This window comes from Anopheles ziemanni, chromosome 3 (genome assembly GCF_943734765.1).
Source record: "Anopheles ziemanni chromosome 3, idAnoZiCoDA_A2_x.2, whole genome shotgun sequence".
NCBI classification, from domain to species: domain Eukaryota; kingdom Metazoa; phylum Arthropoda; class Insecta; order Diptera; family Culicidae; genus Anopheles; species Anopheles ziemanni.
In genome coordinates, this window is record NC_080706.1 from 48,337,731 (window position 1) to 48,481,909 (window position 144,179).

At 43.6% G+C, this 144,179-nt stretch overlaps 7 protein-coding genes across 9 annotated transcripts; 3 read left to right on the forward strand and 4 right to left on the reverse strand.

Annotated features, from left to right (window-relative positions):
* The first annotated feature begins 19,795 nt into the window (after positions 1–19,795).
* On the forward strand, positions 19,796–30,275 carry LOC131287530 (leucine-rich repeat-containing protein 20). Its single transcript, XM_058316589.1, has 3 exons — positions 19,796–20,087; positions 29,139–29,282; positions 29,351–30,275. Exons 1-3 carry the CDS (start codon positions 19,796–19,798, stop codon positions 29,683–29,685), a joined length of 771 nt encoding a protein of 256 aa, XP_058172572.1. The 3' UTR covers positions 29,686–30,275.
* Positions 30,276–33,142: 2,867 nt separating this feature from the next.
* Positions 33,143–69,030, reverse strand: LOC131284902 (GTPase-activating Rap/Ran-GAP domain-like protein 3). The gene is made up of 13 exons (XM_058313761.1): positions 68,402–69,030; positions 52,515–52,584; positions 46,351–46,437; positions 45,172–45,253; positions 44,567–44,685; positions 42,094–42,325; positions 41,913–42,011; positions 41,555–41,658; positions 41,057–41,171; positions 39,462–39,571; positions 37,318–37,470; positions 34,502–35,417; positions 33,143–34,443 (listed from the first exon to the last, which is right to left on the reverse strand). The coding sequence occupies exons 1-13, from the start codon at positions 69,028–69,030 to the stop codon at positions 33,143–33,145; spliced, it is 4,017 nt and encodes a 1,338-aa protein (XP_058169744.1).
* A 44,331-nt stretch (positions 69,031–113,361) lies between these two features.
* Positions 113,362–115,697, reverse strand: LOC131286652 (adenosine 3'-phospho 5'-phosphosulfate transporter 1). Its single transcript, XM_058315635.1, has 2 exons — positions 115,387–115,697; positions 113,362–115,309 (listed from the first exon to the last, which is right to left on the reverse strand). Exons 1-2 carry the CDS (start codon positions 115,416–115,418, stop codon positions 113,920–113,922), a joined length of 1,422 nt encoding a protein of 473 aa, XP_058171618.1. The 5' UTR covers positions 115,419–115,697; the 3' UTR covers positions 113,362–113,919.
* Positions 115,698–116,062: 365 nt separating this feature from the next.
* Positions 116,063–117,901, forward strand: LOC131287317 (probable glutamate--tRNA ligase, mitochondrial). Its single transcript, XM_058316356.1, has 3 exons — positions 116,063–116,257; positions 116,332–117,516; positions 117,593–117,901. The coding sequence occupies exons 1-3, from the start codon at positions 116,101–116,103 to the stop codon at positions 117,841–117,843; spliced, it is 1,593 nt and encodes a 530-aa protein (XP_058172339.1). The 5' UTR covers positions 116,063–116,100; the 3' UTR covers positions 117,844–117,901.
* A 156-nt stretch (positions 117,902–118,057) lies between these two features.
* LOC131286096 (serine incorporator 1) lies at positions 118,058–123,295 on the reverse strand. 3 transcript variants are annotated; one of them, XM_058314964.1, is made up of 4 exons: positions 123,137–123,295; positions 121,843–122,845; positions 118,756–118,909; positions 118,058–118,664 (listed from the first exon to the last, which is right to left on the reverse strand). In XM_058314964.1, exons 1-4 carry the CDS (start codon positions 123,170–123,172, stop codon positions 118,526–118,528), a joined length of 1,332 nt encoding a protein of 443 aa, XP_058170947.1. In that variant the 5' UTR covers positions 123,173–123,295; the 3' UTR covers positions 118,058–118,525. The 3 variants fall into 3 exon arrangements, with proteins under 3 accessions (XP_058170947.1, XP_058170946.1, XP_058170948.1); XM_058314963.1 differs by having other exon boundaries at positions 118,756–118,918; XM_058314965.1 differs by having other exon boundaries at positions 118,756–118,895; positions 121,838–122,845.
* Positions 123,296–126,381: 3,086 nt separating this feature from the next.
* On the forward strand, positions 126,382–127,899 carry LOC131286459 (probable N-acetyltransferase san). Its single transcript, XM_058315412.1, has 2 exons — positions 126,382–126,519; positions 126,640–127,899. Exons 1-2 carry the CDS (start codon positions 126,512–126,514, stop codon positions 127,319–127,321), a joined length of 690 nt encoding a protein of 229 aa, XP_058171395.1. The 5' UTR covers positions 126,382–126,511; the 3' UTR covers positions 127,322–127,899.
* Positions 127,900–129,744: 1,845 nt separating this feature from the next.
* On the reverse strand, positions 129,745–134,446 carry LOC131286875 (hormone-sensitive lipase). Its single transcript, XM_058315882.1, has 7 exons — positions 132,599–134,446; positions 130,973–131,250; positions 130,760–130,897; positions 130,656–130,689; positions 130,239–130,445; positions 130,015–130,140; positions 129,745–129,950 (listed from the first exon to the last, which is right to left on the reverse strand). Exons 1-7 carry the CDS (start codon positions 134,357–134,359, stop codon positions 129,834–129,836), a joined length of 2,661 nt encoding a protein of 886 aa, XP_058171865.1. The 5' UTR covers positions 134,360–134,446; the 3' UTR covers positions 129,745–129,833.
* Between the last annotated feature and the right edge of the window lie 9,733 nt (positions 134,447–144,179).

Consider the following 144,179-nt stretch of genomic DNA (forward strand, 5'->3'; position numbering starts at 1 on the left):
AATTCGTTACCACTCCGCTTTGCGGAAGCCGTAAAGACCGCAGCAAATAATTTATGAACCGCTCCTGCAATTGATCACCGTATGTCGTCCGCGCCAACCTCCCCCGTCATCCGTGTTAGCCCCTTCCGCTCCCTCGCCAACGGACATCAGTAACCCTGGACCCTGGCTTTTCCGGCGGGGAAAAGGTGTCTAGACGGAAGCTCACCGGTGCGCGTTGCGATGGCTTTTGCGATTGCTTCATGCATTATGAATCGCAACCGTTTGGCTGTTGCATATTTAATTTCTAATTTCACTGTTTTCCCCCGCACGGATGCGCAAGCCGCTGCAGGTGCACGCGCTCGTTTATTTCCGGTTGCTCAATTAGATCATTTGCAAGAGACCACTATTAGAGGGCCAATGGAAAAGTCATCCAACTGAACCATTCACGAGGATTAGAGGACGGTGGTAGCAACAGAAAAGTTACATCTGACATACATTCAACTCGCCATGGGTTTTCACGAGCATTTTTCACACAACAACAAGAGCGCCAGAAGTTAAAATATTTACAGAAAGTCTATCAATGTGACATTCACTTTAAGTGAAAGAGTTTTATGGAGCAAGGTTTCATATGTTGGCCCATCACATTGAACCAATTTATTAGAATAAGCATAGCAATTTAATTGACAATATAATTGATTGTGATTATTCACGTAACATCTTTACGAATCTTTTCCAACACAAACCATTTGGCAAATAAGTTTTTCTTCACTTATTAAACTATACAAACTTGCAGTTGCACTTTGAGGTGAAAATGCCATTCTTTACCAAGTCGAAAAAAAATCTACAATGCGTTTGAAGGAATGTTCCAAAACAAATGTTTGTCGTCAGCATGCGTTCAAATTGCCATTGGTAATTCTAGAAAGGTTATTTCACTCACGGAAAACCTTGCTCCAATAGTTGTTAAAAAAAAAAACTAATGTTTTGCATGTTTTCTCCTGCCGACATGTGCCCAGAATAGATATAGAATGGAAACGAAAAATAAAAAATAAAAACCAAAACCATGTTTGTTCCGTGCGTCTTTTGCTGGCAGGTAGAGCACCCAGCGGTGATGGCAGGAAAGCGAAGGGGTACATTATCGGTAGCGGTGGAAATAGGTTCAAAAGAAAAGGCCACGGTTTAATTTCAGATTTGTTCAACTCGATTTCCGTAGACACAGGTACACCGTGCCCAGAAAAGGTTTCCGGAAGGGGGCGGTGGCTTTGATGGAGATGGAATACTAATAGGATTTCCCTAAGCAAACCGATAAAACCCATCAATTGGAACACGGAGGAGAGGGAGGACGTCGTCTACTATTTGTGTTCCATTGCTGGTTTTCCGCTCACTCCTGCTTCCGCTGCGTCGAACAGATACTGCGCGTTGCCGAATTCTCGGTAGACGTTGTACCCTTTTCAGGTCTACAATTTAGCCCGCGTTCACTTTACGGCACCGAAAAAGCTCACCCCTTTCCTCGAAACACAACTCGACTTGGGGTCGGCACGGTATCTGGGATTTAACTGTGCCAGCGCGCCCGTCACTCCCGTACGTGTTCTTATGCTAATGAAATTTAACCTACTTTCAATCAACTGGTTTGAAGCTGCGCTCGAGTTGTACGTCCTGCTCGATTCTGCACGCGGCAGGTTCCCGATGCGAAAGCACCGGGAGAATTTGGTGGAACAAATATTCAACAGCGCACCGCCGTCACGCTGATTTATTAGGTTACCATATTATTCTTCCACATCACTCCATTCAGCCAATTTAGTTTCATCACGCAAAGCTCATCAACACATTCAAATATATTTGTGACGATTCTATTGGATGTTACATTGTTGATCATTCTGGACCATTAAATTACATTTCCCGACATGTTGTGTATGAAAACTTAGTTAGTTAGTAGTCCATCGATAAAATTTGTTTTAATTTAATTCATATTTAATTTTTATTAGTTTTATCTCCGATACTCAAATCTACCATATCACAAATATATTTTTTCTTCAGTATTAAAAAATCTGTTTCATTAACTGAAACAGTACAAATCGATATACTTAATGCAAAATAGAACGTTCGTAGGAGTTACATCGTGAAACAACGCCAAAGGAAGTTCATCGTGGAAAGACAAAAGAGGCCCGATTGAACCTCGAGCTTTGCGTTCCACCTTCAAAGAAAACTGCTCGTCGTCCCGTAATCAATCACTGTCAATGTCTTGTCGCTTTTAAAAGCAACCTTTCCGTGTTTTCCTTTCCTAGCTAGCCCAACAACTGGCGGCACGCTGGGCAATGCTACGAACAAGAGTCGTAGACGTCCTTTGGCCGGCGCCCTTTCACGTGTACGTCACCAATCAATAACCTCTTTCCGAAGCCAGAGCCCACTCGTTAGCCAAAGTCGACGAAAGTATCTCATCTGATCTGAACGATCGGAGCCTGGTTCAAAGGTATGCTGCTGCATGTCCCTGGGTCTGTTAATCAGTGGCCTCGTCCTCGGAAACCCGTCCCGGTTTGGGCGCACGGGATGTGCCTTGCTACTTACCGAAGCTCCCGGGGCGGTATAATCTGTATGTAAATGAGTGATCCAGCTTAAAATGGGATCCGTCTTCACAGTTACCGCAGCGAGCGTCCCAATCGATGGGAAAGGATTTGCTTGTGAGATGAAATTACATCAACATTATTCTGATGCAGATCCGGCCGGCTTAGAAATGTTAGTTGATGCTTAGCTATTATAGATACGCTTTTAAATTAAATCGCAGGTTTTATAACAGAAAACCTCATATACTTGGAAGAAATACCTAAATATAGAGGAACTGAAGCATAGAAAATTATATAGTTCGCTGATGAATCTAAAACTTTTGAGACCCAACGCTATCACGATCGATGAGTTCCATCTGATTCCGTCCTTGCGGTGCTAATGACCGCTTATGAAAGCAATATTTGCCAAACAACCGAGACAACCTTTTCACACATTGAATCATTCATCACGTCGGTATCGTAGCAAATACCAACCCTCCAGCCGCCTTCCGACCGGTTCAACGACCCAGAAGGGAAAATCGCACGAATTAAATCTTATGGAAATTTTCCCACATCATTCCCTGTCATTAGCCGCAGGGCTGGATCTAGCTGACCGTGCGAGCCCCGATAAGGATAAAGCTCTGCCGTAGGACAACAAATTAGCAAGGGCACCAAAAGGGCACTCGGAAATTGCAAGGAAAAAGTATCAGCCACGGGTGTGTTTTGAAATAAACTAATTAATTTTTAATGTTAACAGAAATGATTTATGAGCCGGGTGAAACATGTACGCTCACCTATACTTATTGACATCAGGTCAATTCCCGACTCACCAGTTTTATCTAGCAAATCCGCATGCTAGATTTGCAAACCAAATCAGTTGGTTTTGTTATTTTTACGAATAGTTGTCATAAGAATTTTCGTTGGTTTAACAAACCCTGTATTGAAATATTTTTATACCATTGTCTACTTCTTCAATCATAAAGTAAAACTGATTTGGCTTCTTGCTCATCAGTTTAAAAAAAATAGTATTCTACAATGCATGTAGCCTTCAATTGTACTTGTCACCAAATATTTTTCACTTGTTCCACATTTTTCTCATGTTCAATATCAATTTGACAGGCCTTTATTTTATAGCACTACAGAGTTAAGCTGTATTGATTATTTCGTGAAAATGAAAACAAAAAGCCCAATCCAAATATTGAATACCTACAGCTCCGAGGCATGTCCCAACTGCACCCAGGATTTAAGGATGAATTCAACGAAATAAGAATAAATAAAATGGCAACTATGCATGTTTCATTGCACGACTCACAGGCCAGGAAAAAATGGAGTGAGTAAATGAAAAAGGCAATCGAAATTTCACCCAAAACGAGGTCTATAAAAAACCTGGACAGATCGAAACAAAAAACTTAAATAAACGAACTGAGTACAGTAGTTTACGGCGACCAGTGGCAGATGCTGCGTTAATTCCTCGATTTCAAGCGTAAATAGTCAATCGGGATGGAATATTAACGCGTTATTGAACGGCTTCGATGAGGTGTGAAACGGGGTGTGAAATAATGATCCGTGCGGGCAAATAGATTTTTTTATTTTCCGAAACCGAAACAGAGAATGAAAAAAAAGGAAAACCTTAACATGGCCCAGTAATGAACACATAATCCAAACAAGATAATCCAACACGAGTATGGTGGCCGTAATTGAATAAAGCCTCATCCCGGGTGAGCTCAATTTCCGTGTGCCGTTCGGGTGCTGCAGGATAAAGAGTAAAATCAACATTGCACGCATGATGTTAACACTTCCCAACGCCAGCTTTCAATGCACCGTACCACACAAGGCAAGCAAAAGTTCAATAAGTCGCTCAGGATTTCAATCGATTCTTTCGCCAACTGAACAGTTCAAACAGGCTATGGTTCAATAATATTTTCCAGCACAGATTAAATGTCTGACATTTTCAACGAGATCAAAGCACCCTCTCGAAGCCAATCGCATGTGCTCTTCTGGATGAGGAATATACTAGTAAATAGAAATAGTAGGGTGACATGTTTTCTTTAAGCTGAAGTATCAGGTACATGGCATTTTAGGTCTCTACTGAAGTGCCATGCGTCGATCATGCGGATATTAATTTATTTAATTGCTCTAGCATCTGGTTACAAAGTTCAAACGACCCTAGCTGTAATTAAACATAAAACATATCAATCAGTATGATTCCATTTTACGATCAGGAGTTCTCATTGAAAATGAATGAAACTCGTATAGGGATGTGATGAAGAAATTTAATTATCTTGTAATAAAGGTATTTCCGGCATCAACATAGGCCAAATGAAAGGCTAATAAACTATGATGATTTACGCCATGTGTCCAAACTATTTAGCTCACGACTAGCATTAATTAAATTTTGATCTAGCTGTCGGTAAAATAGGAGGGAAAACTAATCAAAAATAGTATTTTACTCAAACACTTGCTGTAATTATGTGCTGGGTGTAAACGAGGACACCTTTAAAACCGGAAACTACCTGAACAAGCACCACTTGGCACGTCAGCGTGGGAATTTTGCCACGAGAGAGTTTATTAGCCTCTTAATCTGCAGCCCGAAAGGTAGCGCCGAGTGGTAGCGAGGGGGACGGACTAAAAGTTTAATAAAACCGCAATGAAAGTGTAGTTCTTTCGAGTCAAGTGCAGCCAGGCTTCCTATCGGTTTATCGTAAAGTTGATGATTACGCACCGTGCAACAAGCTACGTAGCAATATAATAAACCCTACCCCTAGCGGAGCTGGCATTTCCATCCGTGGGTACTTCTACATGAGAAGTGCTCGGTATGTTGAAGGAAATTTTCTACGCCATCACGACGCTCGAAATCGTGGCCCGACCCAACCGTCAGCGGGACCTACAGCGTTGATATTAATTTTATCGGAAACTTTTCGAGTGTCATCGAGTAAAAAGTTCTCGATCGTGCAACTGCTCCGTCGAGAAGTGGCAGTTTGCAACTCTGGGGAATGCACCGATGGAAAATGTTGAAGCCGAACCAACCGGTGCGCAGGACAATACAAGGACAAAAATCGAACCAAACAGGTGAGGGTGAAAGCCACTGCACAAAGTTGATGCAACGCTTGAAAGTGTGAGGGTTTAGCCTACTCCTTACCGGTTAGCTGTCGGAAAACTTCGCGTCTCTCCAGGGAGCAACTGCAAGTATCCGAATCATAAACTAGCATGTTGCGTTTCGATGTTGGTATTGTAAAAGTTCAAAGCAATTGCATTTCTAGGAATGACGGAAAAAAGAGGAAGATTAGCAAATTTAATAGCGTGAAATGGAGAGACAGTAACAAGTAAACAAGAAATTTTGGAAAACGTGCCTCACTGTAGTAAGTGAAGCACTTGTTTTAAACAATTATCCCAACTTCCATTTACCGTGAAATCGCGTACCGACCGTTGCAGTTGAAGTGTAAACTTTTACTGGAAAGTAGGTCAAAAATAACCACAATTCCATGGTCTCTAGTACTGGTTGCTTGTTTCCATCAACAAACATTCTTCCAGTAGCATTGACCATTGCATTTAGTGGATTGAAGTTTGTAGACGGAAAAGGTAAAAAAAACTGTCACCATTAAATTAAACTTAGTGACGATGTTTTATGGTACAACCGCAGTGTGGTGCGTGGAAATTATTCCGGTGATTATATCTGTAGAAATTATGTTCCATGTGTAATAATCAATGGGATTTCCAGGAAAGTTAAAATTCCTTGACTACGATACTTTTTAGATAAAACCAGTTGCCAGTAGTGGAGATGATTTTTAATTGAAAAAAATGTTTAATATAATTTGTCTATTCAATAATGGTGTAAAACAGTTTACTTATACTGAACCTTAAAATTGATATGTGAAAGTCATTATGGATTTACAATTAATTTTATTTGAAAGAATGCAGGTATTTTTCTACAAGACCGAATTTTACCGAATTACCGAATAAACAAGAATATCAATGAGTCTTGTCATGTTGATCTGCCATGTCTTGTCATGTTGATCGACAGCTGGTTCGGTTGTAATTGCTGTGATAATCGTATCTCCGAGAATGATTTGTATTTAAACTTAACCATGTGTAAGAGGTTTTATTCAGATTTAGGAATTTGTCTGAAATCATAGCCTATAATTAAAATAAAGAGTCAATTGATTTTTACTGGCGTGCACATGCTAATAACATGGCTTTTATTGCAAACAAGGTGCAACGGGTAATTTTGTCTAATCTTCTTAACAAAACTTTTACATTTGTTGAAGTTAGGAAAGTTTACTTTTGTTTCACTGGCAATCCAATAGTAAGTACATCTATGTACTGCGAACGAAAACCCCACTGTAGCAAAAGTTTGTCTCCTCAAAGAAAAAACTGTGTGTACGTGGTGGACAGGACGGGCTGCAGTTCCGACGGTAACTTTCATGCGGCTCCACCTCATCAGGCCATGGTCACCACGGTAATAAGTGCATATGTGTGGCCATACGCCAGAGACCTTGGGCACGAGGCTGCAAACTTTGGACGTTGACTTTGCGATGCGGCACGAAATTGGCACACGAACAGGTAACCCAGCTTGCTTGTACGAGCGCTTGGGGTTCCGCCATTAGGGCAAAAGGTTGAATGCGCTTGCCAAAGTATCCGACCAGAAAACTCCAGGCCGTGGTGGATCCATTTAGTGTTTTTAGGGCGGCTACACCTCAGATGGCATGAAACACGGCCTGAGCTGGTAAGAGAAAAAGTGAATGAACGTCCCGACAACGATTCATGTTGGGGAATGGTGGTGCGCATGTACGAAAAATATCGTTCGGTTCCGACGGGAAGTGGTTCATTCCGGTAAGTTCATCTTGTGCCGGTTCGAAAGTGGATATCAGCTGATTTGGCCTGGTGGACTTCCGAACTTGCTTCGGTTGGGCGTCGTATTTCCCGATTCCCATCATGAAGGACAACCGTACGCTGCGGCAACAGATGACTTTTAGGTTAGGTCTGCTGGTGGCAGGGATCGATATTGTACGGGAGTTTGAGCCCAAAGGAGTCTTACGTCTTGATTAACCGCTGTGCCAAACGGCGCTGTGAAAGTTGCAGAAATAAATTATGCTATCAATGTTGGCAAAATTATACGTTGGATAAAGAATATTGAATTGAGATACCCATCAAAACTGATAATCATTACCGTATCGATTTGACTCGGTCTTAAATGAACCGAAAAATCGCGTTTGCATCTAGTTCACATTCTGTCGCAAATGTAGCAGCCCAAAATCGATACTAATCGCTAACACAATTTTCCACCCGGCAGCCCGGGCACAATCACTCGCGACCGATAAGCGACGGTACACTTCCGCTTGGCGCAGCGGAAAATTATTTCGAAATCATTTCGATCGTAAATAATAGCCTTTGAGTTGGGCAGAGCCAGCGCTCAATAGCAGCATCCAGCATCGGGTAGCTCGTGTCAGATTGGGTCGTCACGATTTTCCCCCGAACAAGTAGACACGTTTCTGTCCGCACGGTGCATCGAGAGGCCGGGGGGACCGGCCGTCGATGGAAGCGGGTGGCAAAAAGTGGCATTGAAAAATATGAGCCGATCCGGAACACACCAAAAAACCCATCCCGGTGGCTTGACAATGCACACAAAGTGACAATATTGCTCACTCCGACTGTCGGCGGCCTGCTTTCCATATGGGACCGGTTTTATCGTACCTCGTCCAAAACCGACAGTTGCCAATGAAATCCATTTGACGGTAATCGTGCGACAAAACGGGTACATTCAAGTCGTCCAAAGGCGAGCGAACGAATGAAACCGGAGCCATTTATTCCCTTCCGTTTCATGCCCATCCCTGGGTTGATAGGACCTCCCTTACTGGACTCCACATCCCTAAACACAATCCTTCGGTAAAACTCACCAGCGTAGAGGCCGTTAAAATAAAAGTGCCCATATCCATTGCAATCAATTGCTGCTATTCGTTCGGCAGCACCGGCCTTCCGGTGTCCGGATGGGGCTTTCTAATGATTTCAATTATCCTGGGAACGATAACGAGCTGCCGAAGTGTATTACAGCTTCCTGGGTGGTGGGCTTATGTCGACTGCGGGGTGTACACACGAAGCTGTAAAGTGTCATCATCTATCAACATCGAATCAGTTAACCATGGAGTGTGGGTGAGGGAAGCCGGCATGGCGAGGTGTGCAGAGGGTCGCAGCTGCACCAAGGACAATGCGGCTTACTGCTATCTCGACCACCGATACCTTGAGGCGCCCGTGTGCTCGTGCGCGTATTGGATCGTCCGTGTTCCGGCTGTCAAAACAAGAAATTAATTTCCCTGAACTGATAGCTACATCATCGATGTAGAAAGCCATATTCTTGGGGGTGGCTCCGGCGGAATTTCCACCCTACGAGGGGGATAAACCTACATGACAGACGATCGATTGGACGCAAGGGGTGGAGTGGAGACGTTGGAGGGCGTACATCTGGAGCGTTAGGATGCGCCTAGAGGAATGGCGTCAGACGACGCCACGTTGTCCGTCTCTGCGCCACTTCAGGACCGGCGGAGCATGGAGCGCGGGGGCAATTACAAGTGCAAATGCACAAACAACATTCAACCAGACGCGCCCAAACCATGTTCGGAGAAGCCTAAGACGACAACGATGACTCGGAACATGGGACCGGTGCACGACGACGTTGACGCCGACAGCGACATCGGCGTTCGTACATCTTCCTCGATTCTTAACCCCATTAATTTGAAGCTTCGGTAATTGCCTGCAAATGTGACCCAGCCCACAAGGCCGGCGAAAACACCCGCCACCGATGGGATGCACTGCGCTAATCCGACTGCCGGTAGTTCGGCATGTGGACGGGTTTCCGGTGGCCTTCGATGCTGTGATACGAACAACGAAACCAGAAGCGAAACGGGTTGCCGGGTTAGCTGTTCAGAAGTGTCGAAATTCTTTACGACCACTCAATCGATTTTGTTGCAAAGCGGCATGCGTTAACGTCACACTTGTGGTGTTCCATAAACATGTATATTATCGAAATGCTTTCATTAATATGGTATAAGGAAAGATCACTCAACAGGATTTGGTTAAGTTGACAGTATAAAAAAGATATATTACCAACGCATATTATTGGATATTGACGGGAAATGCAGACAAAAAACATTTTGTCTCACATTGTTTGAATTTTAAAATAGATAAAAATTGATGAAAGATTTTAAAAAAATCTTGGGCACAAGGAATGCGAGATATTTTCAAAGCAATCCACTTGTCAAAAAACTACAAAATCAAACGATTTAGATCAAATATATACTAATATACTATAAAAAATAAACTGATCCATAGTATTTATTTAGATCTTGCATTTTTAATTTTATTCGCTGTGTTTCAAGATTTTTGCATTATGAAATTTTATATAATCAAGTTTAACAATTGGCAAATCAGTTCATAAACAATTTGAGTCTATTTTACCACATATTGTTCCAGTTATATTTTTTCACAAGATCATTCAACAGGGTTCAAGCTTTTAAATAAATCTGAGACGCAAAAAAAAAAGATTTCCTAATAAGTGTAATTACAAACCAAAACTAAATTACGAGACTGATGATGGCTTTCGTTTTGTAACTTGATTGTTGCTCATTGACATCGAATGACTCAACAGTAAAACGTGTGAATCATTAAAAAATAATTGCAATGTTTTACATCATGGTAGCTTCGCCCGGAACTGCATTAAGTGGGTTCAATCGTAATTGCAACTCTATCGGAGAAGTGCAAAGGAGCAATAAATGGTGTACACAAAGAGATTATATTACCATGAAATTAATAACGATGCAAAACAGCACATCCTCTCATTAACGCATTTTGTTTTTAATCCTACGAAGTGTAGCCATTGCACCAGGGTTCGATGAGTCAAGGATAAATAGGTTTAAATGATTTAAACATCCGTAAAATCGGCTTTGCAGAAGTCAGACAAGGAAAATGGCACGGATTTGCTAAAAGTTTTCTGATTTTATTTTCCTTCGATGCATGGTAATTGACGTTGGGGTGGAAATTTATTGACTACACTATTAAGCGTAAGCTATATCTTAAGAATAATCAAACATAACACCCTCATAGGAGTAGCTTTTTACTTTGCTACGTACCCGGAAAATGTGAAATCGGATGGTAAAATTCCATACTGTGCTTGTGGAAATTTGCGAGGAACAAAACAACTCGAACCTTCGAAAGCGTCTGAAAAAAAGCATCCTAACAGCTACATAATTTCTCCCTTCACCTTTACGAAAATTTTACATACGTGAACTTTAACAGCTTGCCGGCAGTTGTGTGTTTTCCAGTGGAAAACACCGGGGGCAGTAAAACGTTTATTTTACGCCCATTTAATGGTTCGTCTCGGGATCATCATTTTCCATGCCCAAAATCGCCACACAAAGCCCAGCGCACAACGGGACAAACATTTCGTTCGTTGTGATTGTCTCCTGTGTATGTGTATGTGTGTGCATTGGGTGTGGAAATGATTTCCCTCGTGTCACCCAGTTCGAAGCCCCCACCGCCAGCAAAACGGATTCCACGCAGAGAAGGAACCAATGCGGATGGGAAGAAAATTTTCCTCCGGCGACAACAACGACACATCATTTCGACGAAGCGAGGAGATGCTCATCAGTCGCCAGAGAGATGTGTGCCTTCGGCAGATCCGAAGACGTTCCATTATTCCGCCCTCGAGATGATCCATTAGTAGAACACCATCCATCGGGTGGAAATGATGCTTTCATCGTGTTTATATTATGCTTTTGTTTTTCCCTACATCCCAATCGCGATTGCATGCATCTCCGCGGGGACGTCAGGCAAAGGTTTTTGTGTGTGGCGGGCGCCGGGACGGCGACGTTCGATTGCGCTTGTTTCGGTGGCTTTTGCGACCCACATTTTTTAACGACCGACATCACCCGTTCGTGCGGTTTTGCAGCAGTGTCACCCTGGTGGCTGGTTTCCTTCATGTCGCATAAAATTGAGATTTATGACGATCATCTCCGCATTTAACACTTTCTAATGATGCAGCGCACTTGAGGCGAAGGGTGAACCATGGGTGGGATGAGCGGTGAGAAGAATATTTCCCACAACAACTCCCATTTATGCTTCGCACTTCCATGGGTCCGCTGGGGTTCACACATCCTTCTCTTGCCCTTTGTTTTAAAGCAGCGAACGGGAAAAGTTTTGTTATGGTACAAATTTTCCACATAAAATTTTGATAAACATCGCTAAATGCCCTTCCCAGTGCAGCGCAGTACAACTCAGCAAAGAATGTTGGAAAATATTTTTGTAGTATATTGATGACCCAGAATGCTTGTTAATATACAACCGTCAAGCGAGGGATGGAGTAAAGCAACCGTGGTATTGTGTGAAAGTGAACACATTTGCCGATTAGCTGCGTTTATGGTTAGTTTTATTGAAACCATTATGCTACCACCCCGCTGGGCGAAGAACAGTGACGCACCCCACGAAACCGGCGCGAAATGACGCTCCACCGAAGCAGGAATGCTGAAAGGCAAAGTAATTTAAGCTATGAACTTAATGGGTCTACGCACTTCTGCTCGTTTGCTGTAATCTTTGGGAAGGTTCTGCCGTTTTCTCGAGCAGGACAGAATGCGTCTCAAATAGTTTTGTTTGTGTCTTTCAATAAACACTGGCTCTTTAAAAGTATTCCCCTTCATTTCCAAGCGCACCATCTCCGGTAACGAGCCCCCGAAGAGTGTTTATGGCGTCATAAACTTGGTCTGTTTGTTGTCCGAAGATAAATAATAACTGAATTCTTTATTAAATGTCGTCCGGTAGTCCAAAGTTTTCTCATCCACTGGTATGTTTCTCCCGAGACCAGGACCAGGAAAATGAAGCACGCGTTCTGACCCGTTTGTAATATAATTGTTTATAACTGCGATCGACGAGTATGCACAACAGTTTTTCACTTTGCAATAGTAATAACCGATCTTCAAACATCAAAATTATGCCGTTCAATAAATAAATTTTTCAAATCAATAAATCGTACTAGCTACAAATATAAGAGTAAAGTATGTATAGGTAAACATAGAATGATTAAAACAATGTATAGTTCTAAAGTTTGATTTATTTTTCAATCCCGAACATCTTTGTTGAAAGCTAGCACAAATACATGAGCTTTGGTGTGCCAACTGAGTGGAAATAATGTAACGAACAACAGTTTCTTTATTTTTTTTTTTCAATTTGATAGAAACTTTTAATGTTGAATCATACATTAATTCCATTTTAATTTGTCTTATCTAGGTTGACTGGGCTTTAATTTGTCTAATCTAGGACTTCACTGGAAAACTTTTACAATTTAGGTGGTTCAACAAAATGATTGTATTTGCATATTTTTCATTCTTCAAGGTGTATTTTTACATATATTTCCATATTGCATGGAAATAACTACTACAAAAGGGTACTTAAACCGTTAAAAGAATATAACAAAATGCAAGTACCAGTGAACATAAGTTAAGCCACAGAAAAAAAGAAACGATACAAGTACAAATAATTGTTTAAAGTTTCACTAATTTTCTCATCGCATCGTCACTCTAGAGAGATGGCTTTAAGTGCTGATGCCGTATGCAAAACCTCTTTAAGTATCCATTTTTTTTTTTCAGTCTAATTGCTCGCCAGTATCCCGAGTCGAGCAGTGCAGAGTGTTTTTATTTATTTAACTCTTCACTGCAGGCTTTATTTGCTTTAGCAGCAGCGTTCACATGTAATACATGACTTGCACCGACCGGTGTGCATGTGTGCGAAACTGAATGGAAATCAATCAAAAATAATCTCCCACTGTGGATGGAACAACATCGGGAACGTTTAATGCACGCCAATCGATGCAATTAATTTTTCACTGTCCGTCACATATTGGAACATGACACTTTGAACCATCTCTTCCCTATATCGGATCGATTTTCCCTACTGATGAGCAACAAGTTTTCTGGGATTGGAAAAAATGAAGCCCATCGCCATTTGATCGACGCAATGTGGCAACCTGCATTGTTGAAAAATCAACCGAAAACAAATAACTTTCACAGTCCCTTTTTGAAATAAGAACTGCTACTGGTCGGGCGAGTGTTGTCATTTTTATTGGACATTTTATCACGCAGTTTACCGGACGGGCTCGGGATCCCAGGACTCCACATCTTTGCCCAACCGACGATCGTCAGGTAAGCGAACGGAGCGGTGACAGGTGCCTGTTAGTACGTCCAATCCCTTTTTTTCCGGCACGGCCCTTTGCCGACGTCGTGGAATCGTTATTATTGATCCATAGCTGATAAATTATCTCCATCCAAACAGATGGCCAGCGAACCGTCCCAGGATCGGACGGGATGATCCGGTACGAGGGTTAGCCGAACAAAATGATCCACCCAGGGGCACAAAAAGAGATGTAGATAGAATGGAGGTACCGTACCAAAGGTAAATATGTCTCAGAGAAAAAGAACAAATAAGGACGAAGTACGGAGCAAAAATGGATAAATACACGAAAAAAACTAACGATGCTGCTGACGCAAGATTTTGACAAATCGAACATCGATAAGATGTAATGTTGCTCTTCCTTGCGCACAAGCACGCACACTTACACACCAACGGACGGCAGGATGGCAACACTGTTTGGGAGGCCGAAAGTTCGGCTACGAGAGGAAAACCAATAATAATAAATCACGGCCGATGGGGCACAGTCGGGACGGGCCAAAGCAGGATCGTAGCTGATGGTGGGCGTAACGTGTCATCTGCAGTAGGTAGGCCGGACCTTAGCTTTCCACCCTAATCCCACCACGACACGGTTACCCACCCGTGTCGGCATAGTGTTGTTCTGATTGAATGTTTCGGTATTTTTTTCTGCATTACCACTCAACATCGTAACATAACAAACAAATAAAAACTTGAAGACGAAAACTTGGAGACGAAATATCGGGAATAAAGTTTTACAAAAAGAGAAGAAAATCAAAACAACATTAATAATGTTGTGTATCACTTAATTATATGTCTCTATCATTTGTGCTCCGTTCAGCATTGTCCTTGCTCTCCAGCAATACGTTTTGAGACGCTGTTTATTATTTTAGACACGGTTTCAACTGAGTATAACAAATTCAAATAAGCGATTCAAGTCCGTGCCTTCGTGCATTGAATCAGTTACTTTTAGTGCATCTTCAGTCATCTTCAAGTTTTATTTCATTTGTGACATAGTCTCATTGGTTTATAAGCCATTCAATCGAGCGATTAAGTGACTTCATTTAAAGTAATAATCATTATGTATTGTGTTTCGGAGCTTCAACAAAAACCCTTCAACATATATTGTGTACCTTGACAGAATTCAATAAAAGTACATAGTTCGCAACTCAAACTGAACCTTTTTAAGTAGCAATAGAAACGTAAAACATATTTTTATTTGTTTTATTTCTTGTTATCATAATATCCCTCCTACTTAAATGACAGATGGTTGCACAGGTTTAGTCTACTACATATGCGTGGTTTGTCCTATGAATTCAAGGTGTTTTGAAGTGAGCATTTTACGTTTACTGAGCTATGTTAATTTCCTGTTTTCGAAAGAGGTGTACCGTCCATACAAATAAAATTGCTTGATTTTTGCTAAATCTGTTAGAACCAATAAGGAACTGGAGGAGCATTATTAGCTTCTGTAGGATATGGTACTAATGGTGCATGGAATCTGCGTTAGATTCAGACAGAGTGGAGGAATTAATTAAAAATTAAATTAAATTAGGATTGTTTACAATACCAATACCAAATAGAACTGTTATCACACCAAACTGGAGTGATTATCTGCCAATATGAATGTTTTGAACGTTTCCACAGTGGAGACTCCCTACAACATGGTGTTACGATAGTCTAGTAGTTTGAGCTAATGTCCCCAACAAATAAAATCAAAGCCGTACATTTCATTCTCGAAAATCCAAATAAGAATTATTCGAACGGCTTGTAACCACACTGTTTGGGGCATCCAACCGGGAAACTGGCTGACACGAGCCATCGTTCGAACATCTTTTCCGCACCGCGCAACGTCGGTCACGATCACGTCCATTTGGTACACGCGTGCGACCACGCGTGGCTGCGAACCGTCGGTAAACGAATCAACCATCGGGCACTACTGGCTGTCTCGTTGAAGGGGACGTGAGTTGGGGCCATATTCGTCAAAGCCACATTTAGTTGCCACAGTAGCAAGGGTGGCTGGCGCGTTCGTTCGGTCCGATTAGAAAGGCGGCCAATATGTAAGCGATCGTTACGCGACAAGCAGACGCTCCTACGGCCTACAAGCGGGCAGATGATTATGGATGGTTGTACGCATTGGGCGGTTTTGGGAGAGAACAAATAGACCACGACGAGGGTAGTGATGCACATACATCTATTTGACCGAATTGTGTTGTTCGCTATAAGAACTTTTATGCGTTTTACACGAAACCGCGCTCAAATACGTCGAACTTTGCTTCGTTGTAAGTTTTAGTGTACCTAAATGAAATGTGAAAAACGTGTCTAATAAAAATAGAGAATCCAAAATGAAATCGAATGAGGTACTCCATCGTTTGCAAAATAATAACCGAGTGCTAGAATGTCTTATAGTAGAGAGAGAGTAGATCGATAAAAAAAGAAAACAACCCTCAAAGACCTACAACATGTGATCGGAACAAAGACATTCGGTTGGTGCGGCATGACAGAGAATGCGAACTTTTCTTCGCCCTTCAATGCTGACGGCGGAGTTCAAGGCTATCCTTCATCCTGGCCAGAACTGTGATGATGCCGAGAAAAACACGTGATGGCGATGCACCTTATTCTTTGCTTCTTGAAAGTTGCTACCGCATGAACCGCACCTGCATGACAGCATGGTATGTTAATCTCAAGGTTATGTCGTCGACTGAAACAAAGTGGACTGTTTAGTTTCTTTGTTGTTGTTTTTTTTTTTGAATCCCTGTGCATGCATGTTGAACCCTTTCGATTCCCGTTTGAGGCAAGTTAAGTTGAAGGGCATCTTGGAGTTTACACTGTAACATATTATCTAGTCTAGACATATTACGTTTGCAGTGTTGGTTGCACGGAGGTGCGCGTGTTATCGATACGGGCAAGCGATTGTTTAAGTTCGGTAAAAATGTATGCACTCGTTACGTTATTTAAACAAACTAATCAAATGTTGTATAATTTTAACTTATTACGAATATCCTTTAACAGTTTCAAGAATCAGTATAAGAGACAATTTCATATTTCAAATTTTACTGTTACCAAACAAAGTTTTAAAACAAAAATAGAACTAGACCTACGAAATTTTCTTATCTAAGCTGTGTTCAGTGTTTCTAATTCAGGGGTCGGCAAAGTCCGGTCCGCGGGCCAAATCTTGCGCGCCAACTAATTTTATCTGGCCCATAAGTAAATTTTAGTGCTTCGTACAAAAAACCCATCTCTATTTTTATCAGATTTTTTCACGATGCAGGTTTGATTTCTTGCCAAAAATGAAGAATAAAATTATTGAACGAGGCGTTGTTATAGTTTGAAAAAATAAAAGTCTGAATTCAACGATAATAAGTATGAAAGTGTTTGAAAAAGCTTAACGGAAAAATTTCAAATATTTTATCTTTTACCACTTTTTGTGTAACTTTATTATTCAGAAAGTTGATGCTCCATTCAAAAAGTTGATACTCCAATACTACTTTGAAAACATTAAATCATAAGGTATCCGGTTCGCATTTACGGTTTCCATTTGATAATCTGGCCCTTTTTAGAAAATGTTTGCCAACCCCTGATCAAGATCCATGATTAGTACAAAAGTTTGGATTTGAATCAAAGAAGTATCTATGCCGCTATGATTAGACTGTTGAATGGAATTACATATTTCGCACAATTTTTAAAACAAATCTTTGCAACTTTGCATTTTCCTAGATGATTTATATTTGATGGATACTTATTTATCCTTTTAACTCCACTTCCGTTTTTAAACCCTTCCTTCCCTATGGAAATAAAACTAATCTTTCATTTTCTAAACTGTGTTTAGTTTTTTACTTCTTCAGAAAATCAAATTAACAAATGTTATAATACATTAATGAAGTGCGGGTCTTCTAAGTTCCACACGATTATTCATACTACGCTTTCCTTTCAAACACATATGATATGACGATGTTCGGTTTTTATCAGATGAACTCGTCAAGTTTGATGACCAACTTGCAGCCTTAGTGCGATTGAACCCTTGGCCGCCAACTTCACCGGGTGGGCGATTAAAGTGCCCTATCGCACGAAACGCACGCGCAATGCTGATAAACACGCCGTCGCAAAACAAAGATCCGCATCGCGCGATGGATTGACGGACAGCTGTTTACTCGCGGTGGAGGCATCACTACTACCACTACTGCCCACACCCCACCAAGTTGGCTGCTTTGTTTGCCTGCCATCTCTTTCCCACCGCGTGTGTGCGTGCGTGCGTGATTCACTTCGCGGCTCAGCTGATCTCCGGCTCGCATCCGGCATTCGACGATCGCGCACGCGTCGTTGATCGATTTTCTTTTCCCGCTTCCCACTCGAACCCCGAACCGATGGCCCCAATTTGTAATTGCGTGCGGTTTGGTTTTCCTTTCACCGGCGTGGCGTGTCGCGCGGGGTGAGGATTTTACGTGCCCAACGATATTTTCCGCACCCTTCGGCGTCATGGGAAGATTTTCCTATCCTCCATGGGGAAGAAAATATGACCAGTGTTTGGGTGTTGAAATGGTAACGGTTCTTGTTCGTGGAAACAAAGAGTCTTTACTTGCACGACGCAAAACCAACGATGCGTGCGGCAGACAGGAAATAAGGAAACATGCCTTTATCCTTGTTGATTTTCTTCTGTGTTGTTTCCTTGAGCTGTTTTTGTTTGGTGGGCATCGGTACAAAAGAATCAAACTAAGTCAAATTGACATTTGCATGGTAAACAGAATTAATCAAGCTAATACAGACCATATGCAATAGTTCGCTGAAATATTACACTCTTGTAAAACGAGAAAACAATTGACTATAATGGAAACAAAGCTGTGAACCACCAGGAAATTTCAATGACCTATAGGAATAACCAATTCTAGGTCAGGTACGATTACCTCCTATATATCCCCATTGCGTTGCAATTTCCCAGCAATACTTGCAGCGGAAAACATTTTCTTTCTTCCCCCAAATATAAACTACGCATTTTCGCGTCGCAAAACGCCATCGCCCCGCGGCCAAAGCAAACAAACCGAATCGCAATACGATCCAACTGCGATGTGTGTGCATTGGCATTGGCGAAGGGGTTTTTCCCCCGCTGGAGATTTTCCATGTGCAAACAACCCGCTTCAAGGCCCCATTTTTCCCACCCCAAGACGTTAGACAAGGAAATGGCGCGGCTCGATTGCTCTTTGTCGCCGGGGTGGGAAGAATTTTTGGAGAAGAAAGAAAGTCGCGTGGGTTGACACGGTGTTTGGCCAATTATTACCTACCCCATGTTCGTGCAGCTCGGCGTCGTCGTAGCCTCTAGGGCGTCCTTTATACCTCGCGGGATGCATATGCAAACAATGACAAAGCGCACCCTTCCATCGCCGACCCAACTCGTGTGGTCAGCATCCCCATGGGGTGGTGGGGTAACCGCCCTAAGGAAAAGACGGAGCGAGTGAGACCAGACGGTGCGACACACCATTCCACACACCGTGGTGTTCGTGAGCCAGCGTGTGCGACGTGTTTGTGATGGGTGCCAGGTTTCGAGGAGGGGGTGGAACGGGGGTCGCGACTGTTTTGAATTGCGCGGCCTTTTCGCGGTCCGCTCGAGCGATCCGTGCGCCCGACAAGTCATTCGCGTTCGGACGGTGGAGCAGTGCATATCGTCAAGTGCAACGAATCGATCGTGTGGTCTGCAGAGAGCAAAGTCGAAGAAGAAGAAACGGTTCGTACCGCGTTGAGTCCGCGGGAAAGAAAGTGCTTTTTCTCCAACGGCTTGTGTTTTAGCATCTGGTGATTTTAAGTAGAACGAAATTGATCGCAAGCCAAGTCGTACGGTTTTTTTTTTGTGTGGACGTTTTCGTTTGCCGATCGCCACGCCAAGGGCAGTGGACTGCATTTTGCGTTGCATCATTTCTTCTCCATCGCATAGCAAAGGTGAAACCGAAATTTAACGCTTGCAGCTAATCAACGAAAAAGAAAGCAAACCGAAAAGTGTAAGCGTAAGGTGCAGTTAAGTTAATCGGAAAGGAATACTTTAAAGGCGCTTGGAAGCGATCTTCACAAGGCAAACGGGATAAGCAAATAAAACATCACAAACCGACATCATGAGGCCACCGACGCACTTTGGTAATGACATTACCAACACCGAGGCGAACGGCGCTGAGGAGCAGAACAACCAGACTAACAGCAATGGCGGAAGTGGTGGAAACAATGGCAACGGTGGCAACAACAACAATAACAATAACAACAACAACAACAACGGTCGGAGCAACACTGATTTCATCGTCGAACGGCTGACGCAGAACGGTGCCACGCGGCCTCTTCCGAAGAACGCCGGAAGTGGGATCATCCGCGTGGTCGAGCGTTGCGACGATGCGAAGGAGAACAGTAATCTAGGTAGGCAAGGGGAAAGGGAACCAACCTCATGGAAAGGGTACTGATATAATTGATGAGAGGGTTGAGTAACGAAGGGTTGTTTGGGGGGTTTTAAAAAAACTTCATCGAGGAGAAACGGATTGGGTATATTTCATATTTCACTAGCTTCAATAACTTTTACAACAGGTTTAAAACATCAAGCAGTATGCATTGTTTATATATTCAAGGGTTGTTCCATTGCACAAAACCAATATTTCAATATGTGAGGCATAAGGAGGCAATTGAGAACAAAAGAGCATCAAATCTCAAATTAGTTGCGATTAAGTTCCCTTAAGAGAAGTTTTTGTTTCGAAAATATCTAATTTCAGCATACGCAGAAAAAGAATCAAACTGTCAAAAGTAGATGTTGAAGCTCAGGGGTCGTTTAAATCTCTCTTTCCAAGATACAACTCCGTTTAAAAAGGCTTCGTGGCTGCTAAATCATTTCTGTCATTGAAATTAGTCGAATATCCACAATTACTTCAGTTTGCTTTTGATGTTCACGATTCGGTATTAATTCCACCAACTGGTTTGTTATCTTTTACTTGCCAAAGATGGTGTAATTTTTCATCAATATGGTTGAAGGTATCTTACTTCAAAGCATTTAAATCTATTTTACAATTGCCCACGAAGTAATGCATATTCGAACTTGTGAACAACGCATATTTTGGTAAATTTGTATTTGTATCTGAGCGGGATTAACTGTTTCACAAATGGATTTTGTTCATCAATCGACAATAGTTCTGATGTGTTTTTGATCGATATTGAACTAACAAGATGTGCCACTATCAATTGTTTCTTTTTTTAAAACGGAATTGTAAATCGTTTCCTTATTTTTCGAAATTTTAATCCATTTCCACTTTATTTTCATTTGAACATTGAAATGGAAAAACAGTGATTATTTTTCTGTATCGAATTTTAATTATTTGTAACAATCGTGACGGTTGCATAAAACTGGCTCAAGCTAAAGCAAAACCCGTGGGGATGATCCGAACAACAAACAAATGGCTTGGAAGCCGTTCCTTCACAGTTATAGCTTCTGATAGCGTGTTTTGTGGCGTTGCGTCGCTGGATTGCGTTGCGCACCGAGCGACCCGTGGCCATGGGGGGAAAAATAGTGGCCCGCGTTCGCGCGATTGCGCAGCGCCAAAGTGTCCGAATAGTGTCTCGAGTCGTCGCGTGTTCCAACACAGCACGAACAGCGGAAGGCCCGGGCCTCAACGCTTCCACGGTGCTGGTGACGGCGTCTTGCGACTCGCGACCGGGCGATTGTTCGTCGCTGGCGCTCATTCGACCGGGTCCAGCGAACCGGCGAGCCTATGCATCGCATTGGGTTTGGACTACCTCCACCACACCCCCTTCAAAGCCTGCCCGATCGGCGTTAGCTAAGCGACGTTTCCCAACCGTCAACTCCGAGACTACGGAGTTGGTCATGGTGTACCAATCGGTCGTCGGGAAACTCTTCGAGAGGGTGGCGGAGAAGCGAACCGGGCGGTTGCTTGTGGTTCGAGGTCACCGGGTTGGGGCTTTAAATTCGAGATCAACCCCCTCTCACGATGCGCGGCGCTGTGGTCTAGATTTTTGGTGGCTCAGTGGATGGTTTCGATGGTTGTAAGCAATTAACGGTGGCGAACTTAATAACGGTCCATAAACGATGTCCATTGGAGGATTTTTTGAAAATCGAAAGTCGGTCCAATGTAAAAAAAAGCTTGTATGATAATTGACAATTGCAAGATCATGTTCAATTTGAGTTGAAATTGTAATTACATTTTTACATTTTTAGTAACTATTAAACCCTAATCGTCACCACATACCTTTTTTCAAACAAAATGTACCACAGTTTGCTAATTTTAAACACATTTAAATGGAGCGAACTCCCCAACGGTTTGAAAAAGATACATAAGCTATATTTACCTTTAAAGTGCTGCATAATCCGATGGCGTAATAGTATGCTATATTGTAATCGTTCGGTGAAATTGTTGCCATTACAAACAAAAAACAAAATAAAAAAAATCATTCAAGGGAAAAGAAAAAAACAACACTACTACCAAGCACTTCCGTTTACAACCCTGAGGGCCATTTGCCAAACACGAGACCGCGCGGTTACGTGTTTTCACGAACGAAAGTGAAAACCACAACAAACTGTCTATACGGTGTTTCCCCCGGCGCGAGATCAATTGGACCGTTCGAAATAGAAAGAGAATAGACAAAATAGAAGCGTCGAGTGATAGTGGGAGGGAAAGAGAGAGCAACTCATTGCTTCTCCACGTGCTTTCCTGCGATGGATTCGCGTGAATCAGCATCCGATGCATGAGGGTTTGGCCGCTTGGTTGGGTTGTCTTTTAGCCTAAAATTAACCGGACATTAGTCTCAAAGTTCGCCTAGCACAAACACTCCCGAGCAACACACCCCAAACATGTTCTCCGTTTCCGTGACAACCGTTGTGCATTAGCGCGTTCCGCCATCTGGCGCGACCTTTGATGGGAACCGAAAAAAACAAACAACAATCAAACTCACAACTTCTTGAGCACCGTTGTAGCACGGTAGCATAAGCATAAGGATTTACTCGCCACAGTTTTGTGTGTGTGAGTTTTTTTTTTTTTGCTCCACTGTGCCCCTGACTTCGAGTGAACCAGTGATGTGCATTAATTTATGCTCCACCGTCGCCGTTATGCTATCGCTTACGGCATTAGCATAACTGGGTCAAACATTGACGGAAAGGAAAGGCACGATGGAACGGTGTTTAAGCTTTCGTTTTTCATGGGTGTGTTATTCGGAAACAGTGAAATTATTTGTAGTGAATTCGAAACCTTTAAACTGTAAAAGCAATCGAATAATTCACACACTAGTTTTGTTTCATTCCTGCAACATTGCACGCTTCGGTTTGCTGAGTTATTTAACCAGAAAATAGAGAAGAAAACTACATGCGAGTTTTAATTGTAGCCACAAAAATCGGCTTAATCACTTGGACGCTGTATGCATGGGCGGAAACTGTAATCTCTTGCGCAACTCCCGCCACCATCACAGTACGGTACGGTTTTCGCCACTTTCGTCGATCACTGCTAATTCCTACGATGATGTGTGGCGCCTTGGGCGAACCGCTTCCAACTTCCCGCAAGCCACAACCGGCTGGCATTCAGTGGCGCCTTCCTCCACTGGCTGACTGCCTGCGAGCTTCCTGATTACCGAGGTCAGCGCCGTCTTGATCTTTGCACCGGCCCGCAAGCGAAGCGTACGAACGGTGGACGACCGCGAGCGCTATTAAAATTAGCCCTTTTAAGGGAAAAACCAGCCGACCCTTGTCCGGTAGAGAGCCGGTAAAGGAACCCGCGGCAACGGCAGGGTCCGTCGTTTGATGGCTGATGAAGACTTTAGACCCCCGCTAAGGTGTTCCTTCAGCACGTGCTACTCAATCATCTGACGTTGGGCAAGAAAAAGAAACCGAAATCGTGATCATCGTGCAGAAGAACAGCTCGTAGCAAACTGGACAACAGAATGAACAGGAAGCCCTCGGGGATCGCGCACGATGACACATGTCTAGGGGCGCCGGTGTCGGTGCGGACAACTCTATCGGTGCTGGCACGGTGGAGCAAAGACGCAAATGCTAAATGTGCCACCCCGCGCAAAGCGGGGAGGACCTGCAAAGCGAGTGATGATTTATGATGATGGGTGCGAGCTCGGCACATTCAAATGATGGTTCCACGCATGGATTCCTCCACCTGTTATCCAATTGCCAGTGAAATTTAATGTTTATGGGAAGTTTTTGCTAGCATTTACCCCTACATCGTTGCATGAAATCAAACAAAGTTTTAATCATTATTATTAAACTAAACAGATTAAAGACCAGGAACATAACTTCAGATGGGGAGTTGTGGAAGTAAAATAAGTATTTTGTTGTATTCATTTGATACAACTCAGGAATATGTGATAGTTAGATACAAACCTAATAATATATTTTCAAACTAATTTCATTTAAATGTGCACTCATGCACTCGTGCACTCATTTTGTCATAGAAACAATACAATTGCTACACTTCATTATGCTGCGCTAACTATTTCCATTTAAATCTATTGAACGAAAACGAGATTGTGCTGCAAAATAAAAGCATAAAGGCCTCATTTGCTGAAAGCGTCTTTTTGTGAAGGCATCCCCGGGAAAAAGGGCTCTTTTCCCATCGGTACCTAGCGCAACGAGCCACACAATTACTTTCCATTTTGTAATGAATTATGTTTCATGCCCATAAGCAATGCACTGAGGCAGTGCTGTAGTTCCCTTTATTGCACTTCAGCTCTGCATTCACTGCAAATTGCTGCAACCGAAGCGTTCCGGTAGTGTTTTCGCATGCTCCAGTTTAAGGGCGTCCAGATGCACCGTGCACTTACATAACAAAAAAAAAAGGTTAAGTCTGCGCAATGGCAGTCACCTGACAGTTTGACAGGGGGGAAAAATTAGCTCCAACGGTTGAGCCTCCGAGAGCGTAAGCCACATTGATCCGGAACGTTATGACCACGTTCGTTTATTTATGTTTATTGACTTACTTTAACAGCGGCTTAACCAGCCTCAGCAATTTTGGTCTACGGCACGCACCAAACGCCACGTTCAATCGGTTGGATAAGTGCGCTTAATGTATGGACATTTTGGTGAATTATTTTTCGCCTTGCCTTGCCCACCCTTTGACGTGCGTCAAGCGAAGATGAAAACGTTACGGAAAACCAACCCTCCCCGTTGCGGGTGCGCGGGAAAGTGACCAACGGTTACATCAGCGCAGCCCCCTCCCCACCCATCCAACTGCCAACCCATCCACATGCAACAAATCGAAAACCCGAAAGGAAAAGCGATGAAAACAACCTAGTTTTCCACGCTCGGCGTCGAAAACAAACGATCCCACCATGGAGGCACAAGGCGCGCACCCAATTCGGGCACGCGTTAAGTCACGTGAGACGACCTTAAACCACTCCGAAGTGCCAACTGCTAGTTGGAAGCCTCTTGGTGCAAGTGCAACAAAGGTGACCGACAATTTTGAAACTTTTGCTATCGGCAGCTTTTAGCTTTTACTGCAGTCAATAATCAAGGTTTATGGGATTTGTTTAACATTTTGTAACGATTGGATTGTGAAAGCGTAAAACTTATATTTGTTTCTGATCTTCTCAGGTACACAGTCTTGCAATCTTTTATCGGTTTACGATTAATATAGGATTTAAAGCACATTGTTTGTCCTTGTTTGTTTTGGTTTTCTTATGTTTTACACTGAATATTAAATTTTCCAATTGATGCTTTATTTCTAATGTAATTCAAGTTTTTTAATTTCCGCTGTCAACTTTAGCTACTTTCTATCGCAAAAAATCTCTCAATTACGTTCATAATACGTTCTCACATTCATTGTAACAACAAATTACATTGTATGCATCAAATTCATCATCTGTTCAGCGATTAGCCAATGTTGCTAAACAAGGAAAATCTCGCTTTTTCATCGGATCGCCTTAGCCTCGTTGAATAAATACGGATTGGCGTTCCTTTTCGGCGTGTACAAGGATGGTACTGTTTTCACCTATTAATCAGTCGTATCAACAAAACTCATCGCATACAATAAAAGCTCGCGGTACTAGCGCGCGTGATTCCATAATAGAAGGAAGGGAAAAAACCTCTTAGAAAGTGTAATGTCTTCACTTGGCCGCCCGAAGGTTTCGCGCCTCGGCCTGCTGCTGGAATGGATCTGGCGCATTATCGCGATCTTTACCATGTTGAGCGATCAGATCCACACACGATCTTTGAACTAAAGCGTCTTCGGCGCCTCTTGTTGAAGCTCTTCAAATCTCGCATCAGGCACGCTGTCGGCAACGGTGCCTACGATGCAATTGATCGTTACTGATTTCGTATCGTTTCGCAATTTGAATCGGACCTTTTGGGTGTTTATTTGCATTTTTGGCGTTTACTTTAACCAAGACGGCTCATCGTGATTGCTTTGGAAATTTCGCAAAACACGATTTAATGTGTGAATGTCCCAACACTGCAGAAGATGAAAGGTATAAAGTTATGACAGATCATGCTCAAAATTATTTCGGATGAAAAGAAATAGTAAATTTTAAAAAAGGTTAAAAAAGTAACATGTGGGATTTCAATCACGCTCTTCTCTTTTTAAATATAATTATTAAATCGGCAATATCATTATTAAAGCTTGTAAAATTGCTATAATCCGGTTATTATGTTGGATTTCTTGAGCGTTCGCTGGAGATCAAAACGTAATGTATTCTTTTCAAATTAAAAACGCTAATTTATACTCTTTCACAATTAAAATCACAGATTCAATTGAATGACACAAAACAGACATTTCCTTGTCAATACAAACAGGGTCTTAAATAGAGATCCTTTTTCCGGTCAAAAAACCGTGTTAAGAATGATTCGAAGGCCGCTTCTCTGTTGTACTGTCCTGTTCGAAATAAAAATTGAAATGGAAACGTGTCGTATGTCGTCGTTTTAAAAACGACGAGAAAAAGAGAGTGAGAGAGTACGCGTACAAAGATTGTTAGGAAACGTGTTTATCCGGCAATCTGTTACATTTCCCATTGCCCAAGCGTGATGGGAAATGCGCAAGGAAAACATCGCGCACGCCTCGCCGTTTTGTGTAAATAAACTTAAACCTGCGCGTTCTTCGTCCTCTGGGATCGAACGCGGAAGAGGAACACAGAGGTCGCCAGAACAAGACGCTGACGCGACGCTCGCCCTAAGACGGAAATTTCATCCCATTTACCGGCAAAATCACGTACGGCGTCCTACTTTACGTCGTTTGCACCGACCTCCCATCCTCTGGCTCATTTCCGACCGATTCAGAACGGTGATTTATGAATTTTCCGGTTACTGTCCGATCGTTGTCCGCGGTGCGCATTGCGCAGTCGAGATGCGATCGAGCGAAGGTGAGTTGGCGTGGATTGACGCAGCTTCGGGAAACTGGGGTTTTCCCCATTGGTTTGCAGTGTCGGCGTTCGGTGGCGAGCGTTATTTTCCACCCCGGTGGCAGATTGGGAAAATGAAAATGTTCACCCTCGCCAGCAACGGTTGTTTTTTTCGTGTTGGCCACCTATTTATTTCTTCCAACCAACGCCACACAATCTGGGAATAGTGCGCATCGGGTGGAGCTGCGTCATGCGGGCAAAACAATTTAAGCGAGGATGCGGTGGCGTACTTGAATAGTTCGCAGTTCATGGCACCTTCGAATGTGGCTTCGATTTCCGTGCAGAGCAATTAAATAAGCCACAGAAGCGCCACCGATGTGTGCAGGCTCGCGCACGTGGTTCGTTAATGGCGGGCGAAAAAAAACATGCCGGGTCTTAAACACACGGGTGTTGATGTAACCAATAATGAAACGGAACTGTGTGCACGTCCAGCACCGCCGTAACGCCATCGATCGCGAGACTATTTTGCCTTTTCTCGGGCATGCATGGAATGGCTGCAGCGCTACATCCTGTTTCGTGCCGTTTTTCATCGTACGTTATGTTATTTATTTTCCTCCATTACATATCATCTTCTAATTCGACTTCCGAGTTTTTGCTTTCTGCTGCCTGTTGGTACCTCAACAAAGACCACTTTTGGAAAGGGACAAGCATCGGGTATCAATGCTTTCCTATACCTTTAATTTTAAGCTTCGATAAGCCCTCATCCATGTTTTTCCTTCCGCCGGCACTTTTTTCATCTTTTATCATACCTACGCGTGAACGCCATCGTGGAAACTCATTTCTGCCTTCATTCCACATCAAACTTTTCACACACATCATAATTTGAAGCTCGTGAATTGCAAAAACTAAAAATACAACGCCATCATTTCATGGCACAAGGAAATGGTGCGTTTTAGCTATCGTGAAGTGTTTCTCTTCAAAGATGAGTGCAGGGGTGGTTGGCTTACAACTGCGACAAAGACTCCAAACCGTCTAGCTTATGGTGGCGTAAACAACAACCGCCGTATCTACGCGGTTTTGCTTTCTACGACCGTTGTGTGATTACGCGTCACTGACTAATGATATCGGTAGCGACGATTACACTGGTACAGCTGATAACGTGCGCCATCTCCGCCAAAGGTTATCGGGAAAAAATCCACTGTCAACAACCCCTATCTCTGTTAAAATGGCTTTGTAAAATTGGTCGATACATATCTCATTATTTGTTTATTAGTCGCGATTCGTTCAAATCTAGGTCAAGCTGTCTGATGAACAAAATGTACTTAGTATTCCTTTAACACTTTTACCTTGAACATACATTTTTTTTATTTTACATTCGCATCAAGCAATGTATGTGTAAACGTGTTCAATATGTGATATCAAATATTATACGAAAGCTAAATGTTTCCGTTATGCATTTTCAAATATTCGAAAATCACCATGGTTTTCAATTCATTTTCGAAAACGTTATAGAACTGTCATTTTCCTTCTACATGACACGACCAGGTATTGTTTACACACCGTGACTTTATTGTAAACAAGACCAGCAAAATGTTTTGCTAGTCGTTAAAACAGATTTTACTATCTATTTCCTGTGTTGTTACGTTCCTACAGAGTTTTTATTTTAGTTAAAGTTAGCTCAACAGTAAAAGACGCAAAAGATTACAAGATAGTGCAGCTAGTGTAGCGCTCCTGTTACATTGTTGTAAAAATTCGGCCGGGCTTTGAACTCCGTGAACCTTAGAAACCGTGTACCGGGGACATGGTGGTTAAGTCATAGTTATTTATAGCTGTGTGTATATTTTTTTGTATTATTAGACCGTCGAAACCGGTGCCATCGGTTTTAAAAATTATTTTCATTACACCATCAATACTAAGCGGTCGCAAACCTGTTCCTGACGGCTGATGATGGCTTCGTTCGTGGCAAAAGTGGTAAACCGTTGTGAAGAAGCCGCCGAATCGAACCATTTAGGTGGGGTGTTTTGTTTGTTGGATTCTTATGTTTTAATGCACGTGGAATACCCTTTGAGGGGCGAGTTATTTATAGTTGAATTTTACCTAATAACACGATTTTCATATTTTCATATCTCACTGTCTCTGCAGACCTCTCCGAATGTGAGCTCATCCAGGTTCCGGATGCAGTCTACCATCTGATGAGAAACACGGAACTGAAAACGTGCGATCTAAGTGGCAACGTGATAACGAAGATTTCACCCAAATTCGCCGTTAAGTTCAGTTTTATCACAGGTAAAATGAAGGCCTTTGGGGAAGCTATGACTGTTTTTCTCATATTTCAAATTGTTTTCCTTCCGTAGAACTAAATCTGTCCCACAACCAAATGGCCAGACTGCCGGACGAGCTGGCCGACTTGCACTCGCTGGAAGTGTTGGACATTTCGCACAACTCCTTCATCAGCCTGCCGAACGTGGTGTTCAAAATGCCTAAGCTGCGCGAGCTGCGAGCGAACAACAATGCCATCATCGACATCGATCGGGACGAAATCATCACGTCCGAGTCGTTGGAGTTGGTCGATTTGCGGCACAATCCCCTGACGCCCTTCTGCCACGATCTGCTGAAGCATGCCAACGTGTCGTTCCGGATCGAGCTGTCGGACCGGGTGAAGGAAGACTGGGAAGATTTGACTATTTGAGGGAATTGTTCCGCTCGAACTGCCGTCCCCAAAGTGCTTGTCCTGCCTTCGAACTAGCTTTAGCCGCACTATTAGATGCATTGTGTACGTATGATATTGTTACTCGCTGGTATCTTCTGCTCTAAAAATAACATAAACCCTCCACACAAAGCTTGTGGATTGTACTAACAAACCGACACTTGGAAAAGGCATTAATCCTATGTTTAGAAGGATCTCCCAGCGTACTTATGCTAAGATGTCGATGGTATTACACCGGACAGAACAGTTTAACCAGCACCGTTATTAAACGGAACCCTTTTTCCTGTATAAAACTAACCAGATCTAGCCATGAAGTGGATAGTTCAAGTGTATGTATTGTACTTATGTATTATATTGCATATTTGAATGTACTTGTAGTCAGTAAGCTCTACCTTTGCGGTCCGTGTACCTGCCCGATCATTTTAGTTTTCTGATGGGGATCTTCTCGTAACGTGGTGTTTAATTAAAATTGGATAGATTTCACCTTAAAAGATGTGTGTGGATGTGTCGAAGACGCGTGCTTTACGATCAAGATAACACGTGGGATAGGATGTTGATCTAGTCATCAGAAGAAATGTATGTATTAACTGAAAAATGTTGATCTGAGTAGGCATTGTCTGTATGGCTGTGCAAAATGAACCGATTAGATGATTGCTTCGTAAAAATAAGCAGCAAGATTAAAAAGATTCGATCAAGAGCATCCCGCCCTGACTCAGTTTAGAGAACGTGCCTTATGATCAAAAGAGGACTGCTTTATGACATACCACACAACAAAACTACCCCGCGTTCGAGAGGAGATCCTCTAGTCAGAAAAGGAAATGGGGCGATAAACGGCAGCGATTCGTGTGAGATAGGACATAATTTATGACCATGATCATAAACGAGTGATATTAAGTAAGCGGAAGTGTTATGTTTAAAAAGCTGTTAAAAAAATCATTTAGGGAAAAAGTTGCAATAATTCAAAGATGGTTTCTTTCATAAACCGCGATGAAAAAATTACAATTGGAAAGAGGCCTTGCGATCACGATTCAAAATATCATCAACATGTCTTCATGTAGAATATTGCATATTTGAATATGAGATTGTAGCCAAATCTATTATTTGTAAAGACAATTAAAAAAAAAACAAAAACCGCTAACAATCGAGCAGAAATGTTTGTTAAAGCATTTCCCCCCTGTGGGAATCAATGCTTGTTGTGTAACCGTTCGGAATGAAATGAAAATAAATATTTGCTTTGATAAAAAAGAAATCATGCATGTGTTCCTTTTCAGTCTGCCAAACCATGTGCGTCAAAATGTGCTACCAAACTGTTCGGTTTATTACAACCACGGATACAGGAAGTAAAATACAATCGATTCAACTTAACTCAAAACTCATTATTATTTATTTTCCTATGTTGTCACGGTAAAATGATCCATGTTTCTGAAGGGATATAGGCTCTAGCGATTGTAAATAATAGTAGTATAGTAATAGTAAATACAATTCGGTAATATAATTCGTTTACTGTACCTTTCTCTCACCATCTCTTTCTCGCGTTCCCTCTCTTTATCTCTGTCTCTTTGGTTTACCTTACATATGTTTGCGATACAATAATATATAGATTTTTGTGTTTTGTTGTTTGACTCCTTGTCTTCTTGAATGGTGTATATGTATATTTGCTTTATGTTTTTCGAATCTAATAATATTCGACGGACCGGACACATACAGTTTGTCGGTTTGACAGTGTTGGGACAAGTTTTTGTCAATTCGCTTAGGTCGGTTCAGTTACTGTTAATAATGTTAGTTCACAGCGCAAGAAAAACAGGGAAACACGTTCATGTTTTTTTTAAAAAGGCTTCTCGAGAAGAAGATTTTAGCAACGAGATTTTGGCGCCACCTCGTGCGCGCACTCATGTGGCCCGGGTGGAAACCACCTCCCTATCACTTTACGAAATGGGGGGTAGGGGTTCCGAAATAGTGCAATGCTGCCAGCAGATCCTTTGCCCTAATTCCCTGTTGTTGGGTTGTAGCGTTTCATCTCCTTCCGTGTATATAATATGCTTTACTAATTTTGGTTTTTACTACCTGTTTTCCATGAGCACTAGTTCATTATTTGTTTCATCTTGTTTGATAACCTTAACACTTGTTCGAATGTAAAATACTTGCTTTGGTAAATTAATATTCTCTTATTGCTCGTGTTAACGAGTTTGTTATGTTGTATGTTATCTTCCGCCAGGCGACCTATACGCCTGTTTCTTCTCCCCCATTTCAGTTTGTTGGTTGTGTATTTGAATGATATATTGTTTGCACCATTTTCTAGGGGATAACATTGTTATTTTTTGGTTCAACACTTACATCGTATATGTGCTATGTATGCCGGCATGTTTAATGACATGTAATTACTATGAGCTTCGCAAGCAATTCAATGATTTGGACTCGTATAGGAATCCATTTTATCAACAAATTTTCCACCCTACGGAGTTGAGAGGAATAATAACTCGTGCACTTGTTATGATAACTTAACGAAACAAGGTTATCCGGTGGAACCGTAGAGTGGCCGTCCACGTGGCCAAGGAGGGAAATTTCAAGCTGTATAACTGTGTGTTTGTGGTACCACTCAAATCGCCTTGGTTCGTATGTTCCGCCAAAGATGAATACGATTAATTCAAAGGGCTCGATTGAATTGATCCGTACGTCGGTTGGACTACCATTCATGCAGGTTTGCTGCCGAAACATCGGAACCGGGAGCAATTTCGAGAGTGTTCCACCGTTTAGCAACCTGCGGTCCAATGAAGTGCAGGTGCAGAAGGCATGGCATCCGTAAGGAACTTTCTAGATTCAGTCACATTAACGCTACGCTTTAGTGCACGGTCGAAAACGTAAGCTCGCAGTGAGCAGTGTAAGATGATAGAAAAAAATGAATGTAGCTTAGTGCTAAGCATTTTTGTAACGGTTGTTAAAATAATTCCTTTTTTCACACTAACAAATGTTGTTGCCCACCGCATCAAACAATCCGTTGAACGAGGCAGAAAATAACGATCACTATCCTATTTTTTCTGCGTCATTGAACATTTTACCCGATGCTGATAGTTGCTGACATTCGCCAGGTTCCACAGATGCCTTTATCAACATCTCTTCCGAACTGCTGTTTTCTCTACTATCAACAATCAACCTTCCTTTTCCGTCGGAAAGCGAACGTTTGATGAAACCATTTTCTTAGCATAGTTTTTAATGTTTTGATTAATTCATACATTAGACAGCGTTGCATTCTTGCGTGTCGAACGTGCAAGAACTCAACACAGTTGTGGCAGCGAGAGAAAGGGATGTAGTTCTAATGATGATGTAATTGCTGGAGTGTTGTATGTGCGTGTAGCCAACCGTGTCCTCCCACATTGTGCACAGTTACAGTCTGATAAATTGGACAAGGAGCTCCCTCTTCCACCCTCAAGAAACAACCGTCTTACAATTGCGTCAAGACCGAGTTACAAAGCTCCTCCGATTCGAGCTTATCCTTCATGCTGAGCTCCTGAAGATCCTGTTGGATCTGGTCAAAGATACTCATGGCCGCCGGCACGCCACCCGGGACGGTCGCTTCCGCATGCCCCCCCGGCAGCTCATCGCACGGTGAAATGGCGTCCTCGTCCTCCTCGTTCGAAGATTGCAGCTGCCTGACCCGCTCCTGAGCACTTTCGCTCGGCCGGGTCACGACGGCCGCTGCGATGGCCGCACTCGGGTGCATCTTGGTCGCGATGGCGGTCGGTTTTTTGGCGGGATCATTGCTGGGATAGTGGTAGTGGTGCGACTGCACGTGTGTCCCCGTAAGGTTCGTCAGCGGGATACGGTACACCCGCAGGGGTTTATTGGCCGAGCTGCCGTTCGAAGGAGACGTTTCACCGTCGTTCGTCTGCGACTTCCCGAGGTTGAGCGTGGGTTGCCGAATGAATGATTTGCGTGTCGGCGAACTGGGCGAGGTGCCCTTTACGATCGTACTGTTGCGTGGCGAGTTGGGAGGTACCGAGGCTTCACCAAAGTGCCGACAAAGATCCTTGGTGTTCGGTAACGGTTGGGCACCGAAGTGTTTGGCCAGATCTTTGCTACAGGTGGTCGTCGGTATGGAGAAAGATGTGCCGGCTTCACCGTACGAGTTACTTTTCGAAATCGGCCGCTTGAGGTCGTCGACGGAGAGGGTAACCTCCTTCGGTTTGACACCGACCGTATCCGACTCGGACTTGGGGTTTTGCAGTGATTTCGCACGCTGAATTTGTGGTGTGACAAGTCCAAGTCCCGGTCCGGAGCCGGCCGGAGTCAGATCCTTGCCCGATTCGGCTGGATCTACGTCCGTCGGTGCAACCGGGGATGCACCGGTCGAGTTATCCTCGTCCGAGCTCAGTCTACTTCGGCCAGGGCTGGTCGCTGCGGGATCCTCCTCTGGCGCAACACGGCTCTCCTCGATCCGAGGTCGGTTCATCTGCTCGTGGTCCTCCGCATCGAGGCCACGCAGTTTGGCACCTTTGGGAATGAACTCGGGGGCGGTCGTTACGAAGAAGATGTCCTTCTTGGACGTGATCAGCTGCAGTTCGGCCATCGTGACCGTGTGCACGAGGTTTCCGTTGACCAGCAGCCGGATCTCCATCGTGTCGGGGGTGAATGCGATGATGTACGGGAATGCACACACAACCGAGGTCGGTGGCGTGTTGAACTGGAAGTCAAACTCGGTGCTGTTGTTACACTCCTCCGATAGCTTCTGGAAGTGGCAGGTATCTGCGGGAAGGGCAAGATCGTTACAAAGGCGGTTCTTACCACACAAAGCATTACTTACGATTATAACACAACAGAAGCTCCGTATCCTGGCCATCGTAGAGATCCAATGCAGCCACCAGGTGCGTCTGGGATCGCTTCAGCGTGTCCGTCTCGTGCAACTTCGTCGCGTGTCCGGTCAGCTCCGACACGATCTCAAAGTGGTGCCGATAGCCGACACATATCAGCAGGCCCGCATTTGGACAGGACCCCTCCAGGATCGTCATAATCGTCGGCGAGTCGTGCAGGTGGATCTCCTTCAGGAACAGGAACCCCTCTACTGTATCGTTATCACTGTTCGGGCACCAAGACGTCCAGGCGGCCGTATGTTTCCACTGGTAGATCAGCAGCTTCCTGCCCACCGCCACCGCCATCCGTAGATGCGCTTCGCCGGCCCGCGAGATCGCGTACAGGTGGCAGCCGCGTGTCTTCTCGATCCGACGCTCCTTCACGTCAACGCGTGACCGCTGCACCAACCGATCGTCGGTGAACTCGTTCAGCCGGAACACGTGTATCCGGTGTCCGTCCTTCTGCACAGCCGACCCACCCCGCACCAGCATGATGCCGTGATCCTCGACCACGTTCATCTGCTTCACGCACAGCGTCCGATCGAACACGGTCCGGTGTGTTTGGTCCTCCTTGATGAGATATGTACCTTCGTCCGAGGCGAGAAACACCTGGTCCTGGCCCCAGCTGTCGCCGACCAGGTCGTTGCGAGGCTGGAACGTCGGGTAGAAGCACTGAGGCTCCCAGGGTGGCCTCTTGAATACGGTCCCAGCCGACGCTATGCTGGTCGGAGCGTCCCCTCGAACGATCGCTTCCAGCTTGAGCGCTTGGCCAATGCGAACAAACTCCACCTGTCGGGCGTCCTCCTTTAGCTTCGACGTGCGTGGCGCATCGTACAGGACCTCCGAGAAGGCTCTTCTGTTCAGCATGTTCTAAAAGTGGGTGAAAAAGACAATGTTACTAGTTATTGTGCATGAAAAATAAAAGATTTTCGTTGGATAATGACACAAAAATTAAATATCTTCAATGCAAAACAGGCTAGAACTGCTTGGGGTTGATTTATTGCATCTACGAGAGGCAGAGGCGGATCATTCAACAATCTCCAGACATTTACATACCCCAAATGAATCTATACTAAAGATCAAAGATTTATTTGTTTTATGAGAGGTTGAAATCCATTATACATGTTTGCAGTATTGTCATGTAGTTTTTATGTTTATCAATAGCAAAAAATTCTAAAACAGTGCTTGGGAAATAGCAAGAGAAGAATTTAAATAAATTATTATATTTCGAACCTGCTTTTTTAGTTTTTTAATCTCTAATCGGATTTCGATTCAGATTTCATAAATTCAGCACCAATATAATGTGATACGTAATTCACATTTTTTTATCCACTGTTTGCATGTTGTTTAATATGCATCTTTTAAAATTCATTGTATTACGGCATGTAAATCCTCACCAAGACATCATAATATTTTTTTCCGATTGAAATCTACTCATTTTAATACTTTTCTCATTCTCATTCCATTCTGTTTTATTTCTGTTAAAAAATTCAAATCTACTCTACTTTTTGAAGAGGATCTTGTTTTTTAGAAAGTTCAAATAAAAAAAGTAAAAAGGTAAAAGAAAACAAATTCTACCAAGGCTTAAAAGTTGAAAATTAACAATGATAACTATCAAAGTATATCGAAAATCAAACTAGAAAACCATATCCAACAGTAAACGATGTAGAGTGACCAATAATGTCGGTGGTTTCTTAGGATTTCATCCAAACAGGTATTTTCTTAATCTTTCTGTTACCTTCTTCTACTTCAATCTACGCAAGGATAGTGTTTGATTTGACTCATCACTTCTGTTATACCAGGGTTACGAGTATATTGGCGCCTAAAAGATGATAGGAAAAATAAAACTCCAACCGCCAGTAGGTCACAGGTGATTTTTATGTACCATTCTCCATGTTTGACGTAGGCCTTCGGTAGGAGAAGCCCCTAAAACGCACGTGGGACTATCTTTTGATTGGTTGTGTTGGAATATGTAAAGCAAGAACGAAACGACAGTGCCGGGTCGATTAGAAATTTATGAGGATATCCAACGTCCTCAAATTAATTCGGTATCCAAAAATATATGGATAAAGCTCGTTACGATTAAATTGGTAAATAAAACCAATTGCTACTACACAAACAAAAGCATCTGTAATTCATCACGAAATAAGTTTAAAAATACACCATAACTCATCTGAAAATCAAGTAAAAACTGGACGAGAATTTTGGTCACGTTTTTATTAGGTGCAGAGTACTCACCATCTGTTAAATGTTCTTGCTTCTTTGGTGTTCATCACGCTTCACTATTGCTCCATCCATTAAATACAGGATGGCCAAAAGCACCAAAAACTCCTACCCGGTATTACCTCAGCATCAATTCCTGTGGCTTCACGGACCACCTCACCTTCTCGTGGCTAGTAAACGTTCTTTGCCTCCCCTTTTTTCCTATCTCCAAGCGGTTTCAACCCGTTTCGGTAGAAAAAAAAACCGTCACTAACTTTGGAACTTTTGTCCAGCAGTAGACCGATTACCCTCTCAGTAGACGGTTCATGTGCTCGGTCACACATTCCCGTTCCGGGCGAGGGCATACGAAAACAATCAATTTTTCCATCCCGTCGGAGAGTTTCTGCATCACGGTGCACGGCGTTTCGTTCCGGTCGCGCTGAGCGAAGGAACGAAAAACTTCCGGAAATACTTTTCCGTTCCATCACTCGCAAAACCGCGTCGTATCACCGAAAAACAAAAACGAACCGCAAAATTACCCGTCGGTGTACCCACGCCTCAAACTTACCATTTTATTGTCGTGCACATACTCCTCGTACAGGTCCTTTATCAACATTTCCAGCGTCCGTTCACGCTTCCTTGCGAAGGTTGGCGTTTGGAAGGTGGCCTTCTCACCGTTGATCAGCTTCACCAGCAGAAAGTCCCTGAAGACGGCCGGATCCTGCAGTTTTGGGGCAAGTGACGAGCAACCACCAGAGCATGCCAATGTGATACGATACGATGTGACCATAGTGGACGGAAGGGAAAAAATAGGAAATGAGTAAAGCAACGAAAAAAGCACAAGATCGCCTCCGTCGACCGTGTTCGGGCCCTGCGGAAGCGGAAAATGAAATAGAAACAAAGGGACCATTTTCATTTATCGCCGGTGACCAGTTTTTCCGTTTTTCCCACTGCCCATCTCCGTGACCACGTGTCAAAGGTTAGGACGTATTTTCGTTGACCCGGTTTATATTTTTCGTCCCGCGTCAACTCTGTCCACGGCGACGGAACGCGGCGTTAGAGAAAAGGGACTGCCACGTAACGTTAATGGGTTGGAATTGACGATGGTTTGAATCATGCAAAAGGCCATCAATCGTAACAAGATTTGCTGTCTCGAGTGTTGTGCGGAAACAATGGTTTTATACGATACGGTGGATGTGTATGGGAAAATTGACAGAGTTTTTCGGTTTTTGTTTATGCTCCTAAACCCGGTCTAACTAGCTAGATTGCTTCGTGGTCTTATTAAATAGGCCTAGAATTGATATTGAATTAATTTGTTTTTGTTTTTCTCACAAATATTATTAAATATTTTTAACTATGAGGATTTTGTTTATGTATTTGTTTTCTTTCTATTTTATATTATTAAAATTAAAGTTTTTTCTAACACAAAAATCGCAATTTTCTTCCATCATCCAAAAAGCAAATGTTGTAGAAAACCCGAACCTCTATTTATATCATAATTGGAATACTGACACGCTCCTCTCTAAATCAAGCATTCTAATAATTATAGCATTAGGACATTAACAGCTGGTCTTGATGGGGGGAAAGGATTCGATTTCTTTTTTCTACGATCTGTATCTTTCCTAGTTCCAATTTGCTTCCCTCGAGGCCAACTTTCACCGATTTATTTGTGTTTTGCTTCGTTATTCGTACATTTCATATTCATTTAAGCCGCGGCGTGGCCCGGAGGGAGGCACCCATTATCATTTGTTACGACGTCGTTTGACCTGTTTCGTGTGGGATTGTCGCCTCCTTCCAGCAAAAAAAAAAAACAAAATGAAGCTTCCCCTCGAAACTCGGCCGGCCTCAACTTGGCGGTGCATGGTGGTAGCAGTAATCTGTAATAATCCATCAGCTAGCCATAATCAGGCTTCACAGACGGATTGCCGTCGGGCAGAGATTTCGTTGGGCGGTCTCTAACGCCCGAAGGGGTCGCCGGGACACGGGAAAGGACATTCAACACATTGTAGGTGGTGTCTGTCAGTTTACCGGTGGTTTCTGCGTTCTTTTTCTTTTCAGCATTTCGTTTTTGCTATTTGCCACCATATTTTTTCGCTTCCTCCCGGTGCAATCCGATACGGTCTGGTACATTCTACCGCGTTGCCCTTTGCACGAAAGGCACGGAATGTGGCGGGCGGTTTTCCACAGGGTGTTATGCCACCGTTGGGCTGGACGTTAAGTCACGTGATGCGTAGTTTGTTCCTCCTCGTTGTTTATGTGTGAATTACTTTTTTTTTACCTCCCATCCAAACTCCTACCACAACTTTGTAATTATTATGCGGACCGTCGACGCGGGAAAGCGAGGAAAGAGTGGAGGCGCTGGTGGTCTATGGGCAATTAACTAGAATGAGATTTAGATTCCTGTCGCTGAAAGCTTCACCGTGGTTGGAGTGTGCTTTTACTACACAACACAGTGTTTTCCTTTTTTGCCTCGCTCATTTTTCACACCTTATCCCCAAGATAAAGGACTCAGCGAAATCATGTCCAACACCGGGGCAGATGTGGGAATTTTCACACTTTTCCCTTTCTATGAAAAATGCTTGCAATTTAATTACCAACCCGAGGCCTATTTTCCGCGAACAACGTTTCAGGTCACGGTTGGATGGCGTCGAAAATGGGACAAATGGTTGCTTGTTGGGACAGGTTGTACGATTGAGTCGATTACACGTTTACCTCAAACTCCGGTGGGTTGGGAAGTGTGGGGCCAAACGGTGGAACCGTTTCGTCGCAGTAGACGGCCAGCCGGTAGCGGGTTCCACGCTTTGTCACGACAGCGAAAACATCTGCCAAAAGATGGGGAAAAACAAGGGGTGGAGAAGAAAGAAAAGAGTAACAATGAGTTGTGGAAAGGTGTCGATATAATTCGTCGATAGAAACATGATTTATGGCATGGCTGGGTGAAATTAAACGGCGATTTAAATACAGCTCCTTCATGAACCATCTGCGTAGCGAATGTTACATCTAGACACAGAGGCGGATTAAGCGTTCTAGGGGGTTCTAAACAGCTATAAGTTGAAGGCGTTATTGGGTTGAAAAATATTGATTGCCGAAAGCCTTTGAAAATCAATGCTGTCTTTGATGCGAAAGCATCTATAACTTTTTAAGAGAATTATTTTCCATTAACACATTTTTTTATGAAACGAATTAAGTAATTTAATTTTGTATTTAACTTTTGTATATTTTAGGTCGATTTAAATCTTGAAATGATTGAAAAAGAACAACAATAAAACTAATGTTAAGCAAAATTACTATATTCGGAAATGTCCAGGACATTAGTCTTGCTAATCCATTCTCTTCAAACTGTTCTGAGAATTGCCCTCTTTTTTTATTGAAATTTTAACTCTAATCATATTTTCACCCATAAATACACCATCTTTTCTGTCTGAAAAAACAATTCATACAAATTAGATCATTCGTGCATTTCCAAATTCTTCATTCACTTTCTTTCAAAAGTAAAGTAATAAAAAAAAAACTCATCACGCATTTAATAAAACAGTCAATTTTGTTCAAAATAAAAAAAATGGGCCAAAGGGATGGGCCCTTCTAAGCTCGGGCCCCCAAGCAGCTGCTTAGTTGGTTTACGGTATGATCCGCCTCTATCTAGACAAGTATACTTCAACGAACTGTGCCTGTTTAATCCCCCCCTCTAAACGAATGTATTTTTTATGGCAGTTTGAGAAAACAATAAATTTAGGTTTTTAGAATGACGGTTAGAAATTAAAGGCATATGAAAAAATAATAATAAAACATTTAGGTTAATTAATTTGAGAAAATATCTTACTTTAAAGTCAAATATAAACACCAACTGGGACTTGATATGAACTTAAATACTTTATGTTTTTAAAAAAAATCCTAACTTTCAAATTAGGAAAAAAGGTAACGTAAAAAGGTCAAGTAACGGAGAAAGGCTTGTTTTACAACACTGAAATTGAACTATCACACTAATTGAAAATCCTGAGATTGAATTTAGATGATGATAAAATAGATACGATATCTGGTAAAAGAAATAAAACATTTAAAAACTACTCATCAAAGTCTTCAATTCATCAAGCAGATCCTCTAATTAGAATATTGAAGATTGAAAGAGCACAAAAAATCAACGAAGATTAAATGAGATAGTTTAGATTGATCAAGATGTTGTCTCTGTTTAGTTTTGTTTTTACCCAACCCATGTTTGGCTCAGTTATAACGGGTAAAGTATGTTTTTGAAATGTAATTACACCCTTGCAGGGGACAGAATCAAACTTATAATCCCGCCTGATGCTTACGTGTAAATTGACTTTTCACGTTGTTCGGGATAAACTCCGTCTCCTCTCCGGATGAGCCTTCGTCGATGAACACGATGTTGACGATATCATTGCCAATGTGGCGCTTCCGTTCGACCTGGACAGAAACAATTAAAACCAGAATCAGAAGGTTTTTTGTATGTGCAAAGTGTCTTTGTCGTCGATCGGTGAAAAAACGACCGCGTAATTGAACGCTTTACAATTCAAACAATCGGTCGTGCCGATGTACACGACGTTAGCGATAACCTCAGAGGAGTTTTAATGAGCGGTCAGGGTTCCATTATGTAACGCAGGACTTTGAAAGCATCCTTCTCTGCATGCAGGTTCAACGGTGAACTGATGATGCTGACGCGCGTGTATCCAAGGTCACCAGAAACCAAAGGATGCTCCTCATATCGACAACCGGAGCCAGTGGGCGTTTGCAACAGGCACGCAAACACCAAGCTGCTCTGCATGAACGGCGCATAAATTAGCACTCACCTGCTGTCGATTATCTCTGCTGAAGGGCAGTAGTGTCGATACGTGGAACATAATTTCGTGACCCTCGTACAGCGTGTAGATGGAGTACTTTCCCGTCATATCGCCTGAAATATATACGAAACTCTGATAAGCCGGAAGGACGATGAACAGTAAATTGCATTTCGAACCCGGGGCCCTGCTGGCATGCATCGACGTGCTTATGCATTATGGTGGCTTCGAAATTGAGTGCATTTGCATTTGTTTATGAGTTCGATAAACGATCAATGATATTCGCCATGGTGTGCGCATATGTTTATGTGTGTGGGGTGGTAGTGTTCTTGTAATCAAATTAACCTCCCATAGTGAAAATTACACTCACCTTTCACATCGAGCCCCCCACGGTACCGCTCCCAGTCCTTCAGTCGTATTCTTTCGCCCAAGAGGGACAGGAAATCGTCAAATTCTTCACTTCCGCTTTCTGAAGAGTAGAAGAAAAGAAATGCACGGTTGACAATAATTTCAGCCTACCGACCCGAGCCACCTCAGGCGTGTCCCCTCACCATTGCTCAGCATCTCGTCGTCCAGCTTTTGGCCTGCCTTCATGTACACGACGCCAAACTTGAAGTTCACCGAGCCCTCCTGCTCCTCGAGCAGCAGCAGATCCTTCTGGATGTCGGCGGAGAAGATCTCCTTCGGTGACTTGCTCGCGTCCATCAGCGCAAAGTTGGCCAGGATCTGCTTCACCGTCAGCTTCTGCTGGGGGTTGTACGGAAGGGCGAGTTTCTGTGCACCCTGTTTTCGTGTGGAGCGAAGGTGGATGTGATTAGAACAGGCAGTGCGATAAGATTAGCTGTGATACGGGCACGGGGGTCGGATAAGCGCGGGCAATCATTGCGTCCCTTTTGTGCCATTTATCTCCGCAAGGTGTGGAGTGTGTTTCGTTCGTCAGCGGAGGGAGGAAAATTAAAAACATGCCCCACCAACATTCCCGCATGTTTAAAGATTGACGCACAAAAAATTTTCCCCAAGAATGACGATTATTTTGCATATACCGTCAGCGCCCGCACACGCAATGCGCAACGTGTGTTTCTTCCGTGGGCTTCACCGAGATGGAGTGTCGTAACGGAAAGGTCCTGTTTTTTACCTAAACATTACACATTGGGAAGTATTCGTAAACAACCCCCCCACCCATTGAAGACCTGCACAAGATGTGGATGGAGAGAGCACTTCAAAGCGAATTGTGGAATCTGCATGATCTGAGTGTTGGAAGGAATATAAAAAGATGTCGACTTTTTTCCTCCTTTGCCGGCTTTGTGCGAAGCAAGGTTGAAGCACTGTCGCTTACAGTAAAAGTAGAACAATCTGGAAGGGCCTGTTTTTATCAATTTATTATTTAGTTTCTAATCTCATTTCATAATTAAATTTAGGAATAAATGTTGCCGTGTTCATAGATACTTTGATTTAAATAGTTTTGCTGTTTTTTTTTCAAAATATAACGTTGTGTTTTAACCTCTTATTTGTATGCTTACCTCCAGAGTAAAGTAATAAAGCAACTGTTTAAAAATTAACCCTTTAAGTTTGGGTACAGAATTTAGTGACATGAGTAGAGCTGGTGAACAATTTCCCGTGGTAGAAATCTACGGTGCTCCATTACGCACGCCAGTGACTGTAGGTTTGATCGTTTGTCCGCTGCAGGCGGGAGGAGAAATCGCATCGGCAGGAAATGGTAAACCGAGAGCGATACAGAAACACGTTACCAACGTCATTCTCATGCGGCAGCATTTTATTTTATTTTAGTGCTTTGTTATGCTACGAGGAATCGGTAAAGGTTACGGACGTGCACGGCATAAATCAATAGACAATGCTGCCCTAGCGAGACAAACGTGCGCGTTGAAGCATGGCATGTTCATGCTTCCGGGAGATTGAATCCATATCTTTAGAAGTGCGCGAATTTACCGTAAGATTGCGTATCGGATTCGGAAAGATATAACCATATTTTAGATAAGATTTATTTTATGATGCACCGGTAGTGCTGCTCACAATTCGGGCCACAATTTATTCGCACCAGTTCACGGGAGGCTTTAAAACGAACCGAATAATTTAACACCGAAGGCAAACGATACTCGGGTCCCGCGGTGTCACGTTTTCCGCCGATGAAAAACAATTCGTAGCAAGTTTCCGGATAAACCCGCCCACGAATGGCACGGCAAAACGGTTCATCCCATTTCGATTTGTCTATTCCCGCGGGAAAATCCCGTGTATCTTCCTCCGGTCAAAAACCGACCGGAAGAGGAGAGAGGGAGGGGTGGGGAGGGGCTTGACATCCGGCCAACCGAGCCGAGGGCAAGCGAATGAGAAAACTTGTCGGCAAACAACGGCAATTTCGGAAAGTGAAAGCTGCTAGTAGGTGGGAGTACCGAGGCCGTACGGGACACGCACTTCCAGCACAATGAGAAGGATCTCTCGAAACACGGAGGAGAGGACCTTCGTTTCCGATAAGACAGCGTGGCGCATAGATATGAATAGAGCTTCCGGCCGTGAAGTACCCCCGGAAGAATTAGGTCCCGAATTGTGGACACGCAATCAGCGAAACGTGGCCCACTCGAGTGTATGGCTGCGTGTTTTCCACCGCCCAGCACAGCGTGGCCATTTCCCGGGAAATGCTTTGCTGCCCCGCTACCAAGATCCCTTTGGGTTGTTTTGAAGTAGTTAAAGTCGTCGTCGGGAAAAACCATTGTCTTACCGCTCTGAGCGAACGATCTTCGACGAACCAAACCCGGTGTTATTAGTTTCCTCGTCAAGTGTGTCATAAAGTGGCCGATCAGAGATTAAACCAATACTGGCCAAACGTGCTTGCGGGTGCCAACAGCTCCGCTTGTCCCGCTTATGCTAGTGTGTGTGTGTGTTTATTGCATTGTTGAGTAAACGGTAATCGTTCCAACTTTCCACGCTTCCGGGAAGATCAGCTTTTGGATGGCATTTAATATTGTACTTTTCCCCACGCTTGACGTTGCTATCACTCCACTAAGTTACCTGTTTCCGGAACAGCATCACGCGGTACAGTGGCATACACTTGCTGCCCGAGTCCTGCGACACGATCGAGAGGAAGTAGGGGCTCTTCTCCGAATCCATCCCGACATAGTTTTGATGCACTGAAAACGAGCGAAAGATAGAAAAGCAGTAAAGATGGTGAAATAAAGGTGGAAAAACGTGCACCGACAAAATGTATGATGAAATAAATAATAAAAGGAAACTTTTCAAAACTAAACAGTCCGGGGTAGGAAGCAGAGCACAATAACGGAGGGGAAAGAGAACACTTCAGCTGAGGGCCAAGCATGTTACAAAAATGTTTCGCAATCATTCGCCAACCGGAGCATTCGAGTGGAGGTTACGGGGTCGGGCGAAGGGGAAATAAAATTGGCCAAGAATCTGCCGACTTTTTCCACAGCCAAGTGACCTTGCGAAGTGGAATTTATCGATTGATATTACATTTTAGTTTGCAGACCACTTGATGCGAAATGAAAAGTAGAGGAAAATGTTGCAAAATGGTGAAAATGGTTAAAAACAGGTAATAGACTGGCTCAAATTAAAAGTATGCAGACGGCGAAAGGAACAAAAACGAACTGCGTCATACTCACATTTTCCCAAAAAGTACTTAAAGTACCATCGCGTTTGATGTTCCGGATTCTCCAGAATGGGGATGCTGGGCGACCCGAAAACCTTTTTTTGTCGATTTGTGTTCAGCGTGCCGGTGTTTCAGAGGGCATCGTAGGGTGTATCCGTTCGGTCGGTGAAAGCGCGCGCCCAAAAAAGTTGCAGCCCCCGAGTTGTTGTGTCGAAAGTTATAATAGAAAAAGCGTTTGGGGGTTGAGATTTTTTGTGTATTTGTTTGTCTTTTTTTAAATATATTTAAATTGTGCTCATGAAAGAAGAGAGTGGAGAAAGAGTAGAACCGGAGAATAAGATGAATATTGGAATATTTCCACCCTCTGGGACGTTGTCGTGGGTCATATGATTAAAGTCTGGTGTCCCTTTCCGGCCGAATATCGTGTCATTCTTATTTCGATATTCGTTTCCTACACCCTCCGCAAAACCAAGGGTTTCCCTATCAGCTAATCGATAGTACTCTAGAACAGGCTGTCGCTTTTCCTTCGGAGATCGGGGATGATGTATTAGCTGTCGGGATGGAAATGTCCCATCGCAGGGAGTGAGCGGTTTTTCATGTAATGTTGTTTTTCTATCCTCCTTATTCATTTAAAATACATTCAGCATACCGCTTTTCGAGCTACATCCGGTTCCCCCGGGGGGTGCAATTCATTCAAATTACTCACAAAGTTCCATCAAAAACTGGTCCCCATAGCATCGAATTCGTTTGTCAACTTTTTGTGTGTCAGGAAAAAGCTAATTTTATCCGTTGAATTTCGTTGCAAGGCGTATTCAGGCGAACCCGATGAAATGTTGTTATATAAACCCATCCAGAATTGTAATTTATTTCTTCCGGTTCAGAGGAATGAGCAGAAATGGAAAATGCTAACTTGTATTTGAAATATGCGAAATGAGCTAAGTGGAAATGTGATCTTCGAAATAACAAGTATTTTAAGAACTCGTTGAATTAAATACTGTTACAATTACTCAAAAAAGTCTCTTCAATACGACTAGTGGTTGGATTTCATTTGGTTTGATCAATTTAAATTAAATTAAATTAAAATGAAATATAAAACAAGCCACAAACGGCTTGGGAAATTAATTTCAATCATCTTCACTGTTCCTCAACGGAGCCGACACACATCCTAAATGGAGGGGCGGTTTTTACTCACCTCATCCTTTTCCGCTAGCGATTCCCCATTTTCCAGCCGAAACCGGCGACAGTTGGGATCTAATCCATCAATTTCCGACTGCGGCAGCTGCAAAAGGGGAGAAAACATGGAGACATTCAAATGGTGCTGTTGATTGTTAAATCATATTAGGCGCGTCGGTTTTGGCCCAAGTTTCCAGATCGTAAAGATCACTTTCCGAGCAGTGAAACTCCAGCGGGATACGAATCTTCCAACAAGCGGAGCGGATTTTCATCTGCACACGGGGTCAGAGGTTGGCTGGAAGACTTGGAAAAACGTGGTTATACGGGAGACCATCGCTTGGGTATGGGAGGCAAATTGAAAGGGAAAGGACATGCATGTAAAGCCACGGAAGGAAAGGGCGGAAGGTGAATAATTAAAAACTATTGTCCTACAGCTTCACAAAATCACTGCCTCAGCAGGATGCTGGATGTTGGATCCCGGTGCTCGGAGGCACCAATGCGGCACCGGCTTGGTGGTCGACCAGTTACCAGTTCATTCATTTCTTCATATTCTTTACCAAACGTTCCATTTTTACAGGCCATCGGAGAACTAGCGCATCAGGAGCGCCAAGGTGAGCGTGCGGTTCCCGTAGGAACCTTGCCTAGTCTTGCCTAGACGACAGAAGGCCCTGTGTGTACGCGCACGTCCGCATGGACTATTCGGCGCGGAATGCATAATTCATTGCCGGTGGCACGGTGAAGTGTTTGCCCACTCGGTATGGTAATGCAGAAGGTGACCCACACACGGTTGAGCCACGAATTTGGTGTCGCGAAACGGAGGAAAACGTTTGTTCAACAGCGCTCAGTTTGCTCTGCACGAAGTCCTTTGAAACCGTTCGCATAAGATTTTCGTTGCGGGAAAATTGAGGACTTCAAAAATACGCAACGTTCAGCAGTTCTAGCCAGTTTCGGTTTTGCAAGGTTTGCGAGCCAGCGCGTCGTCGGGCTGGATGCTGTCGAGAAGGTCGTCGGGCTGGATGATCAAACACGTTTGATTGAAGACACCGTTCTTGTCATCCGAAGGGGCCCGGTGCAAGTGCCAAACAGCATCTACGAGAAGGATCCTCTTCATCAGCTTTTTACATCTCAGCCCCGGGAGCTTGAGGCCAGTTTCATTTTTCCCATAATTGATGGAACCGTATCCCTTTGTCTACACGGCCTTCCGTTTCCAACCGTTTTCATTCCCTTCCATCTCAGCCAACGCACCGTCAACTTGCCGGCTGACCTGCTGAGCTAATGATCTGCCACAGCGAAACGAGTCGAGTTCCGGACGAAGTGATACCGAGGTGGCGATCTGCTCCGGTCGAACGAGGTTTCACATTTCAGCTCAAACATCAACGCTGCGGTCCCGCGCAGACAGGTTCTCCTACCCGTTTATTGGAAAATCCTTCGAACGGGAAAACGTGCTTCGGTGCGGCTATTAGGTTATGGTGGTAAATTTTTGCCCACCCGTCCCAGCTGGTGGGTTCGGAATGCCAGCGGTATGCAGACGCACATAAGCACGATTCCACCTGATGCCAGCGGTTCGATCGGTGGAAAATGGAATCGAATTGATTGTTTTGCTTGCTGCGGGAAAGAATTTGAGTCTTCGGAAAGAATTTTCTCACTCCCCCTGGCTGCTGTCGGTTCCGTACGGGCCACGGAAATAATGGTGCTTTTGGTCTTCTTTTGCGTTCCACTTTAAGGTGTTTGGTTAAGGAAATACTAACAGCGAGGGAAGTATTTTCGTTCTGATAAAATTCCGCTTCATATTTGATGTATATTTTATAAACAAATTGTATCCTACTCCTAATAAGTTTAGGTTCTGATTAAATTTCTTTATCAAACTTTCAGAATCCCACACACTCACTGTCAACACTGTTGCTCGTTCTTATCCTAACTGACCGTCAAAAAACCACAAACCTCCCCCAGACTTACGGTTGCCCTTCAAAGCAAACAATGGAATGAAGCTGGGCGTTCCTACACGATCCACTCGGACGTTGGATGCCTTGCGAACGGTTTGCAACGTATGAATTAAACATAGATAGGAAAACGTCGTTAAATGTCACAACAAGTGGCAGCCGGAGCCTTTGACACTCTGTTGCAGCTGGCAGTTGCCCACCCTCTCCGGTGGCTCGGAATTCGAGTTCGGCTTGATATAGAACTTTCTTATGAGAAACGAGAACACAACTGCCCAGAGTACCACAAACCGGCGCCAGAAGCCGGACTCTAATATCGGTGGCAGCGAGCCGCAAACAGCACAGTTTGGCGTTCATCGACAAGATACGCCCTTCTTTTTCTCTTTTGCGTAAAAACTTCTTGAGAGGGTGGACTAGCCACGGAAAATAAGAATCTGAGCGTACAAGGAGGACGTCTTTTCGCCTGTTGAAAGTTTATTGCGAAAATTGGACACTTTCCAGGGTCATATACGAACAGTTTTTGCGGGTTTCCTTTTTTTTTTTATTAAAAACTATATTGCACTCGTACTTCTCATCAACAAGTTGAAAATAATCAAATCAAAACAAAGAAAAGATTTTAGTTTATTTTAGAAGAAGTTATAAACATGACAAAAGTTATGCACAATTGCAAAAATTGCAAAAGTTATTGACTAAGTCGAGTTAAAATTTGCGACTTTTTTCACATACTTTAAACATTTTCTAGAAAATATGAGCAGTCAACTGCATTGCATTAGAGCTTTCTATATCTCAATTTCTATCAAGAATATAATATTACCACAACATATTTAACTTTCAAATGTGTAAATAAACTTACAGGGGGATTCAGCCTAAAACTACTACAAATTTAAATTGCAAGTGTTTTGAAGACGGCAAGGCAAGTTTTATTTTGGTCTAGCTAGTAGCCATCATAATTTGCTTGTTTAACAAAAGCGCACATTTTTGCAAATCGATTTATTTAAGCGCACATTTTTGCACTCGCTTACCGAAAAACACCGACTGACCGACTGACAACATTTTATCGTTTGCATTGCGCTTCAACTACCAAAATATGCGAAGATTTGTTTATCGCTCGGCGAGTACAAAATCGATTTTCTAAAATTTACGAGGGCGAGCGTGTGGAACATAGTTGTTTGTGATGCTTGTTGATAAGATTTTGAGGAACAGATGACCTCTCTGCAGTTTTTTTTTACAGTGAAATACTCAAATCAATATTGAACGCGCTTTCATTTGGATCGGCTCACGAATAGTAACGTCTACACGAAACGAAAAAAAAGTTACAGCTGAACTGATATTTTTGCGTGTATTTTGAGGCTTTTGCGCGTCGTGTAAACTAAGCATTATACATCGAAAACAGTATCTTTTACTGTTAACAATTTTATGGTATTAATTTTATGATTCAAAAGCGGCTAGAAACCGATTTGAAACTGAAACTATCACAGGGTAGCTCAAAACTATAAATCACAAACCATGTTTGCCTCACAGCAATCATTTTCATTTCACTCGACGATCATTCGCTCCCCGTTGACATCATCGTTACGATCCCCATTTTTTTATGTTTTCCCACATTGTTTCAAATGCAATTGCATCAAGCCGCGCCAACGAGAGCGCAGTGAGTCGCCAACATCGGAAGCCAATCACCATAAAGATGCACCCATAAAGAGTTCAGCGACACCAGCAGCCGGGCCAATGGCGGAGGGAGCGGGGGGAGAGAGGGAGGGAGCTGGCAACAGGCCGCACGCATGTCGGGCATGCCGGGCGAGAAAGCATTTCCGTTTGGTGGCGCACCACACGGGTGCGAGCCGATTAAAATCAATTTTAATTGAAATCATTTAACCCATCGCCGGGGCAACCCGTGTTTCTGCGGATGGCCGTGCGTTCCGCTGGCGCTGTCGGTTGGGTCGGTCTGGAGGCCAGTGGGCCCCTAGGGGACCAGTTCTCGCGAAAAAATGGCGCCATCGTGCTGCGCTCATTGATGCCAATTGATTGACACGCGCTCGGGAGCGCTTCGTTCGTTTGTGTTTTCGGTTCACTTTTTCTTTCCACCCCAAGGCTGATTTCCCAGGGCGCGCGGCTCGGACCGCTGTCCTCACCAGCGGGACGCGGTGAGAAGTGTCGTTACGACCAGTTATTCACGCCGTTAACCCCACCCGCCCGATCGGTGCGCACCGGGGTTGTATAAATATCATTAGCCTTCGCGGCGGGCAACATTGTAACGGTCGGTCGCTTGGCGCAGTTTGCAACTTGGTGTGGCTCGGGACGGTTCACGCTGATGGTAGTGCAAATTCAGACTGCTCTCGGGCTGTGACTAGCATAGGTAACGGTTGGCAGTGTCCCTTTTTGGGGCGGCGTGGCACATCGTTCTAGATCGGTGAACTCAGCGCCAGCGGCCGGTGCAGTGAACTGGGCGCAAACAGTGGAAAACCTACATTTTACGTCATTGTGTGCGAGGGAAATTGGAGAAGGTGTTCTGAAAACAAGCGAGAAAAAAAGTAACTACCGTGTGAAGAAAAAGGAGTCCGAGTGAGTCGTGCTGTTTGCCATGCATCCGAACGGAGCCTGCCACTCGGTCCGGGCAGTGTGTGTGATGTGGCTGCTGCACGTTTCCGTGCTGCTGCTGCCCGTCGCCATCCGCGGCCACGACCCGTACGGCTCTGAGGGCGGCTCGAAGGAGTCGGTCCCGAGTGGGGCCAAGTACGACAATCACCTCAACACCAGCCAGGCCTTCCAGCCCTCCGAGCTGACCGGTGGCTACGATTCGCCCGAGCTGACGGCCGACTACGGGCACGCGGACGGGCCGGACTCACCGTTCAACCACCATCAGTTCCGGTGCCAGGCGTGCCAGTACCGCAACGTGTACGCCATGGCCTCGCTGAAGTCGATCAAGGCGCACGTGCTGATGAAGCTCGGCATCGAGAACGTGCCGAACAAAGCGCGCTACCCGGAGGTACCGCGCCACATACTGGACAAGTTTTACAACTCGCAGCCCTACCCCACGCCCGATCCGGACTACTTGGGCGACGACCCGTCCAGCCAGCAGGCGGAGGAATCGGAGGAGTCGGACGAGGACTACGACTACTATCAGATAACGAACAAAATCTTCATCCTGCCGAACCGTAAGTACGGTGCCCGTGTTTTTAACGTTTATTAATGGAACTTTCTTCCGTTGCTCGCCCTTGATCGTTCGTTCTTCTTCGCAGGAAAGCAAACCCACCGAAAACACTCGAATCACCACACCGAAACCGCTTAGATAAGATCAATTAGATTATAAATTATCATACTAACTGGGGATATTAATAGAAAAACTATTTTTTTATAAATGATCAACAATTTCTTTTCTTCTTACAGCATCCTGTACTGTTTGACAGATGTTTTGAAAATAATCTACTGCAATGTTATTAATCCATTACTCGTACACTTCTTATCTCATTCAGCAGCTCTTTCTTATTCACAGCTGAGAACCGGAAGCCTCGAACCCGTAGCGATTCATATCCTTAGGTACCCGCATCGTCCTTCATTTAATCGTCATTAATATGGATTTCCGCACAGGGATCAATGGCGTGGAAGAATGAAAAATCGAAAGGATGCTGAAAGGTCTCCGGCGGTCCCTTTGAACTTCCACGCAGCAAACTAGCAAGCGCGGTAGGTTCTAGAACGGTTATATTAATCGTTCAGCTTAATCAAGCAACGCAGCGGATCCGACCATCATGGAATAAGCTACCATGCTTTAGTACGGTACAGCTAGTACAAGCACATAAATGAGTAAACGATCCAAAGCTTGTAATTGTAGATTTTTTTTTATGAGATGTTCACAAAAAATAGAGCGAAAAAGGTATGAGTATCCTGCATGAAGAATTGCGAAAACCGTAAGCGTAAGATAAATGAAGTTCATCAAAAAGGTGCAGACAGGGCTTCGAGCTTAAAAGAAATTTATTATCCAAAGGGGAAAGAACAGATTGACCGTGAAAATATTCAACCCTTTTTCCGTTAATACTTCATTGCCAAAAAAGGTATTCTATTTTCTTTTATTCAATATTGCTCGAAGTTTCAAGTAACAACTTAATTTTCTTTTCAACCGAAAGCACCGTTTGAAGTTTTTCAGCGTGTAAAACATATTTTCGATATCATCCACGAAATTTATAAAAACCGTTAATTATTCAAAAGTTGTTTTTTTTTAATAAATTAAACTCTTTATAAATGGTTCGCTTACCTGATCCACGGATCCATAGTGCCGTCGAGAAAAGACACCTCGTCTAGAAATAAGTTCGGTAGCGGAAGTACTGCAAACGAGAGATAAAACAGAAAATAAGCAATATTGAAAATCACATATTTTTTCTTCTCAACCCAATTTTCGACGTTGTACAAAAACATGCTAAACCACTTTGGAGTCACAATAAAACGGGAGGAGAAGATAAAAAGCTGTTGGATAGAGTCAACATAAAACCACATAAATTCACTAATTGGTAACGGATGAATATTTGCTCGAATCCCATTGCTTTAGATTAACTCCGGAGACTCTCTCAAAGTGAAAATAATTGGAAATTAACAGATAAACAAACTGGTGCCCTAATTAAAGGCAAAGATTCGGCATCGTTTTTGCTCTCCGAGTCCCATTTATCAATGTCACCTCGTAGCCTAGGGAATAAGGGTTTTCACAGTGCTCACCGAAGAGCGTTTGCTTTTTTCGGTAGCGTTGGTGCCTCCGGTTGAAGGAACACCGAAATGAATTAAATAAAAGCCACTGCTGTGCGGTGTTGTTTTGTTATGATTGGTGTTCATAGTGATTATTTTTACCACAATTTTAAAAGCAATAAAACGACACACAAAGAGGTGCTCGTGACTGAATTTAATATCCGTTTAGCTTGATAAGAACTTTACTCTGGAGGAAATTGTTCAGTGTGCAATAATAATATCCACGAAGAGTGTTTTAAATTATTTTTCTATTTCATTAAACAGATGCATTATTAAAAAGTTGTACGACGTGTTTTATTTATGCTGAATCTTCAATTCCATGACACATGTAACATGTTTTAAATAAAGAACAGTATTGATAGAAAAATATGTAATCGGTACCAACATAACTTGATTTCGTATTACGTTTGCATCTTTATAGCACCAGTTAAACAAGTAGATGGCCAACAAGTGGAGATAAATTTAGCATTTAAAGACCTACAAAGTCTGCAGTTAGTCACAGGTTGGCAACGGACTTTTCTTCTCAAACAGACACGCTACAGCTGGTCGAATTGTTGATCGAAGGGCGAAAGAATCATAACCATCGGTCGGCGAGAAAGCTAACAATAATATACTGGTGAGTCTGCTCGTGTAACATCAGTAGCTTGTCCACATGGTTGAAATCGATTCGCTATCAGGTCACTTAGCAATCATTCCTACAAGCTGCACTGCTGTAGGCTTCTGTTTGTGATGCATAAAGTTGGGCCAAAATATCGACCGGACGTCTTTTTCCTCAACAAGTTGCGTTGTTCGCACAGAGAATACAGAGTGGTCTAATTAATAATATAATGCTTGAATTGGAGCTGGAAATGTTAGCCCTAAACTCGAATGCAATGAACAACTGATGAAGGTGTTTGAAATTGTAGCTTTTCGTAACACAAACAACCAAATCCGAACTCCTTCAGTTTCACATACCCAACCTCCTACATACTGGAAATAAAGGCTTTACCTAATCCGGCTTGTGAAATCGGAGCATACCTTTCAAAACCATAAGAACCTCCGTTCTTATCTCATTGCACCTTTGTGTTACCGAAACAAACGACTGTAGTGCATAAAAGCAACAATATTCTGTTGTCATGCCTATCTAAAAGCATTGTTTTGGAGTAAAACTCTGCAAAGGCTTTCCTTTACGCCTCGCTGGCTTGCGGAACGGTTGTTAGTGAGACGTGCTCCCCACGCACGAAAGTTCCCCACATATGAAATGTTCTAGAGTAACGATGGTAAAAATATACACGTACAGTCTTCAAGAGTTTTTGGGTTGAAGTAAATGCGAGAAACGAAGGTTCAGCGCCGAATAAACGGGTCTTGGTGCATTAGATCTGTGCTTAGTTAGTATACACCTTATTCGGTCACGAAAGCAGTAAATTTTATTTTACTGCCGCACGTTGAATAAAATGCAGAAACAGTACTCGTTACTGAAGGCAAACTTTTCAAATTGCCGATGAATAATTCAGGATGCTCTTTGATAGTAAAGCCGTAATTAGAATAGTAAAGATCAACTATAAAATCCTATCCAGAAAAGGAAACTCAAACAACTTATGCTTTGTTTCATTAGTCGGTTGGACGTTTAATAGGGTAACTGTTGTGGTTCGAACAGATGCTTAAGGAAAGAGGGCACATAACTTACATAACACTCGATGCACGTCTTTGCAGGACCCGCAGTGCCCCAATATCCCGGTTTGGGGCGCGCGGAGGTGGCGAGAACAAACTCTGACTACGGTCGCGCACCGGATCCGACTCCCGGTACGTGCGGAAGATGGTCGCAATTTTCAGATTAAAGCACAACATGGTCCGCCAGGGGTTCGAGCTTTTAGCCGGGCACACACCGCCACTACCACCACCAGCACCATCACCGGAACGGGGCACATGGAACAGGGACCCACCAGCGGATCACTTCACCAGCGCAACTCAGCACCACTCATTGCAACTCAGCGGGATTTTGGTCGCCCGAACGTCGGAGCACTGACGGGGTTTTGGGTGCGTGGACGGAACCGTAGTGTGCGTGGATGGGTTGATTTCGGCCTGACTTTTCAATGTAGCAGTTGGCCGAGCGATCGAGACGGAATCGAAAAAGGACCTGTCGCCTAACGGAATGGACGGGCGGTGGACGTGGGAGGCGGGTTGGCTTCTGTGTTTTCTTCGGTTGCTTGTAAGCTGGACCGAGGCTATCGTTGTTAATTTTCTAACCGTTCTGGTCGCCTACTACCCGGCTCGAACACAAACACTCGTTGCTAACGCTCCGTGGGAGACTTTTATGGTCGGAATCACTTGAACATGGTTGTTTACTTACGAAACCAACTCCCTATCACATGCTGCTTATGTTGGTGTTATTTTGTTATAGATTGCTTTTGTTGCTGCCGTTGCAGCCTGCCCCGGGGGCACACTGCTTCACACTATGGCACACTATCCATCACAATGTCTCGGGATTGGATTGCTACTAACTTGCGGCGGGTGGAAAGTAACCAAAGGTAGAAGTTGTGCTTATTGTTAGTTGGACAAGTTCGTCCGAATGCCGATTGCTAGGAAATCCGCTAAGCGTAATCGGTGGTAATCGTTAAGAGAAACTGACAGCTTCAGCCACGAGTTGCTTGTACGCTTTCCATTTCCATCACAGCATGCTGCGATCTGTTCACGTCAAAGTAAAGGGTAGCTTTTGCCGAAGCCTAACGAAACGAGCTTGTACCCGGGCAAAGGGTAAGGTCAACAAAGAACCAGCGCCGTGGGGGAGGTAAAACTTTGTCTTTCTCATTAACCGGGGCCAGATATCGATAAGCGGCACTGTCACAAACAGATCGGCGGTAATCTGATGACGCTCTGTAGACTCTGATCGACGAAACAGGTGTGGAGGCGTCTAGTGCGGGAGGTGTGGAAGTCACGGTAACCATCTGCGTCAAGCTGCAAACGACACGTGCGAGCTTCGGAATTGCAATTGGCTCGCGCAACCGTTTACCACTTTCCCTGCTGACCGAGCGAGTCGAGAAGCCGAGCCATTCGAATCGGTAATTAACTGCAGAAAGATATATCACGCCACCCGGATCCGACCAGGTTTATGCAATTCTCGGTCCCAAACGCGATTAGGGGCACATTAGTCACGGACGCGTGAAGTTAGTGTGGATGCCGGCTTCTCCAGGGGATACCGGCATCGAAGGCAGATGCAATTACATCTCAAACTGGCCCATTTAGCGACCGATAAATGAACTGGGATTTACGCAATCGACGTGGTGATTTGTGGTGACAATTTAAATCCGGCTTAAGATTGATTAAAACTGTTTCCACTAATTGATTGTTTACTTGCACTGGCAAAAACTAACATAGACAGATGTTAGTTTTATAACTTATCAATTTTCCAACTCAAATCAGATTAAAGCTTAACGTACGTTTACGATTCCTTCCTTTTCAAACTATCTTAAAACGGGAAAGGTTTTGAAGAATTATTCACACTCTTCACTGTGCTGCAAAGTGTTTGAACATTTCAGATGGTCAGTTTTCCTTTCCACTGACCACATTACGTGCTGCAAAACGGATCGAACCCGAAACACGAAATGAGTAGGTTTAGGATTCAGCTGACAATGGCAGCATGTGTGTTTAAAAGGAAAACTCATGAGTAGGTGGGTGCATTTTCCACCATTGTAGATCGCCTGCACATACATGGCTACAAAGAAACGTAACTAGAAACGGTTTGAATATTTTGCCGACTGAAATTCAGTTGAACTCCAGGTTTAGTTATATCTATACATAACTAAACCCCCGAGTTCAACTGAATTTTCAACAGGCTGTTGGAGAAACAGAGAAACATCGGACTGCGGGACGACATTTTCTACTGGGGAATGCAATGATAATGTTGTTTACTCTGATAACTAGAACGAAAAGCAAACGTTTACTTTGGGTTGAATGGTGCTATCCTTCCATCTAGACTACTCGAACTGATACGTTGAAAATTTGATTGGGCAACGAACTGACAATGTTTAAAGGTAATTTTAATTCTCGTACTTTAGTTAACTTGAGTCCTTAGACCTTGGAATTAAATTCTATTGCTTTCAATTTGCAAAACTCAGGAAAGCCCTTGCCCAGGAAAATGTCACAATATCCAGCTTTTCGTGGAGAATGGAAAACGGTACTGAACAAATGAGACGGATAGATATAACATAATTTCGCCTAATTGGATCACACGTGTCACTGTTGTCTCAACCAACGGCATTTTCAAATGATTCAAAGCCATGCCTTTTTTTATGGCAGACCAAAACGATTCTAAGCTATTCCTTTTATTAAGTCAGATTAGTTGTAGGTCAAATGAAAACCAACTTTCCTTTCCTTCGCCTGTCAACGCGGGAGTCAATAGGATAAAGCAATTAAACCTTGTTTAACCTTCGTATTTGATTATGTTCTATGCGAATCGGGCAGGAAGGAATATTCATTAATAACCAGCAATGAATGAAGTGCTCGACAGCAACATCAAACGTTCTCAAATAAAGCTTCATCACGTTTTGATAAGCAACGATGGTTGAAAACCAGCCAAACTGGCGCCCCAAAATTGTGTCAGTGGAACAGTGAAATACCATCGTTAAACTACAACTTACGGCGGCTCAATGTTAGACATCATATTCCCAAATATGCAGCACCGTTTTTTTTGGAGGAATCCACAATCTACGCAGTAATCGATAGTACGGCACGAGTCTGTTGGAATCGGGTGGTGGTAACGCAGGCCCATCTTTGGGTCGCCTGCATTGCCCTCATTATCTGCCATGCTCATATACGACCCGATGCATTCTCGCACGGACGGGGATCAGCCGTTTCAAATTTGGTTTTTATAGCAACATTTTCCTCTTGAAATAAAAACGAGCTCCATCTTTCCGGCAGTAACAAAGGCTTGCTGTCCTCTGACCCCGATAGAAATAGCCCAGTGCAACGACCTGTAAGGCACCCTGCAATGGCTAGCATGAGTGAGTTGTGGAAACATGCGTCATCGCCCTGTGCTATAGTGCAATGAAAGTTTATCAGTAATTTGGCAAGTGTTTTCATGCTGTACGATGGCTTTACATGAACTAGACACTGACGAGAGGGGTTTTTTAGTCTTCCCAAACTGGTTCTTAAAGCTTGTGCACAGAATGTTTTGTGTTTCTGTTATTTTAAGTACTTCAAATTGTACAAAACCATTGTGTTATGGGAAAGTTTCAATTCTTTATCAAAGAGTTGTGGGATTAAAGTTGTTTATTGCCTGAAAAAATGAAACTATAACAGCAACGGGTAACCTAAAACTGGCAACCCTATAAAAAATAAATGATACGATTTTCGTTACTAGCATTCTGCCAATTTTTAATGTTACATTAACTGAATTTTCGTATCAGGATATCAAGTTGAATCCGAAAAACTGGCACAGCGGTTAGTGCAGCTGGTTCAACATATCAATCCGGCTCGAAACATTCGAGTAATAACGGAAATATTGATAGCTACCATCACGATGAATTTCCACTGAAAACACAACCAATTCACCTGGCTCAGTCGGTAGCATAAAATAAAGAGCACGAAAATAAAACAGGAAGGTTATTCATCCATGCTACGCTCGGCACAAAAGCTTGATGCCGGAACAACGGATTCAATTCCACTCTATCGAACGCCGAACGGTATTCGTCCGAGAAGTAGTTGTGAGGGTTCGCTATCGTCGGACCGATTGATTGATGACCTGAAGCGAATTGGAGGAGGAAATCAGCTTGAACTCCGAGCAACTGCTGGAGTAGACTTAAAGTGGTTCTTTGCGAGGCGATACACAACCTGATCTGGCAAGTAATGATGAGGTAAGATGAGCCTCCGTACCTTTTGGAGCCCTCGATCGCCCGTTCCGTTAACTATCGCTTTATCTCCTTGATGGAATTCGTGCCTTCATCAAATCCGTATTTTTATAATTCGATACCACCACCAAGTTACCAACGCTCCAAGAATGGAAGTCTATTGCTCTTTAAAGATTATCTTTTCTTAGTTGCTAGATTATCGAGAAGCTTGTGCAACAGCGTTGTTGTGGTGGCCAACACTAACTCCGGTATTCGTGGAAGTGCTGGGAATGTTAAGTCTATTTTTATTTTGTATCTACTGTCCACAGAACATCCGAGATTCAAAGGAACGAGTCTGTTGGAGTACGTAACGGGAAAACTAAACACCTTTATTCTTTGTAATGGAAATGAAGACTCAAGTGTTTCATTGAGCAATAAATGGAGGTAGTGCACGAAGAGTTATATTGACAATACCTTCCTTTCATGGAAAATCTTACAGGTTTTGATTACAGATAGTATAAATGTTTCATACAGAAACTAAACTCACAATACTCTTCTCATCGTCATATATACTCAACAAATGTATATGAAGATCTAACAAACTGCAGCTAATTTTTAAAAAATTGTTTCGATAGAGGAAACGAGAAAGCTATTTGGAAAAAATTACATTTTATTTTCGCGTAATTTTCGTTTGCTAAACAAACGATCCTTGTTGTCCTATGGGGTGACTTTAGTTAAACAACGATGCGCTCCTTTGAACCCACAGCTTTGTTGATGAGGCAGGTTCGTGTCGGAATCATCTTAGTGGCTGCAACTGACACTTAGCGATTCAAAGATCCTGTTGCGGAAGTTTTATTTGTTGATTGCTGGAAGGCAATCTGTTAACAGCGCGCGGGAAATTCATCTCAATTAAAGTTTAATGGTGATTGTTTTGTTCAATTTAATCTGCTCAGGACACCAGGAGGAAAACAAATCTCTAGTTGGACGACACAATAAAAGATAGAAATAATTCATACCAATTAAATTGTGGCAGTTGCTGACACAAACCTTCTTTTCTGAAAACATCTTGGTTCGATGTACTTGACATGGTGTTATCAAATAAATAAGATAACACTGTACGAGCATCTGAAATTCGAACAACCTAGAAGTTAAAGGACCAGGAAATGTAATCTGCTCATGCTTCACAGTCCATATTCATACCAGTATTCTGCATGAGTAATTCATTCGGACTACTTCAACCAAGCACATAAACTATTCCCCAAACCAACCACCACCACTCGTCCAAAGTTGCAAACTCAAACTGCACCATGGCTAAAAGTAAGATCATAGCAATACTGTCGTTTCCAGCCTTTTGCGTTACATCTACGTGCACGAACAACCGGGCGCCTCCATCGGTCTTGGTTAAAGTGCAGTCGGATCCTTCCTTTGTACAATATTGCAAAGCCATCCTCGAACGGGAGTCGAGAGGTCGCGTTGCTTGAAGTTAACCGTTTTAACACGACCCGGGTAGGGGCTTTGCAATTGGTTCCGTTCGGAAACGCTCTTCCCGGCAAACGTTGGTCTGCGTCTGCGGGAGGAAAATCGTTTGCCATGAAACGTGAGCCGGCGCTTCTGCCAGCGACAGGTAGTATGATGAGCATTCAAAGATGTCCCGAGCAACCTTCTACAATGTCATACGATCGGCGCTGCTACAGCGGGGGCAATTGTTGTAAAGCCCACGTGATACACAATAGAGGGATGAACTTACGACGGCAAATAATGGTGCTAGAATCGCATCGCCACCGATGATGTAATGGAGGGTATCTGTACCATATGGGGTATGGTTGAAAGCGTTGTTATTGCATATCACTTACACGTTACGCATGGAGAAAAAGCATTCGATATGGTGTACAGTTGAACCATTTAAAAAAGGTCTAACGATTTATGTAATGCATGTAATTGCATTCTCAGTGATCACAATTGTTTGATAACGACAAACTATTTAAAATTGTACATTTGGTTTTTTTTAATCTTTTATACCAATTTTTGCAACAAATCATGTTAGTAGTTCTACCTTTTGCTTCAATATTATGGTACGGTGTAATATGAATAAAATACGATGTTTTAGAGCAGGGATGTCAAACATGCGGCCCGCGGGCCACATGCGGCCCGCAAGAACATTGGGTGCGGCCCGCGACCCCTTTGAAACAATACATCGAAAGTTTGGATCCTTGAGTATTGGCTTTCCTTTCAATAGCAAAATATTTAATGTAAATCGTTTCACGAACTGCGAATTGCAAGTGAACTGAACGATTGTCAATTTAAACAATTTCAATAAGAAAGTTATATGCAACTTTGATCCACATCACGCCGACATATAGCAGTTGACAACAGCAATGGTTTTACGCAGATTTTTCTAGACAAGTGGATAAATAGTGTTTATAGAAAACAAACGTGATGAACTACAAGACCATTCCAAACAAAATAACATATGTTGAGCAATAAGTTAGCTATTGTAATTATATACCTTTACTTTTCTAAAATCTTTACCGAAATACACAATAGTGTTGAACTGCAACATATATTTCAATAAACTTGATTTGAATTCGTTAAAATTTGGAAAACGATTGAGCGACAAACCCTCTCTTTTACACAAAATTAGTAGATTTTATAAGAAGAAATATAATATGAAAAAATGTGAAAATGTAAAACATGATTGTCTGTTAAGATAAAACCACATTGATAAGAACATATTTTTATCAATCCAATCAATTATATGGTTTGGCCCGCGAACCTATTTTGGGAGGAAATGCGGCCCGCGAATCTATTTTGGGAGGAAATGCGGCCCGCGAGGAGAAACGAGTTTGACATCACTGTTTTAGAGTATCAAGAAGGCACAATACTTTTTCTAGACTTTTCAGTTTCAGCTCATCGCCAGTGTTCTGATTTTACTTCCAGCATGTCGATCGAGTCTATCCTTTACCTCGCTCAACCGCTTGCTTCATGGTACCATCCAACGTGCATATTGATCAACCCAAACGCCAGCCGTCTGGTGCCGTAACATGCACACGGTGAATAGTATTTTACATGGACATGCGAAAGATTCTAGTCGCCCCGCGTCACGTACCATTACCCGACCCGAAAACCTCCGTTTCCCGCTCAGTCATGGATATTCGGCAAATGTTTTGCACACACGTAACGGAGAGGGTACTAAAAATAAATCTCAAGCTTGGTTGCACACTGTTCGACTGACTGTTCCTGTTTCCTTCGAAAATGTCCGAGACTGTGCTATCGATTAGGAGCCCGCTCCGTGTGGATCTAAAACTGCGGTAGGAAGCTTTTAAAGTTGCCCAAAAATATCTCCCCCGAGGGTTGGTACATTTTTCTTGCCTCGCTTTTCTTGTGCAGTTTTTCTCGCCACACGCCCGACCCGTTCGCCTGCAACATCCGGTACCAGGGACACGTCTAGAAAGTCTCCACGGACCTCGGTTTTTGTGTGTTGTTTCCCGGCTGTCAAAAAGTGACACAGAGCAGGGAGTATGGCACAGCGTTCGCCGAGGCACCGAAAAGAGTTTCAACAACCGCAGGTTAACGGCTTTTTTCGGCACAGTTTCGCAAATGTGTCCCCTCTTTAAAAGCACTCAATGCGGCATTGTGTAGCTCCACTTACGTCTGAATGAATGTTGATTAATTTAATATTCATAAAGACTTTTCGAAATGGTGTTGCTGCCGGTTCGCTAACGAAAATGCTGCCGGCGTTCGGTTAGAAAATGCATACACAACCATGACCATGAAAACGTTTTTACCTCCAACTAATCCTCCCGAGATGTATTGGTAAGCTTCAGCAAAATTTAATCGAATCTGATTTTGACACGTTTAGACAATGGCACTGCTTTCCAGGCAATTTCCCACCAGCACCCTTTCAATGTGGTTTTCAAAGCGTGTCGTTTAGTTTACGCTTGCCCTTTTTACGTGCGCCAACCCGGTTGAATGGTTGACGCCAGAACCAGCGGCCCTCCCGGAGATGGTTCCTATCTCAACGGTGAAGTGGTGATGTTAGCTGTGGTATTTTTCGTTTAGTGTTTTTTTTTTCTCTGCATCTCTCTCCTATCAAACATCCATTAGTGATCGGGTTTTGGCAGGCAGAAAACACGCTCACTCGAACCCGAAGCGACCCCAAACGGCAAAGTTTGGGGCAGAATTCAATGGCGACCCAACCACGTAAATGATGGTGAGATCAAAAACATAAAACAAGAAGAAAAAATCCTAACACCACGTTCATTGGGACAGCGCGTGTAGAAAAAGTTTCTTCAGCATCTTCACCTCAAGCGTTCACACGTGGCGCCTCCGGTTGAGCAAACACCGGCCCGAAGTGCATATTTTCCCTGGCACACCGGGTCACGCTGGAAGCGCCAAAAAACGTGGTAAAATAAAAGGGATTGGAACGAACCGAAATCGGGATCTCAAACATACGGACGCCTGGCCGATGCGTTGGAGGAGGTAATTAAAACTTTAACCCATCAAATGCCGAACCGGGTACGGGCTTTGCGCTAGATCCCGCTCAATGGAAAGCCACCGGGGGAAATGACTGTGGCTTCATCCACTTACACAGTCCGCGTAGGCAGTGTGTGTGTTTGTGCAGCAGCAAAAGGTAGGGGTCGATCTGGGATACGTTCGCACGGAGCGTTCACTTGGGCATAGTCGTCTTTGATGTAATGTGTATTTGATTTGACGATGTAATGTGCTTGTGGATGATATTGAGCGCCATTCCTTTTAAGGCGTCCTGTGGGATTGTTTCTTGCCGTCAGAATTGTGCAGACGTTTGTTTTTGGCCAACGAAAACGAACCGCACTAAAAATGTACATCTTGTTATTTTGATGTTGGAAAACTCACTCTATCTTAAATTAAAGATTTATGATCTGAAAAAAAAAATTTAGCGTGTGTCATGAGCAAATTGAAAACTCATGCATAGCTGTTAAGATACTTTAAGGAAGGGCACTCAAACGAAACATCGCCCCAATGCCATAGTGACGGTACCGGTATCGTAATGGTTTCTGCGAAACGAGTGTAATTTATTATTTTTCTTCTCCCACAGTTCACCCACAATTAGCGAGTGGGCATCAAATTGCTTCCCCTACTGTCAACAACACGTGACAAACGATCACGATCGATCGCGTTTACACGAGACCACACTTTCCCATTAACTAGGCCGTGACTGACATGTTTTTCCTATTTTTTTTTCTGGTCTTATCACCCACTAACGCTCGACACCGGAAGGTTCTGCCTGTTGGAACGGCATTTTAATATGTTTTGCAAACAGTCGCTATCATTTCGCGCTCACGTTCCGCTCGGTTTTGCTAATGGAAGAAAAATGGGACGAAGGCTCGAGAAAAATCAATCTTTGATCCACCAAGCGCGACACCGCAGCTCTGCGCACAGGTGTTAATTAATCCCATTCGCAAACAACTTGCTACATGCAATGTATCACCCGGGGTTTGCCTATCGGTATCGCCACCACCCGGGCAGATCGATGTGAACCGAGTAAGCCTCTTATCGCAAGGGCCCATCAGCGCGGTGTCGCAGTCTGACGCTGTAATTGGAGAAACACCGGAGCACTAGAAAAGCCTGGCCGACATCTGGAACCCGATAGGGCGGAGATGGAGAAAAAAGGGGATGAATAATTTCTTGCGCCATCTGCAAATCGATACACGCTACGGACAAACGGCAAGCATAGTTCTTAAATTACACCACACAGTCATCATGTACAACTGTTGATTAAATTATGCGCTTGTTAATTGAAATCCGTTCAGCATCCGTCTCGGACTGATTGCTTTGCCCTTCCGCGCCGCGGTGACTGGAGTGAATAAATTATTTTTCCTCCGTTACAGTGGACCAAAGCTTAACGTCGGAGAAAAACCCTTCAGCGAAGATAAAATTCCCAAAAGGACGTGGCCATTCGAATCGTTCATAATGTGGCCAAAATTATGTTACGCAGGTTTGATTATTACTTATTCAATACAGCTACCACTGCGGCACCATGAATGGTGCAGTTAGAATGTGGTTTCTTCCAACAAATTTTGCACGATTTTCTTGCCTCGTCCGTCCGGTGGAAATATATCGATCCTTAATTGGTGGGACTAGCAATCAGATAAAATTGTAAAAAGTGGTCGATAGGGAACTTTGACAATAATTCAGTTATTATGTTTCTTCCCCAGATTATACCGTCCCCATGGATTTTGCTAGTCTTTGTCCCCACTCACTCTTTTTAGCGATTTCATTAACTTTTCTCGTCAACTCTTTCGTTTAGAAACGGTTAAGAAACCGAGAAAGAATTTCAATTAGACTACAAATTTTAGTTAATACAAACAACATGAACACAAACATAAGAAGTTAAACACAATGCTGAGGAAAAGTTCCTATCCAACTCCATAAACCCTGCACCCAGGATGTGTACACAATAACAACGGGTGTGTCCCTTTTTGACACCACTCGTGATAAATTCCGCTAATACACGGGCATCCGTTGAAACATATTCGTATACATTGCTTCACTTATTCTTCTTCTTAAGAGACACTAAACTCACACCAATCATCGATTATACACCGCAATAGTAACGGAATTGGCACGAACCATACGCTAACAATGGGCGAGAAAACACCGAGAAAATAAAACGGATCGCCAAAACTGAACCGTACCGGTCGAAAGCTCGCGGGAAACTGACACGAAATACAATTTTCCGAAGCAAGCAGCCAGCCCGAAATGTACTCGCTCGAAGCATCCCGCCTGCGATGCGTCCCTTTGCCTCCTCGCCACGCGCGCACAGTTTTTCCTATCCTCCTTTTTCCCACCGAGCGCACAAAGCACAACACGTCACGGAAAGGCGGTTCGTAACGTCATCGATTACCGTCGGTGTCGGTTTGGGGCCACGACGGCGACAGGGGTAAGGGGTGAAAACACTAGTAAAAATACACACACAAAACAATAAACAAACAACAGCCAGGCAAAACATGAAGAAGCCGAACCAGTGCTGCCGGGTGGGGAAACGGGACGGAAAAGCGCATGGTCGTGACGGCGGGCAACAAACCGACAGGCGTAATACAGTGGCGTCTCCACTACATGCAAAGCAAAATGGGCGCGCACGACGCTCCGATGCGGGGCCTTTGTACCGCAAAGCGGGACGCATTCATTCATGCAGCCTTTCCTGCCAACAACATCGGTCGACGCTGCAACCGGAAACAGGTCGGAGCCGACGGGTTTCACTAAGACAGGCGCACCAACCGGTCGCCATGGTAAGCGTCGGTGAAGTGTAAACAAACTTTCGCTTCGCAAGTGTGGCCGCATGAACCAGCCGGAAAATGGGGAGCTGGAAATGTGCGAACACAGGGTGGAAAAGCTTACTACAAAAGCGTTTCGAAGTATTCTTATCACAGCGAGCTTTTTGGTATACTTGTGTGCAAGCCTTTGGGAGGAATGCTTTTTCCTGAATATTGTAGCTCATGCAGTCGGAAAAGCGTCGTCCTTGCTACGCCAGAAATATTTCCGACGTAACAAATATCTTCGCGATGATTTATTTCAAATAAACCTGTGATACTCAAGCAACTGAACAAGGCTTACCAGAACAGCAAACATATTTCAGCGCCTTACCTGCAAAGAAAACAAATTGTTATTAAATAATGTGCTACGTAAATGGTAATGTAAATCAAATGCAGTTAAAAGATAATTGTTTCTATGAAATAAAGAATTGTTAAGTTAAGTTGAAACTTGCAGTATGTATCAATGTTTAAACACACTGTGATCCAGGAATACCTCGTGAAAGATGCGCTCGATGGTTTTATAACTTAAAGTTTGCTTAGTGATTTTTTTTTTTTTTTTTTTTTTTTTGGATGAGGAGGAAATCTTCGATAGACAACCGGTCCCCGCCTGTCAAGGGTCCACGGTTAGTGCCGGATTTTTACCGGCCAAAACCCCCGACGTCTATTGGCCCCTGATTCCTCGCCTGGATCTAACCGGATGGCATTACTACAGGACTTGCTTAGTGATTAATTTATATTTAAATTCCTAGCTAGTTTTGTACCTCGTATTTAAATTCAATTTCCTAAATTTTACATTTACGTATGAACAATATGTTTCTTATTTTCCCAAAATTTCCCTAAACGTTAAATTAAATTAATATACAGAATAAACTCATAACAGTGCACGATCTTTCAGTGCATGAAAAACGGTAAAACATATTTATCTATCATGTGTTTCTCTTTCTATCAATTTATCACTGAAAAAAAAACAGGAAAACATCGAATTCAACGTTAAAAAGAAAACGTTTTTCGACTTGTGTGTATTGACAAACATGTTGGCATGAAAACACGCAAAGCATGAAATGCCAATTAAAAAGGAAAAATGATATTTCAATAGATTGGGTTCATCAACTGGACTGATTGGATTGAAGTAACTAATTAAACTAGCAGCGAGCAATTTCAACATCCAATATTTATATTTCGTTAGTCTAACGATGTCAACAAACACCGTTTTTCGCGAGGGTGAAGAGACGTATATTTTGGAGCTTGTTTGCGTCCGGAGTAAATATTCCCAGAAAAAGAAATTTAGCATCACGTTCCAATAATTCTATTTAATAGTTTCATCCATTTTTAGAAAAGATTCTCATATTTTCTCGCAAGTGCCCTCTATTTAACGGTGAACCCTCCCCAGTTTAATGAAATAAATCTGAACGTTTGTTAAACGTGTTCTCAACAAGCTGGCACGGCACTTAATGCCGCCTCGGAGAACTTTATACTACTGTCAGCATCGTGGCCTACATTCGGTGACAGCCCCTAACATTAACAGCGCCACCGGACACCCGTCATTACTTCACAGCGACGCGTCACGGCCCAAGAGAATGGGCCGCTGGAATGTGGTGTAACGCCGCACCAAAAGAAGAAGCGAAAAACAGCTTCAGCGGGAAAACGGAAAGCGAGTGGATGGGAAGAAACCTTCCGCCCTGCCACTCGCAAATCACACGATTCTGCTTTCCCATTTATCAGCCGCGATGATTAACGGATTCGCTGGTGTCCTTTTTGGAGGCGCACGCTGTCATCCAACACGTCAAACGCCCGGAGTGGACAGGGACGATGACAAGAAGAAACGAAAAAATAAAATTTGTGTGCGTAAAAGCGACACGAAACTTTATCCCGTGCGTTGGAAAAAAAAGCTTGTTCGAATGGAATGACATTTATCAATCTATGGGTCGCTAGTTGCTTTTTCCTCCCCCAATGACACAACATCATTTGGTCGAGGAGGAAAATATCCCATCCCACATACGATTTTTTCCGATCTAACAATTTGAAAATTATGGTATCAGAGGCTCTTGCAGAGAAATTGGAAATGAATTTTCAACAACGGTGCTTAAATCAGTTTGATGACTAACGGTGAGCAATAAATTTAAGCATTTTGTCACCGATACCGGAAATCACAATTCGATACCACCATCTAGTTCCGTCGCCTCCCCGTGCTCCGGACGCGTGTAGGTCATTAAATACACATTTGAAATATGCCGCAAGTCCTATCCCTTCCCACTAAATCACGTTTGTTCCTTCTTTCTATGCGATATCATTTGTCACGTTTGGCTCACCTCTGACCGGAAGCGTTTTCATTCCAACGCTCCACGGAAATGCTGCTACTGCGGGATCGAAAGCGTTCCTTCTGAAGCTGCCTCAGCTGCCGCAGCTCGTCCCGGAAGGCAATGAGAGGATCGTGCGTGTCCGCCGGCTCGTGGCCACCGTCCTCGGTTGGCGTGGGCTCCGCAATATGTGCCTGAGGCCGTGCGGTACATCCGTCGACGTTTTTCCGGCGCGACCCAAACGAAGATCCACCGGCGGGCGATCCCTTCACGTTGGCCGTCGGCACCTCCGGTGCATAGAACAGCGCCGTCGAGGAGGACGATTTCGGTCCGACGGAGAGGAAAATCTTTTTCGACTTTACAAACTTGGGCGACGAGGCGAGCAACCGGTCGCCGAAGCTTTGCGTGCGGAAAAACTTGGGCGAGTGCGGTGAGGAGGTGCCACCGGGGGCCGCCAGATGCGACGACCCTTTGGCACTGGCCGGTGACGGTTCACGGTCGGTGCGCTGAAGCTGTTGCTCGTCGAAGCTTCCGGTCCGCAGGGCAACACTCTTCCGTCGGGCCGATAAGTTCGCCCCGAAGCCTCCCCCGGCCGCGACCGGATTCGCTCCTTTGGCGGGCTTAGACGGACGGCTCGCCATACCGCTGGCAATCGTGGTAGCTTACCGGTTTGCTCCGCCGGAACATAGGTGCACTCAAGCGCCCTTTCAAGAGCCAGAAAAGGTCTCGTTTTAATGCGAATATAATCGAGGCACTCGGGAATCGATATTGATTCACCAGCGAAAGGTGTAGCGCAAGCACCGGAAAACCCGGATTTCGTCCCACCGAAAAGCACGGCACACGCGACAACACTTCCGGCCAACGGTTGGCTCGCTAGTGCCAACCTTCTAGCACGACCACTCAGCGACCGGGATTTCCCATGCTCGAACGCCCTACCAGACGAACTGTAAATAATCGCGCACGTACATACACCGGCACTTTGGCTTCCTAGTACCCGGCGGGACGAATCCTGGGAAGATCCAGTCAACGCCAGGCGAACGAACTACCTAACTTAACAAACAATCCACCGACACACCCTTCTCCGACCCGCACCACCAAAGCTCGCGTGTGTTTGATAATGAACAACTTTATAGATCCATCAAGCACTTCTCGATAAACCATTTTGTCTTCTTTATCTTCGGCGCGATGTTGCATCCATTGTGTCCTCTTTCTCGCAACACACTTCCGCCCGCGATGGAGGAGGATTTTACCACTCCGCAAAGCTGCTTACTTTTCATTATCCTCCAGCGTGTGTATGTCGTGCACGGGAGTTTTTGTTACTGTAACTAAGGTTTGTTTCATCACTGAAAACGATTTATTTTCTCTGCCACTTCCCTTGCTTCTTCCGCCGTTCGCTAGAACGGTGATCGATTCCGCCGGCCCTGTCTCATAGCCACCGACTCGTTTATTGATGGTCTGGTTTATGTGACATACAGCGCGCAGCATCCGGGCCTGCGAGGAGTTTCCGCAAGGATTTTGCCGCCGGTCGATTGCGGCGTGAGAGAATTTTCCCGAGTAGAGGAACCAATGGGAAACTTTGTCACGATAGGAAGCACCAACCCGCGCCCAACAGTGCGGTTTTATGACGCCCCGAGACTCGGGCCGGTCCATCCCATCGAGAAATGATTATTGTTTCCGTCGTTTCATCAAAATTGATGAGATGCTTAGCGTGTAATAAAACCGCGCAATCATCGTGCAGCCATAAAAATGTGCTCAATCTGAGCCTGTCAGTAGTTGGCGGTTGGCGGAAGTGTCCTTTGTCCTTCGACGGAAATAAAAACCGGTGAAGTTGGTGGGTAAAGTTGGCTGCATTAAAAACCAAAGTGCATTCGAGTGATGCGTTTTTCGTTGTCAACGACGCTCAAAAGTGGCTAACTTGTCTAGACGTGACTTGAGGGTGTAATAAAAATGTGAGTTTGTATATTGAATGGAATCCAGAAGGATAGCCAAACCGTTTGGATTATGATTCTTTACCCTTTCCAAAAAATATTACACTATACTTGGCTATTTTGTTTTCATGTCATAATGATCTTTAAAATTAAGTTTCAGTTATTGGATTTTCTGTGAATCGTTCATCAACTATAAGAAATCATTACTTAAGTTAAATTACAAAAAAAATGTAATAGAAAAAATTGTCATATTATACCCAAATCTCTTTTATGATTCGTCAAGTAAAATGGTGAGTACTTTTATGTTTAAAAATTTACTATTTGAATTATTTATTCCGATTCACAGCTGAAATTCCGTTACAAATGAATTATGTATGATTCAGTTTTGTTTTTATTTGTGTAATGCCAATCTGTACCGAGAGATAAATTTCAGTTACAGATAATACTCTTTATTTCGTTTCAAGTCACGTAAAGCAATTAGATTAAGTATCTCTTGAAATATTAGTTTACCGACTTCAAGTATCAGTATTTTTCCATTTTCCCTTTTTTCTTAGCAAATCGTGTTTGGATAGTAGAACGATTTACTCGTACTTGTACATCGTTGAGCCCTTAGTTTTTCATCGATTACATAACCCAAAACCAACACTAAGAAATGTAGAATCATAAAATTCCATTTGACAATCGTTCGCGCCAGCTGGGTAATTATTGATTTAGCCTCAAGTGTAGCACGTTCTGAAAATAAAACCAGAACATCACGCTTCCAGTACAGCTTCTTCGCGCGAACAAACACTTCCACATAGAATCGATTTCCTTGGAACGCCGTATTAGTGGTAGGGATTATAGGATTAAGCAAATACCAATGGACCGAGTGTTGGGAAAAAAACGGTATAAGTGAAAAAATCAACACTTGAAATAACTGTTAGCACACGGAAACCTTGAAGACAAACACACACACACAACAAAACACAACCACCGTACACAATGTGAACTGGATGCTGATTTTGAGAATCATGTAATACCGGAAGGAAAATCGGTTCACCGTTTGTCAATCCGACCGGAAGTCTCTTTCGAGATTGGGAGAAGCGACGCACCAGGATTAAGTTTATTTTCCCATCTTAATTTTTCCACGCTTCCTTCTCGCCGAGCTCCGGGCAGCTAGGGTTGGCCAGGATTCCGTCAAAAAATCGCTCCTGCCTGCAGGGCCGACTGCAACCGACTGTGGCTTCAGCCGTGCGGCTTGCGATGGCCACACGACGAGCGACATCGACCACGAGGCAACACGAGAGCTCTCAGGTTGATCTATTTGCTTTTCCCACGGGACGCCTGGACGCGGGGCGGTCGGTAGCGAATTCGGTCCTTCCTCTTTCAACACATACACACCCACACGCTCATCTCGCTGGGCCCTTGTGCACCGAGGCTGCCACTGTTGCTGTCCTGTTGCGCTACGGCCCGTTCGCACACGTACACGAGGACAGCGGCGATCGACGGAATACACAAAACAAAAAACACAATCCAAATGGGAAAGGATCAAAATCCGGCCACACGATGCCGACCCGGCTGGCCATATCATCCTTTCCCGGAATGGCGACAATGTGTTCTCCATCCACTGACCGGAACGCCCGTGGGTGGGTGGGTGGATATACCGGGTGGGAAGGGTATTTCTTTCCTGCTTTGCGTCCTCCCAAACCCCTGACGTCCGTTGCTTTCCTTTCGTCGATTTTTTTGCTTCCCGTTTTCTCCCAGCTTCACGCGCGGGAGGGTGAATCGAGCCGTGATTTCAGCAGCACCGTGCACACTAACGAGACATTTTACGATTCGAAGCGGCATGAGCAGCGGCCGTTCTCACTAATCGGTCTGCGAAGCGGGGCCCCGCTTTCAACCCCGTTTGCAATGGTTTGTTTAACTTCCGGTAATTGGTCTCATTTACAAGGGACCCCGTTATGTCCGCAGCCCCCGTGCTGTGTGTCCCGGTTTTGCTTTTCCTTTTCACCGACGACGAGTTGCTCATAAACTAACCTCGTGAAGAGTCTCCTGCAACCGTTTGATTCGACTGTCATTTGCGATAAAGCACACAATGGAGATAGTTTAATGAGATGCTGCGCAAAAAGTAGGTTAATTGTTTGGATAAAATATTTGAAATTAAAATGGGCCTTGTGGCGGCATTTTAATTTGCAGAGGTAACAGTTGTTGGATAACAAACTCTACTGTTGCAAATTTTTGCAACGTAATTTTTATGAGCGCAATGAAAATAAATGCCTCGGTAAATTGTCAACCAACCTAGGATTGGTTCATCACAGCTTCCGACGTGTTTATTTTTCTTTGCGTTTTTCAATTTCTTCCCTTCACTCTCTCCCACTCTCTGTCTCTCACGACTTCTTCTGCTTCCACTGTAGTACATTTTTCACTGTCGATTTTCCAAGTCACCGATCCCGCATCCGACCTTGCCTCACAAATCTGAGCTTAAGCCCTTTTATTTCCCTCCCCCCGACCACGTTAGACAACACGACCACACGACGACGAACGACGACGACGGCGACGACTACCACCAACATCCGGCTCGCGATGCTGGATCCGCGCAAAGTATCGCGAAAGGAGCAAGAATCCGAGAGCATATTTTTATCGCCCCATTGCCATATGCGCGAGCTGCCGGCGTTATTATTATTATGCTCGCCTTCGGCCGCGCCACAGGTCCGCTTTCATGGCATGGCGTTAGTTTCTTCATTTTTCCCAGCGTTTGTTTCTCTTTTCGCCTGTCCTTCATTCTTTCTTGTTGCTTCTCGGAAGCTATCTTGTGCAGAAGTTTTCTGCGACCCGAGTCCGGCCGGTTGAGTGATGGGCAGCGGGGATGGCATGCCCGTATAACCGCCATGATGATGCCACCCGTTTGCGGCCTTCGGATTACCGGACCGGGGGAAGGATGCGGAACGGGGACCGATGTCAGTGTGCCCGACATCGACACCGATGGCATTCCGTTGTCAGACGTCGGACCGCCTTGACGTGTGTCGCAGAGCGAGTTTCAATCGGTGCTCGAATGTCAAGCTGCCCACTGCTCCGCCGCATTGTCCATTAAGGCTAATCTGCATCCCAGAAGCCGGTGAGACGCGTTAGCGTTTCTTTCCCTTTTTTTTGCGACTTCGTTGCGAACGACCCGGCAGGTAGTGGCAGGACAATTATCTCCTTCCCGCCTCTTCCACTTCCATTCTGCTGCATTCAACAGTAGGACGCTAGATGGAACGAATGTCCGTCACCAGGGTTGCACACGGAACCAATCTCTGGCCGCACTAACGATGATCGGCAGGTGGTCTAACGTGCGAGGGAAAAATGTCGTCATTGCTACCATCGTTGGGACAAAGCTGCTCTACTTGGGGAAAAATAAACACACACACCGTCATCTGTGGAAGCTGGAAAAGGTCTTAGTGCCACTATCAGTACTTTGTTACGACGTTTAGATCCTATTGTTGTCACTCATAGAAAAGAGTTCTCCAACGGTGTTTTGTTTTGCTTATTTACATTTAAGGACATTCTCGAATAATACGCAACGAGAACAGTTTTTACATCCTGGTCACTTGGTACATGTGTATTGTCCTAGTTAATAGTATTTAAACACCAAATTGTCCACCAAAACTAGTCTTATTTATGTGCAAATATTGAACGGTGTGAGCAAATTGACAGTACAAGTTATTCAAACAACATTTCTTCCAACATCTTTATGGCGAAAGAGTTACTTAACTTGCCAAACACATTGTGCTTAAAATTTGATGTGATATACCGATGCCAAAATAAGTTACAATGTATTTGTTACAATGATTGCTGTATGGTTTTCATCAGAGCATCAAGATCAATCGTTTCGTTTGAAGATTATACCTCATTTGTGAATTGATTAAATAACAAAATACATTGAATTACAACCAGACCCTGCGTAAAGCATTCTTTAACTTTGTCAGAATACAATATCACTTCAAATGGAACCGCATGGCACTTCCTCAAACTGGGCGAGTTGTGTAAACTAATTAATTATGCCATTTCCCAGCTGGCACGTCCTTGTTTCGAATGGCCAGCCGTCTCTACGCTACCTGTCCCGGATCTGAGCGCACTAACTTTATAAATCATGCAAATCAAAAAGTTTTCAATTCTGCTTGAGTCCACCTCGCCTAATCACTTTCGAGTCAGCTCAACAGCTACGATTTGGCAAGGGTTTTTGGGGTCAAATCGAGTGAAATTATCCTAATTACTTTGGAAGTTCCTCACTCAATCTTCCGGACAGTGCTGAGGCGAGATTTGAGGAACGTCTGTCGCTACAACTGGCAACCGACTCAGAAAATGCTCGTAAGATGTCCAATTGTTGAGGAGCGAGGACTGAAGGAAAAAGTTAGGCTCATCATGAAACCGAACAAGAACCGGAGCATCGGAACAACGAAGCGAAAAAGAAACGATCGGTAACATTCCATACCATTTGCTAACAGGAACTTCAAAGTTCCTCCGCAAACGGTAGAGAATTCCCTCCGGGGCCGGTGTATCGTTTCGCATTCACGATACAGTTCAGCGAACTCACAGGGAGCTTGAGTCCAACACGGCAAAACTTGTTGATATATGCCACACTCGTGAATTGTCTCGCTTCCCTTCCTCAGAGCTTTGTGCGATCGAAGAAAGTTTATTCAAGCAAGTGAAGGAGGTATAAGAAGCTGGGAATATGTGTTCGTGCGAAAGAGCGAGTGTTTGCAGAAAGAAAGAAAAAAATATCTTCAACTTCCGACACATGGTTTTCCATCAACGGATTTACCCTGGATGAGGATGGCAATCTTCCCGGGAGCCATCCGAAAGACGCCAACGGTGGAGATATCCTTTCGTTTCCCTGTCACAACCGTCACGCCACCGACGCCATAAGCCTGTTTGTAAAACCCGGTCGCTTGAATCGGTATGCTCGAGCGTCGCAGCGTAGATCCCGGCCTTTCCCGGCACAATGGAACTTTCACTCAAACCGTATAGAAACCCGTTCGCTTTCCGACATTTTCCGGGCCAAAGGTGTGGTGTCGGCCTTGCTTGGTGTAGACCCGATCCATCCCTTCCTTTCACCCACCGTGGCGACCGTGAGCTTTCACTCCGTGACCCTGAGCTTATTTACTTTAATTGTTTCTGTTCACTTTTATCGCCCGGGCTTGCCGGTCGAGCAACCGGTGCCCGGCTTTGGGCTTCCGCCGAACGACGAACGTTCGGAAGTCCCTCGCAAGTACATAAATCACACCGCTGCTCGGGAGGTATTTTCCATTAGTGTTCGAAACAGAGGATTCCGCTTTAACGGCTCTTTTCCAAATCTCCAGACAATACGGTCGTTCCTCAATTCGATCGTGCGTTCGTTCGTTCGCTCGTTTGGATGCCCACTTTAGCCATTTCAGTATAACCTCAGCGTTTCGGGACTGGCGGAGAGCATTCGGTGGAATCAATAGAACAAACAACGGTCCCAGTCCCCTGTCGTCCCGAATAATTTCACCATTCCGTCGCCATCGACCTAGTTTAGAGCTTGACAGGAAATCTAATTTAGCCGTTTTCACAACCAATTTACGGAAAGCTGCTCCGGAAAAATTACTAACCTGGCGATGGGTAGCTGCGGATGGTGTGGAACGGTGCTGGAACTGATCTACGGACGCCATTTAGAAAACCCAGACTACGCAAACGGGATTTAAGCTAACACTACCTCTGGCTGGAGTTTGAACTTTGTTCTCGGGTCAAAATTATGGTTTTATTATAAACATATGAATATTGGGTAGGTTTCTTTCCTAAAGTAAACAAACTGTTTAATCAATAACCATATAAGTTCATTTTAGTGTTCAAAATAGGACATAATAATATTTGATTATAAGAAACCTCGGGGGTCCGCGACAGCCGAGCGGTAGCGCCGGTTAGAACATCGGCCCATGAGCGCCGAGGCTCACCACCTCGACGGCGTGGGTTCGAATCCCAACCGAGACCGGACCCTGCCCTGTACGAGAGGACTGACTATCCACGTACAACAGGGAAACAAGTCTCGTAAGCCCTTAACGGGCAGGCATGACCAAGAGGTCGTTACGCCAAGAAGAAGAAGAAGAAGAAACCTCTAGGATATAATTGATAGAAAAATATCTCTAAGACTAACAAAATAGTGAAGTATTCTACATAATAAAAAAACAAACACTTACTTATGTTGATTTTTATGTTCAAACTAAATCCGCTTACCTGAAAAGATATAGAAGAATGAAGATTGTTTAACAAATTTACATTACAAAAAGTATCATGTAAAAATGGTCCACTAAGCCGTCAAAAAGCTCATTGCTCACTCGCTACCGAATTGAAAAATGACTATTTTTCCAGCCAATAATGCACCTTTTCCCATATTAACAATGTTTGCGGGGAATAAATTCACCCCAATCTACAGCCCCGAACAAATCGAATCAATGACCCCAAACGGTACCTTACTTCCCGGGAGAAAGGTACCGTTATTTTTTTTTTCTTGTTTCGATACACCACTTTTTTTTCGATCGGCCATCATTTACCGGGATTTTCCACATCCTACTTCCTGCGTTGGTTTGCACGGTTTCCGTTTGGGGAAAAAATGTAGGTACACATTGGAGTCAAATATCGCGACGGATGCAGACTTTCGGTGAGATTGAAACCATACCGAACCGTTGGTTGGTTCGATGGTTTGGAGCGATCGATTCATCACCTTCCGGTAACTGAAGCGCACGGTTTCCGGTTGGTTAAAATCGATACGAACTCCACCGGTACTCCGCTATCCGATCTCCCTTCGCGCACGTCCCGCAACGGAAGATACACGAAAAACCACCTGAACTTATGATTGGATGGATTCGGTGTTTGGTCGCGAGTAAACAAAATTGTTACAAAAATAAACTTGCAGAAAAAAGGCCCAGCGATCCCTCGATGATGGCGAGCTTCACTTGGAGGATGTATCGTTGGCTAAATTGTAGCATCGGATCATCGCACCCGTCGGCAATCGGGGCGCCTTAGTACACTCTGGCGGTGAATTGAACGTTGATGATTGATTTATGGGCTCGTAATAGGAAATGAATTAGATTAATCACTTCTTCGCCTAATGGAATGCTGCTTTTTTTTATTTCTCCTACCCATCACTTACTGAGTGTCACCGAAACGGTGCGAGCCCAGCGTTTGTCGCCGGTTTGATTAATTATGCGCCATTTGTAACACAGGCGTTACTTACAGAAATGGATTAAGTATCACGTCTTACGGCATGATGACTTGATTTAAGATCCACACTCACGTATGGAGAATCTTGCACACAAAATGGAAGTAAAAGAGATAGTCTATTGCAGCTTCCATGCGAAGTAACATATTTATTTTCTTAATTTTCTATTCAAGAGGTTCCTGGTGTTAATATGATACTGTTCATACCGTTTCCTTTTCGTGCAACCACATTATCTTGTTGATGAGAAACTCTCCGAGTCCAATTGAAGTTTTTTTTCTTAGGTTCTTAGGAGTTCTAGGAGTGAAAATGTCAACTCTATAAAATAACACGGTAGGAAAACTTAGTTTAGCGCGCCAAAAATAGGGTAAACATCATACTAAAACTAGGTACGACCAGTATAGAGTATATAGTAGCAAAACGGTCGCTCACAATTGATAGTCTTCATAACACATTCAACCTTACAGCACATTTTGGGGTACAGAACGAGCGAGAGATACCATAAAGCTTAATCCCTAACCTGAGTACGTTAAAAAAAGCGGATTATTCTCATATTAATTATTAATATCCTCTCCAGACGCTGACCGTATACCTCGTTAGAAACGTCTCAAAATTGGAATTAATCTACCGGAAGTACATACAAGAAAGGTTTACCAAGGGAACCTCTCCCTTTTTTCATGTTGGATAAGCATGGCACTTTCGGGCAGTATGTTTTTTTTACAATTACCTTTCTTAGTTTCCTTTCAGCATAGAAAACTGTTTCAGAGATAAGCTTTTTCAAAATGAATGAATTTTTAAAGTGTAAACCATCTATCTACTAGCGGCCCGGACCGTGATGAAAGCTTGTTTATGAAAGCTTTCAACGGGATAAGGTGCACAAACCAGTAGGGGCAAGTGGAACGGCAAGTGGAATATATGCATGAAATTTGTTAGATCATTTTCATACCGTTCTAAGTGGCCCCGAGGCTGGAAAAATTCTTGACGGAGGCTTATATCAATAATGTAACGATCCACCAGGGACTGTTCAACCTTTCAGGAAGAGCAACATTGGAAGTAAGAGCGACAGCATTGGAAGTAATAATTTCAACAATCAGTCAGCTGTCGGGTTAACAAAGCGTAATCTCCTTTCGAGACATTCGTCAAAGTTTTAGTGAATTTTTTAGATAACTTGAACGAAACTATTTAAACCATCACATAAGAAAACATTACATATTTAAATTTCCGAAAGTTTTCTACATTACTTTTTAAAAGTCTACAAATGATCCTTTAGTGTTGAGTAGGAAGAATGATATTCTTTACCTTAACAGAAAGTTAATTCATGCATTCTAACTATGCACAACCGTTTAAAAGATACTCCTCTGCAATATACACTACGCTGATGCTGCTTGCTCACCAAGGCAGCTCACAAGAAAGTGCCAACTATTCATCGAAGCGGTATAATGGAAAAGGTGCCCGCTTACCCTTGCATGGGAGGGTAGGAAATGGAAAAAAAACTTTGTTAACATACAGAATCTTCAGCTGATGGAAATTGCTTAGAGAAGATGGTGGAGCAATCTCTCAACTTCGTTTCTCCTAGCGCTTGTGTTCGGTTTGTCGTTCAGTGGCAGCGGGTTTGGAAATTCAATATATGTAAAATGGTACCTCGACTTTGGCGATCGTCCTGCACAACATTACTTCAATATCCGTGAGTCCTTCCCATCGTTTGTTGCTCCAGTCCATAGTGGCGATAGCGAATGCAACCGAGGGTCGCAGAGCAAATTGTATCCGAGCGCGTTCTTTTTTCATGCTTGCCGGCAGAGGTGTTTTACATTGCAATTTATTTGTTGTTATGTTGCCGTGCTCCGTTCAATCTATTCGAGTGCAATTCGATTCGAATCACGGATAATCTGGACTTACGTTCGTGCCCGGTTCAGCCAGCTGGGTGCTGTGTCCCTTGCACGTGACCCATGCACAAGGGACGTCCAAGATTATGCGAAATGTTCATTTGTATGCTAATTAGTATTTTACATTTCATCGTGCCAATTTAATTCTCTTTGATGTTGCGAAGTGCGACTATGTGTTCCGCCATTGTTTGTCGCTTGACGGTTCAACACTTGCGCTGACAGTTATTGATCGCCGAGTGGTTTATGCAAAAACCTTTAAGAGACTGTGCATGTTTTTCAAATCATTAAACAGATGGAAAAGAAAAACTCATAATAGCATAACTGACGCTGCGAAGGTTAAGTTGAAATTTACTAATTTTGATCCATTCTGCCATCCAACACTCACACACTTGGGTCGTTAAAGCTACCACAAAATCGAATTCCCTCACAGTTCGCCAAGCCACGTTATGCATTTTAATGATGTTAATGCTTCGGCCGTAAATTAATTATGAGCTGCTCCTCCTCGCTCAGTGTTTCCACTCCCTGCATACGTCATACGTACGTGTGCTTTGTTTGGAAGCGAACTCCGAACGGTTCTGCAAAATCCTTTATCCAGTAAAGTTTGATTACCATTTTCGTTCGTGAGAGCCTTTAATCTTGTGACATTTTCCGCAACCCATTTTCTACTCCTTTCCAGTTTGCTGAACCGTTACCACTGCAGCGCTACATTCAAAAGCCACTTGGTAAACTAACACAAACAAAGGTAAGCAACGCACGTAACGGATGCACTCACGGTTTTCGCGCGCGCATATTGCGTGGTAAACGGCACGGAAGCGTAAAATGGCCCTTTGCCCAAAGTTGCGCCAAAGCCTCCATCCTTTGGTCTATTTTGTGGCTTGTAGGTTTTATACCGTGCATGCAGGAAGCGAACACCCATTTTGGTACGCACTGGTGTGCGATGTTTTCTTCCTCGCGTACGATGTAAAGTTGCCACCACTTTGCCAGTATACAATATACATTTTCCATAAGGTTTTCAAAACCTCAAAGGTTTTCGGGTACGGAAACCGGTTGCTCACCTTTGCGTCCCGGATGCGCCCGTATGTGTGTCGAGTGTTTCACGGATGAGCTGAACCGAACTGAGCCGCCCTCTTCGCTGCCAAATGTCTTCTCCCTCGACCCTCCTCAAACCGCATCCCTGCTCTTCATCACCGTAGCTCGTACAACATAAACTTTCCACGGTTCGATTTAATCCTACATCGTGCTAGGCGTACGCCAGAAATTGCCACAGCTTCCCGCTACCACATGGCTTCCAACTCAAAATGTAAAGATACGCTTACGGGCCAGCTAACGTATGCCATGGGTTCGGCTAGCAAAAAACCTACCCCACTGTAAGACGCAACGCCCGACTAGGACCGTTAATTTTAACCTCATCTATCGCATCGCGTTCGTACTCGGCCACTTCTTACGACACGAGCGATCCGCTTTATCGGCGAGGCGAAATTTCGAGGATCAAAAATTAACACTTCATTTTAAGTGGCACGAAGGCAGACCCTGGAGGGAAAGCCTTGGATCGTGAGAATGTCTACCGGCCCTCTCCGACAGAAGCGTAAATAGGCTACACACTCGTTAGCTGCTGGCCGGGCGTGATAAGAGGGCGAAATCGTTGGCTCGTAAAATGCCACATCACAGCGCTGCGGCTGCAAATGGATGTGGATTGGGAAGGGACCGTAATTTACCGCAGATGTCTGCAAAGAAGGATGTTGCGTTCGGAACGCGCTTCATCAACACTTACAAATTTCCACAAAACCCCAGAAACCATCAACAATATTGCTTTATACGGCTCCTGGTTGCTTGAGTTTTCGAACAAAAGTGAAGGAACAGCGTCATTTATGTGTGAGAGAAACCATACCCATACACTGTTGTAATGTAAGATAAAACTTTTAAGGAGTGTAACGACGTGGAATTGTCCGATCAAGCGCGAAGGTAGCTTGACCGTGTGCGTTGGTCGTCTCCAACGCGAACACCTTTTAATGCGCTCGACTCCTTCGGCTTTAGTATCAACGTGTTCGGTCCGGGCCGTGACTATGCCGACACCGGAGAAAACAACGTGTGATACTAAAACCTTGACTTGACGATAACCGAGAATTCGGTCCGCGACGTGACTACGCCGCCAACGGAGAGAGATTCTGGCGAATTATCGTTAAGTCTTTCGGATAGGGTTAGGAAGTTGGCTTTCGGTACGATCGGTCCGCGCCGTGACTACGCCGACAACGGAGAAATCGTAACCGGATTGGGATGGGACTCGCGGATTTTTCGGGAGTTTGGTCCGTGCCGTGACTACGCCGACGCCGGAGGGGACGCTCTCGAAATTTCCTAAGCCCTTGGGTAAGGAGGGAATTGAACTTGTGGATTTCCTGGGAGTTTGGTCCGTGCCGTGACTATGCCGACGCCGGAGGGGACGCTCTCAAGATTTCCTAAGTTCTTAGGGTAAGGTTGCTGAAAGGGTAAGAAAATAATTAGACCGGACTTCCTTTCCTCTAAAACGTCGAGGTTAAGATGATGCTTTATTCAAAAATTTCTTCGGCTTATATAGCTAGGTTGTTCCTATCAACTAAGAAGCGTGGGCGAGATAGAGGATCTCGTTCCAACATCCGCGTTCGCTAATTACATTCATGTTCGCGGTTTTTTGCAAGTTCCGTTAAACTTAATGTGGAACTGTTCTATGCGTGGTTACATTGTTGTGTCTTTCTGTTTCGGCCTGTTTCCGATACATGCGTTACTATGTTCTAATCTGAATTTAGTTATTTCGGTATAGGCTTCAATGTTGCGTTTAGCCCTTGATTCAATGTCACGTATTCGGATCTTATGCTGGCCGTGCACTTGAACCCTTATGTCGATCGCGTAAACAATTGAAGATTGTTTACGAGGTCGGTCGCAGCGCAACGTCCGTCAACGCGCTCTCACTTCGTTCGATTGTTCGTTCTACAATGTTGTGCGTTAATTTGGTTTTCTGGATTTCGGTATTCGTGAATACATTGTTACGTCGCGCCTGCTCGCGATTGAACGTGATATTTTATGGTTTGCCTCCTAACTTGCTTCCGTTGTTTAGATTGATTTTTTTTTATCTGGCCTCTCCCTACATTGTCGCCAGTTCTTTCTTTTCGTTTTCAAGTTCAACTTTAAATATTGTATCTTTTTGTCTTGGTTACGAACGAACATATGGTCCGTCCGCAACAAGGAGCGAGGCCAAACTTTGCAAATACGGAGCGGATGAAGGAGGGAAGCACAAACTATGGTTAAACTTTGCATATTCCAATCAACATCCGAATACATAGAACAGCTTTTCTTTGCAAAACGGCTACTATTGTTCCTAAGGTCGTCAATATTGTGTTTGAAACTCTTATTTTTTCAAATATTTGAATCCCTGAAACTGAAAAGTAGAACTTTCATAAAGAACATATTTTCTATCCCAGGAAAAACAGACCAAACTCGATGAAAACATTTTTACAGCTAAAAGTAGTTCTTGACTGTGAATCGTTATTATTCTCTTCTCTCAGTGTCTTCAATATTTATTTCCCAATGTTATCTTTGACATTTTTCCACGTTAAAGTTATATTTTCTAACCACCATGTCGGCTCCGTTTTGATATGCAAGTCGTCGATACGTGTCTACTGTAACTAAAAGTATACATTTTTTACTCTTAATGTTGCTTCGTTAACGAGGAATGCGTGGCATGAAAGATAAACATGAAAGGACGAGCATAACCATTACTACTAATGCCACTGTTATTTCTGTTGCAACGTTTGCTTCCCATACACTGAAAGACACCGTACGTTCAATGGCTTGGTGGCATTTGAGGTATTTTTACTGTCCCATAGTATTTTCATGAAATGGAATCCGCTATGGCCTACTTTTGGATTGCAGCTCGTGAAATACGGCAAATGTATGAACATTCTCCAGTTTCGTTTTATCATGGAAGTTTGGATGAGTGAAAAGGGGGACAACCACCATCTGTTGAAAACTGCCATCAAATCATCAAAGAAATAACTCTGGTAAATGGGAAACGCAAGAGAAAGAGTTTTACTGGTTTCTCTAGGAAGCATCAACCAACGAAGCTATGTTTAGTTTGTAATTAAACCGCGCGCGCAGCACCGGATCATAACTTCCATCAAGAAAAGGCTGTGAATTTGTTCGGCAAGTTAAGAATTAAATATTTATGTTTCTCGCATTATTTTGTTATGTTCCAAATTAAATGAAAGTGACAATAAATCGATCAAATGATGAAATTATTTATGAAAAAAGAGCAACTATCATAATAATTTAAAGCTCCGCAGAAATGCTGTCACTTTTTGCAGTTTCTGTCAATTCCAGAATTCCAGCATGAAGCGCACGACAATGTCATAGGAACAAAGCCATGCCATTAGATCCCTATCGGAGCATTGTCTAAACAATGCAAGAGCCATACTATCTATTACTGGCAGGCTTTCAAAGGGACAATCCTTGCAAGCTCATTCTCCGCTGTTTTCTCGTTACCCCAATGAGAGAAGTGATTTTATCTCAAGGGAAGCGATTAATGATACCCGATGTCATTTTTACGTCCTTTCAAAGTCATGCCATGCCTGGACGAGCAAAACATTGTCAATAGAAGTTTTTACAAAAGAGTATGTACCGGTTTATCTGTGTTGTAATTTTATGATTACTAGTTGTGTTTTTGGTCCATATCAATCATGAGCTTTTCAAGCTCGTCAATACATTAATTTAATTTACTAAAATAACTGAAACATTGTGCACATAATCCGTCTTATTCTCTCTTCTGTGCAATCTCCTTTTATCTAGCAGTTAAAAAATATGAAAATGTTAAATGACTTGCTTTTTTATTTAATTTACAATTATCAGTTGGTCATTTTGAAAAGATGGAGACGCCTGGTAGTTAACAAAATGGAGGCGCCCGGTTGTTTATACCGAAAACGATAATTTCACATTCAAACCGATTTTTGCTTGTGCAAATTCACCAAAGAGAAATATACACAAAAGCTGCGTACTTGAACAACTGTATTGTAATTGATAAGTGAACTACTGATGTGTATGCCTATTGGCATAATAAAACATACGAAAATAAAATCCTCATGCCGAACAACAATTTGCTTTATGAATACTATTGTACAAAGGGAAAAGAAAAAATAATACTAGTTGATCAAGAATAACCGTTTTACGTCTCATGTTTCACGATGCAATAAATATCTTTCAGGCATGCGAAGAATTATCATCCGTAAAACAGACCTCTGCTTCGCCGAATAGTCAACAGGTTTCTGCGAAGCGGTGCACTAGAATCATCCTTATAACATTCCCCAGTGAGGGCTATATTCCTACCTGGAAGCATAATGTGAGACTGCCAAATATTCATCATGTCGCTCCGAGCCATCCCCCACAACACCCCGACCGGCCGCTCCGGCCACGCTAATTCTCTAACGGTCCACATGGGAAAAACTTGGATCGCAAACCATCCGTCGGCAGAAAATATGCCAGCAATTCCCCAGCGATGCGAGTACGAACGTTTGGGCATATTTTATCGCATTTGTTGCTCCTAGCGTCTTCTTTTTGTCTATTTTTTTCCGGTTTTCACGGATGTCGTCTCATCTCAGCACGTTCGGACGCCGATGTTCTCGACTACGCTTTCGTCCGGAACCACATCGAACGGGTACCACCCGTTACCGTGCCATCATCTGCTCGGCGTACAAATGAGTGAATATGGTAGAAAATATATGTACAAGCTCGGCAACATCCCGGCGTTTTGATATCATCTCGCACAAGCTGCCAACATAGCCTTCAATTCATTTGCGCAATAAAAGGAAATGTTTGTCGTGGTTGTCGTTCAAATGCTGCCGTTTGTGGAAATGTTCACAAATAAAATTGGCTGATAAAATTCGATACGTTTCGTTAAGCGCGAAGACACTAATGTAAGCGGCAAAGTTATAATTGAAAACAAAAAACTTTCCTCATCGACGTATGGCGAGAGAAGAGTGTCGTAAACTTAAAATTTACACGAGACATTCTTCGGCTGTTTTATCTGGACAAACATAAACATGACTTATCAATTATTTTACCAAGCGAACAATGTTGTTCATTATGAATTGCCATAATAACGTTCCATCACACCATTCAAAGAAAATAAACAATAAAGAAAAATGGATGAATTTTGTAAAAAAAACCAAAATAAACAGTCCACAAAAACCAACTTCCTGACAAAACGGCCGGTTCAATTGCGACTCATTAGTACCACAACTTTGTGCCATTAAAATCCGTCCAAAGTAGCCCCTCGCAACAATGACAAAGCGCTATTCTATGGCCGAGCATCCACGACTTTTCGCCGAGCTTAACAACATTTACAAAGACAGCCAAAACAGAGCACGACAATGACAAAAAAATACACCACAATGATAAACGCGCTGAAACGGCGGTTTCACAATTTTCTTCCATTCAGCCACACCTGTCGGGTTCGGTTTTGGGGCGGTTTAGCGAAAATTTCATCCTCGCCGGGATTTAATTGTTACAGGTGTTTTGCACCGTAATTCTATTACGCAATCACGCAAACCGTCCCGCCAGGCGTCTGGTGGACCGAAGGGACGATAAAATAATATTCGCCAGCACGTGCGCCCGCACGAAGCAAAACGAGAGAAGAGAAAGCTTTAAAGCGTACGGTACGTTAAAAAGCAAAAGAAACAGAGTAACTTCATCTTACGCCAAAGCTAGCCAAACGGTCACAGGGAACGAACGCGAAGCCAGACAAGAAATCGTACGGAGAGGGATTTCGTAAAGCCAAAGCAGATTTCCAGCATTGCTTTTTGGCGGTAAGCTATTTTTTCCTCCCCTTTCACAACCATTTCGGATGGTTTCATATTTTTCCAGTTGTTTCTGGTTCGCTGCGGAGCTCTCGCTCACCTTGGCCGACGAAGCGGATCGGTTTTGTTGGCGCTTTTTTCCCCCTGATTGCTTTTTTTGTGTCCCAGACCATACCCAGAACGCCAAACTCACCTTGCTGCAACGTAATCGGGCACCTGGTACGAAGCGTTACGGCCCCCGGGCATCGGTCCAGCACCGAGCATCCGCTGGTCGCTCTGCACCACCTCCCAGCTGGTGATGCGGATGGGCCAAACGATCTGACCGAAGCTGTCCCGGATCAGCGCTTCCCAGGACGAGTACGAGGGCGACTGGGACGACTGGGAGTTGTCGGACTGCAGGCGCTCGGATCGCTGCAGTCGAGCCCTGCGCCGGGGCGATAGCGAGCTATGCTGGCCCTGACCAGCCGAGGCCCCGGCGACCGCAACAGGTTGCGACGGAACGGCTGACCCGGATGGTGGGCCCGAAGCAGAGAGCCCGATTGTCGACATGCTGCCAGCCGTGGTTGAAGGCTGCCGTGTTGCGTAACATCCGGTGCTCGACGAGCCAGCCTCGAGGGGGGAACCGAGGGCATTCGGGCTGCTTCCATCCATAACTGCTAATGACTGCTACGGTAACGATGTAGATGCACCCACCACTCCGTGGCTTGACAATGCTTCCCGTTCTGGAGCTGATGCTGCTGCTTGGCGCGTTTACACACGAGAAGGCACAATGGCCTTCGGATGCACCAAACTTTGATGCCACCCGACAATCACATCAACATGAAGTGCCGAACAAAGAAATGCAATTAAACGCACCACAACTCTGGGCCCGAAGAACGTTTGGCATCACAACTTCATGAGCAATTCCTACGGTGAACGGAAATCGACTGTAAATATTCGATTGCTCCCACACGTGCCTATACTTTCAATTCCTTCCGCCGCTGGTGTATTACTTGTTGCACTCGAGCGCGGAAGCTAAAGCAATATAATCTACTTTGTTACTTTAGCATAAACGTACAAACACACACCTGCGCTGTTTCCGGCTCGAGGAGTGTAACAATGCATACGCTATATGCACACGGCTAGTCAGCTGCAGCTGCCACTCAAGCATCAGTGGCTCTCGAGGAATCAACAACCATGCTTCTCCACCAACACAGGCATCGTCCTAAACCACAAACTTCACTTGTAACCCCTTCCGGTGCACGACGATTGCGCTTTATTCATCGGAGTGAGAACCGTGGCACAATCCGGGACATACACCATAGGAATAGAACCATAAATCACGGAAGGGCACTGTCGAGATCTGCTGCAAATAGTGCAAACTTTTACTACCGACCTCCCGTTGGAACGGCACAGCAGCCCTTTGTGTGGCCGAATCCGGGTGAAAGGAATCCGTTTTAGTTTTATTTTTTTTAGGATCCTCCCGAACAAACGGAAACGAACCGATACCGGAAAATGAAGCGAAGGCAGGAACAGAAGCTGCTGCGTTAAGAACCAAAAAAGCAATAATCGTAAACCACTCGCATAATAAAGGGAAACCCGTGGAAACATAAACCATAGAAGTGGTGGTTTTATTTAACTCCAAACAGTTAAAACAAGTCGGAAAACTGAGAATGAAAAAAAAAACACCACCTTCCATAAAACCCAATATAGGCGCGGAGTTGTTGAAACGAAAAGGGAATGGCAAAAAACACTACATTGGAACCAGCTGTAAAAACACACTCACAAAAAAAAAACCAGGACAAAGAGTCTCTGTTCTGCCTACCGTGGTTATCCCTTTCGCAAATAATAGTTCGAAAGGAAACAAACGCAACCACTAACAACGGACAACGGATAACAGCGCGGACCAACTTGGCCAAACACACAAGTCAACGAGCGAGCGAACCACACACAACCGTTACCGTCTCCCGACCGAAAGCGAATGCCATCTGGAATGGCAGCCCGACGTTACGGGACACCGCTGATGAATGAAAATCAACACAGCGACCGAACGTGTCTGGTGCACGGCCGAAACGGGACGGTCTCAGTGTGCCCAAATACCCAGCTTCACGCTGGTGAAAGCTCCCATCACACACTACAATAGTCGGGCCCGATGGGTTGCGACACGCGCTTTACGGAAAGCGATGCGTCAACATTGAAGTGGTCATTTTATCGTTAAGGACTAAGGTGGACTAAAAAGTGAACCCAAATATCAGTTCGTGATATAAAAGCGACGAATTCTTCTTTGTGATAACAAGGATGTCAAAAATGGGAAGTCAAAAGTTAAGCTTTCCGTAATGCAACACATGAGACGTGCGCAAAATTTGGTAGCATAAGAGTTGGTAGTTTTGAAAATTCTACCTAACTCGGTTGCTGAAATAACATATCATATACGCGTTACCCACGGCTCACGAATTGAGCAACAGTTGAAAAAGCTCAAGGAAGAAACTGAAAGCTTACGTGAACAGGATCGTGAGAAAGCTTTTTACCGTGTCACAGCTGTTTACCGTGTGCCCAAACGAACTTCCGGGCGTTACCGCAGCCATTATTCTTGAAAGCTTGGAACTGGTGTTGCGCGACACAAAATTCACCCACACAGAAACACCTCAAAGCTAAGATGAGTGCCATTTGTTGTTCTGTTGTGGAAGCAATGTGCTCATTGTGTTAACCAAACGACGTGTGCTAACAGTGTAGGATTTCAAAACCGTTTGTTCCAACGAAATCGTTTGATCATTATTGATTTCAATGCGTTTCTGTTTACCATCGAAAACATAGTTTTTTCGTAATGCAATTCTTAAGTATACTAGTTTCAATTACAAAAATACATGATGGTTTATTTTTAACGATTTTTTGTTTTTAAATGCTTTTTTAGTATTAAATGTGCATATTAGCCTACACCATTTAAATTAAAATGCTTATTACCCCTTTTTTTTATAAATTGTTAATCTCTGTTGATAGAGCTACAACATTGCTGATTATTTTCTTCAAAAAATATTTCATTGTGATTTGTTTGTTACATTTTCGATCTGTTGATCAACCGTAACAGATTGTTTTAGTTGGGAAATTGTTAAAAGAATGGATTATCTACTTTTAAAAACTGAATAATATAACGTATAAACTTAATAAATATAAATCCAAATGAAATATAGATCATAAAAACATAATTATCTGTCAAAATTCTTCGTCTATGAAACTTGTTTCGAATTCACAATACATTGCTATCAGGTCTATGTTCCAAACATATAATTGTTTTCCAAGTTTATTCTTATAGGCGACATCCTCTTCTTGGGGTTGCTCATGATGCATCTGTAGCGCGAGGAAACACGCCAGAGGTAGTAGGGTCGAATCCCTAGTCTATCACCAGTACCCCGGTATTACAAACGGCTGACCATCAATGTATTATTTTGCCGTTTTCCGGTAACGGTAATTCCCTTTTGAAAAAGCCCTAGTCTCACTAGGGGATGCTGTGCCACTTCAACCAAAATATAGGTGACACCCTCTCAGCTGAACATAAAACAGAACTGTACGAGATCAACTATAGTAAAGTACATCACATTAAAACCTAGTTTTTAAGCAGTTTGCAGATTGTGAGTAGCGTCAAAATTAAGCTAAATCCTCCGTACAACCAACCAAAACCAAGCACCGGAACAAGAGGAGAAAATTATACATTTAGGGTCAGGAAATGTTGCAGCAGCAAATAACGGTGCCCTTCGGCACGTGACTCGATTCACAGACACGCAAAGAGGGCCGTAGGGTTATGCCGAGAATACGGTTAGAAACGTCGCTCGCCAACTGCTGATGATGCAACTTTCAACCAGACCACATCCAAGCCTCTAACCACAAATTCCCCTGAGAGCGACCGAAAAGCAAAACAGCTGACATAAAGTACTTAAGACGGCTTCAGCTGATTTCACGCTCACTTTTCTGGCGTTTCTAAAAATTATCTCACCCAGGAAAGGAGTTTACCCTTCCCTGTACGAGTTTCTCTTAACTTTGCCGTCGTTCCGGTGTTTTTGCAACGTGTCTCAACTGCAGAAATTTGGTGGAGATTTCTGCTCATACAGCTCCTGTTCCAAAGAAGTGGCAGCGGTGGCAGGAATTTCACTATCGAAACAATGCGCATTTCCTGCGGCAATCCCATCACTCCATCCGAGTTTATTTGGATGCCATTAGAGCTGGGAAGGCTGGGGAACGAAGAAATGAAACAGTTTCAGCGAGACATTGCTTTATCAAGAATCTTCAAAAAAATGTGCCTGCCGAGTAATGTTGCCTGTGTAAGAGCCGGCTTTACCATTCACTTGGTGTACCTGGAGCGGCACGTGGTGCCAACAATCGGTTGCCCGTTGTCGTGATTGTCTTGTTCGACGTTCAGCTAAGAAGAAGTCGCCACATCACGTGAGCCTCGTGGTGTTATGGCATATGAATTCAAATTGTCGTTTAAGATAGCGCATAATCTTGGTACATTCCGTTATCAGGTGCCCCGAAGAGCTCCATCCAAAACGGTACCATTACTAAAGATTAAATAAACATTTTTCCTACATGTACCTTCACTCGTGTTATTTCATCATCTGATGGAATTTTAAAGCGAAAGTATTAAAGCAACGACTTTTCAAAACTATCACTTCAACCAAAAAGAGATCTCATTTCATCTCATGATGATTGTTCTACATTGCGCATTCAGTATTTTGAATTGAAAAAATGGTGGCGATATTTATTCACCTAAAAACGCAGCCGTGAAGTTTACTTTAAAATGTAACGCTCGAGACACGCTGCGGACGATCTTTTTACCACAATCGCACCTGCAATCCAATCTGACCTCTTCCACCGTACCGGTCCAGGCTCGGTGTTTCTTATTAAATTAATAAAAAGCCTCCGAGCACGTATTGCGCCACGTGCCCCGATTTCAGTTTACCTGACTTTGAGCCGAGCCGCCCAAAACTCGCCCCATTCGGCCGCCGGTTATGCTGGTAAACAGTTTGGCTTTTGCCTTGCCGTGCAGTGGTGTCTGGGCTCGGCTTTATATTTTTATCCCCACTTGACTCCATTGTTCCGCGCTGCACCATATTATGTTAGCAAAACGGTGAAGACGATACGACGAGCCGGTGTCAACGATACCCCTAAACGTCCGATGCCTTAGGCATACAATGAAAATGCAAAAGGAAGAACGACAAACACAGTGTTCTGTGAATAAAGTCATAAAAATAAAATTTTAGGATTAAACTGAGGTACGTGATTATAAACTTTTTTGTGTAGACGAATGGTTGAGCGATTCAGAAGTGCCAGCCCGAAAGAATTTATCAAAGCAAGGATTTCCAATCCCATGATGAAAAAGTAGAAAAGTTTTTGCCAAATTTTGTTTCATGCCGGGCACGCTGGTAACATCATGATAAATATTCTACAGACCGATAAAATAAAAGAATACATTTAACACATGTTACGCTTGGAATTTACTGTTTTCTTTCTCTAAATTATTTGTAAAAAATATCTTTCTTCAAACATTATTTTTCGCTCATAAAGATAGAACATAATGATTTATTCTTATTTCCTTCTTTTCTCACATTCCTTACTCTTTCCTCATTACGTTTATTAAACCAACAGCATCAGAATATCTTTTAAATAAAGTGATATTAAATCAGTTGAGTTTATATTGTTCGGTAACGCTACTAATTCGACGGTTTGAAAACTGTGTTGAGTGTGGATCAATTTAAAGTGGTGCGAAAAATATCAACAGTGTAACACGATACGATGCTATCAGCAAGACCAAGTTTTATTATTTTCCTTTCCCAGAGATTCGCTCCAGCACGTGAAACACAAAAGACTATCCATAATCTTTGAAACTCTCTTGGCGCAGCAGATGGTAAAACATCGCATAACACCACCAGATCATGTCTTGTTTACAGATAAATGATAAACGAGGAATCAAAGGCCAACAAACTACCCGCGGCCAGAAGTATCCAATTATCATGTCAAGGTGCTTTGGTTTTCAGGCGTTATTCGATCGAGCACTGTGTTAGCAGTGAACGAAAGAGATGAATTCTCACATTTCGTAATCGAGATGCGAGTAATAGCCAAAAGAGGAGCAGCCATCGCAATAGGAAAATAGAAGCGGCACGATGACAAACACATACCCGGTGGAATAGGAACCATAACATGACCAATGATTCGGTGCTTGGTATAATGGATATCCATCGTATGGTAATAAATCTGCAAAGCTCCCGGGAGTCGAGGACTCGGACTAACCTCTGAAATGTATGCTATCTAACAACGCAAAGCAGTTCCTTTGCAGATAAAAACCATATGCTTTTATGTTTTGGATCGATAAAACCAAGACTGATATGAACAATAACCGATAAGTTGTTGTTTCTAAAGCCTGTCGCATTTGCTGCGACATAAATTTGATAAAAACAATTGCAAACCTATTAGAAAACACAAACATTTTGTTACTAGATCTCGTGTCAAATTAAGTTTTATCGATGTATGATAAAATTAGGTGGATTAAAAATTAAAAATCAGTGTAACAATAACAAACCGGCTTTCCATTTATAATCAGTTAATATTGTATACCTTAGACAAACATTATTTTTGGCATTTCTCATTAAACTGCATACAACGAACAAGAATAAACGCAGTCAGAGGTTACATAACTCAATATTCCTGTTTGTACGTAGCAGATCAACAAAAAGCAAAACAATCTACATAATTTTTCTCAACCGCATAATATTGCATTTATTTGATTTCATGGTAATTTGTGAAAGATCAACTAACCAACCAACCAACACATTTTTCTGCCAGTAGACATCAAGCAAAACATGTTAATTTAAGCACCATGGCAAAGTACACACTCTCGTAGCCTGATGAAAATGGATCCTTACGCTCCAGTCTCGCAATCCACAAGTATCCAACCAATGCTCGGAAAATGCAACAATTTGTATATTTTAGTGCAAGCTCTACCAGCTGACCCGGACCGGAGATTGAAAGCACACATAAACAGAGTACACTACCAAGAAACTCATGGGAGAGAAAAAAAACTTATTTGGTGGGATAGGAAAACGAGCAAAATAAGCACCCACCGTACCGTGCTAACCCTGCACGCTATGATGATTGATGATAGCGTAATGAACCCTGGAACTGGTAGGAAAACGGAAATGAAAGCGAAAACAAAAATCAAACATAATTTGTGTGGGGTACTATACATTCAGTACATGTTCAGGTGCGCTATTAATGGTGAAAAAACAAATATTTAAAAAAATTAATACACTATTTTTGGATACATTTCATAGACAAATATTTGAAATAATTTTAAATGGGAAAAACTTTATTAAAACAAATGAATATATTCTTGAAAACATCTTAGAAAAGTTAGTTAATTTTATTCACATTTATCATAATGTCTTCCAAGCTTCCGTAATAAAAAAAACCTAAGAACTAAATTTAGTACTAGTACAATAGAAACTCGCTAGGAGATAAAAATCGATTTTTGACATTTCTCTTCCATAGTTCGCACTGACCTAGTTTATGATATTGGCCGGCACAGCCTTGTTGAAAAATATGAGTAGGAAAAAAGGAGCTTGCATGGATAGAGAGCAAGCATTAGTGTGCATATATGACTCTAGCATGGCTGAGGCATGATGAAGTACACAAGTAACACCACATGTTACGACACCATTGTTATCGACGGCCTAAGCGAGCATGTTTCGCAAAGTCGTTTCGGTAAACTAACATATTATAATACAAATCGTCATACTTGAATGCTTCGGAAAATGAGGTTCTGACCCGAGTGGAATTATCCTATTGCATGTGCAGGAAATCACTCTGCTGTGATACCGAAGTGAAAATCATTAGGAAAATTAGACCTCGCCCGTAGAATCCGTAGGAACCGTAGAGGGCTCTCCTAACCGGAAAAGTCTTCTTTACGTATGTCCAGAAAGCTGGCACATAACGTGCCAAACTCCCAGAGAGTGTGTGTAGCTACTTTAATTAATTATAATGAACCGATACGCTTGAACAGAACGTTCTAAATTAATTCACTGTTTCTTCAAATATAGCAGGACACTTTCTAATTTTATTCTTAAATAATACATTTCAGTTCAACTAAAATTCGCTAGAATATAAAAAAATTAATCCATCGAACATAAAGCAATGCACAAAACGCAATATAACAGCAAAGCAATTGAGTTCTACGAGAATTATATATCACATGAGTTGCTTTGAGGAGCTGTCAAAAGCAAAAGTTGTAGAGAAACGCAGTTTTAAACGAAGCCGAGGTGTTAAGTGCAAAAAAAGTAACGGCAACGAAACATTTTACATTTCCATAGTAAATGACATTTAGAAATTATGGTTTGAGATTTAAAAAGTTTTCAACCATGAGCAATAAGTTAAAATTGCAAATTAATTTGCTCTAAGCCGATGTTACAGTATTTTTTGCCGCATAATTTCAAGATTCCACTAAGTAACTAACAAGCAACAGGCTTCGGCTAACAGTTCGTGTTCCATAAAAGCAACACCGCTTTACCAAAAGCATGCAACATTAAAGTTCTACAAAGTTACATTCAATGTCTAATATAAGAACACTAGGTTCACCCTCATCAGTTAGATATAAGCTGTATAACAAATGTTAGGTATTTTTATGAACAACCATGCGCCTCCATCGGTATGAAAAAATACTGCTGGAATTTAAGTTAAATATTTAAAAAATAATATTGTTGAAGTATCCTTTGAAATTCGGAATTGCATTGTGAATTAAAAGTGTCTTGTGTTGTGTTATCGTTTGTGCTAATGAGTGCAAAGTTTACTTTCCTTCGTGCAACATGAAGTACCAGGCGCCCCCATGAGTGTAATAAATGTCACAAACAAACGTATGACCGATAATGGTATGTTAAATTTAAAAGTCTTTAAATTTAAATCACGTATGAATTTGCACCATCATATGTTATGCTGAGATCATAACAATCTGGTATCGAGAAGCACACCTTAATGTACAAGAAGTGTTAGACTGGATTGTATCGCTTATCGGCACCTATCTGTAAAGTGCAACAAAGTGCTTGTTGAAATAAGATTTATCACCTCATTTTTCTAAAACTTGCGCTAGCCGCTAGTTTGAGTGATTGCATCCATGTGTCACGAACACCTAGTGCTAAGGATTATAAATTGTTTCTCCGCAGCGTACACACCAGGAAATCTCGATTCACCATTGCACCATTATAGCATCAGGGATGATGTTACATCGATCAATGCATTAGATGGAAAACCAGAGAGAAACTTTAAAGGATAACTTAAGCACTGTGCTTGTAATACAGGTGATAGAAACAGAGAGCAAAGTGATATTTGAAAAAAAAAAATGGTGACCGTTACGTACTTTTACAAACTATGTTTAGTTTGTTAAAAAAATTTTAGCTTTAAAAACAGCTAGTTTATTGAACTAGCGTAGTCTTTTAGAACGATAAACGGCATGATGTTAAGTGGCGTCTTATGTATAATTCACGATCCGGTAAATGGCTTCACGGAAAGATATTCCTTTGCTCCATGGCATAGGTCTTATACGAGAAGAAACAATAAACGAGAAATAAATGTAAAACAGACGTTAACCTTGTTCGGTTGACAACGACCAGGCGACTGAGAATAAAAACATTAGTTAATACTAATGAGCCGCTGATATGCATCTGTCAGCTACAAGTAATTTATTGCTGTGCACATAATGAATACTCTGGAATTCACCTAACCTTATTCGTAGGGTGCTTACAATCTCTTCACTGGTTATTATTATATCAAATAATCTGTAACAAGATATGCGCATTTTCCGTTAAATATACCTACATACTATAGCTCCCCTTTCTACTCAGACAGAACCCTAGGTTTTCTTCTTGCACGATTTAATTTCATTTGTTCAATTCTACTTAGTAATGGTTGGTTAATCACCTTTTGCCTCACCGCTTTTTCTTTATTCGATCATTGATCTCGAGGAATGCCCAGCTCACACTTCGTTGAACAACAAGCAACGCTAAAGAATGCTGTGTGGGTTCAAGCGTTACGAAATAAGAATCTTTTACAGCCACTGACATTTGAAAATGTTTCTTTCATCTATCAAAAGTCACCATTCTCCGTAGGTAGAAAAAATACTTTGGATACTCCCAAATGTTTACCCATATGGGGTGTAGGAGTATGAAAAGCGTCTCGTAAATCTTTTTCTGTGACTACCATTTAAAGGACCATTTAAAGGATGCTTTTAGAAAATCGAAAAAGAAAACGAATCACGCTGTTTACGAAATTGAAAGGGTTGCATGCTTCGTTATAGAATTGTACAGCGGAGCGAGTTTCAAAGTTGTTATCGTCGTTGCGACATGCGCGATTGGCATATTTTCATGAATGAAAATTTTTCGGAATACATCCGTTTTTTGTCAGAAGTGGTTTATATTGACACACCATCAGCAGCGCATTGGTGATTATTGAATCCTAGGTTCAAAAAACATTGAAAGAAAATTTTAAGCACCATGGGAGTATGTTCAAATTCTCATAAAACATAAATAGCTTTTAATAAGCTCGATGCCGATGAAACACAACATCGTTAAGCGTCGGAAAAACCTCGTGGTAACAAAATCTTTCGGTCACGTCTGCCATAAAAACTGACCCATAAAAGCAATAAAAAATGGACATAAACTTTTTCAAATGCTTCTCTCGTCGCTACGGTATTCATATTCCGGATTGTGTCGAAATAGACGAAAGTTTTCGCTGGTAGAATTAAGATCAAATGGCCATCCCATCATTCTGTTGTTTTTCATTGTAGGCCGTAAAAAAAACTCATAGTAGAAAACATGTACGGAGTGAGAATCATGATTAATGAAAATGGCTATAAAAACATGTTGAAAGTCCACGTTGCACAATAAAAATATCCGATTTAGCTTTGAAATACGCAACTTATGAATTTATATAAAACAGAAATTTGACTGAACATTTGTGTTCATAATTTCTATACCAATACTTGATAATATGTTATACTTCCCTCTTAATGAATAAAAATAAATTAATTGAAACATATTTCAACAATCATGCAACTTCCTTCTCTAGTAATACGTCTGAAGTGGTTAGCTTCTTCACCTAAGTGTTCAACACTACCAACAAATTTGCTCATCCTACACAAAAGTGCAGGGAACTAGACCCGAATGGACACACGTATAGCACAATGTGTGTGTGTATGCGTATGTGGAGGGAGCGGTAAAAGTTGTTCGGTAACCACTAGAGCCACGAACAGACAGAATCTTCAAGCATGCTGCCTTCGCAAGCCTTTTTTCGATGACCTTTCGGGCCTCACCGTGGGTTTTGATAAGACAATGATGCTACGCTCTTGACCTGTTTTGAGCAGGCTTCTCGGAACGAAAAGGCGCAAAGTAGCACTAGCCTAATGTGACAGCCTCGTAGATGTGGGGTTTCAACGTAGTGTGGTACTTATATATGTAGAACACAACCACGCCAAACTAAAGAATCTTTTTATGGGTGATGAAATTGATATATTAATTTTCACACTTTTAAATACCGTACAATTGTAGTGATTGCAAACTTATTCAATATTCAACATGGTTTATGTTTGCGTGTAGAATATTTAAATGAACATAACTTGACTTTTCATAGCGATAGGCAAATGACCACGCAAAGAGAAAAGATTGTTTTTTGTCCCATTTTAATATTTATATCCCAATTGATAACGAACGAGAAACATCATGCAGGTAAAAATAAAATAAATGAATTCAACTGAACACCGTCAACATTTTCATTCTCTGCCAAATGTTCGCACGGCGTAAATCGAAAACAAATGTGACCTACCAAAACAGAGACCAATATTCATCCCTAGTGGAAAATCGATTAAAAATCGCCAATGAAAAATCAACGAATGAGCACGAGCGAGCTCCGGGAACCTCGTTTATGATATCCACATTATATTAACCGTACCAGCGAACGCGTCACACGCCCTATCGGCGCACTTGTTAATAAATATTCCAATGAAGAATGTATCGATTTTCCAACCCCGCGTAGCCATTAACACCACTACCACTCCCCGACGTAAACCACCCAACGTAACAATCAACAAACAGCTTGATCTAGCGAACTCACTTTCCACATCCTGCCACAACCGCCACCGGGACATTTCCGTCCAACCAAATATGAATACATTTTCTCCGAATACTATTGAACGCACCGGAAACCCAAGCCTACTGTTGATGGTCTGTTTCCAAAACTGCCTGCCATCGTGTACCATCGTCAAGGCAAACAAACCGCTCGACGCTTCCAGATCAAATTGAAACGTTCCTAAAGGCCACGTGCGGCCACGAAATTTGCCAGCGGAGTTATTCAGCTATTTAGTAGCAGGACATCAAAAGTCTTAGTCCTTGCAAAAAAAAAAACCCGAAGTTCTTGCGAAGCAGGGTGCACACAGTGGCTGAAAATATAGTCGACCAGGCAACCGGAATGCCTACCGTGCTCACCGACGAAGACCCAGACGAGGCGAAGATGTCAACGTTCTAACGGTACGCTCGTGTTTGCAAATGAGACACAGCCTGGACATAGGAATGTATTGCCCTATCCCGTACCAGCTCTCTATAAACCGAGATGCGTCCGGGGTTGGAGGCCAACGTTCTGGGAGATGGAGAAATGTAAGCAGCAGCACAACAGCCCATCTGTGGCCAAACGACATTCTGCCGTACGGCGGTGGCTCTCGTGGCACCGAATGTTATTGTTTCCTGTTTTGCCTGTTCTTGGCACGTCGGGCATGACGGAATCTGTCCGTGGCTACCCCAGCCCTTCCTTCTGCAACGGACAGCTTGGATATTTGTCGTGTAGCTTCGGCTGTGAGCTGGGCAAACATTGCCACATCATGCAGGGGATGGTTTATTTTAGGAAATTTTGAAAATGAAATTCTTGTACTCATTCAACTGAGGAGTGTTTTGAAAATAAATCAATCCACAAACCGCAGTATATTAGTTTTCAAGAACTTTAAGCCTACGACTACGGCGTCGCTTACTTGTTGGGCGGAAAATGAACTAAACCTTAGGCCCTTATCTTTTACCGAAGCTCGTTATAGATAATTTGAACATTCAGAATCCTGCCCTTTGGCACCGTTCCCACGTTAGACATCAAGTGTCAACTTTTACTCGAGGCACCGTTATTGACATTACGGTTGTTGTACTACCTAGGAGGTGTGCTGAGGGCCGGTTCAGCACCGAAACGTTGTATGCTGGCTTGCTTGCTTGCTTACGGGGGACTTGTTTCCTTGTTGTTACTTTTTCCGCCCGCCGTTACGCTTGCCTCGTTCTAGTCATTAGAACCGTTCGCACGTGAACGGAGCACGTCAACCGACAGTGACATGCAATAGGCATAAGGAACACGGTGTGACAGAAATCGATGTTGGCCGCCAGTATGCAACAACGTTTCAGGCAGTAACAGGCAGTAGCAAAAACAACAACAGCAACATCCCCTACAGCGCGCCAGAGCTCTGTTTCGTCATGTCGTGTAAGCCCCCATTTTGGTTTTTTCCCCCCCTACCGCCAACGTCGAAACACTCGACCTAGTCAGCATCACACACCACATCTGCCGTGACGGTGTGTATGGTTTTCCCGTGCGAAGGGATAATGACGATTTTTTTTTTCGTTATGTCGGTGCTTATCCACACTCCTTGTAACCTGCCAGAGAGTTGTGCTCTGCTTCAAGCTCGGATGAGCGGCCGACCGGGAATAACAAAGTTTTAGTGACATGTGAATACGCGCGCGAAGCCGACATCGGAATGTGTGCTTTTCTGTAGTTTTTTTCCTCCCTTTTTTTTGTGCAACAGCCAACCCCAATCCGGTTGTTCTGGTCAGCGATGGGGAAGAGATATCCTATAACATATTCCACCATGGATATGTGCTGTCAGTGTGAAATCTCGCCTTTTATGGCACACCATGGACCACCTTCCATAGCCGGTCAGTCGTCTCAGGCGACCGAGTGTCACAATGGCGGCAACCGGTGGAGGAAAATACCGGGAAACAAACGACCATAGCTTCACGGAGATTATCTGGTGGCTGGTTATTTGACATAAATAGGATTAATTGCGTGCATATCTTGTGTTTTGATGTTTGTGGTTATTTTGGCTGATATTCTTTCAATGTAATGAATCTAGTTTGGTTACGTACACTAACGTCTAATGATTGTGGGAAAATTATTGACTCACAAATGTTGTTTTCTTTTAACAGGAAGAACAGATTTTTACCGGATGATTATTGAGCTACCGATTGCAATATGAAGGACACAACACTCTGTCATGAAACAGATAAGGTTTATGAATTGAACTGATTATTTTCTAGCAAGGAAAACATCCTTGCCAACCACAACGCAGATTTCTACCGTAATCACATCAATCAAAGCAAAACGGTAAGGGTATCTACCGACAAACCCTTATGAAATCCAAACCCGGCCAGATTCACTACGGGCTGTTGCTGTGGCGTCGACATCCCCACACAATGTCTATCCGAAAGGTTTCTGCACCACAAACGGCTCACGCTGAATAAAGAAAGCTATCCATTTCCTCAAGATGCGCACCATTTGTACCTGAGCACACTCCGGAGAGTCGGGCTTGATTTTCGCATCCCTGTCACGTGTGCTGAGATGAGCCCGCCACTCGTACCACTATCACTGCTCCACCTCGGCTCCCCCCGCGCAGGCCTACCTGCGTGCCGCCATAAATCTGTGCGTCGCTGTAGAACACGGTGTTGTGAAGTTGTATCTCCGCCAGCAAACAAACACAACAGAAGCACCGCCTGGAGAAAAATGAACGAACGGTATTTGTTTCGACCGTTAACTTCTAAATGAAATGTTTCATTTACGGCCGTAGGGCTAAAGGTTAGCGGATTTGGGAGGATTTTCGGTAGCGGTCATAAACTTTCCGGAACCCTCTGCGCGGCCAGGAGGCTCCTAAGTAGGGGTCGAAAGGGGTAAATTTCCAACAGCGTGGGCCGCTCCTTCTCGTGGTACATTTGAAACGAACTCGTATGGTGGCCGTAGCCGCAATAGACGAAATTTCTGGTTTCAATATTCGTTTGAAATTTACTCCATCATTATTAACTTTAACTATAGAGTAATCTTCAAAACAGGTTTTTGTATCTTTTGTTCATTTATATTGAGTCATTTTGAAGCTGGTTTTTCTGTATGCATTGATTATATTTTATTGTAGCGCGCGTTGAGGGTTTTCCTAAAAGTTGTTTATACAAAAATGAGAGTTTTCTGTTTTTTGTAGTAATAAAAGCGATTTACCAAAATCTAACTTAAAATGTACTTGTCTTTTCAATGGAAAACTATGCTCCATAAAACCACAGCGCCAATTCGATTTTCTTTACTTAATTGATGACTCAAATTTTGTTTACACTTGTGAAATATCCTCTGTTTTTCCTCGCTTCTTTTTTTAACAAGTTATTAAAAAACTGCGACTATCATGTATTAATTAAACACAAGCGCTTATGTTGTAACTGTACAGAAGTTCCACATTCTGGAGTCGACATTTAATAGAAAACAATATTCACAAACCGAGTCAATTTTCTTCTATTTCTCGTTCGGCTTTGTTGTACCATCTTTTTTCCCCCCTTCCTAATGTTGCCCGATACATTAGCGGTGCTCCTTCGTGCACCTAAATACAACCAATAGTCATAAGGGTTCTATTTGCTCTAACCCTCCAATAAGGCTCGCTTGGCGCACCCCGTTGGTGGACTAATTAGAACGTGCGATCTGCAGCAGCACTCGGTGACACAAACAGGCCAATTGCTACAATACGACTCGTGTCTATCTTCGTAGGCAATAAACGGGCATGTACCGAACAACAGCACCCTAATGGCGCACATTACCGTTCCATAGTCGGCATGGCGATGGGCTCAAAGCAATTAGCAAATGAGCTTATTGAATTTTCGACACCGGCAGTCGTATGCCAGTCGATAACGGGTTTGGATCAATTTCCCAGCCTGCCCTAACGCCCGAGCCGTTACGAGTGGCTATCGTGGTTTTTGATACACTTGTCCTACATACACACACACACACACACACGCTGTGTGTGAATTCCGACAGCGAAACCACCGGTCGAAAAACGGTGCTGTAGGCATTATCCTTCTCCCGAATGGTTATGGCTGCTCGTTTTCCATCCCACGTTTCCCATCGCCACCGTCACTCACCCCCGCTCGGGTTCGGGGTAACTTCAGACTGGGTAAACAACCATGAAATGTTTTATCACCTTATCGCACAATTTAATAAGCCTGCAATGAACCCATCATTGCGAGGAGCGTGGCCACACCTCACACCAAGGTAAATACAAACGGATAAGCACCGTTCGACAAACTGTGAAGCACACATTTTCAACTTTAAACGGCCGAACGGACGGTAACCGATCAGTGGAAAAGGTACAACCAACCAAAGGGGAGGATTTATTTGATAGCATTCTCTTTACGACCTTCTGATTGCCGGGAAGATCAGCATCGCAAATTTATGCTCGGCAGCGTTGGTTTGGATAAGGAAAAAGTGGTGTTGTGTTGGGATATATACTTCGCTGTTCACTACACCGATCGATTGACGCGCCAAACGACTAACTCATGAAACCATTAAATGAGAAATGGGTAACACAAAAGTCGATTACGATTGCTAGAGAATGGGAAACAGACCGGCAGCAGGTCGATTGGTAAAACAAATTTATTGTGTCGCAATAAGAATTACCTTTGTGCAGTCGTTAAATCCTTATCCATGTTGGGGCCGTTTGTAAGTTCTCCTTCAGCTGGCACGTTCGTGCTACTCGATGGGTCCGATTCTTGAAGCGCCGATCGATTGAATATCGTGCTGAATTCCGCTCAACGATCGATAGTGTTGGTTGGATGGGTTTGTTTTGCCTCTCTCACTGTTTCATGTTTCAATCGGTTTATTTAGCATCACTTCAGGTTGATATGAAACTTTACCATAACGCAAACGAACGTTAAAATAAGAGCATGCTACAGGGGAACAAAAAACAAAACGACGTAAAAGCCTCACGTATCAACCATTCGGGGGATCACTGTACAGTTGTGTAATGCACCGCCGCAAAACATGGTCAGCAAATCGGGCACTTTATTTTATTTTATTAAACTTTCCACCGAAGCGAACACCCGACTAAAGAAAGCACAAACAATATTAATGGCCACATTTAATCGGTTGTTGATAGCTTAATTATTACTTTCCACTTTCGGTGAGAACCATTTTACATGGGAGCCCCCGCAGTGCTCGGTCCTCGCAAGGGTTTGGTGAAAAACGGTACGGCAACAATTTAACTTTCCACCGGTAGGCCCCCGGGGCGGTGGTGCGCGGGGTGTTATAATCACTTGCAACCGTGCGCAAAGTCCGCCCGGGAGTGGCACAATTTGTTGCGTTCGCAAGTTCAATTACTCATTTTATTCTTTTTCGTTTGTTCCACTAGCGGGATTTACTGCAGTTTACAGCACAATAACGCACTAAATTGGAAAACTCTACTGTGGTTTTGGTACCAAAAAAGGTCACCAACACTGGCCATTCCCATTCCCAATGGAAAGTGTCCGACCATTGCCTAATCAGGGAAATTATGCGCTTTTCCCTAACGCTGCCCTGGAGGATGGGTGGATCGGGACCTAGTTTCGTTCTAGTTCAATCGCATTTCGCCGCATTCCTCCATCCCTTCGTTCCGGAACAGGCGCGGCATGCCCGAAATTCGGCAACCCATTTAAATGTACATACGTGCGCGACGTCATTGAGTTCCCCCCGACCCGTATGTGTACGCTCGGGAAGAAGCCTTTCCGGCTGCACTGGCACAGACTTCCCCACTGGAGTATGGCACTGAAACACAGGAAAAGTACGGGGAAGTACGAAACACACGTCCCGAGCACGTCGTCGGATGAAGCACTAACCGTCTGCTTGAACGGGTCCGCTCCACAGCCTGAACACTAAACCGTATCATGTGATTTTTCGCACCAGACTAAACGGAAATCTGGTGTTTTCGGTCGAAACGGATGCTTGGAAATCGTGGCCACCGGAGAGTGCAACTTCGCAAGGACGACCGGCACACACAGACGTACAAATACACACGCACACATCGCCGTAGCCCGCCATGTCGCGACAACAAACACACGCCACCGAAAGGACACGAAAATGGAAACCGAACCCGAAGCGAGGATATTCAAGCACGCCTTGAACGCGTTTCGGTCCGTCGGGTTTTGCGCGTTCTCGGGGCGTTGGTGCACTCAAGGAGTGCTACGTTCGGGACGGCACGTGGAGTGGATTGTTCCGCCATTTACGGAAATGTACTCGCAGAAGAATGTACTATAAATGGCTAGAGAAGCAATTGCCTCTCGAAAAGCGTCGGAATCCATTCATGTTCTCGTTTGGGCGTTGAGTTCCGATAGACAACACGCGGAGCGTGTAATATAGCAACATAATTTTGAAGTGCCAGCAAACAGTGCTTGTCCATAATAACCGTGCATCAAGAGAACGAACAACTGCACCATTTAGTGACACGTGACAATTAACACGAAGACCGTGCGGATGGTAATCTCGCATTCGAGCAAGACTTATTCTTTCTTCGCACGAAAACAACGCTACACGCCTTGTTACGCCATACTCACGTGACGGCAACCAAAACACGAAACGTTTGAGTTACCAATTCACGACACTCAGGCCACACCGTGGTCGACCACGAACCTGCCGAGATCCTTTAAAAAAAAATCTTTAATACCATTTACGAAGCGTTTAATCGAATTCACTTAACCACGACCGTGAGTGCTCCGAAGCCGAGTGGAAAGCGGTCGGCATGCCAATCGCACTTGCCGTCGGAAAACTGTGCGCTAAACAACGCATCCGGGGTGCGTCCTATTCTGAATGGAAAATTCCTTCGGCTTTTTGTTTTCAAACTGCTACCTTCCAGCCCTTTGTGTCGTCTCCAGGGTTGTTTTTCCTTTTGTATTCTTTTTCTTTTTGCCCAAGCCCCTACAGGGTACATCTCGGGAACGTGTTTTCGGTTTCTTTGTACCCCGTGAGTAAACATGCGGGTACGCTGGAAAAACCAACGTACCGACAAAGGATGTGCAGCCGAAAATACCGAGCCCATACATAATGAATGCTACGTAGACAAAAGACCATCAATGGGCCAGCGGCTTGAAGTGCGTTTGTGTGTGGCTGTGTGCCCGCGATCGGTCATACGTATGCAAACAGTTTTCATTTTCACGCCGACCTCTCCCCCAAGAGGAACATTCGTCTACACGCTCAAGGGAGGCGCACACAAGGTGGAACAGAACTGTTGTTGTTTGCTTCCGTTTCGCACTCTTCGCTCGCCTTTTCTTTCCTGCCTGAAGGTTGAAGGCTTTTAAATTATGGAGCCCAAGAATAACTTCCGACACTGTTATCCGTATCGACGTAGTGCTGGCACGCCGGCAATGGTTCAACGTCGTCGCTTGGCATGCAGATAGACGATCGATTTGGGGTTTGGCATCATCAGCCATAATTATGGCTTGTTGTATTTTGTATGCACATCATGGCTCGTGTGTTGGTAGGTACGTGTTTCATCTTTTGAAACAAAAAGGAAGATTTGTTTGATTGAACAAAGGCCTAGCGAACTGTTGTGGAAATGTTGATCTCATGTTCCATTTTTTTTAAGTTAGTGAAAACAAGCATAAATAAGCTTGTAGGCACATTCCAAGTTATTCAGATAAAACAACAGGAATCATTTCAATTAAAGCCTATACAACTGATTAAGAATATGTAGATAGAATTTTCATTTGGATAAGTCAATAACATACACATTCATCCTATACAACTATAACAGCCATTGTAAAAAAAACTAACATTTAACTTCTAGTTATTCAAAAGAAATTTTGAACAAAATACGAAAATGTATGGAAAACAATCAATTAAAGAGGAATGAAGAAGAATTAATCTGGAAGTATTGATTGGATGATAATAAAACATGGAAAATATTAAAAATGGGTGTTCATGCCGAATACGGTTTTTATCATGTAAAACAAAATTGTATATAAAGTCCAAGTTCTACACAAGTCATGTTTTAAGCCGTGGTAACAGACATTAACAAAAAAATTGTTTTGTTCAAAAGGTTTAACGCTATATTGTTCAAGACACTTCGTTTAAAATGATTCAGTTCTAAACAGTACTGACACTGTCTCGCCCTTGTGTACACCCACCTCGTTAGGGTAAATTCATAAAGTATCGAACCCTTCCTCTTCCTGAGCCAGAGATAAGCACTAATAATAGCACCCAATATCCCGCTGCCTCCTTTACACCTCCGATCAACTGTAGCTAATGGCATTCCTTCCCCGAGCACAGGCCAAATTCCAAGAAAAAGCGCGCCAAAGAATGTTGTTGCTACCACTTCGGGCTTATTGCTTTAGCGTGTTTCTCCTTGCCAATCTTCCTCGCTTCCTGTTTCCGCAGATTATCGCTGTACGCTCGACAGATGTACCAAAACCCACCAGAGGCACACCCGCCCACTTCGGGTGAGATTGTTTGTGTAGAATCTTTTTCACCGGTGTTTTTTCAAGGCTTTGTTAGCAGTCAGAGCAAACGCGAAAGGCCGGTATATCAGGCCGGTAGCTGTGCATAAATTCTGGCCACAAATATTTGCCGTCCGTTAAATCATGTCCTAACAACCGGTGGCTTCTGGTAACGGCGGATCCACTTTGCCGTCGAAGGGCAGATTTGATTCAGCAGTATATTGTTTCGGCAAAGGTTGGCGGGAGTGAGGGCGATCTCTGCGATCAACATGCCGCCGGTGGTCGATTTTTTGTGAATGGATACGTACGAGAGCACGCATCAGACGCTACCGTCATCCATCAGACAAATTTATATGCCGGAAAGAACCGGAAACAGCCCCAATTTCCTGCCCCTCGTGCGTTCGGGGAGCGGAAGTCATTCAAGCTCACTGTTTACTGCCACGCAACCCTATTAGACATTTGGTTCGGATGGCGCGTTGTTTCGTTGTTTTTTATACTTTTTCATTTCCATAAATCTTGAAGCGTGCCGTCAATCGTTTCTTCTCCATACCAAATTATTTGCTCAATTTTCCTGTCTACTGACCTGGTGAAATAGAACATCCACCGTTGCGTATTTCCTACCACGTATTCCAATGACAAATTCGCACGGATAAATAAAGCGAAAGAATTTTCCAAACTTTCCCCGGTTCTGGGAGTATCCTGGAACTGCTTTCCCAAACAGAATGGTCTTGGGCCTCGAACATGCTGTGGCTCTTACGGGAGCAAAAAACATAAGAAAATATGATTACGTCCAGGACATTCCGACCCAACGGTCCATATTGTGCAGATGTTACTTACATACCTCCACAGTGGAGCGTTCCATGCCTGAACCCTTTTTACGCGCTACCTCAACTATATTTTTTTTTTTGGGCGTGTTTCATCCACGTTTCATCTTTCTTACATGAACGTTCGCCTCGTTTATCTCTCGATTTAGTATAATTCAGTAATTCGTCGTTAAGTGCACGGTCATGAATTATTCTATTTGGTCGTCTCGCACAGGAAATTCACTTTGGTTCCTATTTTTGGATACAAAAGTAGCGTCAGTACGCTCGAGACCTACCGGTAGTTGTACGATTTATGTGCGTCACTTAACTTTCGTGCTAATGGAAATGGTAGCATTTGGTTTTGAGGGAAAAAAGCGACGTGTTTTAATAATGTAGAAAAAGGACCGAAATTTCCACCATTATTTCTATGCTCAAAGTGAACGAAAAAGCTGGATAAAAAAAGGCAAAGGTTAAACTATAGGCAATACTCACCATGATGGTTCTAAATTTGACTGACTCCATACATCCGGTCAACTGGATGAGCTTTTGCTTCACACAAGGTACGGCTCAGCACGCTGGCCGTTACTACCTCCGAGCCGGTCGTACTGAAATATGCATGCCAACTTCATCCGAAATGGGAATGACATTGATTGGAAAACGTTTCGCCAGCTGGACCATCGTTTTGAAATCCCTTTTTCCGTGGGTGCCTAGCCGAGCACAACGAGGGATTGGTAGGTATAAAAAAGCAGCAGCCCCCCCCCCACCTCATAATGACATCCAGTTTAGCTGGTTCACATGTGAACTTTCGTGTGCTTTCTCGGCTTCCCGTAATCCTCGTCCCAACCCGTGAAGACGACTATGAGGTTGATGAGGATATCAACGATCGGAGATGACATGGTTGTTTGAAATGAGAATCATGATTTCCATACTGATTACAACGGCCGTGTGTAAAACGAGTGAGGGAGGAAGAGTTACGCAAGGCCTATAGTACTGCAATATGGCAGCTCGAGGAGCGGAACCAATTTTCATTATGCCTATCGACCATTGATTCGTTTCCTTGTGTGATGGGATTTGGTTTAATGACAAACAAAAATTTTGTTTTTATGTTTTTTTATGTTGAAATTCAAATGGATTTTTATTCTCACAGTATTTCATATTTCTTCTCTAACAATACGGCAACGTCCGTCATACCTCAATAAATAATAATAATATTTCATATTTCTTTTTTTCAATTCAAATTACTCAGCGTAAACGGAAATTGATTTTTTTAAACCATTTTTCCGTAACCCTGACCCTGATGCTTTGTTTTGATTTAGATTGAAAATCACCCAAGCGCTTTTGTTTCTTCGTTTGGCTGCACAAAATGAAAATAAAAGTTTGCTTTTGCTGAAAAAAGCGGTGCAACCTCAGCCAGCTAAACGTTCATCACTTCGACCGTAAAAATGCTCATAAATCTTGGAAGACGAAGGGCTACATTTCGTTTTTATTCAAACGGTAATGGTAATGAAGAGAATGTTGTATCTGTTGTTTTATAAATATTCATTTTTTCTTTCACCTGCTGGACTGACGTGCGCAACAATAAACAAAAATAAAATAATCATTCCAAGCCAAGGAGTGGTGAAAACAAAGCATTGCATACACAAAAACACCCAACGAACAATTCGCCTCACGGGTCCATGGCGAATCCTGTCTATGATGGCTTCGTTTTGAGGAAACCATACTCCTGCCAGAGCCAGATCTTTCTCGGAACAAAGCATCGCACCGATCCGTTGTACCGAACGCCTCAACACGCAAACAACCCAACCGTCGAAAGTGGGGCAACATTTTCCACTTCCGGCCCAGAAAAGTGTCTTTTAACCGACCGGCTCGCCGAACCGAAGGGCGATCGAAGACAAATCTTCAACCAAGGATCGTCGCCGTAAACTGTATGCTTTTACGACGTCCATACCAGCCGTTGGTCGAGTGAAGCCAAAACAAAGGCCCGACCAACGCCAACAAGTGCATGGTTGGCGGGGCCAGGGTCAGCCATTTTCCCCCTCCCATCGTATCTTGCCGGTCTAGTAACAGTTTTTACCGTAGTTTTCCCTACACAATGTGTTCACCGTTGCGATGCATTCTCCATTTTATGCTTGCGCGTCTTAGCAGCGAGAGAAAATTGATAGGAAATTAGGTTTAACCTTATCAATGTGTACATGTTTCCTGTACCCACGTTTTCCCTCGTTCAGAAGTTTTCCCCGACTTTCCGGTCCCTTGTAATAGCATTATTTATTTTTCTTGTCGGTGTGGGATTACCAAAGGAAATTTAAAAAAAATTAATCAAACGGTAGTTTTTACTTTGTTCGTATACATTTTCCATCAATATTATCCCTTGCATATTTAAGCCTGGCGCATTTTAACGTTGTGGGAATGAATACGACATAAAACAATAAACTGATTTCCAATGAGAAAAAATATTGAATAGAATAAGTGGACATTTTTGAATAAAAAAATTTATATATTTTTTACGAGGCACAAAACTGCCATATAGAATAGAATTCACCCACTAAAATTCATCAGTGATGCCATACTGTTTATTATCATTATTTACCACTCCACAAATCTTTTCTAAATATCTTCATGTCCAGCCGCGGTCACAGTTTAAAATAGCATTAAATTGTTGCGCGCGAAGAAAACATTGCCACATTCCGACGGTCTCCAGTTGGATGCTATCAGCAGTCGCTCAAGCCACATTATGCCCACATTATCATTACCACTTTTTATTTTCTACACCACTATCCACACCGACTCACTTCACTTCGCCAATAACAGTCAATTAGCGTGTGTGGCTGCCATTTGAGGGGTGTATGGGACCGCAATTATTTCGCGATTGCGGCGTGCCTCGTACTAGTTTGTACTTTAAATGGATGGTGCTTTACGCGCAATACTGCTGCTTGGAATTCCATAACTTGCAAGTTTTATTTGAAGTTGGTTGTAATGATCGTTATTACAAGGTAAACTATGGACACGTGGCAGAGTGTTTTCAGCACAATTTTACAGTATGTTACATCCAAAACTTTAACTAGTGAATACACTATAGTATTACTATACTCTAAATTGAAGTTAATCACAAAGCAAAAAGGTTTCATTTCGACACTAGAATAATAAACATCAGTTGAAACGTTTCCGTGAGTTAAATCTCTTAGAATTCCAAGTTGCACTGATTTTTGCTCGGTAAGATTTATAAGATTTATTTTATTAAAAATGTCTTTTCCTACAATTTCAAAATTATAATCGTAACAAGCAAACGTATCTTTGTTTCTTACGACCCATTTCAAACTTCCGAAATGAATTCGTATTGCCTATTGGCTTTAGCTCATGCTTTACGATACAAACCAGAAAGCATACAGCTAATCATTGTCAAACCCATGCATGTTACTTACGGCTTGATTTTTATTTAAATCTTCCACCAAACAAAATGGCTACATTTGGCCATGTATCAAACGGTCCAAACCCCCATTAGCGCAACACAGCTTACCTTCCATCTGTCCCTGAACGGTGACGAAGGATAAAGAGGATCTCATCTGTTTTAAGAAAAATCCCCTTCATCAAAAATGGCAAACAACTTACATCGGTGCCTCGGAACAGGGGAGTCGGGTCCCTGTGGTGAATTCATTTGTAATTTCCCATTAGTTTGCGCCACTGTCGAAATGGCATTATCATTAACGGCGCCTTGGCTTTGCTTTAGCAACCTCCCCAACAGGGCATCAGGGATTAGACATTTTATTTCAACCCATTCTGGTTAATTTTTACTGTTCAGCATAAAAGCAATCCAACAACAACAACAACAAAATGCTACCACCGTTTGGGCAAAACGAATGTGAAGATTATGCTGGTGATTTAACGGTTGAGCTGGGTGCCATCGGGCTTGCCACATGGCTGGGTCCTTTAGGGTGGGTCGAAAATACCTATCCGGTGGCCGAGGCGATGGTGGTGGTCCGTTTTTTACCCCGAGCGGAAGTTGTTGCAGTGGTGGTTTTGGGCGATGTTTTACGTTCTTTTTCGTTCCTCATTACTTTCTTTTTCTTCAGCTTCTTTTTCGGCGCTTCAGTGGTCGTAGTCGTGGTAGTGGTCGTTGTGGTGGTCGTTGTTGTTTTCTTTCGTTTTATCTTCTTCCTGGTAGTACTTAGAGCATCGGTCGTGGAGGTAGTGGCCGCTTCGGTTACTTCCGTCGTCGATACGGTCGGTCCTATCTGCGAGGTGGCAGCTATCGTACCATCGGACTCCTTTGGAGAACCTTGCACAACTTTGTCGGAGGTCGGTGTGGGTATAACAACAACTGAAGGTTGTCTGTCCGTTTCACGTGGAGCTACAGTAGTACTCGGATCGCCTACCGCTTCAGGCCCCAGCGTCGTGTTGTCTAGCACTATAATTTTCTTTGTCACTTTGGTAAAAGAATCAAGCAAAACATATTTTACTCAGTTTGGAACCTTGTGAAATGATTTCCAGGCGTTTTACCCATATCGTTTCCTAGATCGACACCATAATCAGGGTAACTGAAGTTGGTCATCCAAGTGAAGTTACCATAGTCATAGTTCCACACATAATTATCCGACTCTGTGGTACAATTCGTACACTCCGTCACGTTAGCATCAGCAACCGGTTGGTTTACTCCGACACTGTAGAAGAATCCCCCCTGCAGTAGCACGGTTATTTCAACATGTTTTACAAACTATGTAACCCATTTGAAGATACGTACCGATTTAGTGATAACCCCGCCACCTCCTGCGGCATTGAACGTATTGCCTGATGATGCCTTTTTATGAGAATAGATATTTTATATATATATATTTACTAGCCCACTATTATAATTTCCAAGACAAATTACAAAATACCTGACCGCTAGTTGTCCGTTTTGTTGTTGCCTGTTATTAAAAAAAAAGTTACAAAACATTAATTACAGCGAAAAACTCCCGAATAGTGTGTATCAACTGATTTTCTTTTAAGTACCTGCACTTTTATTGCTGCATTCGGTTGGGCGATCTTCAAAGCGAAAAAAAAGATAAATGTGAATTTTCCGCTTCCAGGTACGACGCAGCGAAGGATACTTACCGCTGTTCCTACTTTTTCATAATCCATGATGATCAATCGATCCGCTTTCTTGTACATTGAAGCACGCGAGTAAAAGCAAAGTAAATATGATTACTATCCAACCCACTTACCTAATGCTACCCTCATAACATACCTTCTGAACTTTGACCGGAGCAACAGTGGTTTGACCGTCGATGCCCTAGATTATTTTACATCGATCAACATTATAGACACTCCAACGTCGTTCAGATTTGGCGTTCATAACTGTAACGATATTCTTACCTGCAGCAGCAAGTTGAGTGTGATCATTTGAAATATCCATTGTAATTGCTTCCCGTTGTCCATGATTCTTGTTGGATTGCGCACCCACGGTGCGACGACAAAACTAACTCGAAATAAAGTATGTTTCGCAGACTAACACGCTACCGGCAGCTTTTAAAGGTTCGCAGAATGTTGAGACACTCATTATAAATCACTTTACTGGTAGGCAACGCGTCAGTAACAGTAATGTTTTTCTATAGATGGTGGAATTTGATATTAAATATATCTAATTTATTGGTCGTTAGCAAAATCTCGCTTAATCCGGGAATCAAAGTTTTATACTAACGCCGAGAATAAACATATGTAAGGATTATTGTATCTTTAAGTGAAATCCATTTTATCTCTCAATAATTAACGACATAATTTTTCGGTTTAGTTTTTTTAATAACTAATTCTTCAAATAATTTAACGCGAGCGTTTTATTGTTCCATGCAATTTGCGTTTTTATTAACCATCATACGAACACTACACACATATTTGCAACTCACAATCAGTTTATTTTTCATTTTTTGGTTGATTAACAAGCATCTAAGCGTTTAAAACGTTCGATTCGGTTCTGGCTATTGCAACTTAATTACAGATTACTCACGCTTCGTCTAGCATGGTCGATAGTAGTATACGTAAGCATAAAAATATATATTTTTAACCTATACCGCTGGTCACGTCCGGTGGAATATAAGCAGGGGAAAACTCAATCGATAGTGGATATCACAATTCGAGGATGTTATAGTTGGCGCAATATTTCATTCAATCGAAAAAGAAGATTCTGGTACAGGAAACATCTATCAAAGAGGACAGGTATCCGAACTGTGCAGCATTCAGCGCTTTGGTCAATTGTTACCATACCAAATTAGTTTAAGCTCAACTGGATCTATAAATAAATCTACAACCGCCGTGAATGAACACCTTTGTTCGTCAACAATTGTTAGGCATTTAAATGCAATTCCTGTCCAACTGCCGTAGCAATTACTTAAGTAAAACAGTCCGCACCACCGCACGTGGTTAGACGTTGATGCGTGGTTTGGCCGAAACACCACTAGTACCACCGGGCGCGGCTTGATGCCGTTGTTTGATTGCCTTCAACCGTTGATTACAGTAGACTCGCAGAAATATGGCTAGGAACACGATCAGCACACCGATCACACCGAGGAACGAGATCCGATGCTGATAGATGAGACACGACAGCAGTATGGCAATGGCCTGCCGGAGCGTCATGATGATCGTGAACACAACCGCACCAAACGTCGCAATGGTGTAGAAGATAAACAGCTGGCCGATGGCGGAAGAAATCGACAGGATCACACAGTCGATCACAAACTTCGGATGATCGACGGCAAACACGAGCGAGCTGTAGAATCCGCCCTGCATGGCGAGCGAGGCGCCCGTGAACAGCGTACTGAACAGATTCACGCCGCACATCATCTGGATGGACGACATCGAGTACGACTTGAACAGCTCGCCCTGCCAGTTCGACGTGAAGCTATCGAAGATCATGTAGAACGTCAGCAGCAGCACCCCGGTCAGCGTAGTCATGGCGGACGCTTTCGATTCGTCCGCCGAACCGGTGAGGAAGAAGATCATCCCTACGGAGATCATGATCGCCGTAAGGTACTCGTAGAATTCGTACTTATTGCGCGAGATTATCTTGCCCATCATCATCACCGGTATGATTTTGCACGATTTGGCCAACACCTGGGTGGGAAAGTTGACGAACTTGAGCGCCTCGTACTGGAACCAGGCGCTCATGATGTTCGAAAAGGAAGCGTACGAGTACTTGTACAGCGGTGCCCGGTGGCGAAATTGGCGCTTGACCACCAGGTACACGGCGGTTATCATGAAACCGAGTACCCGGTTCGAGAACACCAGGAACTGGGAGTCCTTGAAGTGCGATTTTCGCTTTTCCGGCCCTTCGTACTCCTGCGTCATGATCTTTTCCTGCAGCACACCCCAGGTAAGATACGATCCCATGAGACCGAACAGGCAGTAGCACAGGAGGATACACTCCTGGGTCGTTGTGCGCTTTACTTTGCCCCCGGATTGGCTTCCTCCGTCGAGCGACCGATCGGTTCCATCGGTTCCCGAGAAGCAAAACTTTACCAACGATGAAAGATGCGATCGTTCAGAGCGTTCGAGATATTTGCTGCGTTTGGAGTACTTGTAGATCAGCACACCCGGCACGAAGATGCACAGGTATCCAAACACGTTCACCATCAACCGTAGGAGCCACGAGTACTCCTTGGACTTTCTATCGATGAGTTGGCTGAGTGAAAGTTCCACCTGGGGTGCACTTCCTTCCGGTGGCGGCGCACTGAGATCGGGCCCATCGCTAAGTGTTTCGTGTAGGATCTGCGATACTATCCGTACGGTCGTTATCGAAACGATAACGATAAAACTAAAACGACACACAAACGTACGGGATTAACCGGGTTTACTTCCCCCCTCCATGCCTTCGACAGTATGAAAACTCACCAAATGATTAAGTCTGGTACATAGTTCCTCATGGTGGTTACTCACGCGCAATGCTGTTGGCAATAGAATGCTTCGTCGAACGAAGGTCACGACTACGGGGACTGTGTGCACGCTCCGCTAGTTGGAACAACGCATTCGTTGTTCACGTAGCACTCGTGTTCGAAAGACTAACAGAAAGATGGGGGGAACAGCTTTTGTTGGTTCCGGTGGTTTGTAAGTTCGCCCGGAATGTTGCAGAATGTTACAGTTGCATTCTGGGCAGGGAAGTTTACGTCAAAACAGCTACAAACATTCTGTTTAGCGCGGGCAGGGAATTTTTACACTGAACAACAAACCATTTTTATTCCGTGGGGTTATTTGAACATTGACGGAATACTGATGACATCCGAACAGCTGTTTATCGTTTGACGCTTCAGGGCTACCGTATGGTGTAGCGGTTAATTACAATTTAAAAACATTTTATCCTAAGTTTAAGTTAATCATAAACCGTTTTAGAAGGTAGTTCTAAGTCTATTTTTTTAATGTTAGAGACGCACGAGTTGTATTTAATTGCAGTGAATTTCGATATCCCATAATTTCAAGATTAATCTCGAAACACCCTGTTCCGGTTTGTTATGATGCAAAACGTCAAACCTCGCTACATCAAAACAAATAAGTACACACGGAATATTTACGTAGCGGCATGAAAGCATAGTTCGCCGAGAATAAATAGTTATGGGCGTAATTTCCGGCGCAGTGTGGAAAACTAGTCTTCCAGTGGGGTTGCGGGCAGTGCTGAGATCAACCTCCTTAGGATGCACACGGTCGTACTGTGACCAACCGTCTCAAGACGACGGAGAAGTGCGCGTTCGTTTTGCACCGAGCCCGACAGGTACCGGGTTTCATTCGGGCATAACCCAATGGAAAAATTGTTATCTTGCATCGCTTACCATTCCTCATTCGCAGGCTTCATGCATCTCGGTGGTTTACGTACCGCGTTGTATAATTATCTGTTCGCAAAACAGCACGGAGGGAAGTTTGTGCTTCGTATCGAGGACACCGACCGGGAACGGTTCGTCGAGGGTGCGGCAGAAAAGCTGTACACTGATCTGAAATGGGCCGGCGTCGAACCGGACGAGGATCCGTTCAAGGGGGGCCCTTACGGTCCCTACACACAGAGCCAACGGTACGATATCTACAAGCAAGAGGTGAAAAAGCTGATGGAAGATGGCCGGGCGTACTACTGCTTCTGCACCGAGCGAAGGTTGGAGTTGCTGCGCAAGGAAGCGCTCCGGCTGCGCCAGGTGCCAAAGTATGACAATAAATGTCGGCATTTAACACCGGGCCAGATTGCGGAACGGTTGGCAAAGAACGATAAGTTTTGCATCCGCTTTCGGCTCGCCTCGAAGGGCGACGAGTTTAACGACCTGATCTACGGAAAGATCGTGTACTTCATTGCACAACAGGAGGGTGACCCGGTCATCATCAAATCGGACGGCTACCCGACGTACCACTTTGCCAACGTCGTCGATGACCATTACATGCGTATCACGCACGTGTTGCGTGGGGTCGAATGGCAAATATCCACCCCAAAGCACATTCAGCTGTTCCACGCGTTCGGATGGCGGCCACCGCAGTACGCTCATCTGCCCCTCATCATGAACCCGAATGGATCGAAACTCAGCAAAAGACAGGGCGACGTTCAGCTGGAACACTACCGTAACAATGGGACATTCCCGCAGGCCCTACTTAACTATATCACCCAGAGTGGGGGAGGGTTCGACCGGGAGCTGCTTGAAATAGAAGCTCCCCAGCTGACCGACCTGATAAAGCAGTTTGATCTGAAAAAAATTAACGCAAACTCTAGTCGACTCAATCCCGAGCTCCTGAAGCACTTTAATCGGGCTGAGATACGATATCGGCTAGAGAACGATCCAGAAGCAGCCGAACGGATCGTGACAGCCGTTACGGAAATGGTACGAAAAGAGTTCGCCAAGGACGCCAAACAGTTGCAGCTCGATCCCGGGCACGTCCGAGATGTGTTAAGCTGGTCGCTTCCGAGAATAGATTCCCTAAACGACCTGGTGAAGGGTAAACTGTCCTTCCTGTGGGTGTTACCGCAACCTTCGAAGGAGAAGCTGATCGATTCAGGTAAGGCGAAACTAGCACAACCAAGCAAAACCCCTCTCGTAAGATTCTTTCTGCAATTACTTTTCCCTCATCGTAGACATTTTGGCACTGCTCGCCAAAAATCTTGCCACCGACGCGGACGTACCGGAGTTCAACAAGTCCGAGCTCAGCCGCTTCATGAAAGCGTTTGCCGAACGGAACCATCTTGCATTTGAGAAGCTCATGAAGGCGCTCCGGTCGGGACTGAGCGGCCTGCAGGAGGGCCCATCCGTACCGGAAATGATGGAAATATTGGGCCGTGAAAAAACGGTCCAACGGATAGAGCTGGCCGCTGGGAGGCAAAAATGACGCTCCCAGGCGCAAGCTATGTAAAGTAAACACAAAAGCCGACACTTTCCACTGAGACAGACAGTAAGGTTAGGCAAAGAAAATCGGGACATATGGCCGCTCCTTGATCCTTTAGGGTTCTCTGTCTCCTCGTTACCTTGCGAAGGCCAAGAAAGCTGAATGCAAAAGCTGTACTGGGCTAAATCATCGCTGAGCAAGAATAAGAAGAAGACACTTCCCTCTTTTGGTGTTCAACGACTTTCTCATTTATTTCTGTGGATAATCGTCTTAGATGCTGGTTTTTACATTACGGTTATGCATATGAAATACACCGGGCTGCGATATTGTGTTGTAAAGAGTGGAAGAAAAGCGTTGGAGCTAAACGTACCAGGACAAATACAATGTTGATTCTAGTTGCAAGTGATTAGTTTGAGTATTACTAATAAGTGAATATTTATCTGCCGAATCGTAAATTCAAACTCGTTCCAGTAGAATATTTCAGTACATCCATCCTTCGCATTACCAGCAGGCACCCAGCTATCATGAACCGGTGCGATTAATTCCTATTCGGTTGGTTAAACAAAGTTCAGTTTCCTTTAAACATACACCACATATCACATGTAAAACTAAAGAAAAAAAAAACGTTAAGATCCAATAGTCGCTACTATTTAGTCGCGAATAAAATATTCTAGCACACGTCAGTTCAATTAAATTCACGATCGGACAGTACTATCGGCGCGACAAGTGTCCACCCGTACAGCGTGACGCACATCCAGCTCGAGACGACCTTAACCCACATGGAGGCGGCGTTTGCGTTCAGTGTATCGAGTGACGAGTTAGGTCTGGAAAAAAGAGGAATAGCAGGAGTTTTTCCAATCATTAAATCACACGAAAAGTTGGGATTGTTTTTTTTTTATCATCCTCAATACTTACTGGTACCAGTTGGTCAGCGTCATCATAACGTACAGTGTGGCCGTAATAAACACGACGTGAAACAGAGACCAGTTGTAGGCGACGGCTTCCTCTTCGTTATCACGTAGCTCGTTGCCATTTCGGTCTCCGGCCGCAGCATCGTCGCTGAGAGAAGCTGTAAGATCTTTAATTATTAGATTTTCCGTAGGATTTGTTGCGGTTACAACCGGCACCGGACGTTGAGCAATAGATTTACGGCCACGACCAGGTTGTATACAGTTGTTAGTACATTTTAGCCCACACAAGAAAGCAAGAAAGTTTGTGTCGAACGTGGCGGTTTACCGAGTATAAAAGATAGAAAATTGAAAACCCAATATATTAGTCGCAGTCTGTAGGATAAACGGGCTAGTAACAATGGAATGGAGAGCGACATGCTTAAGATCTTGCAACAGCCATTTCGAAATTATGGTTAACTGATACTGTTGCAACTGCAACGAGAGTGTGAAATAAAGGAATTCTTTGAGAGTTTCTTTGTGGGAAAAACTAAAAAATTAGTCCTTTATTGGGCTATTTTTTCACACTGAGTGTGCCACATCTGTGGCCCCCCTTTATATCCTTTTACCCGTGAGTTCCACGGGCAAAAGTAATCAGTTGGTACTCAGCCCGTTACATTAAGCTGCTCCGTTACAAGGTTTTTACAAACCATTTGTAACATTCTCCTCGGCAGTACACACATACACCCCTGTGTTGTGTGCTACTTAGACAATCGCAGCTTAATGTTACGGGCCAGCCATCTGTCAAAGCAACGCGGTTTACAAACAGGACAGCATCCATAATCCGGGTAAATTCGTGCCAGTCAAAATTGTCGCTAATTATTTTCCTTTTAGGCTCCAGCCACAGCGACCCGATTAATGCGCTCGTCAGGTGGTTTGAGCGCACGGATTGGCGGCACATCGTTTGGTGGTTTTGGCCGACGTAATTCTCCATCCAGTGAGATCGCGATTCGCCTGCTGATCACACCGAGCACCGCTAGGAAAGCAGCCGAAATTCGAATAAAACTACCGGGATTGATAGCAACACTACTCCGACCGCTGGCTCCGATGGGATTCATCTCGACGCTGCTACTCATCGCAGCCGCTTCTTCGGCAACCGCGATCGTGGGATGCCGCTGCAGCTCCGTTGAACCAGGAACACTATCAGCGGCGTGAAATTGCAGCGCTGACGACGGGTCAAGCTGCGCAGGCGGTCCTTCCTCCTGGACGGTCTCCAAAGGTGGCTGTTGGCGCGTGAGCACAGCGGCAACGGAATTATCAAATGCGAGTTTGTCAACCTCGTTACTTGTTGGTGCTGCCGGATCATTCGACAAAGCAGCCAATGATGACTGAAACTCGCCACCGTTAGTGTCCTCGTCCGGCTCATCTCCAATGGTGCTATCCGAAATGCCAGGTGCGATAACGATCGCAGTGAAGTGCTCCCGTTGTGCCGGATGCTCGGTAACATGCACCGATTGGGACACGATCGATGGGTCCGGAGTATCTTCGGTGGATTCCGACCTTTCCGTACCCGCTGCCACGAACAAAGGCGTTGCTGAAGTAACTGTACCTGCCGTGGCTGCTAGTGTTGCCGCCGTTACACGAGACTCCTTGGGCGATACAGATGGTGCATGCTGCGCCAGTTCGGTAAACACAAGCGCGGTATCGTTCTGGTTTTGTCCCGTCACGGAGGGCATCAGTGGTAGCGAAGAATGATTAATTTCGCATTCTTCTTTCAGGACATTATTCTGCATCGCACTCGTTCCGCTCTGGTAACCTTCTTCGCTAAACTCTGTCCTGCCGTACCGCAATTTCAAGTGTTCAATCGCAAGATGAACCGTCGCGGGAAAAATTAACGACATCGAAACCATTTTGCGCGCCTTTCCTTGGAGAGCTTCTCTCAGGCGCTGGAGGTTTTCGATGTCGCAGAAGCCACACAGTTTCGTTGACCTTTCGTAGGCTTCGATAAACCTCGGCCACTGTTTCGGCGACCCCGAAAATACCGGCAATCTCCAATCCATCACCTTACGTGCGCGTATTTGCTCCTCCGTGAATGGAGCATAACTTGGACGAACTGCTTCCAAAGGTGTTTTAGTGTTCCGTGTACCGTATTCAGTGCCATTTGCCGTGTGGTGTCGCGAAGTGTGTGAGTGTGTAGTGTGGAGTGCATTTGCACTTGAAGTGCCGTGTTTCGTGGTGTGTGCAAAATGGCGCTCCGTTTGCGCCAGTGCGTCCATTTCGCATTCCCACCGTGTGCGCATCGCTTGCTCCATTGCGATGCGTTTCTTCATCTCTAGCTCGAGTTTTCTTTTTTCGAGCTCTATTTCGGCAAGCTCAACTTGCCTTAATCTAAGCTGATAGCTTTGCTCCAGCTCGTGCTCCCTATAGTAAGTAGGGTTTGGTGGTCGGCTCGATTCAATCGAGCTCGAGGATGCGCTTCGGTGGTGCCATCCAGGCGGCTCCCAGCGGGCATCTTGACTCGACCTTTGGCACGGCTGGCCCAGTGCATGCTCGTAGCGTAGTGGCTCCGTTTGCGTAGGATACGACCATCCGGGGCTCCTCGGCGTGTAGAAATCACATCTTGCCGGCTGCCCAGAAAACCATCCGCCTTGAAGTGATGTGACCCGATCCGGGTATTCCGGCATAGCGCATCTTGCGCCGACGCCATCGCGTACGCTGCCGATGAATCCCGCCAAATATCGTTCGGTCATTTTCTTCTCACTTCATACCGCGAACGCGTCCTTTTTTCGAAACCAATCGCGAAGCACTTGTTACTGAGTTAACTTTTTGTTTTTAATGTACTAATTTTTTAGAATGTTGCAACTGCAACGAGAGTGTGAAATAAAGGAATTCTTTGAGAGTTTCTTTGTGGGAAAAACTAAAAAATTAGTCCTTTATTGGGCTATTTTTTCACACTGAGTGTGCCACATCTGTGGCCCCCCTTTATATCCTTTTACCCGTGAGTTCCACGGGCAAAAGTAATCAGTTGGTACTCAGCCCGTTACATTAAGCTGCTCCGTTACAAGGTTTTTACAAACCATTTGTAACAGATACCTTAAAGGGAAGTCTATCTTACCTTGTTTCTCCGGATCAGAGAATCGGGAGACGTTGCTAGCCGAGCGCAGGGACGAGTAGAGGATACACAGCAACCAGATAACCAATCCGATGATGCTTGTTTTGTCGAAGTGCACCTTGTTCGACTTCTCCCCAATGATGCCCAAGAAACCGGGGTTGCATTCGGGATCCGGGTTGTTGGCGACGGCCGACCAGGTCAGATAGACGGTATACAACATCACCATCGAGCTTTGCAGCAGTCCCGACTTTGGCTGGGCTTCCTGAACGCGCGGCGTAATCGACAGGATGCTCACCCCGATGCAGAGGATCAAGTTGATCGTGATGAAGAATTTGTTCAGCGAACAGTCGTCCGCTTGCGTGAAGTAAACGAACAGCAGTGCCACACCGGTCAGCGAAAGCGCGTACTGGACGCCGGTGGCGCAGCACAGCGCAGCGAACCAGCCGCGTGATTCATCCTGCTCGTAGTTGCTCACCCAAGCCTCGGCCCAGTTGTGCGCGAAATCGATAATGTACACGAGCTGCACCAGGATGAACGCAAACCCACCGATCAGGCCAACCCACATCCACGCCACTCCGAAGCCCGTCTCGGGGATAAAGAACGCACCGATCGCAATGCCGACCACGATCATGAACTTGATGCCCCAGAAGCCGTTCTGCAGGGCCGCCCGGGGATCCTTCGACGAGCGGACACCGAGCATCATCAGGGCCCACAGCGTGAAGAAGCACACCAGGGCGAAGCAGATGCGGTACACCGCCAGATAACCGACGGCCGCATCACAGTCGATGGAAATCACATCCTTAACGACCGATGTCGAGTTTGCACAGAACGGTACCTTTCGTAGGGCTTCTTGCAACCCCGGTGTTAACATTATCGCCCCAACGATTGCTCCGAGCACCAGCATCAGGGCGTACATGAACCGGGTGGCGACCGAGTTGGACTTCATCGAAGATGGACACAACGAACAGCACAGGGAACAAGCGGTTCCCGTACAGCAGCATGCCAGCTAAAGATGGTGGAGGGCAAAAACACAATGGATGAATCATCTAATTATTCGACGGTAGCCGCAGAATCCTTGCTTCTCCGTGATTCACTTTTGTTCTTTAAACCAGTAACGAATATAAAAACCAGCAGATAAGCGGTATTTTCTTGCTTATCAAATTACTGGGACATAAAAGTAAAGCAAACAAGCATTACTATTCCTTTTTTTTCACCGCGGCCTTGATACGACCAACACGGAAAATCAATACGAGAAACGAGTATGTTGGTTCAAATCCATTACTCACGGTGCACTTACATTGGCTGCTGAAACTAGGCCCAAAACGGCTCCCATTTTGTGTTTTACGCCTTAACTGGTTGTTTCACCGAGAGATGGTTTTTCGTGGACCACTTTGTAAAGTTAAAAATGGTAATTACGACTGTTTTCTTCGTTTCGCAAACAAACAATCCAGCAGTCTCGAAGGTTTCGGTACGAATGACAACACAAAGGGAAGCCCAAGGTATTGCTAGTGGCAGGTAGCTTCATGTTGCGCAAAACGACATTTCACAAATTGTTGAATCCGATTTGAATCCGGGTTAAATCTGGATAGATGAGGGTATTATGATCCAGTTCCGCGTTATTGCTCGAAAGTTTCCGCATATTTGCTCGAATAGCAACCTGGGTATTTATACAACCCGGTTGACAGAAATTGACATTGTTGCTGGTACTATGTAGTTCCAGCAAGAGTCCCAGCAATCTGCCATGGAAAAACTTGCTGGTACTACATGACAGCTGCAAAAAATTTGAATTTTTGTCAACCGGGAAGTATTTCAAGGTATATAAATATATAGTTTTTAACAAGTTTCGAGCACTTTGATTTTTAATCAATTTTCAAAACGATCGAGTTATTGGTGTGTTTTATACTATGGCTAAATGGCTAAATAAATCAAAGTGACTTGTCTAAACACAACGTTGATATGAAAAGTGCATCCTGAATTATCATGTTCTTGGTAAATACCAAGATCCATAGAACCCACATATGCTTCGGACACATACGGTCTATAGAGATCCATCGACCAGGAGGTGCTTGAAACTGCTCGACGATAACGACGCGCGTCGTTTCGTATCCGCGCATCGTCTCGACATGCAGGTGGCGTCGTTTTGGATCGTCGAGACGCCCAGCCATTTTTTCGCTTTTTTCAAAGTGTTGTTTACCTTTTGTATGGGCCAGCGTCGAGAAGTTTACATTTCCGCGCTCCCAATCATAATACCCTCAGAATTCGGTTGAATCCAGGTTGAACCCATTTTAATTCAGTTTAACCTTCAGGTCTACGACCAAAAATACCTACGTTAACATACGACCGCATACCCGGGTAGGCCATACGTTTTGCATGGGGGTTTGCATTTTGCTGTGCTTCAAAGCTAATATCTTTTGTTCTAGATGCCGCAGTGAGTTGAAATTTTCAGTAATGATACTTAAGAATGTTTTCTAACACATCCCATTCAAATAATAATATTAAAAATTCGATAAGTAAGTAATTTTTTCATTCAAATATATTTTATCCCATGGATCTACAATCGCCAACTCTGTAAACCATACATTTTCAATAAGTTATTGTGTTTGTTTATACTCCTTAAGTTTCTGGTGAAGTAACTTCTTGGTGTCTTCAACATTTTTGCTTATAAATTGAAATTTCAAAGATGTAAAAATATTTTTCTATTAAATTTTACGTTTTGGAAATGTTCATGTTCCTCAGTAAATTCAGTGGGATATCTGGAGGAAATTCTTCATTATACATTGTTACAACTAATATTTAAGCCTTAACATTTTAAAACTTAGCTCATATACATAAATTCGATCGTTTTGTTTCAAACGATAACAGTTTCTTTTGTATTTAATTCAACCCGTTGCATCATGATTTTCTTGCAATTAATAAATTATTATTTTGTGTAGAAAATTATGAAAGTTCACCTAGAATGCTTTCGTTTCCGCTGTGTGGTCCAAAATGTAGCATAATTTGCATATTTGTACATCGTCTTCGAGTTTATCTCATTACTAATTGTTCGAGGAGTTCGAGGAGTAAAACAGTCTTTCATAGTGTGTCTTAGATAAATTTGGATTGTTTTCATTATAAATATAAAAAGAAAAACCCGAGAGGCACCTCCTTTCACCTACTGGTGGTTTTTCTTGGTACAGAAAAATATAAACTCTCATACAAAACGTATGACTTACCCGGGTAGGCGGTTGTAGATTTAAGGGGTATAAATAGAAAAATGGTGTAAAAAAATACTTAGAATAAAAATAAAAGGTCGGTTTTCGGCAGAATGATAGAGAACATGTTGCATGAGGCATTCCATGAATTTCGAGTCGATATAACTGTTCAATTCGAAGTAATCGCAAAGTAAAAGGGCAAAACTTACCCAGGTAGGCGGTTGTAGATCTGAAGGTTAATCTGGTTGAATCAGGTTGAATCCGGTTGAATCCGGTTTTAATCCGGTTGAATCCGGTTTGAATCCGATTTGAATCCGGTTGAATCCTGTTGAATCCGACTGAATCTGGTTGAATCCTGTTGAATCCTGGGTGGTTCTATTGATTATGGCACCAATTAATGCTTCCGTGCAACACTGTTGAATACAGAACACGAACGATGTATCGAGCAAAGCTGGAGGATAATGAATCAAAACGGAACTTGTCGAACTAATCGATTTTAGCATGCGCTTTCCTCCGTTCTTGTGCTGCTGGGGTGCTATGCTAGTTGCGTACTTCGCTCAAGCTGCTGTAGCAGGCTTATAATATCAACTGCTACGCTTCTGATTTCAACTTACAAAGTTATAATGAACATGATCGCGGTATAAAATCAACTGATGCAGTTGGAATATCATGTGCTGCAGTTAGAAATAATGCAGCTGCTGTTTTGGGATCATCTGAAAATCCCTGTAATACCCTTATTAGACAAGGAATTTATCTGCCATATTTTTCCACCCGGTTGACAGAAATTGACATTGTTGCTGGTACTATGTAGTTCCAGCAAGAGTCCCAGCAATCTGCCATGGAAAAACTTGCTGGTACTACATGACAGCTGTAAAAAATTTGAATTTTTGTCAACCGGGCATCCTTTTACTGTCAAAGTAGGCTCTGGCAGGGCGTTTGACATAAAACTGATGTCCGCTCGTGTAATAACGAAAAGTTCCACAAAAAGGGTTTTGCAGTTATTTGATCATTTTCACGTTTGAATTTAGCGTTTTGTTCATCCTAGAGTAACGAACAAAATCCGTTGCAAACAACAAAGCAAAAAGTAAACAAATCGCTACTTTGACATATAAATGCCAGTCGAAAGAAAATCGGAACCGGTCATGCCTGATTCCGATTTTGAGGAAGGAATGTATCTGTCAAGAGCGTTTGGCAGATAACTTCTGGAAAAATATGACTGATACATTCCTTGTCTAATAAGGGTATAACATTCCCTCAATAATGGTGCACTTGACAGCAGAAAATAGTTGTACCTTTACATTGCATAGGCACTTTGCATTTGACAGCATCGTTTTTTACGCTGTCAGTCCAGTTCGAAGCAGTCGATCAGTGCAAAGAAGGCGCCTTGTTGCGTCCAAAATTTGTGATTTTCCTCTCTTAATTAAGTTTATTTCCCCCATTCAGGCTGCGTTTTGCTGTGTCCCGTTGCAGTAATAACGAAAATGACTCGGTAAGTGTACGGCGCACAGTTTCGGAGCTATCGTCCTTCGAGCAGAGGCTCCCCCGGACTACTCTAACCTCAATATTTTGTTTTCATTTCGCTAATTTTTCCTTCCTGGCTTCCTTGCAGATTGATCCGCGAGGCACCCCCCAGGGCCAACATCGAGCTGGGCGACGTGACCCACCATAATCTGAAGCAGCTGAAGAAAATCAACACCGTCGTGCTGCCGGTGTCGTACAACAATAAATTCTATCTGGATGTGCTCCAATCGGGCGAGCTGGCGAAGCTGGCCTACTACAACGACGTGGTGGTCGGGGCAGTATGCTCCCGCGTCGATACGTCCGAGAACATGCGCCGCCTGTACATCATGACCCTCGGTTGTCTCTATCCGTACCGGCGGCTCGGCATCGGTACGGTCATGGTGCAGCACATACTGAACTGCGTCGAGCGGGACGGCAACTTCGACAGCATATTCCTGCACGTGAAGGTGGACAACAAGGGCGCCATCGAGTTCTACAAACGGTTCGGATTCGAAATCGTTGAAACCAAACAGCACTACTACAAACGAATCGAACCGGCGGATGCGCACGTGTTGCAGAAGACGTTGACGAAGAAGGCCGCTGATGCGGCCGCGTCCAGTGGTGGCAGCTCAACGCAGCACCATGACGCGGAAGAGTGTCTCGAAACCAACGGTGACATGGGTGAACCGGCGGAAGCCGAACCAGTTGCTCCGCCGAACGTAAACAATCACTCTAGCATTCAAAACTCGACCTCGCAACAAACTAAGTCGGCGCCGGAGAAAAATCGATAAGATCCTCCCGCCCTTTTGACACACTCCAAAATCGATGCATGGATGGATGCAAAACCGGATCAGGAATCGTTCCCGAAGACAGCAGTCGGTTGTGTCCGGACGGGATAACGAGAGAGCTTTTTCTTTTCTACTCAGTTAAGTGGATTGATTGTGTTTGTTAAATTATATATTTTCTATACTACTAGTGTCTTCGCCTTCTTCGCGATAAGACAAACTAAGCGTAGAATAGCCACACATCATGTTGATTATGTTTGTTCTGCTGTTTTATAATGCAAAAATGGGTGATAATTATCGGGTCATCCATGTTACATACAGTTCTTCGTCGCTCAGTTTTCTTTCCGTACTGTGTACAATAATTATCCTAGCGATCGCCGCTCGTGTCGCCCTTTTGGAGGGAAATGTCACGACAAATTCGGTCTGTGTTTTTTGTTGTAGTAATAACGCGTCGATAGTTAAGCGAAACATTTATTCGATACGAAAATGAGACGGTCATGTGAGGAAATGCTCCCCACACAAAATGAACAACAAACATCTAACGAATATCTTAGGACGAATAAAGTTTACCAGTATAACGTGTAGTCAGATCGTCCTGTTAATTTCCTCTGCCCCCCCACCTCCTCCCTCGTGTCTTTCGATCGAACAATGAGCTTATTTTCAGCAGGTTCTTTCTTTCGCTGATTCCCTTAAAATAGACCCAACCTGTTTCACAATGCAATAATAGTTTATTTTTAGAATTCTTCGACCATGGTATTGTAGAAATATACTTTGTTCACTTTACAGCATCACATACCTCTCGTCAGCGTGAGAATCTCCTATCTTCTTATGTTGAACAATAAGTCGTTTTTTTGAATATCTTTCCAGTCGAAAGGGAATAAATAACATCTTGAGTAATTTAGGTACATTTTTTGTTCTAACCATCGGATTCGAATCAACCTGCGATAGGAAATCAATAAAACCACAATTGGTTGGCTCAGAAGTTGTTATACCAATTGTTTCATTTTTCTTTTATAAGCAGTATAGAATATGATCGCTTTAGAAATAGCTTAGCTGCATCGTGTATATTAGTGGACGAACATTGCACACATGAACGTTAATAGCACACGTGTTTTTTTGTTTTTTTTTACGGTTGCAGTTTGCTACTCAAATACTTTAATCTTTACATAGTCTTTCAAGTACCACGACAAACTCCTAGTCTTGCACTCTTATGTGAAAAGAAAAACCGATGTTCGGAATATTAGAATTGCATTAAAAAAAGCTGATTGTACAGTTAAATTACCACAAAACTAAGTTAAGGTAAACGGTGGGAAACATAATGCTGGATTTGTCACCGGATATGATTGAATGTCTAACAGACCCTGGTTGGTTATACAACTACTCCTTGTTTCCTTTCCTGTTCAGATTCTTCTCCATCGACCGCTAATATCATGTTGTGTATTTTCTGTTTTGTTCGCGGTAGTTTTGCTTGAACATATCGTATTGTTAGTATAATATGTGTATGTAACGTGTAACAACAAGATAACGGATGAGATTTTTGTTTTTGTTTTATGTCGTACTCGTTCCTATACCACTGTTCTACCTTATTACTACTTTTCCCAATGCTTATTGTTTGGCTATTTCAATTTTAGTTTCACTATCGTGTGACAATTCCCTCCGTGACCCATCTTTAGCATACTTTAACAGTTTGAAGCTTAGCTTAACGTTTCTAAACAATTCCATTGATACTAAAAAAATAAAACAACACCTAACAAGTTTTTTTTTAGTAATTATTTGCTAAACAATACAAAAACAAAAAAAAATAACAACGATAGATTGGTTTGATACGATGAAGCAGGTTATTATGTTATCATTAAGCAGTGTGTGTTTCTTTTTTTGCTCAGCTCATGGATTTCGAGTTGCAATACGGTACAATGTGTAAGTTGCGCCAATTCCATCTCCACAAACCTAAACGAGGCGCATTTTAGAATGCTTTTGCCTACGCAATGTATAAATGTATATAAATGTGCAATAATAATCGCCGCATCGCCAGTAAAAAACAATGCAGAGGAAAAAGGCCAATCGGTTGCGTTTTGGGTTGCAAAATTCTCATTATCGGGACGTGTTACGTTTTTCTGGGTTGGTGAAATTAGTTACGTTCACTTGGTTCCATGCATGGTCCGCGCTTTCAGCGACCCAGTATCTTTACGGTTTTGGACATTTTGGGGCAATGACAGGGCTACGTAGAAGCCTCGCTTGAGCATGATGGGGAGATGAAGCGAAGTTAAAGTGTATTCAATGCATATCTCCGATGTAAAATAAAATCGAAAAAAATCCCCCATTGCAGTTTCCTGCAGCGCGCACTACGTAAGCGCATTGTAAAGCTTGTCTACGGCGTTTATGATCTTTTTTTCTCTTTCACTGCCGGGTTTATCCAACATGACCCGCGTATGATCAACCGAACTACAGCCGGTAGCGTATCGGTGTGCCGTGCGAAGTTGCGAAGTGGGTCTTCGAGACAGCTTTACCAGCAGGTTCGCTAACAGCAGCCTTGCTGCGTCGTGCCGGCCTCCTCCTCCGGCGTGGCCGGTATATCGAGCAACTCCGATATGCGCTGGACGCACAATTTGGAGCCTTCGTGAGCCTCTTTGGAAATCTGAGAGAGCAGGTGGAATTAATGTTTACCGAAATGAAGCTTCACAAGAGACAGCTTTACTTACGGTTGCAAAGTTCAAAAATCCATGCGGCAACCCCGGGAGAATGTCGAGCGAAACGGACCTGTTTAAAGATTTCAGTCTTTTGGCAAACATCACACAGTCGTCGAGGCAGGGATCCAGAACAACTGTCTGCAATGGTATGTAGGTATCGAAATTATGAATATGAAATTAAAATAATCCTATCAATGGGGACGACGTGTCCAATCGTATCTTTTCCAAATACTTGCCAAAATTTTAGTAGGTGGAAATTGACTCAGTACATCATCAGAAGCCCAGTACGGTGACAGGTGGGAATCTTTCGGGACGTGAAAGATAAACTCGTCCGACGGGCTGCGGGCAATCAGCGCATCGAGATTGCTCTGCAGTTCGCTCTGCGACCCTCCACCGACGGCGATAGGTTTGGATGCGGTAATGCTGGTGATCGTACTCGATACCTGAAAATTGGATGTAAAAATCAGAGTTGGCCTTGCTAATCAAAGTACACATGGTTGTCGAGGGAAAAGGAAAAAGGGAAAGATCAGGCAAATCGAGTCAGATAAAAAGAAGAGTTGGCTTTTAAAAATGAAAGATTAGGGAAGTTGAGTCATAGATATAATCAAAGTGCGATTGAAGTAGGAGAATAAGGGACCCAACATCTTACATACCTTACTGACGAAGTTACTCGCGACCGACGTAACACTGCAGGATTAGAAGGTTCATGAATGAGATACGTTTGGATGTTGGTTGATTTTAATTTAAACACTCTTACCGTTCCTGTAGGTTCTGTACACTGATCGCTTCCCTTCCGATATCGAGGACTATATTTTCTTCCGATTGTGAACGCGACACCGGACGGAGGATCGGTTCAATTTCACCCGCGGCATTGGTGGTCGTATCGAGGACGTATCTAACGAACAAGCCAATTTGAAGGTGATTATTAAACGCCGTACTTGCGCCACACAAACACACCCAAACTACCTACCTTTCTATGAAATCTGAAACGTACTTATGCGTGGTCCGCTCCGAGCTGATATCGCTTGGCATATCCATATCGAGATCGTCCACGACGGTCACATTGCTGGGCTCGGTGTTAAGAGTTACCTGTTGCAGCGTAATCGGCTGAGAGTCTTCCTCCAGCGACGTGATGGTGTTGCTCTCGTCCGGGCTGATGATGTCGATCGTGTTCCCGGCCGATTGGCTCTTCAGGGCAAGCGTATCGCTGGCCGTGTCACTCACCGGGCTGAGATGTTGGTTTTGGAGCTGTGTTCAAAGCAGAACAAAGACGGAGTGTGACCATTAATCAAGCATTCAGAACTAAATCATATTTTTTCTAATGCTTCAAACAAATCGCTTGGAATTTGTACGATGCCAAATGGGAGATAACGAAAGATTGTACTACAGGAGCATCCGCTTGAATACGCCATACGGAACGTAATCGAGATCATATCAGTGTAAATGAACTTATTGATTACTATTTGTTTTTTTTCTAAAAGTAATTCAGCATGTTCTAATTTCGTTATACATTCCCATGTTTTGTTCGAGGCGCCGTGATGCGATGAATTGATAATAAAAAAAATCCTTCGGTATGCGCTTTTTATATAATGCTGTGGAATTGTTATCTTCGTTATGCTGAGTTTTGGCGATTAAAAAAAACACATTTATAACAGCTTATCAGTTGCCTAGATGACCTTAAAATTGTCCTGCATGGGGCTCTGTTTCTGTACTGCCAAACAAAGATGATTATACCGTATAGGACGGATCTTCGTGAGCCCTTTATTATAAAAAAAAACAAGTTTATGAAATTCAACCGTTGGACGATTTCATGGTGTGTCCTGTACGTTTTCCTAAAATTTGCAGTTTTTTTAATGTTAGATAATCAACTAATACACATATGTTTATGGTTTGAGTCAATTACCGTCAGAAGTAAGTTTAAATTTCTTTGTATAGTTTAAACAAATATTATTTGCTCTTTGTCTTTGAGATTTTCATTAGAGCTGTGGAGATTTTCACTAGAGTTGGTGCGGTGACCATTTTACAAAGAAAAAAATTAAGAAATTATTACCAAAGGAAATTCCTATAAACGCAACCTAATTTTATTTCAATTTATCTTGATTATTTCACTAAAAATCTACAACAAATGATTAGTTTTTTCCCGGTCTTTTACAGGAGAATTAAAAAAAAAATCGGCATCGAATTGGCCAAGTTTGGCAGAATGGCCAAAGGTATCGCTTTTCGTGCTGGCCAATCCGAAAGAGTGATGTTTTTCTCCAAAATTGTTCACTGTTAAGATGACTTTTTTAAGCGTATCATGGCGTTGCCTGGCCGAAAAATATTCCGTGTTATCCTTAGACAAAAAAAAACCAAAATGTGTTCACAAGTTCCATCAAGTTTTGAGAGCCTTTAGAACTGGAATTTGATATAAGCAAGCTTTAAAAAATAATACAAAGCGTTTTTCACCTCAACAGCAACCTTATAATGTAAAGAAATGATAGTGCGTTTTCAGAAATTTCGCAGTAATCGGTAATTTCAATTTGCTACACTTAGAGAACTTCAAATATTCCACTACATGGACCATCAAGTTAGTTTGGAAAAATATAAAACACCTTACCTGCACCGTATTGACGCTGTTTAACTGTTCCCACATCGAATTGTCATCAACCGAATCTGGCGATCGATCTGGACTGTTGTTTCCGTTGATTCCTTGCACGTCCTCCTCCTCGTCCTCATCCTCCTTGATCACTGTGGTAGCAGCGTTCGAAACGGTCAATGTTGCAGACGCTTCAACGGCCTGTTTGTTGGCCACCTGCAGCCCAGCATTAACGATCGCTTGCCGTTGCTCGTGGCGCTTTCGGTTCTCCTCCAGCACCTCCCGGCTGGGGCAGGCGTACGCCTTCAGGCAGCGCATCATAAATCCGAACGGAAGCAGTGGATCCATCAGGCAGAGCATACGGGCCGGGCTGGGAACGAAACTGATCAGCACGGGGCAGTACGCGATGAAGATACCATCCGGGCGCCGTATGCCCAACTCGATCGCTTTCATCGCGCAGCCGAGATTGAGATTGGCACCGGCCGAATCACCGGCGACGATAATCTTCTCGCCGGTCGTGCCAAGCAGCTCGCAGTTGCGCAGCGCCCAGCAGTACGCATAAAAGACCTCTTCCAAGGCCCTCGGGAATGGTGCCTCCGGTGCAAGACTGTAGTCGATCGAAAGGATGGGCACGTTCAGCGAGACGGCCCACTCGCGCAGGTACGATTCGTGCGATTTAGAACTCTGCGCCACAAAACCGCCTCCGTGGCAGTGGAACAGGAGGCCACGGCTTGCCGGATAGATGGTACTCCGCTGTGAGTTACTCCGCTCGCCAATCATACCCTTGCGCTTGACGGCCGATATGAGCCGAGCCTTAATCGGGGCCGCCCCACCGTGACTCTTCGGGATGGGAATGTCCACGAAGACGGCCGCATCCGGTACGGTCGACTTCAGCTGGATCGGTTCCGGTGGGATCGTAATCACGCGGTTCACCTTTACCTTGAAGCCAACGAACGACGGTAGCGAGTGCATCATCTCCGATTCGGCCAGAAACCAGAACGCCTTGCAAAAGTCCACGTTCGAGTTTTGCGAGATGTTCACAATGCGCCGTGCGCGCAACTCCGGATCGAGCATGTACTTGGTGCTGGTGTACATCAGGCTGGTGGCCTTCGAAATGCGGCCACCCTCGGAGTAGTAGCCCTCAGAGAAACCGGCCATGCCGATCGAGATGAACTTGAGCAGCGGTTTGATCGAGTCGCAGAACTGAAATCCGAGACACCGGCCGTAAAAGCAGTACTGATTGATAATGCCACCGGTGGCGAACAGCTCCTCGACCGAGTGCGACTCATCCGGGAAGAGGTCGCCCGATTCGCGCGTCCATTCGCGTAGCGTTTGCGCGTGCTCGAGACACGTGCACAGGCTGGCCATCAGGTGGTTGTACGCTTCCACCTCCTTCACGTACACCGCCTTGCGGAACAGAATGGCGCTCCGGTTTTCCATGACGTAACGGGCCAGCTTCAGGGACATCTTCACGCAGCAATCGACGACGGCCAGGAAGCTGCGGAACCCGTTACCCGGCACGGACGGATCGAAGTCGTACTCGTGCATGAAACCTTGCACCGTGCGCACGAGCGGCTTGGCCATCTCGATGTGGTCGATCAGCCCGACGAATGCACCGTGCAGCCGCAAACCGGTCTCCGTGTCGTCTCCCTCGAAGTAATTAACATTGTTACGACACAGCTCGATCAGACTGTCGAACAGCATCAGGTTCTGCTGTTCTGGACCGCTTCCACTTTCACTGCTGCTGGCCACTGCGGGCTCTTGCCGTTGCTGCTGGTCCATTGTGAAATTTGGTGCGATAACGATGCTACTCAAATACTCGAAACCTGTGTCTATTCACTGCCAGCTGAAGAATGAAACCGAACTCAAACTGACTGCGCCTACCACGGCCAGCGGTTTGGAGCTTATCATTCTCGTATCACACACTGACAAGGGGTCATCCAGTCATCCAGTTGGCTCGATTACGTGGTGCGTTTGGACTTTGGGTCTTGCGAATGCGATTCCCCGTCGCTTCCTGAATTACGCGAGCGATGATGATGATGATGATGACGGCGACGTTGTTGTGGTTGTTGTGACTCGCCAGCAGTGGCCACTGGTTGATAATAGTAGCCGTCCAACAGCGATGCGGCTAATGAACTTCGACTACTCCGCGGGGCATTTGACTAGGGGGGATGTGCGCGTAGTAAAACTAGCGACTGCAAGCACAACAGCAGGCTATGAGCTCATCGACGTAAGCATCGAGTAGCACCCGTTTTCTTAGTTGCAGCTATGCAGGTAGAAAACGAGGGCAGCGAAGTACGTCTGGAAAATGCACGACACGGACGTCACGTTGTCGACGACGGCGCTCACACGAGAGCAATGAGGGTGAAGAAAAGCGTTCACGCGACTTGATTTTACTGTTTAATGCTATTTGTTTGCAACCACTTTCTGCTGTGTTTTCTTTTCACGTTAACATATCAACATGCTGGGAAAAAGGTAAATAAATGGTTCCGCAAAACGGACTTCACTGTGAACAAGTGGTTCAACGAAACAACAAACACCAGCCGCAGTAAAACTACGAGTAATCGATACCGGATCGATGGTGTTGTGCTAATGCTGAACGCAGTGCTTTGATTAGGAATCTAACTGCACAAGCGTGAATAATTGATAAGTGAACAACATTCCACCATCGTACAACTCGCACAAGTCCACCTGCACCTGCACCATCCACCTGCTGCTGCACTGACAAATGTTTACGTATTTTCCCCACAATCTATCTAGACGCTGGTTGCTTCAACGATTGCATTTTGACAGATCATCGAATACCCAAGAAGAAAAAACCCTGCTATTTGAGGTGTTTGTGACCTCTAAGTTGAATTCGAACTAATGGTCACAACCCACTCGAGCAGCAGCGCTTATTCGAACTGTCCGCTGTCAAAATTTTTGATCGTCTCTGGCAGCACTGTATGAAAATTAAAAAAAAAAGAATTGACAGCTCCAACTACGCACTTTTTCCATCGTATGTTACCGTCGGTTATTATCAGATGTGCTGTGATTTACAAATGTGTGTGTTACTACTGGTAAGTGGTATATGTTAGTTATTTCTCAAATTTTTATTTACATGAAAGTGTTTCGTACTTACCGGAGCAGGATTAGAACCCATTACTGCAGGCTGCATTGTGATCAGTTGAACCGTCGTGTTTTCGTAAGCAGCTAGGCCGACTTCGCTGACGGGCTACATTAAAACTGTGTTTTTTGTTTCAAACTGTGCCATGGATCAATTGCCCCACAAACGAGTTTTATCTGAAGTAAACGTTCAGCAATGTCGATCGCAAGGAATTACAGTTTCGGATTCTTCAAAACCAAGTAGTAATTCGAAGCGTTAAATACAACATACAAGAAGAATGTGTGCAAGTGATTATATTAATTTTTATTTAAGGTTCCTCACATCATCGGCGATGAAACCACCAGTTGCACCAAAACCTGCATTCGTGATCAAGCCAAGCCAATTGCGTCTACTGAATTTCACGGGTCATCCAGCAGCAAGTGGTAACTGGAAGCATTAAAAGTATTATTGAACAAGAATGTGTGCAAGTAATTATATTAATTTTTCATTCAAGGCTCGTCTTTGCCAGCTACGCTGTAACCACCGGTTGCTCCTAAACCTACAACCGTGGTCAACAAAAGCGGTCCAGTAGTTTATACGGATGGTACAATAGCGAAAGGTTAGTGGAAATTCATCTTTAAATTTTATTGAAACACAAGTATTCTACAGGGTTGATTTGATAAGGATATAATACTTTTTTAGCACAATTGGAAACCGAGCCACAATACCATAAGAAACGCAAATCAATCCACATAGAAGTATCAGCATCGACTTCCAACACCGCTCATCGAAAAAATGGTAAAACATTGAGAATATTTGTATGATATTGTAGATTGAACTGTTGGTTAACTATTTCAGAAACTTATGAGCACAACGAAGAAAATGACCCATTGGATCGACTAGAAGCTAAAATAGATAAAATTTTCACTGCATTTGACGGTTTTGCAATAGTAATCCGTGACATTCAGCGGACTCAAAAACGCCAGGAAACACAAATAAAGCTTCTAGTAGATATGGTGAAACCGGGTGCAGGGATACAACGGCGACCAAACTTCGATTTTAAAATATTTAAGTCTTCCGAAGATCTGCATGAAAGAGAAAAATTACTAGAAAATGAAAATTACCTCAACAAAGTGATTGAATGGTTAGAAGCTGATTTATTGATTGATTGATATTGATGAGCTGATGATTTTGATTCGTGTCGTAATCGTAAAAGTTTGCTTTGAAATTAAGATATGTTATATGTAAGAAGTCTCCAATAATTCACTTTCGCTAATAATTAAACCATTATATTATAAGTATCTGGTTGACTTTATTTTTCTTAATCTATTGCATTCAATTTACAAGTGTATGGAGTAATGGGATAAATGTACATTTGTTTTCGTCAGGACCAGTAGCTATACAAATCACTTTACTCTCTGTAGCTTCGCATATTTCTTCAGGGACTGAAACATGTAACAAACAAGTTCATGAACAAATTGCGCTTTCATATTATCATATATTTCAGATTCAGCTCAATCTTTGGCTTACCTATCATTTGTGGCCCTTCATCTACGGAAGCTGCTTCGTTTTCAACACATCTCATTTGCCTTTCATGTCGATTTACTAACCGGTACAATGCTCCGGTTTGTTTCAAACGACGAACATATGTATTTAGGCATGATTGCTTAATTTGATTCAGTAAGCAAATAGAAAATTTCGAGTCGTCGAAAGAAGCAAAGCACTTGTTCACAACAGTCCACTATTCAAAGTTTCCGCCATTTGTTAGAGCTAGCTCAAGATAGAACAGTCGAGAATGAGAAATAGAAAGAGATGATAGACTATGCTTTGGTGTTTCGATTTGAAACCGGATTGACGAAAATATTTCAAACTGACGTCTTCCATTAGATTGCATGTAAGTTGAACTCGAACCATACAATGTAAATGCATTTGACAACTCGAACTAGAGATATTTTTCTTCTTGGGTAATGTATGCTACGAAATAAGATAACATTTTCCAGAAACTTTTTAAGTTGATTTATATTACTGCTGTATACATTGTACAATGGAAACGATACTATAGCTTTGTTTGTTTGTCTCAAAGATTTAACTATCAGGCTCCTCGCCATTGCTACGCAGTAAATCTAAAGGACGTTTTCAAATAGTGTTTGACAGTTGCGTAGGCGAGGTAAACAATTAACATGGCGGAAAGAAAACACATTTTGACATAACCATTCTACATGAACTGTGAGTTCACCTGTCAATCAAGGTTACTAGAACCATTTCAGTAGCCTCATTTTTAAAACGACGGTTGATGTAAATTGAACAGGGAATCTTAGAGCACAATTGAGAAAAGAATGTCCTCGATAACCAAAACAACATGTGATCATGTTTTTTGCGAAACAGAACTGCGCCCCGTAAGTTCATCTGTCAGTCAACTTTTTTTTCTATCCCATGTCGAAATGAAATAGGTTTCATAAAACGAGTTTTTTTTAAAGAGCAACGACAAATTTAACCTCGTTTGGCTAAAAATAAATTGGCAATAAAATCCAAAATAGACCGTAGCGTGCAACCGGGTGTACGACAAAGGAGCAAAGCATTTTAGGGGTTTTTCTGCCACCCGTTCACCAGTCTGCATGCTGGCCACCGGATTAGCGTTGTAGGTATATAAAATATATTAAATAGCACCCGACTTTTAGTGATTGGTTTTTGTCGTGATTTACGGCACTATCACTCCCACCGCGTTTGTCTATGTTTGCTGCACATTCCACCGGACACTTCCTTTTGCAGCATGGAGGACTTAAACAGCTGTGCAGGAATAAACATAGTATCCGCCTCTTTCACTCGCGTGGGGTAGTTCATTTCTTTCTCTGTTTCTAAACTCTTGCTCTATCGCTCTATCTTTTCATCCCCATTTTAGCTTAGTGCATCCGTTTCTTTCTCCCATGCTGCTTCCATCCTTTGGCAATGTGTCCAATTTTCCACACTGCATGCGTACTATTTTGTGGTAGGAAAAGTTTGGGAAGGTTTTCCGGTGTCCTCGAGCAATGCCAACTTTGTCATCGATTTTCAGTTTGGCTTCTTTTTTTTCACATGTACCCACACGTGTAACCCAAGAGCACCCCGCTTTCCTTCCTGCCGGTTTTATGTTTGGCTTTTTTTCACATATTGTTTTTGCGAGTGTTTGTAGAAGCTTAATTTGTTTTATGTTTTCGTACGAATACGAAACGAGTGCTGTGTATTACATTAAATTTATCAACTTGATTAAAACTCGTAGCACAGGTTGATAAAATTGAGAGTAGAAACGGTCGTTCATGCTGTAGCCTTTCAGACAGGGTCAACCACTATTATCATCATGTTGGCGCCAGGTACAAGCGGCTTGTAAGCAGCTATTTTCGGCACAATAAAATAACACCCTGCTGCTTAATTACACTGACTGTGTTTGACATTGTTTATGGAAATGTGTGGTTAAAATCAAGCTACAGTGCAAGAGTGGCACTATTTTGGAAAGGATGTACGCCCTCCCGGCAATCAATTAATGCCCGCTTTATGATAATGAGATTCATAGCGTCGATAATTCAACCGATCGTTTTAGGCTGCCTGGGGATGGCAGGGAAATGAAAACGTACGCCACGTACGACGAGCCAGTCAGGTCGCTTACACCGTCGTACGAAGCCAATATACTTTTGAATTTCCATTTCCACATGCACCCGGTGGGCATTTCCTGGAAGGGGAAGGAATTTCACTCCGGGTTCACTCATGCTCTGCATGGTCAACGAGCCCGAAGATGCGAGATAAACTCGAATGCAAGGTATTTTTACATCCCAGAAATGCATGCGAGTCGAGCATTGCATAGATTCTCCAGTGCACCGCATGCCTAGCACCGGAATGCATCCGACGCAATTTCCCATTCGCATGTGTCCGCTGGGGTGGAAACTGTAGCCGCTTTTCCTCAGCTAGCTCCAAAAAGGGGTCGAGAAAATGTCGTGCCATCTCATATAGTGTGTGTGTTTGTGTGTTTGAGTGTGTGAAAACGATTCTCACATTATGATGTGTCCACCCCTAGGAATGTTTTATGCTATGCACCCTTTCATCTACCCCCGGGTAAGAATTGGTGGGGACATTTTGATTTATGCTCACTCGAGGTGCGTCTCGTTCGTGCTTCATTCGCTTCCTGTATTCATGAACTACGGCTGAGGGATTTGCATCTGTTCATCAAATGACAAATATTGCTTTCCGCACTGCGGAAAATTGGAAGAATATTCACACTCATAACAGTTCCCTACACCGGCCGGGAGGTGTGCATGCTGGGTTTTTCACTCTCCCCACAGGCGAGCCTGTTAGAAAATGTGCAAGTCCATTAACGATAATAGGTACCGGGGCTTCCGAGTTGAATTTCTAATGGTTATGAAAATGTGGTGTAACATTATCACTACTATGGGAATGTTGATCTTCTCAACGTTCGTTCTTTAGTTTGGGGATTGGAGCTCGCTTCGGTAAAGCTGTTCCCCGAATCCTAACAACAATTCAAAGTGCTCCCTTGTTTTCATTAATAACTTGTTCCAGGGAAAGACATATGGGTTTTGCTTCATTTTTCTCAATCAGAGGAAGGCGCAAAAGTTTAGTAATAATATTAATTATTGTAGGGTTTACCTTCTTGTGGCGTGTATTTTTCCCCCAGTGATGTGTTTGCTCGGGGCTACAACCTCTTGGTAACATGTTGCGAGTGGCCGGGGTACACTATAATATAAACTACAATCAACATAACCGTGCGGGGACAGCTGCTGAATGTGATAGCAACATATTTTTAATAGCCAAAGGAAAACTGGTTTGATTTGGCTGAGAAACAAAGCTTTAAAAAGAATGTTGGAAACACGGTTCACATTCTACCGATTTAGTTAAGTTAATACTGAAAATTATCCTGTTTTATCAATTTTAAAGGTTAAATAAAAATGACTTTCAGAGTGGCAACTGTCAAGTCATCCGAATGTATGCAATAGGAGAATTTCGTTTTAAAAATGGTATTGCGTGCTCATAAATAAAAACCATAGGACTGTATATTACTGCTCAAATAAACCCGCTATAAATTATTTAAAAATACTTTTCAATTACATTTTAAAATCCGTTATGCATAGCAATTTAATGCGCTGTTCCCCTGTGTTTCGTAAACAGCTATTATTTGAAAGTTTTCCACCCTAAATTTTAATGTCTCGTGCCCACTCCGCGTCGCGGGTATTGTGCGCATTTTGCAAGGAATTTGTTGCTACCCACCAGCAAAGGAATTTCGGGCCCAGATCCCGTTGCGAAAGTTTTGCGATGATAAGATGGAAAACTTTCCCCCCGATAGAACATCAAACCAAATTATCGCCGGCCAATTTTGAAAGCTTCAAAAAGCACATAGCACATACTTCTACTAAAGCGATTTGAAGGCGACTGCTGCGAACATTAGCCAACGCGCCGCAGGTTCCATCCCTTTCCGTGGACGGGTTTTGGGTTTCGTGCGATGGGGGTAAATGTTGCCTGCGCCAATCAACTTTTCGCCACACGGACAACCCAACAACGGGCGGAATGTTTACGAATGGATGCTTACCGAACGGGTAACGGTTGCGAGCGGTGGTGAAGGGTAAATCTCGAACAAAGTTAGTCCTGCCAGACTCCTTCTTGAGCGTGTGCAAGATTTCTTCGGCAGTGGATCTACCGTAGCGTGACGCCAAACTCGGCTCGAATGCGTTTATCTCTAGCCCAAAACTTGACGTTGCAATGCCACCGACCGGAGGTGGTTGCCGGAAGGCCGGGGTGCATGTGAGTGTGTGTGTGTGTGATCCATGGGCGATTTAGTCACTCAGACATTGGCTGATGTTGATGTTTTTTTCTTATCCGAAGCCGCTGCAACGGAAGAGAAACGGAATGCGGCGGATATTGGAAACTTTATCATTTTCTCTACTGCTGGGCGTCGTCCGGTGGTCGGGGATGCCTCAAGGCTCCTGGCGGCCTATGGCAATAGTGGACGAAAATCGAATCATTACACAGTGCCTCTACCACGCTAGGACGATGAAACGCACAACAAAGATGGAGACACCAAACTTTTCAGACGCCGACCGAGGATCCATCATGGGCGCTTTCGCAACGCAAATTCGCTTTAACTTTTTCCAACCCCCTTTATGGATTCCTTGTCGTTTTATTTTTTTTTTTTTTGCAAGAACCAACCAGTGAAGCGCGAACACTGAAAGCACATCAGTTGAATAATTAATATTATGTATGAACTGCTTCTTCACACCCTTGCCGTGGCCGGGACTTTTGGCTTCTGGTGAAGAAACGTTCGCACCTTCGAAGCACGAGCATGATATTAAGCTGGATGGTATGGCACTTGACAAGCTGCGAGAGAAATCCTGGAATTGATTTTCCACATGGATTTGGAACTGAATCGCAACACACTTGCGCCACATTGTTGTCCTTACTCGTCAGCTTCGCAAAAGGGGTTTCTTTCTTCCTGGGATGGCAAAAAGTTTGCCTGTGTGGGAGGCAGTACAAAATGTGTGATTTGGTTGTGGAACGAATGAAATTAGATTTAAATTGCTTCGTAATTATGTATGAAACGAATACTCGTCTCAAAATTTTGTGGAAGGTTGTTTTCCATGAGCTTCACGTTGACGTACTCAAATGTAAGTCTTGTGTCCAAAATGTTCATCATCATAATTGCCAGAGTTGGATGACTGTTTAATGATAAAAATAACAACAGAAGATCATACCTAAAAACAACCATGTACAATACGTAGTGGTCTAAATTTAATGTCAAATAATCAGACGTCAGCTTGCTGCTTGATCTTAGGGTCATTTAATTAAAACCCCTACCAAGGCGGATCGATTTTTACGAGCATGCGGCTTTTTTCTGCAAGACACCAGCTCTATGCTATCCCTCGAACGTCTTTAAACCACCGAGTACCGTTGCTTTGGTCGGTAACGACGCCGACCGACTCGGCCGGTAGGGTTTTGTATAATAAGATGTTTAACGACGGCTCGGGTAGATTACATTTTCCACGATGCCGGCAAGCTGTTTAGTGTCAGTTGCCTTTCGCCTCGTCGCCGGTGGACAATCGCCTTCCGGCTGTGTCACCGAAGGGGTTGCACGACCACTCCACCAACGGGGGACGCTTAACCGTGTTAAAATTTACTACCGGGCCACTAAAGAAAAATGTGCGGCATTACGAAAGGCGGTTGCTCCGGCCTGACCCGCAATCGTGCGGACGTGCGAATAAAGATCATCTAGCAAAAGGTCCATCAACCCGGTTGCCACCGAGCGCCGCATTAACGGGAGGTCAATGTTTGGTGCTTATGCAAAACACTTCGCGAGGACTACGCTCTACCACCCCTTCCACCCACAGCGGGCGGAAAAACGGTACTCAAAAGGCACTTTCCATTGTAATGCGAACTGCAAGATACAAGAAGTGCACGTGCCGGCCGAGTTCGAAACGGGAATCCAACTGGAGAGGTTCCGCAGGGACGGTGGGATTGTAAACCGGTGCGTTCGGTTCGTTGGTCGATGCGAAAGGCAAAGCCTGACGACGGCGATGGAGACGCCTGGTGGCTCGTGATTCCGCATTCCGCTGCAAACCCCTGTCTTCCCTGTTTTAATGGATGAATAATCAATTGCATTCGGGCAGACGCAGCCACCGAACGTCGAAACGTCGTTCATTGTTGCCTGCAGCGCTTCGTCGAGGTTGTGCAGTTGGTTCGTCGCGTGACAAGGGCAGGAAGCGGATGCAGGCAAAGGAACAGACAGGGTTAGCGGGGTAAAATTTAAGATTGGAGAAAAAAGGCCAGAGAAAAGTAGGGTTGCAAAGCAAACAGAAAAGCCAAGGAAACTGCTAGCGGCTTCGTCCATCCTGCCATTGATTGAGTTTCCACGAAAGGCCCTGAGTAGTCCCATTGTCCAATGATTAGGGCGAAGATGATGATGATGATGATGATGATGATGTTGATGGCAATGGCGGTGATGGGACAAACATACCTTTCGAGCGCTTTTGAGCACAAGTTCAAGTGCAGCTGAAGCTCGGGGAAGACATTAGCAGCCCGATCGGTTACCCACGGCCGCTGTGTGTCCAGTGCATCCGTCCGCTTTTCCGACCTCCTTCCGACGTCCTCGACGCATGGCGTCCTATGTGTACTTATTATTTCTCTCCGGACATCGGGCTGGCCAACGGGCATAGTTCTGATGTTCGTCGTTGATTGATTTAGTCGTGGTGTCCACTGCATCGTCCGGGCAGGCGAGGAAGAGTTTTCTGTGACACGTTGTTGCATTGAGTGCACACAGTGTTGCAGATGATTTATGCTGTGCTCGTACGATGCTTCCTTCTTCCGTCGAAACACGCCTCACCAGTGGGTGTGTATGTGTGTGATGCATTACTGGTTTTTGTGTGGCTTTTCAACCCCATTGCGGCCGGAGGTGCACCGGGCTGTTAAACTGGTACCGGATCGATGGGAAATTGAATTCTGTTGTTGGGTTATTGGTTAAATATGCAACGGACATCGTACGGTTTC

Bases quoted from the DNA above. Each gene is read 5' to 3' on its own strand.
- LOC131287530 (XM_058316589.1), top strand. From the start codon at position 19,796: ATGAGGCCACCGACGCACTTTGGTAATGACATTACCAACACCGAGGCG. The intron at 20,088-29,138 runs GTAGGCAAGGGG...CTGTCTCTGCAG, and splicing joins GAAGGAGAACAGTAATCTAG to ACCTCTCCGAATGTGAGCTC. The intron at 29,283-29,350 runs GTAAAATGAAGG...TTCCTTCCGTAG, and splicing joins TAAGTTCAGTTTTATCACAG to AACTAAATCTGTCCCACAAC.
- LOC131284902 (XM_058313761.1), bottom strand. From the start codon at position 69,030: ATGGCGAGCCGTCCGTCTAAGCCCGCCAAAGGAGCGAATCCGGTCGCG. The intron at 45,254-46,350 runs GTGAGTAAAAAC...CGACAAAAAAAG, and splicing joins CGCTAGCGGAAAAGGATGAG to GTTTTCGGGTCGCCCAGCAT. The intron at 37,471-39,461 runs GTAAACGTGTAA...CCAAAACTGCAG, and splicing joins CCAACCCACCGGAGTTTGAG to GATCCGGCCGTCTTCAGGGA.
- LOC131286652 (XM_058315635.1), bottom strand. From the start codon at position 115,418: ATGAGGAACTATGTACCAGACTTAATCATTTG. The intron at 115,310-115,386 runs GTGAGTTTTCAT...GTGTCGTTTTAG, and splicing joins GTACCAGACTTAATCATTTG to TTTTATCGTTATCGTTTCGA.
- LOC131287317 (XM_058316356.1), top strand. From the start codon at position 116,101: ATGGGCGTAATTTCCGGCGCAGTGTGGAAAACTAGTCTTCCAGTGGGG. The intron at 116,258-116,331 runs GTACCGGGTTTC...CCTCATTCGCAG, and splicing joins TTTTGCACCGAGCCCGACAG to GCTTCATGCATCTCGGTGGT. The intron at 117,517-117,592 runs GTAAGGCGAAAC...CCCTCATCGTAG, and splicing joins GGAGAAGCTGATCGATTCAG to ACATTTTGGCACTGCTCGCC.
- LOC131286096 (XM_058314963.1), bottom strand. From the start codon at position 123,172: ATGGGAGCCGTTTTGGGCCTAGTTTCAGCAGCCAAT. The intron at 122,846-123,136 runs GTAAGTGCACCG...CACCATCTTTAG, and splicing joins GCCTAGTTTCAGCAGCCAAT to CTGGCATGCTGCTGTACGGG. The intron at 118,665-118,755 runs GTAAGTATTGAG...TCTTTTTTCCAG, and splicing joins ACGCTGACCAACTGGTACCA to ACCTAACTCGTCACTCGATA.
- LOC131286875 (XM_058315882.1), bottom strand. From the start codon at position 134,359: ATGGACCAGCAGCAACGGCAAGAGCCCGCAGTGGCCAGCAGCAGTGAA. The intron at 130,446-130,655 runs GTATGTAAGATG...TCCAATTTTCAG, and splicing joins CGAGTAACTTCGTCAGTAAG to GTATCGAGTACGATCACCAG. The intron at 129,951-130,014 runs GTAAGTAAAGCT...CTGCTCTCTCAG, and splicing joins GATTTTTGAACTTTGCAACC to ATTTCCAAAGAGGCTCACGA.